The sequence below is a fragment of the Manduca sexta genome, chromosome 12, assembly GCF_014839805.1.
Source record: "Manduca sexta isolate Smith_Timp_Sample1 chromosome 12, JHU_Msex_v1.0, whole genome shotgun sequence".
In the NCBI taxonomy this organism is placed as follows: Eukaryota; Metazoa; Arthropoda; class Insecta; order Lepidoptera; family Sphingidae; genus Manduca; species Manduca sexta.
In genome coordinates, this window is record NC_051126.1 from 4,722,722 (window position 1) to 4,866,900 (window position 144,179).

At 33.9% G+C, this 144,179-nt stretch overlaps 13 protein-coding genes across 17 annotated transcripts; 3 read left to right on the forward strand and 10 right to left on the reverse strand.

The window, feature by feature from the left end:
* Positions 1 to 4,326: 4,326 nt before the first annotated feature.
* Positions 4,327 to 6,211, reverse strand: LOC115443614. 2 transcript variants are annotated; one of them, XR_003938629.2, is made up of 3 exons: positions 5,968 to 6,210; positions 5,204 to 5,270; positions 4,327 to 4,572 (listed from the first exon to the last, which is right to left on the reverse strand). XR_003938629.2 is itself a non-coding variant. In XM_030169081.2 (2 exons), the coding sequence occupies exons 1-2, from the start codon at positions 6,159 to 6,161 to the stop codon at positions 4,380 to 4,382; spliced, it is 387 nt and encodes a 128-aa protein (XP_030024941.1). In that variant the 5' UTR covers positions 6,162 to 6,211; the 3' UTR covers positions 4,327 to 4,379. The 2 variants fall into 2 exon arrangements, 1 of the variants encoding a protein (XP_030024941.1); XM_030169081.2 differs by lacking the exon at positions 5,204 to 5,270 and having other exon boundaries at positions 5,968 to 6,211.
* Positions 6,212 to 8,481: 2,270 nt separating this feature from the next.
* Positions 8,482 to 13,579, forward strand: LOC115443613 (soluble calcium-activated nucleotidase 1). Its single transcript, XM_030169080.2, has 4 exons — positions 8,482 to 9,018; positions 9,437 to 9,646; positions 9,965 to 10,198; positions 13,318 to 13,579. Exons 1-4 carry the CDS (start codon positions 8,482 to 8,484, stop codon positions 13,519 to 13,521), a joined length of 1,185 nt encoding a protein of 394 aa, XP_030024940.2. The 3' UTR covers positions 13,522 to 13,579.
* A 783-nt stretch (positions 13,580 to 14,362) lies between these two features.
* Positions 14,363 to 25,892, reverse strand: LOC115443610 (mitochondrial glycine transporter). Of its 3 annotated transcripts, XM_030169076.2 has the most exons (7): positions 25,578 to 25,892; positions 21,095 to 21,452; positions 20,842 to 20,975; positions 19,705 to 19,968; positions 18,399 to 18,574; positions 16,331 to 16,500; positions 14,363 to 14,795 (listed from the first exon to the last, which is right to left on the reverse strand). In XM_030169076.2, the coding sequence occupies exons 2-7, from the start codon at positions 21,110 to 21,112 to the stop codon at positions 14,676 to 14,678; spliced, it is 882 nt and encodes a 293-aa protein (XP_030024936.2). In that variant the 5' UTR covers positions 21,113 to 21,452; positions 25,578 to 25,892; the 3' UTR covers positions 14,363 to 14,675. The 3 variants fall into 3 exon arrangements, with proteins under 3 accessions (XP_030024936.2, XP_030024934.2, XP_037293688.1); XM_030169074.2 differs by lacking the exon at positions 21,095 to 21,452 and having other exon boundaries at positions 25,578 to 25,891; XM_037437791.1 differs by lacking the exons at positions 21,095 to 21,452; positions 25,578 to 25,892 and adding an exon at positions 23,346 to 23,462.
* Positions 25,893 to 31,322: 5,430 nt separating this feature from the next.
* LOC115443586 (myophilin) lies at positions 31,323 to 58,084 on the reverse strand. The gene is made up of 4 exons (XM_030169042.2): positions 57,845 to 58,084; positions 34,108 to 34,244; positions 33,318 to 33,522; positions 31,323 to 32,359 (listed from the first exon to the last, which is right to left on the reverse strand). The coding sequence occupies exons 1-4, from the start codon at positions 57,896 to 57,898 to the stop codon at positions 32,189 to 32,191; spliced, it is 567 nt and encodes a 188-aa protein (XP_030024902.1). The 5' UTR covers positions 57,899 to 58,084; the 3' UTR covers positions 31,323 to 32,188.
* A 1,868-nt stretch (positions 58,085 to 59,952) lies between these two features.
* On the forward strand, positions 59,953 to 61,684 carry LOC115443612. Its single transcript, XM_030169079.2, has 2 exons — positions 59,953 to 60,314; positions 61,347 to 61,684. The coding sequence occupies exons 1-2, from the start codon at positions 60,090 to 60,092 to the stop codon at positions 61,614 to 61,616; spliced, it is 495 nt and encodes a 164-aa protein (XP_030024939.1). The 5' UTR covers positions 59,953 to 60,089; the 3' UTR covers positions 61,617 to 61,684.
* A 219-nt stretch (positions 61,685 to 61,903) lies between these two features.
* On the reverse strand, positions 61,904 to 62,975 carry LOC115443611. Its single transcript, XM_030169078.2, has 2 exons — positions 62,678 to 62,975; positions 61,904 to 62,367 (listed from the first exon to the last, which is right to left on the reverse strand). Exons 1-2 carry the CDS (start codon positions 62,831 to 62,833, stop codon positions 61,951 to 61,953), a joined length of 573 nt encoding a protein of 190 aa, XP_030024938.1. The 5' UTR covers positions 62,834 to 62,975; the 3' UTR covers positions 61,904 to 61,950.
* Positions 62,976 to 63,346: 371 nt separating this feature from the next.
* LOC115443618 lies at positions 63,347 to 66,031 on the reverse strand. Of its 2 annotated transcripts, none has more exons than XM_037437955.1 (5): positions 65,866 to 66,031; positions 65,491 to 65,711; positions 65,007 to 65,099; positions 64,092 to 64,226; positions 63,347 to 63,485 (listed from the first exon to the last, which is right to left on the reverse strand). In XM_037437955.1, exons 1-5 carry the CDS (start codon positions 65,888 to 65,890, stop codon positions 63,399 to 63,401), a joined length of 561 nt encoding a protein of 186 aa, XP_037293852.1. In that variant the 5' UTR covers positions 65,891 to 66,031; the 3' UTR covers positions 63,347 to 63,398. The 2 variants fall into 2 exon arrangements, with proteins under 2 accessions (XP_037293852.1, XP_037293850.1); XM_037437953.1 differs by having other exon boundaries at positions 65,491 to 65,732.
* A 1,410-nt stretch (positions 66,032 to 67,441) lies between these two features.
* LOC115443626 lies at positions 67,442 to 77,926 on the reverse strand. The gene is made up of 6 exons (XM_037437711.1): positions 77,768 to 77,926; positions 76,406 to 76,610; positions 75,569 to 75,774; positions 73,775 to 73,824; positions 72,893 to 72,930; positions 67,442 to 67,707 (listed from the first exon to the last, which is right to left on the reverse strand). The coding sequence occupies exons 2-6, from the start codon at positions 76,578 to 76,580 to the stop codon at positions 67,616 to 67,618; spliced, it is 561 nt and encodes a 186-aa protein (XP_037293608.1). The 5' UTR covers positions 76,581 to 76,610; positions 77,768 to 77,926; the 3' UTR covers positions 67,442 to 67,615.
* LOC119189060 lies at positions 68,533 to 71,403 on the reverse strand. Its single transcript, XM_037437710.1, has 3 exons — positions 71,089 to 71,403; positions 70,849 to 70,931; positions 68,533 to 69,245 (listed from the first exon to the last, which is right to left on the reverse strand). The coding sequence occupies exons 1-3, from the start codon at positions 71,318 to 71,320 to the stop codon at positions 68,589 to 68,591; spliced, it is 972 nt and encodes a 323-aa protein (XP_037293607.1). The 5' UTR covers positions 71,321 to 71,403; the 3' UTR covers positions 68,533 to 68,588.
* Positions 77,927 to 78,907: 981 nt separating the features above from the next.
* LOC115443622 (alpha-(1,3)-fucosyltransferase C) lies at positions 78,908 to 82,329 on the forward strand. Its single transcript, XM_030169091.2, has 3 exons — positions 78,908 to 79,145; positions 80,120 to 81,254; positions 81,720 to 82,329. Exons 2-3 carry the CDS (start codon positions 80,296 to 80,298, stop codon positions 82,021 to 82,023), a joined length of 1,263 nt encoding a protein of 420 aa, XP_030024951.2. The 5' UTR covers positions 78,908 to 79,145; positions 80,120 to 80,295; the 3' UTR covers positions 82,024 to 82,329.
* A 34,205-nt stretch (positions 82,330 to 116,534) lies between these two features.
* Positions 116,535 to 118,425, reverse strand: LOC115443617 (alpha-(1,3)-fucosyltransferase C). Its single transcript, XM_030169084.2, has 2 exons — positions 117,344 to 118,425; positions 116,535 to 117,121 (listed from the first exon to the last, which is right to left on the reverse strand). The coding sequence occupies exons 1-2, from the start codon at positions 118,255 to 118,257 to the stop codon at positions 116,854 to 116,856; spliced, it is 1,182 nt and encodes a 393-aa protein (XP_030024944.2). The 5' UTR covers positions 118,258 to 118,425; the 3' UTR covers positions 116,535 to 116,853.
* Positions 118,426 to 124,076: 5,651 nt separating this feature from the next.
* LOC119189122 (alpha-(1,3)-fucosyltransferase C-like) lies at positions 124,077 to 127,694 on the reverse strand. The gene is made up of 3 exons (XM_037438008.1): positions 127,423 to 127,694; positions 126,014 to 127,225; positions 124,077 to 125,208 (listed from the first exon to the last, which is right to left on the reverse strand). Exons 2-3 carry the CDS (start codon positions 127,078 to 127,080, stop codon positions 124,911 to 124,913), a joined length of 1,365 nt encoding a protein of 454 aa, XP_037293905.1. The 5' UTR covers positions 127,081 to 127,225; positions 127,423 to 127,694; the 3' UTR covers positions 124,077 to 124,910.
* A 1,070-nt stretch (positions 127,695 to 128,764) lies between these two features.
* Positions 128,765 to 132,252, reverse strand: LOC115443624 (alpha-(1,3)-fucosyltransferase C). The gene is made up of 3 exons (XM_030169092.2): positions 132,107 to 132,252; positions 130,703 to 131,887; positions 128,765 to 129,946 (listed from the first exon to the last, which is right to left on the reverse strand). The coding sequence occupies exons 2-3, from the start codon at positions 131,713 to 131,715 to the stop codon at positions 129,649 to 129,651; spliced, it is 1,311 nt and encodes a 436-aa protein (XP_030024952.2). The 5' UTR covers positions 131,716 to 131,887; positions 132,107 to 132,252; the 3' UTR covers positions 128,765 to 129,648.
* Positions 132,253 to 144,179: the final 11,927 nt, after the last annotated feature.

Here is a 144,179-nt window from a genome sequence, read left to right on the forward strand (position 1 = left end):
AAATATTTTTACAGATTATCTTCGTCGATTGGCTTTTCGTCGGCGATTGAATTTAAATATAATATAATGTAAAGAATAATTGAACGTCTTTATTAATGGCTCAGCCAAAATTATCTATGATTAATTTTGAATGCTATACATTAATTGATCACTACCCAAACAAATTTAAAAATATTATAAGGTTTCTTATACTTACCTTGCTGGTGGTAAAATAGGTATATTTCATATCCACCCGGGTAGAGACCACAGAGGCCCCCTCTATATCTAAATTTGTTGGGGCGCCTTTCAGGACAGTGCGAACTTTTAGGCGCCTGCTTAGTTTATTCTAGGTATGGGCCCAGAAGGGCCCAAAGCTCGGGGGCCCACTATCACTGATATGGCTGATACGGCGATAGCTCCGCCCTTGGTGGTAGGATATACTTTATATCCGCCCGTATAGTGAGCACCGTACACAAGGTTTTAAAACCCGCCATCGTGGCCCGCGTAAGTGTGTCGCTTTCCGGGATCAGCCTGTGAATATCCGGTTCCAACAGGCCGGCATAATTGTGCCGACTGCCAAGGGGTAATCATCCCTAGTCAGTCGACATTCCAGAACCCACTCCACTTACCATCAGGTGCAGTAGAATCGCTTTGCCGTGCACATAAAAAAATCCTTATGTTTGGTACACATTACACTAGAGCTAGGTGTCTAGTATGCGAGGGACCGAGGAGGATAGACTAAAATAATTATTACCTAGATAGATAACTTTCATCTTAACCTGGCCTTGCTTAAGGCTCTTAAATTTGTATAGCTGTAAAATCTGCCTCTGCCCTAACATGTTCGTTAACAAAATATTTTTATTTCTAAATAATATGAGGGCAACAAATTCACACGCATAACAAACTGTATTCAATTACAATGCTCAATTTTCCCAAAATTATTATTTGGTAAATAATGAACAAGCCTATAACAGTTTTCTTTTGACAATGAAATTTCGTTTTCTTTTTGTTTTACCGTAAAATAATTTTAAATTTGTATCTAGGTGGTATAAGGCTTCTATCCTAGCAATAATTTACGCATTATAGTATTCGTATTGAGTAAGTTATCATGTTTAGTATTCGTTAAATTATACCGTACGTCAAAAAAGACACTGCCATACATTTATACAAATACTTTTCTATAGTTACACTATTTACTAGTCGAAGTTTTTACGCGCGCATTTTTTAGTTCCAAATACGCTCACAGGGTGCCAACATATTACAATACAAATATTTACTCAAACAAAAGCAATATGGTCAATTCGTGATAGAGGTACTCACAAATCAGTCCCACGTGGTTATCCATATCTCATTAAGGGCAACTCGCATCCATCCTCTACCCTATTAATATATTTTAACAGCATTAGCCATAGGTTTAAACAAAAAAATAGTTTTATAAATATGTATAAGTAAAAGAAATAAAGTGAACGTCCACAAAGAATCTAAAAACCATTTAATGAACAATACTCCAGGAGTAGCAATCTTGCACGTTTTAAGCCGAATATACGCCGTCTAGATAATAAACCATTATAAAGTCATTGATATCAATATATCTTAATAAGAATCACGAATAAAAAGTGGCTTTATAACAAATGGTTAGTTAAAAACTATCATTATAAAACTGTTCGCAATGAGCGTGACGGGGAGCGGACATTAGTCGAAACACGCATGCATTCATATTTTGTTTTGTTGTAAGTACGTATAATGTTTGTATCGTTTTAGTCATTTATTACAGATTAATTTCGTTTCTATTGTCTTTTCACTTAATACCCAAAAGTGGTGGTAGAATATTTATTTCCGTCCGAATAATGACCATCGTACACAAAGAAAACCCTGCATTATTGGTTCACGCAAGTGTGTCGTATTTCGATATCACCCTTTTTAAATTCGGAGTCAAACAGACATATTTACATTGACTCGTGAAGAGTAACCATCTCTCGTCAGTCGACTCTATATCTGGAATCTTCTCGCTAACCATCAAGTGCAGCGTGATCTCTTTTTTGATAAAATAGATCCTGACAATACAGATCTCCGTTAATATTTCTACTACGTTTAGTATTGACACGTCCATTACAAAAGTAGCCCAACTTACATCCGACGCTTTTTACTTAGCCCCTGTGAGCAAACGGATTCTACCGACCTTCCATTTGATAAACAAACAAGGCTAAAACAAAGCAGCTGCGAGCAAACCAAAATTTTTAGTAAATTTCAATCCAATTGAGTTACGCACAATTTCCTCTTCGTGCGCAGATTGACACTGGACGGCGTTTTCTAAAATTTCTCTTGTTTAAATTATTGTACGTACTTAAAAGTTTACTTCCGTTGTCAAATTTATATCTAGTAATGGTTATTAGCCTTACTTTGTTCGGTGCAATCAGTATGTTCCTTCGATAAATCAATATCAGCCTTATTTTTGCTGGCATCAATCAGTTCATTCTATAAATCAGTGTCAAACCATATAAGTAACCGAAAATAGAACTAGTTCAATGAAATAAAACCTTCAAATTAATGAGACAATTTCGATACTATCGCCCAAATGTCCATCTGTATTGTGAGCTAACAAAACGAAGAGATGAGAGGAAACTGTCATTAGCGAGCATCGAGTGTCGACAGTCACCACTTCGGTGAGATTATTTGTAACAAGTATCACAGATAATATCTTTATTAGTCACCCGTCCATTGATTCTTCACTTTCATTCGAGCCCCGTTTGTTTCTATTAACATTGCTAACACTTATTTTATTTGTTATCAGATGGTTAGTAGGAATGCGTCTTTTTCTAGTGTTTTATTGCGAACTTGGACTAACTAATAACTAATTTTCTAATTACAAATCTCTAATTTTGGGTTAATGATTACGTCTTTCTGATGGCATCAGATCACTTAAACGAAACATTAAAAATGTAGCTACTTTAGTTTCATAGCATAAACATCGTAATAAATCATACATGGCCACTGAAAAATCAAATTGTGAAAGAATATTAAGTTGCTTCATAATATTTAAAGCAAAGTCGAATTTTAATTATATTTTTAAGACAATATAAACCTTACCAACCATATATTAGCCAACATCTAAGAATCTTTTGCAAACTGGTGCTGTTCAATGAATTTTACTACGTCCAGCGACTGCTCGAGGCGTCCTAACTAGAATATGAAGTAACAAGCTCACAGACACCTTTACAAACCTAATATTAAGTCATTTCTGGTAAGGAAGGAAAAGTAGTGAAGGCGTGGTAGTTAAAACTAAACCTGAAATGTAACTCCTACGAATCGTCTAACGGGTCCGATGACATTCCTTGAACGGTTATGCAAGGTTGTCAGAAGATATCACAGAAATCCCTTATCATAGAATAGAATATTGTTCGTAATAAAATAGCTGATTAATAAATCAGTCCCTTAACTAAATCTCATTTCTTTCAAGTTTACGTCAAATAGTTGAATCGACATGGAGACAAAATCCTGCCTAATTATAAATTGATTCACAAAGATTACCGCACAGGCCTGTAGTGTATCAAGTCTTCGTAAATGCTAACCTAAAATTAAGTAGATTTAAAAAATTTCGTGCATGTGTTTTTATGACAATCATTTTAACATTACAATCCATATCGTTTGCAGAACATAGATTTTCATATATTTTTTTTATCTTTCTACTATAATTAATCGCACCTTTTACTAATGTGCCATTTAACAGCATAGTAACAGACTCCAATCGTTATTCTGTGAGTACAGTTTGATAGTTCGAAAACAATAAATTATTGAACAGCCTCTTGTTATGGGGTCTATAATATTGCTTATATGCGCCGGCACGAACAAACTGACTTAAAATCTATGTATAGTATAGTTAGGCTAGTATAGTTTCCTTTCCTGACCTAATACCGCAGCGAATACGAAACATTTGAAAATTATTGCATATCTACTATAATCTGTACATATACCAAAATTGTAACAAGCCGAAGCCATACATAATAAATATTGAAGAAAAACTTATAAGTGTGGTCTTTATTTCTGGCAACAGAAGTCAAAAAGGCGGTTGTAGATTTTTTTTCTGCCTGTATGTTTGTATACGCATCAAAAAATACTGTTGGGAATTGTATGCAGTTTTCGCAAATGTATTGCTGTACAGATCTAACTAAATTTTTTCCTGAAAAATCTTTTTGACGCGGACATGGTCACAAGCAAAAGACAGTAAGTACATAATATATTGATTGATGATTTTCTTCAAACTTATCTATATCGAGTAACATAAAAGATTCTCTACTTACGCTACTTTTGAATGAATGATATAAGTGATGAACATCCAAAAACAAAACATATATTAAATCATATTTATTTTAATAAGATTTTTGCTAAACACAACGCAATTATTAAGGTACAAATATTCCAAATTTCAACTTAGTATCTTTTATAAGTTCGTAGGCAAAATAATAGCACACTGCTATTGTAACAATGCTGCATACTAAACGACAAAACCAAATACATCCTAAATCACAACACACAGGTCTTTGATTCGGTTCTTGAATACGAGTCTTTACTTTCGGCCCTGGAGCATTTTTTATTCTGTAAGTAAAGTAATTATAACAACAATGATAACATTAACGACTTATTTTAATGACCGTAGCTGGAAAGGCGATAAAATTATTTAAAAATACACTTATAAATCTCTGTATTATGAACAATATAATTGATATAATTAGGCATGTTCTATTTAATCATAAATAAAAACAGCATAATATATTATATTTTAATTTTATTTTTAATTTATACATTAAAACTGTGTATTGTGATTACATAATAATTTCCAAAAAATCTTAATGTAGCTTCAATAGAGCCCTAAAGGTTGTAATTCTATAATTAATTCTTCAGCGCCGTACACTATTTAGATCTTTCGAAGTTTGTTTTATGAAATTAGATTTTTATAACAATTTGATAATGGTTTAATGTTTACATATAGTTATTTACTTACTAAATTACAATATGATTATTAAATTTTTGGTATCTGCATGTAGTAAACACAAAATTATGATAACCATAACCACGGTAAAACCAACGGTCCAATATTTTGTTCTATATACTGAGTACTAAAACATAAATTCTAGAATAGTCGAGAATATTTAAAACTGGTGCGTCGTAAAATTGTTATGCGCTGATGGCGTTAAATATAGAGACGACATGCGCTTATTGTACTTACATTATAATTTTTGTTTTATTATGTGGCGAATCAATTTTGCAGTAACCAAGTGCCGTCCGCCATGTACCTGAAACATTTAATTACTTAATTAAAGTGTTTATTGCCAACAGCGTAGATGAGCATGATACAACTATATCACTAATAATATTCGTGAAGTGGCTCTACCGAAGTATTTTCTAGTGAGAAAGACTACGGGAGGCCGAAGAACCGAATTCCCAATTCCGGTTGAAATGACAGATAATAATTTATGTGAAATATTAATGGGCTTACAGATCACTTGTGACTAATTTACTCCTTTCCCTATCTTTTGTCCAGTTCAGATGCAATATGCAGTATCTTAATATAGAACAACTAAATATTAAGTTTCGAAATAAAACTAGGTTTGTGATTTTATAGCAGTTTTTTATATTTTGATTTTCTTCCGACTTTTCGAAGACTGCAGCCTTCATGGCGACGGGACGGACTGGTCTTATTTCGACGTCTAACATTCTCGTAAACATGAGAAATCATTAAATAGTAAGTTGATCTACTTTATCTAAATCAAAACCATCACGTAAAATGTTAAGTTCGAGGGATTTCTACTTTGCTAGAAAAAAAAACTGCCTAAAGGCGTAAAGAAACGCGTTATTTAACAAATCATAGCTGCATTAGACAATAATGCTATGCCATAAAGTTATCATTGCGGAGCATTCTAAAATAATATGACTTACCAATTCATGTAGAACAATTACTATAATTGGCTTTAAAGGTTAAATCTCACTTACTTTTTCCTCATGTCGAATTTAATATTGTATGACATGTAATGGAGATCTGCCAGGTACAAAAAAAACATGAAGAAAGCAATCAGTGTCGCTGCAAACGCAAAAAACTCTATGTACCACAGCACATTTGTGAATACACCTTGCATTTTTTCTTTTTGTGTATACAAATGACGCGAAAATGATAACATTTTTGACATAATGCTAAAATTGCAACGCTTTTTGTAAAACCTCTTTTGTAGACAATTTTAGTGCAGCCTAGATCTGGGTGAGTTTTTTCAGCAAATGTGAGGAAGATATTATTAATATTGTCACGATTTTTATATCGTAAAGCGTGGATAAAGTGGATAAAGATTAAGGTAGCTTAAGATTGAGAAACTTTAATATTTACAATTATTTTAAGACTAAAAAAATTGCCTTGTTATCAAATTTCAAATTAATTTACATTGCAAATGTGTAAATTAGGCCACATTTGTTTCGAATTAGGCTTGTAAGTTCTATTCAATTTCTCAGGTCGTTAAGATAAAATAAAACACTCTTAATTAATAGAAGGTAGGTACCAAGTAATGGATAGCAATATTACCAGCGGAGAATCACACTTCTAATTTAGGTTACTATACATCACTAACAATTTAATTTCAAAGATAGCCTGCTTGATAATGAAATAGAATTTCGAAAGCTAATTTTATTTGAACTAGCTACCCAGATTTGTCATTGTGTTGGATACAGGCAAAAAGGATAATATATAGATATTCAACTCACTATCAATAGATTTCACGTAATGTTGATTTAAATTTAAATGTAGTTAGAGTGAGAGTGTGAGATAGGCTATTAAGCGCGGATGTTTAAGATGAAAAAGAATAAAAAAATAACAAATTGTCAGACTACAAATCGTTCACTTTAATTTTATTTCAATTACGTTTTTTGTACAGGATGTCCGTCCGTGAGAGTAATCAATTTTGGATTTCTTCATTCAGTGAAAGTTAAGTAACATTTTTTATATGGATTCGTATGAGCACATTATGCCGACGACAAAGCGGTCATTACTCAACATCCTTTTTAAATTAAAACCTAGGTATAATTTCTTATACAGTAGTGATTCATATGCCACACATTTTTAGTAATTATACATTCTGACGGTTTGTACAGTATGTAAGGTTAGTTGTTTGGCTTGTGAAAGGTATTCAATGTACAAGTCTCGACCCAAATATATAAAAAACTTAGCATCATTTTTCACTCGAATTTTAGCAGATCAATAAAGATGTGAAAATAAATATTTAGCTGTATACTTACTATTTAACTAAACAAACCTTATCTTATATAAATATATCTGTATACTTAATTATAATACAAAATAAGTAGATATTTGCGTGCGCAGAACAACAATACTCTGTGGGCCTATAAATTATAATCAAACCCCGGGGAGAGCAGCGATATTTGGGTTTTTTATTCTGTTTCAGTCCGGAGTCTCGAATTTGTGCCCAACATGGAGATCGGCTCGCATCATACCACAATATGGGTGGAACACAGACGGCGGAAAGTGGGTGCACGGTTGCATGAGATACATGGACTTCGGAACGACAGTCAGATATTATCGCCAGAAGAAATTATTTAGTTAAACTGTCCTAAGGCAACAACAGACAAAATATAAGGTTGCTGATTTTTTTCCTTCAGGCGCTCTGATTTTTTTGCACTGTGTTGGAATAGTCCGTGTTTACTTACTACAGAATACAGATGAACAAAAAATTACATTTAATAAGAATGTATGAAGAAACTTTATTTTACGAAGTTTTTTCTAGTCTGTATCACAAAGTGTTGTATTATATCACGAATTCCACCTAGTCTACAAAGCAAACGTCAAAATATAAAATAATACTTAAGTATATAAAACATTTATATTTCTTATTAAAACTGCAATATAGATCGCATTGCGTCGTACAGGTTGTGTACAGTTCCTTTCTAACTTTTATCCCGGTAAAGTACACCGTTGTTTCAGGTATACCGGGAAAGATATTTTACGAGAACGGAGCCGCGATTAAAACGTAATGCTAAAGTTACTTCGCCACATCACTGTTGGACAAACTTCTCGCGAATTACTCAAACGTCAATAAGATACGTAAGACTAGGCAGTATGGTCGGAAGCCTAAAGCTTGTCCACTGGACGGACGATAGAAACTGTAACGTCAATGTCAAAATATTATGTCAGATGTATCGTGTCACCGTGTGCGTGTCTCTTGTCTGTCAATTAATAGTTTTTCCCCAAAAATAGTTAAAATAAAATGTGATACCGATTAAAGTTAAATAAAAATGGAACGTATTCGACATTACAATCCATCACAATTATTTAATAGTTGTGAAGTACCTAGTATTATTTAGAAAAATACACGCGGAAGCAATATCAAAGTGATTCTTTTGAGTATTTTAGTGAAATATATATAATTTCACGTGTATATTACAAGTATAGTTAATTACTTCTTGGGTGCTAGTCATAAAATCAATAGTGCTATAATGATATAAAATATGTACAACCATTTCGATGAAGAAAGCAGAATGAGTGGCTCCTTCCGCGACTGGCGTAAGGCGCTTCGGACCCCTGCAACATACAGAGTGGGCAACGCCGTGAGAATACAAGCACAGTTTGTGTTACTAATCATAGTCATAGGTGTGTGCCTCCTCATGTTATTCTATTACAATTGGCTGCAGACTACACAAGGGCACACACCCACACTATGGATGTCTACAATCAGATCTTATAATAAAACCTACCCACTAACATTGCCATTCGTGTCTGAAGACTTAGTCACATTCCGTATTGCCATTGTGGCTGATTTAGACAAGAATTCTAAGAGTAATACAGATAAAAATACTTATTATAGCTTTTTGAAAAAAGGATATTTAAGTTATAACCGAGTTAAGGACCATGTGTCTATTTCTTGGGACGCACACAGACCCGTAATGTTGACGTCAACATATTCACACAAGGGAAGGGGAATGGAATTGTCAGAGTTGATTGTGTATGATGGCAGACTACTTACTTTTGATGATAGGTCTGGCATGGTAAGTGAGAAAAAATACATTAAAAATATGTGTATGTAAATGTTGTCAAGATTTATAGTAGAAGTAAATGCAATTCTTTTTTATTTGTACACAAAATGTTTTTGATGGTTTGTGCATATACTTCTAACAAATATCAAAACATCTTCACAGACATTTCCATTTCAATTTTAGGGTGCATTAAATCAATAAGTGTATGTTAAGTGATCAATACAAACAAGGGACATAACATAAGCTGGTAAAGGATGTTATTACCTCACTATTTTAATAGCAGTTGATTTAACCCAGATATTATGTAAAGTTTACAGGTTCTTTGACTTCCATATAAATCTTTATAAATGCACATAATTGAGTCAAGATTTATTCCTAAATAGCATTGATATTTTCAGTCCCAAGTAAAAATATATGCTTTCTTTTCCAGGTTTTTGAGATTATTGACAACAAAATAGTGCCATGGGTGATATTGTCAGATGGTAATGGACATGTTGAGAAAGGTTTTAAGTCCGAATGGGCCACAGTGAAAGATGATATCCTCTATGTGGGCTCTATGGGTAAGGAGTGGACTACAGCCGCTGGGGATTTTGAAAACTTTGATCCTATGTGGGTGAAAGCAATAAATATATATGGAGAGGTAAATTGTTGTTCTTTTCATTGTTTTGTCAATTTTAGACATCTATTTAAATGTTTCAGTATTGGGTGTGCCTAAAAAATATGAATGTAAAATTATTAAATTTATAACATAAAATGAATATAAAACAATACATAACTCAAATTGGAGCAAACAGGTCTATGAACATGTTAAAGTGAATATCAACCCTAAAAATTATTTTTTTCAATTATTACTTCGCAGTAATGTGAAGTGTGTAAAGTATGTGGTCGCCCACATATTTATAATCTTTTAATTTATTTCCCTATATGAACTTAAAAATCCATTTTATACATATTACAGGTACAGCATTTACCATGGGTGAACCAATATAAATCAATAAGAAGCTCCATTGGCATACATTGGCCAGGGTACATGATCCATGAATCAGGCGTATGGTCTCCACATAATCAGATGTGGTACTTTTTGCCAAGACGGTGCAGTCACGAGTCCTATAATGAAACCAAAGACGAACTTATGGGGTGTAATTATATGATAATGGCTGACAGCAACTTTAATTATATTAAAGCTAAAGAGGTAAGAATGGATTAAACGGTTTTATTTCTTCTTAAAAGTAGGATGTTATGTTTCTATATTGAAACGTCAAAATTAAATTTAAACATAAATTTACATTAATGGTAAAATTCGTGTCATACCTAAATAAAAATTCGAAAATTGCGTGACAATAGTTTTTCGGATTAGAATAAAACACAAAAGTGAAAAAGCGAAAAACGCTAAGGTAGAATGTATTAAAAACGGTAATAGGAAATCCGCTTGTAGTATTCTAAATATGGATCATGATTAAACACAATTTTATTAAGACATTGTAAGGTAATCGGTTATTACACGCCACAAGCGCATAAAAAATATCTGTCACGCAATATTTTACGACCACTGAATTTATTATTCGGATACCGCATCCGAATAGTTTAACAATATTTTTTACTTCTTGACAAAAATGTCTTAAATAACGGCTATTAAATCATAGTAAGGGGATTGACATAATGGCGATCTGATTTTATAGTCTCTTTTTGTTATATATGTGCTATTATCAGTCGACATTGGCAAAATCACCGATAAATAAACGGTGGCAGTCATAATATAAAAGAAGAAGAAATCAAAGTCTCGGGCGGCGTTACAGAATAGAAATATTTATTAATGTTTTATCGGTCCAATCGAGTTGGGCGCCCATTTTGCATAATGCAATACTTTTTCAATGATGAGCGGCGATAGCCTAATTGGTTGTGGAACGGACTGCCGAGACGAATGTCCGAAGGTTCGAAACCCAAGGGCACACATCTCTAACTTTTCTAAATATTATGTGTGTATTCTTTGTGAACTATCGCTTGCTTTAACGGTGAAGGAAAACATCGTAAAGAAACCTGCATACCTGAGAAGTTCTTTATAGGAATTTCGACGGTGTTTCAAGTATACCAAACCGCACTAGGCCAGCGTGGTGGACTAACGCCTAATCCCTCTCAGTAATAGAGGAGGTCCGTGCCCAACAGTGGGACAGTATATAATATAGAGCTGATATTATTATTATATAATACTTTTTCAATCGAAATTCAAATATTGAATTATCAAAGAATTAATCGCTTTCTGCCACGCTGTTTTTAAATAAAACAATATATTTTTTAAAGTGGCTTACAGCGGCTTTAATAACGCCCTATAAGATAACATGGATGTAAATTACCATAATGTGCTAGGCTAGGTGACATTATTTTTTCTTTAGTAGTCTGCGTGTTCGTCGTGACGACCTATGCGAATGTTAACGGACATTATATTCGTAAGTCTGTTATAGTAGATACAATGCTCAGATTGTGTGGCACGAGATGTTTATGTAAAGTAGTTCATGCAAGTAGTCTGATCTCACGTATATTAAATATTTTAGAATGGCGTATAAAATTACTTATTATGAAATTCAATAAAACAGGGAACTTATTGCGTAAATGAATTAAACTAATTACGATTTAGTCATATTAAAGACAGGGACTGTTTGTTACAGGCGACGTTGATGTGCATGTATGTGTAATAAAAAAATGATAATAAAATAAAAATCGTAGGAGCCAACAATTTAGTCCACATTCAAGTCGACTATTTATGATAGTATTGCTCGGTACTTGGCTAAATAACGTTAATGAGTACGAGGTGAGACATAGACTTTATTATCATAGCATTGCTCCGTACTTAGCTAAGTAACGTTTGTGAATATGGGCGTGAGACATAGAATTTATTACCATAGTATTACTTACGGAGCAAAGTAAGTACGGACTTAGCTAAGTAACGTTTGTGAATATAGACCTTAGATTTCTTACGTTGAAACAAATGTATACATATTATTAAAAACACGGTCCCCTTTTCTGTCTGTCTGTTATCGATTTTCTCAAAATCAACTGAACGGATTTTTATGAAATTTTGTATGGAGATAGTTTAAGACCGTCCTAAGATAATAGATTTTCTATCACGGGAAAATATATAGCGGGACTTTTATCGTAGAAAACTCCTTCACGCGTATTTATAATAATACACTCGATGTATCCAAAACTTATCTAAATCAGCATTTTTTCGAACTTTTTACAGTCGAAACGTGATACTTCAGAAATTGAATACTCATGAAAATTGCGGCATCGATATCATTTATGTGTAACGTCAAACGGATGCTTTATTGTATAGTTATCAGTTGTCATTATGTTATCATTAGATAAATTGGTAATTCAATTAATTATTTTAAATTGTGCCACTACCATAAAAATAGGGCAGTTATTATTTGTGTTGATGGGTGACCAACGGTTATAAGTCGTAGTCGAATAGATAGATATCATCGTACCTTTAGTAAAACCCGAGAAATCCGTCATACTGGCTTATTCCGAAGTTAGTCGCTATACAATTAACAGCTACTTTCAGTAAACGACCCCAATCTCAATCTTGAAACAGATTCCAAAAATGAACCAATCAAAACAACTCATTTGTAAGCATGTCAAAATACTTTGTTCTGATTGGTCCATTTTGAGATAGATCGAAAAAGCGATTGGGATCGTTTGTTCAAAATGGCGGTAAAATTTCAATAAACGATGTTAATTTTTTCAATTGTATTGATATCAAAAATCTTTTACTGTAAGGTCTTATATGGGACTATAGTGTCTAAAAAAAAGTTTTGGGTTACAATTAGGCTTCAATTTAGCAATAAAAAAATTACAGAAGTTTTGTTGTTATTATATATACATTTCTAGATATTTTATATTTATGAGATTTGCCCTTTTCGAAATAGTATATTTAATAATAATAATAATAATAATATCAGCCCTGTATTATATACTTGCCCACTGCTGAGCCCGGGCCTCCTCTACTACTGAGAGGGATTAGGCCTTAGTCCACCACGCTGGCCTAGTGCGGATTGGTAGACTTCACACACCTTCGAAATTCCTATAGAGAACTTCTCGGATGTGCAGGTTTCCCTCACGATGTTTTCCTTCACCGTTAAAGCGATCGATAAATTCACAAAGAATACACACGTGGTTTTTTAGAAAAGTCAGAGGTGTGTGCCGTTGGGATTTGAACCTGCGGACATTCGTCTTGGCAGACCGTTCCACACCCAACTAGGCTATCGCCGCTTTTTTTATATTTAAGCAACTTAAATATTTTTTTCATTGCAGATAACAAAACTTCAACCGAAGTTTGGCTTCTCGTCGTTCAAGTTTATACCAGGATCAGACGACGAAGCAATAGTCGCGCTAAAAACGACGGAGTTTGAAGGGAAAACAGCTACGTACATAACTGCATTTAAAACGGACGGAAAAGTTCTACTGCCCGACACCATTGTAGAGAACCTCAAGTACGAGGGAATTGAGTTTATATGATAGGGAAAACTGATAAATCAATATAGATCATTGTGTACATATGTAAATTATGTCAAAATGTGTTTTATTCTAATATCTAGTATGGACATTTTTCTTTGACTAATTGCTGCCTATAAAGGGTCATTTTGGCATTGCGTTACGAAATAAAACCATATACTCTTTACCCCGACTAACACTGCCAAAAAGCATTTATAAATAACGAATATATACACCAAAGAATCTAATTTAACTTTTCCGATATGGCGTGTGTTTGTATTTGTAAGTGTGATCTTGCCTCTACAACAAATTCTATTAGAGTAGAAGTAAGAGTAGATTTTAGGCCCGTGAAATTAAAGTTAGTTTTTATTTATATTTATTTTGTTCGAAACTTAATTTTTAACAAATTTTTTTGCACTCTTAAGTTTTTACGATTCTGACGATTCAATGCTGGTTGACAGCAGAATAAAATAATGCAATGATACTAACCATCTACTAAGTAATTAATAATAATAATATCAGCCCTGTATTATATACTGTCTCACTGCTGGGCACGGGCCTCCTCTACTGCTGAGAAGGATTAGGCCTTATTCCACCACGCTGAGCTAGTGCGAATTGATAGACTTCACACACCCTCAAAGTTCCTGTAGAGAACGTCTCAGGTATGCAGGTTTCCTCGCGATGTTTTCCTTCAGCGTTAAAGCAAGCGATTATTTACAAAGAATACACACATAATTTTAAAAGTCAGAGGTGTGTGCACTTGGGATTTGAACCTGTGGACATTCGTTTCGGCAGTCCGTTACACACCCACCTAGGCTATCGCCGCTTATTACTAAGTAATTAATTGATGTGAATAAAACACTGGTATTACTACAAAATTTTTATTTATAATAATATTACTATCGGTAACAATAAGCTTGTATATTCTATTCTAGAAAAAATATTCCACTTATTTAAGTATAATATCAAGTTCCCAATCTATTGGCTATACATAAAAAAAAAAACCTATAAAAGAATACACATTAACCTATGAAATATATGAACAAAGATCTATAATAAAGCGTCTATTTTTCAAAACAAACAAAACAGGAACTTTGTACCAAAGCTTACAGCACCGCATCTCCACTTACAGTGGTCATACAACTAAGGCAGATTTTCAGTTAAATATAAATACAATTTCATTTTAAGCCAATAGTTCGAGTGATTTCTTCAAAAACAGTCCACGCCATAGCCGCCATTAGTGTTCTGCGAAGCATCCTTGGTACCGCGCCCTTGAAGTAGCCCCGTATTCCATATGTCTAGAACAATTAAAAAGATACGTATTAATTGGAGAACATTACAAGTAGACATATTTTTAGTGTAATTCGTGTTTCGCATTTAAAAAAAATTCTAATACACGGCATGAAGAAAAAAAATTAATGATAAAGATTGTCAAAATTCAAATACTATAATGAAGTAAACATCCAGAGAAGTGGCCAGTTCGCTTAGTAACAGATTAGCTGGTATCTCATGCTGTGGTAAACATGCGCTTTGAATGATAACTTTATCTCTCTAAGTTACCTACGTTATATACAAATAATGCCTAATTATTTTGTCTGAACATTTTATATTTATCCTACTAAAATTAATTATGAAAGTTTGGGACGATGGATGTATGTTTGTTCCTCTTTCACTAAAAAACTACTGAACGGATTTGGATGAAACACAGTAATATTGGTTATAATAATGCATAGGCTACAATTTATAATGATTTGATGTAATTTAGTCCTAATATAACGATACATATCTAGTAAGTCGAAGAAAAATTATCCGGGAAAATTCCTTCACGCAGGCGAAGCCGCGAGCAAAAACTAGTTAAAAGATTATTTTAAGTACAAGTTATGTTCTAAAACGATTATTATCAATTCTAAGTGATTAATCAGGTGTTACTAATTTAATGGATATTATTTTCAATAAGTCTTACAAATATATAATTCTCGAAATCTTTTTATTAAATAGACAAGATCTTGAGATGCTGACTTTAATTTGAGAACGTCTTAGCTGATATAACTTCAGAGCAAAATTATGTCACATCTATTAATATGGCCCTTAGTTACTCTGATTTGATAATAAAGAAAGTTCTTATAATTTTTTTTTCCTCAACAATTAATTTCGGCTTGATGAGATTATATCGATACTTAAACTAATTATTAGCTGATAATATTTTTATACTTAATCCTTTTATATTTTACTTTCCTTCTACAAGAAAGGTTTTATCCGATATCTAGTAACTAACCACAATTTAATGTATTTTTTTTCCTTTATTTTTTAAACAAGGTAAATTTATTCTTATCTCTGACACCAGGTATATGAAAGATAGATTTTGTTTGCGTCTCCGTCCGTTTTTTCGAGATAAAAACGTATCCTATAGCACTGTAGAGTAATGTAGCTTCCTATTAGTGAAAAAAAATCACAATCGGTTTAGCAGTTTCTAAGATTAGCGCTTTCAAACAAACAAACTTCGTCTTTATATATTAGTATAGGATAAGACAAAAAAACCTAGATATAGGTCAGTTCAATTCCTCAAAATATATACTAGGGTTTCAAGTTCGTTTCTCTATCCATTCGTGTATGAACTTTACCTTTTTTTTTTCGGAAATTACATTGTTTAGATAATATAAAATCCGTATATTAAATACAGTACTAGAATTTCGCTTCCCAGTCTAGTCATGTATGAACTTATTAACCATTTTCTCGGGAAATTACATTGTTTAGATAATATAAAATCCGTATATTACTGATTTGATAAATTTAGAACTAGTATGAGAATAAAATTAAAAAATAAAAATCTCACCTGATGTACATATATGGCCGCGCTGAAAGCGTTCGGGAACTTGTCCGGGTAAAGTTGCATTTTAGTTTTGAGCACGTCTGCCGGGTTCGTCGCCAGCGAAGCCAATATCCCGGCGATGATACCACTGGTGAAATGTACCGCACTCGCCGCACTAGGAGCTTGCATCCATTCTGGAGATAATGATATACAATTTAGTATTTTTAATGTTTTTTAAGCGAACGGCAATAGTGACCCTACTGCACCCGAAAGTGGGGTGGGTGTCCATTAGAATGTCGCCTGACGAGAGATGATTGGCCCTTGCTAGTTGACATAATTATGCCGGGTTGTTGGAACTGGATATACAGAGACTGATCCTGGAACGCGACACACGTGGGCCGCTATGGCGAGTTTTAACACTTTGTGTCCTACCACTAAAGACATAGCTACCGCCGTATCAGCCATATCAGTGATACAGGTCCCCAACCTTTGGGGCCCCTTGGCTCATACCCACATAAAACTAAGCAGGCGCCTAAAAGTTCGCACTGCCCTGAAGGGCCCTCTAATAAATTTAGATAAAGGACCCCTCAATAGCAAGCTACGCTACTGCCTACCACCAGCAAATTATTTACATTGGATGCTGTGATGATGCCTTTTAAGGCGTAGGCAAGTGTCAGGCAAATCTTTTGACAACTAGGTCCAATGTAATAGGGGCGAGAATGGCATTTACCGGTCACGTTTCCAAACTCCGGACCACTGACCAGAAAACCCATCACTATATCGTCGGTTTACTGCAGGAACTCATTAACTGACAAATACAAAAGTATGAATTAAGCCACTTTTAGTTTTATTTATATTGTTTTCCCTATATCATCTTAGATATAATTTTTATTCTTAAAATCCAGTGAGTATGATAAATAATATAACGACGTTCAGGGCGTTATAAACTATATTTGATGATTTTGCCATTAGTGAGTTCTTGCAGTTAACCGACGATATTGGAATCCGAGACATTAATACATTCACAATATAGACATTACGGCACCAAGCAGTAGGTAATATCCTATTTCAGTTTTGTGAAAGACTACAAAAAATACTGGATTACTTTTGATAAAACTTTTGCGGATTAAATAATGTATCCGTTATTCAATAAGTTCATTCGTCTTTTAATCACTTGGTTACAATTATCGCGAGAAGTTACAAACAAGATAATAATAAAATCGCACTACACAAAAACAAAATTATGTTTAATCGGTTCATGCTACATATTAGATATGAAATTATCACCAACGTAAGTTGTTTTTCGGTGAAGGTAAATGATAATCATCATCGTTTATGGCGGCACGAAAATTGATTGCTTGATAACTTGCAAAAATGATAGAAAAGTCTAGAATGTGAACGATGTAAATTGCAGGCATTTGGTATATCATTTTTAAACAGATAATGTAACTACACTGAACCTATCAAGTTCTGAGAAACCTAATAAACCGCCAACCCATCCCCACAGAGATTTAGCGGTAAACAGAATAAAAAAGAACTTGGTACATAAATAAAAATGTAAACATAACACAACGTCACAAGTATATATATATATATATATATATATATATATATAAATAATTTATTATTTTAAACACAATCACAATACTATCTATTTTATATGCGAATCCGCTTGGAAACATGGAACTCAGGTATTACATTTTCTATCGGCAATGAGGAACAATACTGGTGGTAGATCTCTTATGTGTGAGAGTCAGCCTGGGTAGGGGCCAGCGTAATGTCTATTTATGCCGCCAAGCAGCAGTGTGCAGTTACTGTTGTGTTCTCGTTTGAAGGACGTTATAGCCAGTAACTACTGGGCATAATAAGACTTAACATCTCATGTCTCAGGATGGCAAGCGCAATGGAATATCAAACAATACTTTGTAATTCAAAATGTTACATGTCTGCAGTTTATGCGCGGTCGTATCGCTTACCATCAGGCGAACGGCAAGCTCGTCTCGTCATTCAAAGCAATAAAAAAAATAAAAAAATATCTAGAATGTACTATACTAAACATTATAAAACCATGTTATTTAAACAAATTTCTTACCTTTAGGAACGGCTTGTTTCGTTTGCGTGTAGAACATAAGATACAGCCCGGAGAAAGGCGCATCCCTAGCTAGGGTTGGCCCCAGTCCACAGGACAAGCCGCGGATGCCTTCAGCTTTGTATATAGCCTTCAGGGCCCCGCCTAAACTATTGTATTTATACACTCCAGACTCGTATCTGCAAAGATAAAGTATCGTTTATAAACAGATTTCAGGACAATGACAGGGTGTGACAAGATTAAATAAATGATGAAATACACGTATTGGATTAATATAATTAATCGGTTTTTATAGAACCATAGCTATATGAACAGTGTGCATTATAAGTAAATAATCTTGAAGACCAAAGCCAGGCTTACACGTAAGGAGGTTCGGATAATGACTCAACACATGATAGTCAAACCTAAATTCTAGATACTTCTAACAAAATCTACTATAAAAAATTAGACTGGCTTCATTAATGAAACTATCAATTATTCATAATACCAACACAATACCTACATAACAACGCAATTACATAAATTTGGTATGTAAAAGAGGCGCCAACTTTTGCGCATACGCCGTTGTTTACAAAGTCATTGCGTTTCGACCTCGGATTAACATATCGTAATTGGTCAAGCAGGGACAATGCTCTATTTAATTCGCTTTATTAATCAAAAAGAACTCTTTAGGTATTTAATTAAAGATAAGATTGGATTGTAATCGATGTAATGGACATGGGCTGATATGACGCAAATGACAGGCCTTCTGATAGGAAAAAAACGTATTGATATTGTCTATAGATAACCGTAATTCTTCCTATTCTGATTGCAATAGGTTTTAGAGTCTATTGATCTGTGGATCAAAGATCATGCGATAATGTAGTCTAATTAGGCTGATAGATTATTTGCAATAGACAAAAGGGTTTTCCTGTTTTCGATAGTAATGTTAAAACTAAATGATTATTATAGTAGGTACAAAAAAAAATGTCTCAATCATTTCCTTATCAAATCTGACGAGCAGAAATTCTCAAGTTACTAACTAAGCATGATAGATAATTTGACATTTGATAGGGATTAATTTAGGGGAAAAATAATCTATAAATTATATAAAAGAAACACTGGTTGAATATCGATTAACCCACAGCCGTAGCTGTTGGGTCCAGAAGCATGAAATTTTGCAGACACGTTTCCTTATATGACGTAAATTGGCATTAAGAGATTTTTGAAAATTCATCGGTTAAAGCATTACAATCGTTGATAACAGAATCCGCCAGCAACAGCTACCTACTACATTTAAAAAAATGTCCAAAACATAATCAAAGCTCACCTGGTCTTTATCACAGTCATCGGTATGAGGACAACGCCGCTCATGGTCCTCGCAAGTACTCCCAACATGATCGCTTCTATCGGTCCCAAGTCTCCCTTGGTCTTTCCCAGTTTAGCCTTCAGCCAGTGCAGTGAGGAGAAGTAGAGTCCCACTCCAGGAACACACCTGGCTATCGAAGGTACCATCCCACGCCATAGTCCAGCTATATGCTCTTGGCGAACTATGTTGGCGAAGATCGTGATCATACCGGGTTGAATTCGGCTGCTGTAAGATGATATTGGCTATTTAGATGGAATTATGGAGCTGGTTATGTTTATGAGAAGCATTTTTTCTTTGACAGCTATTTTTTGAGTAATGTCTCTGAAATAAATATTTTTCCAAATAGCAAGCATTTCAATTATACATTTATTTACTAATTCGTGTCATACAGACAAAGTTCGTGGCATAATTCTTAAGATTGAAATGTGAATAGATGTTGCTGTTGATGTTGTTGGCTGTCTTAGAAGTTGCTAGTTCAGAAATTATAGTTAGGCAGATGATTGGGGCTAGTCCAATAACAATTGAATAAATAACAGACAGATTCTTATGTAGACATCCATAATGCAGGTGTTTCAATTTAGGGTTTAAATAAATAATATAATGAAAACATTTAAACGATTTTTATAGAAATCAATGATTTTCTGAATACAGTATTGATAAAAATACATCCGCAAAACCGATATTAAAGTCTCAATGAACTATAACATCACAGACGAAACATTAGACAATTATCAAAGTCAATGTTAAGGATATACTTTTTATTAATGATAAATTAAGCGATTAAACACGTCACAGTAGTCATGAAAATAACTCGATCGATCATGTACCAAGACGTTATCTGCCACTTAGCAACAAATTGTCGATATGAACGTAATCCTACATGAGGCAAGAAAGTAAAGTAAGTGTATCTACTTTTATTGAAGTAAATTGCAACTATAAACAAAGAGTAATCAGCAATTCATTGTGTATTTGATTATGCGAAATGCTAGGTATTTAAGTGATAACTAAATTGTGAAGGAACCTGGGATATCTTTAACATTGCTTTCGTCTGGGATCTTATGCTAATCGCAATTGTTATAAATAATTGCTAAAACGTACCTGACACTCGTCGCAACAACATGGTGACTCGGGTTCTGAAGCCGGGTCTTCACCAAGTCTAAAGGCTGGAAGAGTATGGTGCTGAACGTCCCGGAGAAAGATCCCGCAAGGAACGCCTTAAGAACTGGATGATACTGCAAACAAAGTTACAAATCAGCGCGCTTGCTTCACACAATCAATCAGAAGCAAGATAAACTTCGACCTTACGATAATTAGTTTTACAAAGGGAGTTTGTACCAATAACGAAACTTACATTTGCCACAATATCCATTCTGATGAAATATCAGTTATTTCTTGATTGACACCAAATTCGTCGTCAAGTTATGTCTTTGGGGTATACGCCAAATTTATAGTACTCGAAATTGTAGAGCCAATGGCAGAGAGCAAGTTTAGGTTGAAATAGTTTCAAGTATAATCCTAAATCGTATCCGAATAGTCCGAGTAGTAGATTGGGTTGATCCGGAACATTAAACCAATGGTCATTTTTTGCATGAACTCGTTCGAATAATGCATGTATGCTGCTACCAGCACGAATTGTAGAAAACTTAAAGTCCACGAGAGTCGTGAGCACTCGCAGCAGGCAGACGCTGCCCAGTAAAACACAATATGCACTATAAGGGGGAGAGGAAATCACAATTAACGAACTTAGCCATTAGGAACCCGGAAGCAAAACGGAAATCGAAAGTGGTCTACACAAACGAAAAGTAATTAAATTGATAAATGAGACGCGACGTGCGCACTGACAGACTTCTGAATGTGAACTGAACGATTGGAGAGTGGTCGGCCAATAATGATAGCTAATTTATATGTCGTGTTATCGGACACAGACGGAGGGCGGAGGGATCTGCGGAGAGGCGAGGTGGAAGGTCGTGATCGTCAACCCCGCCTGATAATAGCTGTCCGTGCTTACTGACTAGGGGGTAATGAGGTAGAACTGATAAGCTAGGGTCGTCGCGTGTTCATCACTATTTTTGATAATATATTTTACAGCTTAACTGAGGCTTATTTAAAGTACGTGCTACTCGCGTATTTGTCCGCGTAAAAAGCCTTATCCACTACAGAAGTCCTTTAATGACTAGCGCCATTTCTATTACTTCCTATGGGAGCAAATTACAGAGAAAAATGTAGCCTATGTATTAATCCAGGTCATGGTCTTTCCATGTGCCAAATAATCCAAGCAGTTGTTACTGCGGTTAGGTATTTTTAAGAAACATCTAAACATTCAAACATTTTCGCAAAATTTCGCATTTTTCATAATTGAAAAGATGAATGTTATTCCGTCGATTTGCATAAATAGCGGCATGTGAGATGAAACCAGATAAAATTAGTAGTTTGGGTAGTGAGTCTGCGTGATAATTATTTTTCCAATGCTAAATCGCTAAACCAATTTGGCTAAAAGTTAGGATGTGCTAACACTTTACAAAATAAACAAAAATTGGTAGTAAAAGAAAAAGCAAAAAAATGCAATGGGCCTAAAAAAAATTTGCGACAATCTTACATTAGAGTGGCTTAAAAGATGGGTGGAAAAAAAACAGAGCCTTGAGCAATAACGGCAGTTGCTTTACGCGAAATATAAAAGCCAATGTTTTGAACAATACTTCATGCAAAAAACAGAAATAACGTCACGATCGAATAGATTGCGTAGTTAAATATAGCGCCAGTACTCGCTTAGAAAACATATTTTGATACAGAATGAACGTTTGACGTTATTATCTTTGAAGATATATCAAATGTTATTAAACTTATTTTATAACACGATCGAGATTCTTAAAGCTAATTAATAACAGATATCAGTTGCGTATGTTTAGATAATATTGAATTGCGCATACAACAGACGAAAATAGCTCGCATGTTTATTAAATATACCATTTGCTCGCGGATCGCGTAAACCTTCTCTGAGAGGAAATGTTTAATGTCCTCCCATTGACTAAAAAATAGCCAAAATATTTGAATGCAGTACTCGGTTTATCTATGTCAAGATCTAAAAATCGAGTCACAATCATAATATTACATGAAATATTTGCCACATGTACTACCGAATGAGCAATATACAATTTAAAAAGTGACATCTTTGAAAGATTTTTGTGAGCCACCCCTAAAAACTATTATCTACTTTAACCAAAGTTTTAAAAGATAATATAAATTTATTTTTCTGTATCAAAGTAATTGGCCCATTTAAAATAGTTATCAACATTTTAATTGGCGCCTAATGTTCAAATGTGTCCTGAAACTGACAACCCTAAATTTAGTTGTGTTGCTGTCTGTTATTACATATTATCATCACAAAAATAGCGCAAAAAAATGGATAGCACATTTTCAGACATTCACCAGACCTCCACATTATATCTATTGAAAACAATATTTTTTATCACATTTAACCAATTATATTATTTTCGCCTAGCAACATTACCTAGATACCGTGTAATGTTTTCAATTATTTTGATAGTCATATTCATTTTTGTACAAAAAACAGCTAAACTATAAAGCTAGATTGTAATATTTACCTCTATAACATTAGGTTTTATCTCTACAAACATTTTTATTCACTATTTGTTCACTTAACTTTTCAAAAGATGTTTTCAAATTGTTGTAAACTGACAAGGATTTATTACAACACAACCTACACATTTTATTTCTCTGTTAAAATATAACTAAAATATTAAATAAAACTATAACCAGAAGCACCGTTAATTATCACATTCTTATCAAATTCCTGTAGACAAAAAGATTTTTGTGAGATCTTTTGAATACCTTGAATTAATGTCACAATCTTAATTATAAAACTGGAATGTTTTACCTGTTTATAGTAACATAATATGATGTAATAAAGAACGGTAGTACAAAATTTATTTATAAAAGCATTATTGATTGACATTTTATGTATGGCTATATGTGTTTTAAGAATTTACAAAACATGCTTATCTAAGTGCTCTGTGAGTATATTTAGATTGGAAATAAGCAGAGCATTTTTAATCATTCAGAAGTATGAAGAATGAGATGGTGTTTTTATTAAATATATCATTATTACTTAGTTATATCACTCGCACCTGTATATCTTTATTATGAAACACAAGTTTTGGATTATAATTAAGTTAAAAAACCTTATTTGTAGTATTAAGTATGTATTATGATTGTATCCTGTTTAGTGTGTAAAATAAGGTTAAAAAAAATATACTGTGTCAGTGACATAGTTGTATTGGGTATGCAGTATGACACTGCTCTGAGGTTCTGGGATCAAATCCAAAGTTAGGCTAAGTAATACTGAGTTTTCTTCTCAGTATCAGCCTAAAGTTTGTGTGATATAGGCTATTCCCTATCACATCATGAAATGGAACACACATGGTGAAAAGTGGGTATCATGGCTCCACCTCTGTCTACCCCTTTGAGGAAAAAGGTGTGATGTGTGAGTGTATGTTAATAATGAATATACTATGGGCCTTTATTTGTATAGTTAAGTATTTGTTCAATTATATATTACTGACTAATTAAGTCATGACCAGAGTAATTAAATGTTTTAATTAAATTGTTTTTGAGATGTGTAATATGCTTATGCTTTATAATCAAAAATTATCTTTAGGTAGGTACTAAGTATAAAAAAAACCTAATCTTTAAAATAAGGTAATGCATATTGTACCTATATTTTTTACTAAAAATCATAACTAGACTGGATTGAAATAATCAGCTGACATAGCCAACATGATTTTTTAAATAAATTCTAAAACCTTAAACATATTAAACAGTTTTATATATTATCATTCATATAAGCAGCTACAGTGATGGAAATTTGTAGTTGGGGATCAATAAAATGTTTGATCAAACATAGGTATTGTGTTTATGGTCTGATTGTATGTACTTATGGCACCAGATAAACTTTATCTTTCCAATAGATAGATACTGTGTACATACCTATACCAGTAAATAATATACTACATGGATAACCTACTCTGGACACAATATAATATAATAACATAATAATTATTATAAATGGTTTGTAAATTTACATGTTCATTCGGCATTAACAATGGCTTTAAATTAATGAAAATTTATTCCTAAACATCGCGAAAACGGGTTAATTTCGTGACATTTCGAACGACGCAATTAAGATTTCTTTTTTTAAATGAGTTTATGATGAAATGTAAGCAGCGGACACAAAATAAGTTTACTAGATAAAGGAACACGCATACATTGAAGGCAATGACAAGGGTCAGGCGAGGACACGGTATCAACCAGTGTTGCCAGGGCCCTTGAGTCGTAAGTTACGTTTCGTTTCCTGAAATGTTACATTTTTGCTGCAAAAGTTACATTATTGTCTTTTTTTTAATTTACGCGTTTTTGGGCAAGCATTTCTGTAGCTACGAAACCGCGGGGACTCGCGAAGTAGGAAATGTGCGCGCGCACACTCAAGCAAAATCAAGTTTTAATATATACGAGATACGTTTCATTTTGTCTTGGGGAGCCATCTCTAAGTGTGATATGGAGTGAAATACTTTTTAGACCGGCCAGTTTTAGGTGCGTTCAATTTAGATGCGTTGAATAGAAATGCGTTCGTAAACTATTTACAATAAAAATTTTCTATTACAAATATCGTTGTTCTCAAAAGTTACGAAAATTGCCTTAAATATAAAAATTACTTACATATTACGCGAGGGGGTCAAAAGTAACGAAAAATGTAAGAAATGTAACCTTCTGGCAACACTGGTATCAACGCACAAACAACTCCGCAGGGGATCACTTACATCGTTATCTTTAGAATTCTTGAGGTCAACGGGCGCCGTGGTATCAATCGCCCACCCGTTTGAGAATGCCTCCATAGATTGCGACATTATATTTGAAATATTCATAGAATAATAAGTATTTTTCTGCAAATTTGTGTCGTAACTTATCGAACATCTTAACACTGTATGGCGCCAAACCGCATCTGCGCAATCACATGTTTAGCTATGAATTAAGTACAACGTGACGAATCGAAACAGTTCAACGTTATCTTTGATAAAGTAATGCACAAGTAGTAGATAACAGTAGTGAATTTTTCATCCAAAACAAACAGTGCGGCCTTGGCATTTTTATTTGACGTTTCATGTCCGAATTGTCACCTGCCAGCTGATCATGTCAAAAATAAAATCATGTTTAGGTTGCGTTCACTTTAAGTTATTAGTTTCAAGTCCAAATTATTATTATTATTCACCATGTAAAGAATTAAGAAATCTTTAGTAACTAAGTCAACATCTTCTTATTTAGGAATTTTATTTCTAAAGTGCATAACACTTATACACTGTGAAGAAGTAAAATATTTGGCTTAATTTGAAGCTGATCGTAGTACCTAGTTAGTGTACCTTGCAGGGATGGGCAGCTAGGTCATAAAAAAAATCCGCCATAACGAAAATCAGAATTACATTTACATACCTATAAATTGATCATCTCAAGTAAGGAACTTCTATAATATTTTTAAAAAAACTATTAGCATATACGGTAGTGTAGCTAGGCAGGTACCCACTCAACTATAAAAAAAATTAAACAACGACGCCAGCGCTATCTATATCTGTACTATTATATAAAGCTGAAGAGTTTGTTTGTTTGTTTGAACGCACTAATCTCAGGAACTACCAGTTCAAACTGAAAAATTCTTTTTTTGTTGCATAGCCCTTTGTTCCTGAAGTGCTATAGGCTATATATCATCACGCTATGACGAATAGGACCGGAGCACTAATGAAACATGTTGCAAAAATGGGGAAAATTATTAGTTTTGAGAGCTTCCGATGCGTGCTCTGTGTAAACGGTTAAAGTTATGCAACAATAATGTATGACGGGATTGTTCCTCTTAGATTGTTGTTAAGTTCTACAAAAATATATTATAAAACAAAGTCCCCCGCTGCATCTGTCTGCCTGAATGTGTTAAACTCAAAAAATACCCAACGTATTAAGATGAAATTTGGTGTAAAGAACGTTTGAGACTCTGGGAAGAACATAGGCTCTTGGGAAAATATATAGCGTGACTTCTAGAACGGAAAACTTTAGCCTGAAAAACTATATAACGCCGGTGGAGCCGCGGGCACAAGCTAGTTTATTTATAAATCAAATTACAAGAATTCATAATTTCCCATGGGAGCATATAACTACGATAAAAGTAAATATGTAAGATGAGCTAATTTTGGATATCATATTTCCCTGTGCTAAAATTCAATCAAGTTTTTGCACTTCTCACAGTTCAAACAAACATCCAAACAATTTCATTTTTTTTTTGCAACTACCTACTAATATTATTAGTAAGAGCAAGAAGTAAGATAAGCTTAGATTAGACCATCTAGAATAGACGCGCCGTGTGCCTATTTTATAGCAAACAAAAAATTATACCACTTTCAGTGATACTAGTTACCATTACTTACATCAAAAGTACAACACACATATTCAAAGTGTATTGTATCGATATAAACGCATGATTATTCTATATTGTACTTACGTATCATAGAAGAAAAGATCATAATACAAACCGCGTCATTATAATAGGTAAGTACCTAGTCTAAGAAAATAGGTTTATAAATAAGTAAGTATAAGGTCCAATTAACCCGGCGAGCGTGTGGCGGGGTATGTCATGCCCCCCATGTTAATTACTGGCGTATATTTTTTGTGCCTGACTTTCAAACTTATAGTCTCTTTGAGTAGCTGGAGTTACAGGGTTGCGGAAGGTAATAGTGGGGTGATCACAGTGTCGCGGCAACCTGGATTCGAGTTACACGCTTCCAAACTGAGTTCGGGTACGTGATACCCCGCCCTCATAGCTGGTGTGACAAAAACTAAAATTGCTTTTTCTGCTATTTTAACTTATTTTCTTTGTTTAATTGTAGATTTTAATAGAAAATGGATGTTGAAAATAGAAAAAAACAACTTCGGTCTATGATAGAAGATGTACTTACTAGAACAGGGTTTCGCAAACTTTTATTTAGTGCGGACCACTAATGCCACCTTATGCGACCTTTTTTGCGACCAAAGTCGTAATGTTTGGGTTGATGTTGTTCAGTTGGATTCTTAAATTTGTTTTTACTAGCAGTTTACTTCTGTATTTATTTTTTAGATATACAAGAGTGTAAAAGCGTGCACTTTATAGTTTTTCTTTTAACTTTTATTTTACTTGCGGATCCCCTGAGAGGGGCCCACGGGCCCCCAGGGGTCCTATGTTTCGTGAAAATCAGGGCAAAGACACTAAATGGACCGATTTCATCCGTAACTTAGGCTTGGCTTTAGTTTACGAACACCTGAAGATGTGAAAAGACAAAAATATATATTTCGATTTATATACGTCAGAGAATTTCTTCCCAGATCAACGAATCACTTTCATCGACTCAAAATGTTCCTGGTCATTTTATTAGATGTAGAGATTACCCCAACAAAAATAATCATAAGACAAAATACTCATGAACAAGCTGAGGAAAGGCTATTAGTGTGGAGCATGCAATGTTTTTTGCAAAAACTGCACAGATTTTATCTCCAGTTCCTAAGATGTTCCTAAATTTTTTTGTGATTTTTTTTAGTTTATAAAGAAAATTATTTCATATTCTATCATACGATTAAGTTTTTTTATCATAAAACTGGTTTTACTTTAGTTCCTTTTAGTTTTTAAGAGACTGAAAGTGTTTGTTTGAAATTCAAAGTGACTTATTTCCATCGAGGTAAAAAAAATAAAATTGTTAAAATGGCGCGATTGTTTTATTTCCAATGCGTTATGATGGTATTGTCTTATTATACCAAAAAATAAATAGTATAATACTTCTTCAGAAACAAGTTTTATAGCCAATTTTTTTAAGGGGTTTGTCATACCCTGCCTCATACTTCTTGTTACATTTTTTCACCACATGCTCGCCGGGTTAAGAGTAAGTATCTACCGTAATTACAAAGATGGTTGGTAGATACTTAACTACTTACGTAGCTAACTTGTTTACTTACCTAGTCTACGTAGAAAAACAAAGTACCTATTCTAAAAATTATTTAAGTTTTTTATCATTATGTTTTTATTGTTGTTACTTGTTACCGATTGTGGAGGGTAGGTAAGTAAAATCAAGTCCCATAAGATTAGTTAACTAGATACCTACTTAATATTACGCGATAGACGTCCCTCTCACAGCATATACACAGAACATTTTAATTTTTATCGTATTTATCCATAATTATCTTTAATCATTATGGAAAATTAGGTTGTTTACGTGTAATTTATTCACTGATTGATCTAGAAAAAATGGTGCGATTAAAAAAGGCATGTATAATCTGGATAAATAATTCCTAAATTAACGAATTAGTAAATAAAACACTATCTTATCGTCATTAGGTCTTGCGATAGAGCCCGCTGGGGGTATTCAAAACATCAGGCGATGTACTTATTCCTTGAGGGTTATCATGTTTACACATGGCGTTATCGTATGCGTAGTTAATTATAAGAAATAAATAACTGTCCGTATAGCCTATGTTCGTATGGCAACCTACTTGATAGAAGGTCTCTTTATTGATATTATGTTTTTAGTTTAATATTTAGTATTTACAAATAAGTAAACGCCTGACAGATTTTAGTTAGCAATTGTGTAGAAATATGATATTTAGTGCTCTGTCTAATATATAAGAGAAAACCAGCGAGAGACCCAACAAATAAGGTACCCCTGTCATTTATTATTTCCATTCTTCCATGATAAAGTTTAGAAAAGGATCGTAGCATATAGAATGGCCAGCACGTAAAGATCTTTTGCTATTTTAGATTAATGCCGTAATTTGCCTTTTATGTACCCCGTGTGAGCTTTTATAAATATGTGTATGACCCGAAATTTGGCCCTTGGTCGTGTCTACGCACCTCTAAAGCCAATCGTTGAGCTATATTGTATGTACGTTTTTTGATATGTTAAAATGAATTATTCTAGACTAAGAGAACCTTTAATTAGAAGCCACTTAAAACCAGCAGAAACAATGATCCTTTTGTTAAAAAAGGGTAGGTAGGTAGGCACAACATTCGACAATTCAAATTTCTCAGCAAGGTGGCGCTTTATAGGCGTATTATATCACAGGTTTTTTTAGGTTCTACTTATTTATTTGGTATAGAGCTTTCATTAAAATCTTATTTTTAAAGATGTCAACTCTACATGGCAATTCAATTGGCAAAAGCGGTTTCGAGAAGTGGCGTCTAATGTTTTATTTTTAATATTTAGGGTCCGTAAGTCTTGATAAACCAACATAGGAATACAAATATTTTGACTAAAATTAATTATTATATTATATCAGGAAAAAATAAGTAAAATTTTACCTAGTAGAAACTTGAACAGAACGATTTCGATTTGTATAGAGATAGAGTTGTATCAAAGGATAATTATCTCTTCTCGGTGGACACTTATCTGGATCCTATTCCGCTCACTAGAAGGTACTATGGACCACTTTGCCAAATCCGATAAAAAAACTTGGAATAATTAGTTACCAAGTAGGTTTCGCTACCAATCTATATATCTAACAATATCATTGGCGTAATGAAACATTTGCTATTTCAGTACTTAAGTCGTTTTTATTTTACCGTAAGTAGAAATCCCAATTTTTTCCATGTTCCGTACAGACGGACTTGTAGAACTTCGTTTAATTTTTTACTAACATTTTATTAACCTCGTAAGGTATCAGACATGTCTTGTTTGATCGAAATTAGCCATCGCTCATAAACATGCGTAATATTCAAGACAGTTCGAATATGAATTCTAAATGCATTTTGTACATTCTTTTTGCCAGAGTATACTGGACTTTATTTTTTGTATATTTTTTAAAACTATGTTTGGCGTTGTGCCTCTTATGATTTTTAATTTGCTGATTAGTTACGGTCAAACTGAGATTTTAAATAAAAATGTAAATTTCACTCGAAATAAGATTTAATTAGTTTAAATTGTATACGTGCTGTTGTCTCATATTATTAGAAAGAGCCCAAACGACGGAGCTTGTTGACTGCCTAAACAAAGAGTAGATACCCAAGGGTCCTATTCCGTCTACGGGGGCATATCCGTCTTTTAGCAGCTACGGACGTTCTAATCGAAAGATACCTTTCATAGCCATATATGTGAATGGAGATTTTTTAACTTTTTTACCTATACGGCTATCACATGTGTGTTTCGATAAGAACGACCGTAATTGCGAAGATGGATAGGCCCCCGTAGGAATAGGGCCCCCTGATACTACCCACATATCTATAAACATATATTTACGCTGTATAATGTTGTTAGAAGATTAAAACTTTCAGAGAAGTAATGAAAATAGAAGGGAACCATCAGTTTTTAGATCTTTACTAATTCCACTCATGTTACTGTACTAAGATCATGGTACGCCAATGGGTACTTACGCCATACTCCATTAGCTCCGGCGAAAACTACAATCGTCATTAATCTACAGGAATAAATGGCAAACTTTTTTTATACTCTAAGTTATTTTAAGTAGTTAGGTTCGTAGCGTAAGGGTATTCAAATAATACAACCAAGTATTTTAACTTATTTTATTCTACGTACTTCCATAAAGCCGAAATAACTTTACGAAACTTACAATACTATATATTAAGGATCATTATATATAACTATATAAGAAAATATATAGTAATACGTGAATTAAAATCATTAATCACAGTGTGTACTAACATATTAAATACATTTTGGAATGATTAAATTTAAATTTTCAATAAATTATATAAATTGGAAAACCCTGATCTTTTAGTTCCAAAGAGAATGTTTTGTTAGACACCATTGGAAAACAATGTAGTGGCCCTTAAAGGGCTTGAAGGCACGATAGTACTATATAATATTATAAAAGAAGTTATATTTCTAATAATTGTACTGTTTAACGGTTTTATTATAAAAACAGATGAGAAACATTGGCACAATATTATGAGAATTATTACAAAAATATAATAAAAAATAAGCGAATTATTTTTACTATAAAACTAGTTAATTTAAAATCAAATGCTTGCTGACTTACACACTTAAGACTTAGATTAAATTGGAATATTTATTGGAATTAACGCTTGGAATTTATCAAGTGAATTAAATTTCGACTTAAATACCAATTAGTTAGTTTCAGTATCGCTAAATGCAAATTAACGAAGCTAATACGAGCAGTATAGACCCAATAAATGGAATGAATTCGGAATTGCTCCAAATATTGAAGACAAGAGATTCGTGTCGTGAGAATTTAGATTTGTTTCCTCTATACTAATAAGTCGTTATTAACATGGATCTAGTAAGTACAGAACTACTTTATTTGTGTCTTGATGAATAGCTGTCATTGTACTTTTTGTTTAATGGCAGCCATATTATCAATTGTCAATAAAGGAAGCACGTTGTGCCAAGGCAGTTTACATGTGCCTTGTGTTGCCAAAGTTAATGCCACTCTGGTTGGCTCCCTTGTTTGATCCGTATTGTAGGGAGATGACGCCTTGTCCGGCCCTCAGTTGTTCCTCTGAGAAGTTCCTCACGTTCTTTTCAGCTTCTTTGGGCCCGATGGATGGTTTGCCGTAGTTGCCAGCCTGAAGAATATAAATTATTGAGTTTTTTTTTCCGAATTTAAAAGAAGGTTGTTGAAGTCGTATTTTTTTTTTAATTTAATTTGATTAATCGTGTATAGAGTGTATACATCATCACCTCTACCTATTTGGTGAAGCTTATCGTAGAGTTAAAAATAATGTACTTTCACTAACTTCACAAATACGACTTGGTGTGAAAAGGTGTTCACCTAAGGCATTTATCACAGGCACTGACTATATAGAATATATAATTTTATTACAATCAATGACTATGAACAACCAAATAACATGATTTGTATAAAAATAGATTTTTTATTGACATTTTCATATTTTTATTGCTATTATTTATTTTGACGTGATTAATTTAAAGTTGAAACACTGTTAAATTAATTTGAATTTTAACCTCAATTTGTAAAAAATCAATAACATATTATTGGCTTTTTTGTTCTTTTCGTAATAGGTCAAAGAATATTTTAGTGTTTTAGTGTAAGTATTAATATATTATGACAACATGCGGAATTGCTGATGTCATACCTTGAGAATTATTTACGTAACATTTCTCAAATATACTTATGAAACATGTATTTGTTTTGAGAGTAGCTGTAGACGCGAACATAGTGCTTCCTTTAGAGTTATCTATAACTTCCTATGGGCACTCTCAGTTAAGTATTTTGACTGTCAGTAATTATATAAAAGACCTATTTCCCTGTAGAAATAAGCCGAAGCTTCTTTACTTGCCTCTTAAAAATAAATATTGTCGATCGATATTTCATTAAATAGTCCTTCCTGTCCAAGATTGCATGTTTTTGCCTCGAGATATAAAGAACATGCGCGTGCGAACGGAAGTCGCCTGTGTGGGCCGGCATAATTTTGACTGTGTTTGAATATCGGTTATAAGATTATATTATGCTTATCATGTGTAGTGTACCAGGGTAACATAAACGTTAGAAAAACAACTAACCTTCCTGCCAAGTGACTGTAGGCAGATGACGACGGAATTCAGATTCTGCCTCTCCCAAAGGTCGACTGTTTGGAACGTCTCCTGCGCCGGCACGCCGAGCTGCCTCGCTGCTTCGAGGAAGGCGTTTATATTCTCCATACATTTGAACGCCATTTTGGAATTGTTAACCTTCTTCACTAGGTCAGGTTGGATCTTGTTTACTAATCTGAAAATGTGGAAATGTAACTGGTTATTTGATGGTGTGTATGACCTGAGTAATTGTTTTAGAATATTGTTTGATCGAAGTTTAACGAACGGTGAGTTTGGTACTAAGTTTATAAATGCGAATGTGAATTACGTCACTTATTATGTTGATCGGATTTGTTTGGTAAGTACAAACTAACATGGCTACTTTTCGTCTCTGAAAACTAAACAGCGAAGGTCCCAGCTTAGTTAAAATAAAGAATATACTGTTATTATATTATTTAATAGGCTTGTTTAAAATAAAACCAGAAACGGATCTTAATAATTTGTCCAGATGTGTAGCATACATGTATACCACTAAGGTGTATTTGCGAATGAATTCAATATTTACAAAGTGAGAAATCCATCTTGTTACCACATTTGCCGAGTGATAGTGTTGAAGATGCGATAGCTTTTTAAGTATTATCATCGGTCTTAGAGAGGTAATAGTATTTTAAAAGTTTGCCGAAAATAAATAACTTTATATTATTCGCTTGTATGTTTAAAGTTTTGGACAATTTGTACGAAATTTATCAACTTAAAATATTGATGAATGTTTTATACTCACTTGCACAGTAGCGTGCCGTCTTTAAGCACTTCGTAGAAGTTGTCCATATCTCCTGACGTGTTCTCCGGCTCGCCAGTTAACAGTCGGATCCATTCTAACGACTCCTGCGCAAGCTCCTCGCTGTATTTGCTGTTAATCTGAAAATACGAGAAATAAGCTTATTAATATACAATAGGATAGCATTGATTATCTATATAATACGTTAAGATTATGAGATTTTAAAACACGCTATAACATGGTCGTGGATTTTGTCCCCAAAGGGCGAGGCTGGGGCCCAATGAGTACACCAATACTTTGAAGTTGACAATGAATAATTATTAATGTACTGAAGTAGAAGATGGAAAGATACGGGAGTCGCCAGGGACTTTGGTGTCAGTTTGGGAAACTTAGGCTTCCAGACTCGTTCAATTTACAAAATTAAATTTGTTGAGACTGTATAGTACAGTAGTGTATCTTCCTTTGGAATACAAGCAGGCTAATTAACTTTAAATTTTCATGCTTGTTAAACTTAATATGAATTAAATTACTGATGCGTTAATTAAAATTTAAATTATTCATATAATCAATATTTCCTTCTTTAATTCATATTCGTTGCGTCGCTTGCATAAATAAAACGGAGAAGGTAATTTTTACTGCGAGGAAGCTGTGTGCGTGAATCAAATCGATTTGCCACGGTAATAAATATGTTTGCATACTTCAATATCTTTGAGAGTTACTTAGATATTATATCGACGCACGCACATCGAAGGCTACATTAAGCTTTTGTTTTTATTATGTCCATTAGCTACAAACCTGTAAACAGTAATATTCTTGTCTAGACATGAGAATGAGTAATCGAGAAATCGATCGAGAAACGATTCTTTGGGGTAAGAACATCGATTTTTCGTTCAAAAACCTCGATTAACAGTAATTCCTTATGTTTATGCGAATGTTAGATATTGAAATAAAACTAGCAACTAAAACGGGATACATCTTAAAATACACCCTTTGGTTATTATTTACTCCATGATGCTAAGCGCGTTCTAAATAATTATAATCATGAATCGATACTATAAAAATAATCAACCAATAATATCGCAAACATTTCTCTCGATTTGGCTGCGTTTGATACAAGCATATATTTCTTGTTGATCGATCATATCTACCGCATTTTTATTACGATAACAGTATTTGCTCAGGTAGGTAGGGTTTACCGTTTACAGTGGTTAAGGCAAAAATAGTATCAATAACTCCGTCTCATGATGTTATAAGTAAATTCGATGCGCTATCGTAAAATCGTGGTAATCGGTAACGGTCAAAATATTTGTTCGGACTGTCCAACAACGTATTTGTACAATTCTCTTGTTTTAATGAATATCTTTAATTCAAGACATTATATTGTATGAGGTAAATCTATATTTAGGTACTATTAGTCAAGAGATTTATATTAAACTAGCTATTGCGCGCGGCTTCGCCCGCGTGGTTGTTTTTCCAGGATAAAAGTCCTGCTATATTTTCTCGGGATAAAAAGTAGCCCATGTCCTTCCCATGGTCACAAACTTTGGCCGTATCAAATTTTATCGAAATCTAGACAGACGCGTTGGGGACTTTATAATGAGTAAGTATACGTCAGCAACAAAATGTATGTCTTTTATATAATCTGTAGAAGGAGTGGAATTAAATTTAATATTCGAAACTCGTCGCGTACTGCGCCCTAGATGTGCGAGAAGGAAAAATCATGTGTATACTACGTCGCCGGTAAGACAGGTGAATAATATCAAAATGTACCAATAAAATCACATTTAGTTGGTATAAAATCATATTTGAACACAAGTTACATTTCAATACCTCTCACGTTAGTTAAGTATGTGCTACAAAAATGATGTTTGGCGTTCTGAAAACTATCCTAATTTGCATTATTTAATGCATACAAAGTGAAAAAATAACGAGAAAACGAATCGTTTTAAGGATTTGTCAGATATTTTGTTGTAACTTTCGAACTAATCGTAAAGTAGTTCGTCCAATTATAATATTTAAAATACTCTACCGTAAAAATGCGATTTTGGGAAACAGCTTGAACGTGGAAGGTAAAGATTTAGAATATGGGTTAATCTACTAGCTGCTACAGCTTAGGTCTTGATGTTAGATATTTTCTGAGAAACAAAACGATCGCCATGCGGCCTTCACATTCCGATGGGACATAGTAACTCGTACAACGCGCATTCTTGCTACGGAGTATCTTTCCAAGGTTGTCTGAAGGCCATGGAATAAGTACTGAGTAAAAAATAGTGTATTACGGTGCGGCTAAAGTACAAGTTTTTTTATTCATTCATGATGTATATAAGTGTTTTTGCTACATTATAAGTTTATACCTAATTTAATCTTGGCGAATAATTCGCCGAATAACTTGACGTGTAAATATGATTATGAATTATGAATATCGAAAACACGCGAATGGGCTCAACACATTCGTTTCCGTGACTGATTGACTGTATTGGCAAGTATGTAATCAGGGGTTAGAAGCTATTGATTTTAGCTCACGACGGACATGCCAACATAAATTTAATAACTTATCTGATATACAGAAATCAGTCCCAATAATCACTAACTTAACTGCTATATTTAATTTAGGTGCTTCATTGTACCTGCTCTATTTTTTAAGGTGAATTAATTTAGTTCTATTTCAGCACAAAATTAATAAACGTGTAAAATAAGGAAATTGTAAATACACTCAGTACATAAGTTAATAACACTGGCAGAAACTGAAGGTCATTGATAACGGGTGATCGAATAGTTATTTTCCAACAATGTACAATGCAAACATATTCCTGCAGTCAGCCTTAAAACTAGGACATTGATTACAATGAAATAAGAACGCTTAATAGAAAGGTTATAATTTGTAATTGGCTATGAAGAATTACATATGAGGAATCAGTTTTAGAGACAGTCTACCAGTGGCGAAGGAGGAAATATTCCGAAAGGGAACTAGACACAATATATAGGTACTGCTGATATGCATAAATGAGGTCTGCATATCGTTCAAACGTAACTGGATTTTATATAAATTACAAAAGGAAAGCTGACAGGAATCGGGTTATAGGGACCTTTCGCCACGGGAGTCTACACAATACCATATTTGTATGAAGACAAATAAAGCTAGACTGGCAATGGGCAATAAGTCAGAGGGAATGTTAGATAACAAATACATGAAGGAAAACGGGATTTAACAAGAGGCAAAGCATTTAGTCAGAAAGTACTACTAATAGACATAGGCCTAAACATTTTCAAATCCAAAGAGAACTAAGCAGACCAACGGTAAGATGGATGTCACTCAAGTTCAGGTAGGAACGTTGATGAGAGTGGCTCAGTAACGGAAAGAAGGCGATAAAAAAGCCCATATCCAGCAAAACATTATTATTGGCTGATATAATGAAGTAAAACAGAAAAAGTGATTCTTGAGCAATTTTTGCAGCGTTTCTTTTGGTAATAATCTAAGATAATATCACAGTGCCTGGTAACAACAGTAACAGTAAAAGGTTTAAACCTGTTCATTAGGCATCGTAAGTAACATATAAAAAATCCGATTGCTAAATCAGTCCTAATTATACAATTATTCGTAATAGCTCAAAAAGTATTAATAAACCCTGTGGAAACACGATATAATAAGGCAATTCTATTAGTAAGTCTCCTTAACTCATCACTATTGATATTTTTGTCAATATTGTCAATTATCCCTAATGCGATAGGATCGTATTACCAATCGGCATGGTAAATACGTTTATGATCTTTCAGAGGTTATCGAAAGGTCAAACAAAGTAAATCAACAAATCATATAATGTAATACAGAATAGGTACGAAAGCAATGTATGCAGTCGATCCAATGATCAAAGTGTGCGACGACATAAAATTTAATTAACATACGTATTAATTAGAATATGAAGTATTTGTAAGCAAATGATAAATTCTTATTTCTTAGTTGTTGCTGATCTTATTGGTATCGTGAGATTCAAAGGGAAATCATGCAAACTTATTATGCGTATCATTAGATGACGTTACTAATTAAATTTTATTATATTAAACATAAGGCAAAATTTGTGATTACGTTTATTAGAAGTCTACGGATTCTACTGAACGGATTCTCAAGAAATTCTAGATACAAATAGCCCACATATTAGATTAACGTAAAGGCAATTGTTTATCACGCAAGAGTCCAGAGGGAGTTTTCTTCCAGGATGAAGAGTTACATGCGGACGAACGAATAAGAAAAACGTAGTGCTCTACAAACACTGTCTTAAAGAAATCTATGTTATGTTGCAAAACCTTTTCAAAATTAGTTACATATGTATAGTAATTATCATTTAAAATAAATTACTTGGAAATGTTATAATAAACATCAATTTGTTAATTACATCTTACTCTCTTACATTCGCTCGGCAGTTATCTGAAGGTCAGAGTGTTGTGAATTTGCGATTACCATACTTATGTCATTATCATAACCGTCACAATTCATATTGTGGCATTTACTAAAATAAATATGATTCAATGTGTTTTAAAACGGGTTTTGTGTTCTTTGTGTGATGTAAAACACAGATTAGCAGTTTAAATAACTACTGATTCTAACGGTGATAATTTATAACGATGTAACACATTAATCAATAATTCGAAGAAATTAAAAATAATTCGTATTTTTATGACTATTTTTTATTTGTTACGAATTATTTTTGAGACGAGCACGTCATTCCCCTAGTTTTAAATACCAGGTCTTATAGAGAAGAAAATTCACCTAAAATTTTGAATTACATAGTACTGTTTGGCACAACATCGCTTTCATCAACCTAAGATTTTGGAGCTTTAATGTTCAATAATTATGGCTTTAAGGTGGTAGCTTAAGGTCCATTTTCATACATTTTGTTTCACCTTTAATCTGGGTAACTAAACAAGTATTGACAAGTAAAGAATTTAAATTCACGTCTAGTTAGTGATTAGTTCTCGCAGTTGAAAGAAAAACGTAAAAATAATTAATATGCATGGATATTTCGGCCTTTAAAATTTAATACGACGAAATTTGTTTGTTTGTTTGTTTTCCTTTATTGTGTTTTTTTTTTTAAACACAGCAGAGTAAAGGATATGCACGGTAATATCCAAGTAAACGGACTAACTGCTACATACCACGTAGTATTTTCTGTGACAAGCTAATACGCTTGTGAAATAATTAACAGGTGTCCCTAATTTACACCTGTTCTATTTACCCAGAATGTACACACAAAAGGACGCACTGTTACTAAACGTACGTAACGAAATGCGGTCATATCACACGCATATTAATATTGTTTGCATTCATTCATCGCTGTCCATGTTGCTGTCATATCAAATGACGTGTAGAAAGTTATGATACTGTTTAGATGTGGCAGGTACGTAAAGAGACCTAAATAACTACAAGTACATTTTTGTGGAACTTTCTATATCTAATTTTATTATGTTCTGGGAATATTAAAGATGGTCTATTGGACATGAGTTGTTTGCCAATCCTCTTTAACACTAGTTTATAATTAGTCTCGTTTCAAAATAAATGTTTTAATACTAAATACATCATCATCATCATCAGCCAGTTGCAGTCCACTGCTTGACATGGGCTCTCCAAGGGGTGCAGAGCCCGGTCTAGGGTCTTATGCATCCAGTCACTGTCGACACTCTTGTGTATTTCGTCCCGCCATCTGGCCAGTGGGCGTCCCAAACTACATTTGCCAAGACGCGGTCTCCAATCCAGGACACGCTTACTCCATCGGTCTAACTATATATATTCTAACATTTTATAACTTTATAACTCTACATATTATATTCTAATCCAACAGGTTGAAGTTCTGCGTCTCTCAATTTATTGTAAGTTTTTAGTCCTCAGTTACTAATGCCTATAGTAAAATAAAATTTCATTGAATTCAGTGTACCAGTTTTGGAATAAAGTAATTTCATTTTCCTAATTTACTATTTACTACTAATGAATTATTATTAAAAGGTATTCCTTTAGCAAGTCTGAAGTGTTCGCTGTTATCCTTATTACATTTTCCTATAATATGAAATCATTGTTATTGAATGGGTGACAAATATTCTGAAAATCATCGCACCTATTTACATATATAGTTTTATCAATTTACGCTGAATACGGTAAAATGTATTTATTATTGAAATCCCGTAGTTCATTTATAATTACCATTCAGCATATTTAAATATATAACCAGTTTCTATGGAAAATGAATCGTTATTGTAATACAATATGCTCTGAGGAATTACTATTTATGAAGTTTGTTTTTCTAAAAAACGATTACAAATAAGGACTTAATGTTAATTATAAATAAATTATTCCGTTGCATAGAATTTTATGACATATTGATATTATGAAGAATATGGTTCAGCTGAAATAAATAAATGTAAAACAGGAGAGACCTAACAAGCCTACAATTTCATTAATAAATTTACTTATAAATGTTCACTTTATAACTTATAGTGGAATAACAGACCAATTATCCCGAAAATTATTCATTTCATTAGTCATAAATCAGTTATGACTGTACACTCTAATAAGGAGCTGAATCAATACGAGAAGAGTCGATGCAAATTGTTTTGTAACTATCCGACTACCAAAACGCGAATCGTGCGCACATGACGTCACCACAAAAAGATTCAGTGAGTCAGCCTTCTGGCCAGACATGTCAAAAGAATGCTTTGCACAACCGGATTTTAAATGTTTTTCTTTTAAATATACCGTTATGAACATAAATAGCATATTGTATTACCTTAAATCAACGAAATGGAACTGATTGATAATGCATTTTTAATTTTTAAACACACCCCTCCCTCCAAGGAAACGACCTTGAGAGTTCATGCCATACATTTTACATTTACGGCGCAGGAGTTACAGGCGGGAATATACAGATTTCATTATAGAATAATGCTACGTTTTTTTATAATTTTAAACTATCGCAATGTTCTTTATGAAATTGTCTATCTTATAGCATTGGTTGCAAATTATAATGATGGGAACATTGGAAGATGCACGAAATTAACAATTTTACTGGCATTTGATTATGAAATAATATCCAGGTTTAAAAAAAAAAACACAGTAAAGATAGAGGTACGTACGATACGTAACAACTAGTATGCAATTTACATTTCGTCACTATCTCAGCCTTAAGGTTGGAGTAATTAATTTGTTAATACTTTAACATTTACGCTGCGTTAACAAAAAATAACGGTTTGTGTTATCTGCTTGGCAGACAGAAAACGCTTTCACAGTTGCGTAAGGCGTTTGTTCTCGTACGTTCTGTATGTGCTGTTATGTACTTATACAAAAGATATTTGTCATGTTGGAAATACTTATATTTTATCACCTATTCTTATAAGAATAGTATCGTATTGTGATACGAGGCAATATGTCCTGTTAAGGTTTCTAGAAAATACTATGACTCAAAAACCCACAATCGTCTTTTATTATTATTGGACCAAACTTTAAATGTCTTAAATAAGAATGAATACTATTTGTTATTAATTATTTTAGTACACACAAAATAACTGTTGTTATATTTGTCAAAGGTCACCTTTATTTCCCCATCCTCGCCCTTGCCTGCGTCCTCTGTTATCTCAAACCCAGTTGTCGGACGTAGTTCATCACGCCCAACTTAATCGAACTAATCCACTATATTGTTTAAAATTGCCTCTGTAGTAGTGAAAATTTTCGTATTTATTTATCAAACTAGAAGTCTTTATATAGAGACTTTCCTACCCTAACCCACCACTACAACTCCTGTAAGCCAGGATCAGCAGTGGCACGCATTTTATGACACCGACCAGTGAAGCTCGACGAGTCTCAGGGAAAATTAATTTGTCATAAGTCTGTATATAAACATTTCTAATCACTTCAACTATTTAAATAATAAATAAAACATGAAGTAAACTTTTACTCGCAACCTTTCTCAGCCATATCGGCTTTATCTAGAAACTAAACGCATACCTCATAATTATTCTGAGGGGTTATCTAATTTGTGTTAGTAGACAAAGGAAGTGACTTGCGTCGTCCTTTTTGGCTTGGTTCGTTACACCTGTCACTATAAAATTGGAAAGGAAGTGCGATAAGGGACAGGTTTTTGGGGCTGGCATACATTAGGTACATGTATGTAATTACCGTTGAGTGAACTCAATGTTGCGTTAAGGTATTTTCAAGGGTAAAGTTAACTAATGAAATATTTCGAAGATGTATTTGCTAAAATAAACACATACGAATCAACTTGGTTAATTAGTCCCTTGCCTAGAAGTTACTGATGGAAGGGTCTCTCATATGGGAGAGTACGCCTGTTACCACCGAAATGTATATTTCTGCAGTCAGCAGCAGTGTGGTTACTGTTGTGTTCCGGTGTGAAGGGCATTGTAGCTAGTGTAACTACTGGACATAATAAGACTTAAAATCCCATGTCTCAGGCGAGCGCAGTGGAATATCAAACTATACATTGTAATTCAAGGTGTTGGATGGTGTTTCTACTGTTAGGGCGGTCGCATCGCTTACTATCAGCGAACGGCAAGCTCGTCTTTCAAAGCAATAAAAAAAACAAAAATTTGAAACTGTGATCCGATTAAAATCGTTTTTTTTTATTATAATACTTAGTATCCATCATCATTTATCACAACTCTATTTAATTCCACTATTCGAAATAATATGCTTCAAACAACGTAAGCTATATCTTTGCAATTCCTAATCCAGGTATATACTCAGATAATTTTTGTATTATGAGAAAATTTATGGAAATACTTCTCGAAGCCATCACGATTAAAATAAAAGTAAATGGCTAATCATTAACATTCATAATGCTTTCAGAATATATTTTGCATGCAAATAAGAAGAAATCCGTATATGGTTTACATTAAAATAAACTGCATGTTTGTACGCAGATGCGTTAACATAATGAGGTGTGTAGGGAATGTAAGGTTCTCGAATGATCTATAAGCTTCTACAATATTCTTTGATGTAGTTCTCTATATGGATTAAGTTATAATGGCTGATTATAACCAGACGCGCCTGGAAACCAAGAGGCAGTGAAATACTAAACAGATTAACCTGTTCTCTTTTTGTACTTCCTAGATAGGATTTAAAAGTCTAGAAGATTCGATCGACATAAAAGCATCAAGAATTTGCTAGTTATACAAAATAAACACTCTATATAATAATTTAACAATACCTGATATTTTACCATTCATTAATTTTGTGGTGACAGGATCAGAATTTATAACTGATAGTAAATTTAAGCAAGCAATTGAAACTGTATGTCGTTTATGTAAGTGATTTTATCAATGTAATTAAGTATAAAATAAAACAGAAATGTTCATCAAATTTCGACGCGACAATAACGAATTTTATGCACCACAAAAACAAAAATTCTATCAAAATGGTTATTGTAGAAACTCAAAGAAACGATACTAAAAAAATAAAAAAAAAAAACACCAAAATTAGTTTAAATATACATTGTGACTAGTTAATGTTATCATTATATTAAAATAGAAGGTCAGTGGGCAAATTAGTAACTGATAAGAAGGCGTTATCACTCTCGTTAGTTTTGCAACACGACACAAATAAAATGCACATTAATTATTTTGATGATATATTTGCATTTTTTACTGTACTAATGAGGTCAGTTTGTAATTTAAATAATTACTCTTGTTGCTAAGGGCATTGTCAAATGAACGTACTTACAACTATATATTTAACTTGAAGCAAAAACTTTGTACCCCTTTAAATAAAGTAGCGCGCGCGCACGTGGGGAGTGCAAGATTTGGCGTAAATTTAATTAATTCTAAATAATAGTTTATACGAATATAGAGTATAGAAAACTAAAATTTTGTATAGTAGGTATGTGTTACAAATACATTAAATTCTTGGGTCGAATTTCGGCAACTGGATGATCACTGATTGTAAACAATTTGAACAAAAGTAGAAATATCTTTGGAACTGTCAATAGTGAATGTTATTTACAGTCTTACGTATATTTTTATTTATTACTATAATTTAACAGACATTTCAAAATTATCAACGTTACACAAGTAATAGTTTATTAAGATTTTTTTATGGTAAAAGTTATATGTCTTTAGACAGTTTTCTTTCTTTCCAGTTAATATCTTCGTTTTCAGTATCATCCACACTCAATACACGCAAGTTCAAAAATTAGTCGTATCTAATAAAATGCTTGTCGCAGAAGTGTCCCAATATTTCTAGAAAGTTCTCGAACCATAAGATACAAAACCATATGTTATACGTTCCCAAATTTCGTCTCAATAGACCATTAATGATATAAAGCGTTCATTCAGTGCTAATCTCGGCTCCATGCGTACAAAAACGTCCGATGCCATAAATAACTATGATCCAATGTCAACGGTTCAAACAATTACGTCACTCTGATAACAAAGTGGGTATTGAAAGCTAAGGAACTCTACATCTGTTGCATTGGATTTTAATATTCGATATGGCCTGAATTCTGGGATATTTCGACTCAGTCACAGCGAGTACGTAATTTTCTTGATTTTTTGTATTTGTCTCAAGGCCGAACCATTAATGAATGCTCTGTCTACCTTCAGTAAACATGTCACTGACAAGAATTGTTAAACGTTACAAACAAACGCGTTGTATTTACTGCATATTTGTTATGTCGAGCCATTACGAGAAATAATGTGGTGAAAATAATTAACTGTAATATAATTTGTGTTCATATAACGTGTAATCGGAACCTTTATGGAATTAATTACCTTGCGGAATATTCTAATAATATATTTCCTGTATTTGGTATTACGCCTAAGAAACATGATATTCTCTGTTATAGCAAATAAAAATACTTCAGTAGTGTGACTGATGCATAACAAATAAAAGTATTTATAGGTTGGCTTGATATCTTAAGCCACAGACATGATATCGATCATTAATACACAGATTTATAACCTAATGGGTATATCTTAAAAGGTGTTCATTGGACAAGTGAGTTCTATAATTATTTTAAAGAAATCTGTATGAACGTTAATACTTAATATATAGGGTCATTTTGACATTGCGTTACTAAAGGTAAATGTACTCCTCTTTACTTCTGTCAAGATTTCTCAAAAATCATCCATAAATATCGAACACATCACTATAAAGTGATTTTTTCAGTTTATAGTTTAGGGCGAATATGGTGTGTGCGTAGGTGTATTTATGACTGAAAGTGTGATGTTGTCCGCCATCGAAATCCCTTAGAGTAGCAGAAGTAGCATGAAGGTAGGTAATAACAAAATTACTTTATATTATTATTTATTTTGTTTCAAAATTACATTTAATACATCAATGATTAGAGTAAATAATTGAAAATTGTTATTTTCAAGTAGACGTCTATATGATTTCATTTAGTAACGCATAGAAATATCTCGTAAACCTACTATACTACAACTATCCTCCACACAAAATGACGTCACAATTTGCGACATTCGCAAATGATTCATCAAGGATCACATCGAAAAGCGGAACGATGTCATGGCAACATTAAACTTGTATTGGAGTAAATCGTATGTGAAACGTGCAACCTTGTTGGCCGCTCGTCTACAATGGTTGGTAGTGACTTGTAAGGAAATCAGGAATGGGGTCGCCACGAGGCCGACCGCCTCGCCCGCTAACTGCAACGCAACGAGTGAATCGATTTGCAAAAATAGGGATAATTTTAAGGCTGCACAGCGGGTGTCGGATGTTAATTGAAGTAAGCATGTGTTATATAAGTAGGCCAAAACTAATAGGTAAAGTTTGGTTTCACCCGGTGACACCATTTTCGGAAAAAACATCGGATTATCTATACTTATATGATCCATGGCTTTGATGATCTGTGCATCAAAATTTATGGAAATACATTCAAGGATTTCTTAGTTATCTCCAAATATACAAGCAAAATGTTCACAAATTTCTACATTTCAATTAATTGTTGAACTTGGATCAATAATTAGTTATTCTTTGTAGTAATGTACATAAATGGTAATAATTTTAAATGGAACATAGAAGAGCCACAATTAAAAATAATATATTTTGCCTCAAAGGGATGATATATAGTTCCTATTTAAATATATTATAAATATTTTGGTTCATTTTTATTACACACAAATTATAATCAGATGTTCCTACGTTAAACAAAATGGGTTAAATTGATTTCGAACAAGAAGTTCAAATATATAACATGATCTGTGTGTCGTATATGACAGTGTATAAACATATGGAGCACGTTCATATATGTTGACGTACCTCATAAAATGCTAATTTGCTGTACGTCAGCGACACCTTTTATACACATAGATGCTTTATACTTGGTGTATTCAAAAAGACGTGTATATAATGTGCTAGTTAATATATTTTGTATATTTAATTTGTTGGGGTTATAGGACTTCACATCGTTTTTATAATTCCAACGAAAATAAGTTTTTGCACTTATCTCGCTCCGTCATAATTCACTGGAAGTATTGAATGCGTCTTTATATGCCGACTATTCAAACAGCGTAGTTTTGTTTTCTATAATTTTTTTATCAGGGAATAATGATACAAGTTGAATTATAGGCATGACTTGGCAAATTGGGCGATGATTTTATTGAAACCTGCTCAACCAGAACATAGTTTTGAGACAATATATAACAATTCTATATTTCAAATTCAGTTGCCCGTCAACGTTCAATCGTTGATAATGCGATACATAATTTCTTTAGCATTTCAAATGAAGCTAGGAAATTTTGATTATAAATAATATGCACAAAAATAGACCCAGTTAAAGCTTAATTCAATACGCTTGAACTAGTTTTACGGTTCAACGATTTAGGGTTAAAATGGGTTCGCTTTGAGGTTATATTAATAAATAGTTTTTTAAAAATCTTCTGTTGACGACTTTAAAAATTTGTATCCAAAGTTGTTATTTTAAAGTACTTTATATCTAAATTAATTTTAAATTTGAAATTAAATTACCAATTAAAACATAAGAGTAAAGAGATTATAACTAAACGGCCATTTTGTCTATGACTAGCTAGTAATCGAATCAATGCTAGGTTGTTATGAAACAATAGAACAATAATAAAACATTTGGGTATGGTATTAAATTACACGCCGGACCACACAGACAGTGATGTTTTTATTCTAGTATTATTTATATTGTTGATATCTCGTTCTAACTGGCTTAGTAACAGTAGTTAACGATAGTAAAATGTTAAACAAATATGGCTTAATACAGTAGTTAACGATTAAAAAGCGTTCAGTAAGTATCTTGATAATAGATTATGTTAATTGAAATTTCGATCCATCTATGTACTAAACATCTAAACTCAATCTTTAACATTTACAAAATGAGGATTTCTCATGCAATCATCATCGTCAGCATCATTGGCACTTAATACAAGGTCTTCTCCAATACTCGCTATTTTCCAGTCTTCAGCTTGTCGCATCCAATTTCTGCCAGCTATCTTACACAAATCGTCCATCGGAAGGCGTCTTACACTACTTAGTACTTTCCGAAAAGACTTGTGGGCAGAACTAAGAGTTAAATCTGTTTGTATAACGATTTCAAGCTGTTAAATGGAGTACTCTTCAGTATTCAAGACTAGTGACATTTTGCTGATCATCTAGCCTTAACTGACACAACAAATGAATTCATCATAATGATGCTTACATACAATAGTCGACACGATCTTCAGTATACAATATTACACCCAGCAGTATCTGATTTTGTATTTGCATTCACACATCGAGATCACCAAACAAGACATTTTAACTCAGAAAAGATTTACAATCTTCATTGAGTCTCTGAAGTTAGTTACTAAAACCATTTTTTATGCCGTCTCTAAGTTGCAAAAAACCTCAACTGATTCTAAAAGACTATTCGTGACTAAATGCAGGCTATAAGGATTTACGTCACATTCGTCTATTAAAATTGTATTCTGGCTCTTGATAAATTCTTCACGATCGATACGGCACGTAGACTAACGATAAATATCCAATCGTTTGTATATTGTTATTATAACGGAAGTTCTCGTTGCCATTGTTTTAATAATTAGCATAGGCAAATTCATTTCATAGAGTGTTTTATTCCGACCGACCGAGTTTTGCTTGCATATAAAGTAACCTTTAACGTTCAGGATCAGTGAATATTGTCGGGATAAATTCCCACCTCAAGAGGAAATAAGTTTGGCGAAATATGGGTGCATTAGTCATATCTGCCTATCACTTCAATGATAAAAGCTTGATCTGTAAATTCAACAATTTGTGTCATAAACTCGTCCCAAATTTCATCTAAATTAATTCGAAAACGAACATGTTTACTTCCTAATTTATCAACAAAAAAGATGACGTAAAGCATGAACGCTTTATTACACAACCGATTAAATGTCAAAGTGAAATTCACATGTCAATCTCGAAACATATGGCTTTTGAAAGTGGCCCGCGTTTAAGCCATATAAAATCGCGTAAAGGCCGGGCCATATAAGGCGCGGTTACTGCGGGTTGAGTCATCGTCTTATAGTGAATTCTTCTGAACATGTGTTGGCTTATTTCGTTATATTTGTATTATACATTTATATATAGATGTGGCATCATTTTTCCAGTGTAATTACGCAGAGTTAATGACGCGAAATGGTTACAACGATCCTGATTAAACATAGAGCAAAATAGTCCATGACTGGTGCGACGAACAATCGATTGCAATCACAATGTGGGGACAATTAATCACAGCAATATTATTTCTAATTCCCTATATATTTTGGAAAAATCCGTTGTAATGGACTTATCCTTTCATATCCACCGAAACTTAAAAGAAAGTAGACTTCACTAAAGTTTTAAAGCTGACAAACCGTGCGTTTAACATTTCCCCGGAACATTTCTCCCCAACGAGGTAAAAGAACTCGTATTAAAACCGGTTGTAAAAGAATCGACTGCATCTCCTTGACCTACTTTTGAAGATCTCTCAAGGAAGTTTTACGTGACAAATTAGCTTTCGATGAATAGACAGGTTTAAAAATAGACCCATCAAAAATAAACCTTAATACCCAGGAGATAAAGTAAACGACGGAAAACACATCTGAAAACATTATACAGGAAAATATTTGTTTTAAATCATAGCTTGGAAAAATGACGTGCAGTTAATTACCGAGTTAAATGTCACAACTCTGAAAATTTTAACTTGCATTAACAGTTTCCTACAATGACAACATATATTCATAAGTATGCATATCCCTTCTTTTTCGTAGTCGGTTAATAGATGCACGAATGATCTTGTTTATGGTTATTCAAATTTGTAGCATATTTTTGTTCTTATTAACATAGAAAGTCTTTTTATCTCCGTACACCTGCTTAACCTGATACTCGATGTTTCTTGTACCGTATCGCATGTCGTACTAAAACATAAAGAGGAAATACCTTTTTAAAATTTGTTTAAATCAGACTTATTACCAAATAATTCAAAGACCTCATTAAAGTCTCTACTAGCAGATTTCATAATACAATGATTACTAACGAGAATAAGTTATTAAAAATTTACCTTAGATTTTCATGCAATCGGTTCGCTAGATAAAATAAACTGCGAATTGACATCAAATCTAAACTTTGCATGATCTGTTAAAATCTTTATGTAATGCATAAAATATTTACTTTAAATATATTTTTCTTCGCATATAGCATGCTAAATATTCACATAGTTAGCACTTTGCAGGCGGTAGGCTTGGCTGCCAGAGCGTAAGCAAGTTAGGGCAACGACCTTTTGGGTATGGCAAATTTCAAAGGATCACCTTGCTTGTATGCAATGTAGATTTTATAAATAGTACGCAATGCTATTTGGGGTTTCGCGTAATTTGACATTTTTTCTTCAGTCTTTATGTACTAGAAGTACGTGTCAAGGAATAATGAAAACCTGAATTATTCACCGAAATCAAACTACATACAAAACGCTGGCTATCAACCATTAAACAAAAGTAAACGAAATGAGTTTATGCTGACATTTAAATGAATAAATGATAATTATATCTTAAATAATTAAACTCCTTGCCCAAATAAAGGAAATTAATTAAATTCTACAGCAAATACAAGGTACAGCGTCTGGATAAACAGGGATTCCAAATCGGTCGATATCCAGGCGAGTCAGGCTACCCTAAGCAATTAATTTTACAAGCTCGCACCAGTACCATTATATACTAGGTATTGTTCCCAGCTTCGTCTGCGTCAAACCCTTTTCCCGGTATAAAAACCCAGCTGTGGTTTTTTTATTTATCTGGTATTACTCTTAGTTCCATCTACGTAAAACCTTATGAAATGGAAGTTCCGCTAGATTTCTCGGTTTAAAACGTAATCTGTATGTTAATTAAGGATATAATTTATCTAATTTTCATCCAAATTCGATCAGCGGTTTCTACGATTACTTCAAACAATCTTTTAAACATTTCCACTTATATGTTCCATGTTTCCAATACTTATAGTAAGGTCTCCAGCACCCACATCCTTTACAAGCTGTCTGATTTAAAAATAAACGCACTCTTTCTTAATTGTTTTGTACTTGTTAATTGGTATGACAATGAAAAATGTTACGAAACATGAGATTTCATTTTGCTTTTAATTAGTGGACACAAGGTTGGTGTTTGTATTTATAAGTTACATATGGAATACATAAGACGAAGTACCGTTGTCATTAATCTTTATGAGGTAGTCACGGGGCGCCACGTTATAGTTTCAGATTTAGTGCCAATGCAGCGTGTGATGTGACTGCATGCTTAGGAACCAGACGTAAAAATTAGTTTGATTTTACTGAACATTAAAGATGAAAAAGCTATTTATAAATCAGTACTTAAACAGAGTATTTACGAAACAGCATATTACAATTAGAGAGCAGGATATTCACGTCTGTGGAAACCTAAATAAACAGTGGCTAAAGGTGAAATTTTCCGAACGGGTAACCGACACGAAATATAGGTACTACTATGCATAAATGCGATCTACAAATCGTTCTGATGATGCTGACTTCCCTTTATGTAGAATTAGATTCTACATAAAGGAAGTCACCAGGAATCGGGTTATATGAACCCTTCACCATTGATAAGCATCATATACAAATCCATAAAACGACCTGTCTAGTATTAAAAGACTAGACCAAATTAGAAGCTGGTGGCAGATTGCAAATATTGCCATTGGACTAATCAGTGGTCGATCCATTTGTGAACATCCAATAATTCAAACTAGGCAGCATCCAATCGACTATGATTACGAAAATCATCGCCACTGTTTTAGTTTATAGTTCATAAAATTACTCAAAATTCCTCTCATAAAAGCAAGACGACTAAATAAAATTATTTCAGTCCCACATCATAAAATAATTTATGAAAATTACACGCCAGGTGTACAGAATTCAGATTAGCATTGCTGCAGGCAAGTGGAAAGTTACGACGGACTGTCAAAACAAGATACCTGTTAAGCGATCCCACCTGTAATATTAAAACCGAACTGGAATAGTTGGCAAATGGAAATTGGGAGAAGAAAATAAATGGATAGAATAGGTATTCATAAATGGAATATTTACTAATAAATATAAAGCTACAGAACAATTTCCAACTTTATTTAAATTGTCTATAGTTGTGAAGGATTCTACTTAAATTTGAACGTCTACCTTCCTTGTGCAGTTCTCGTAAACGACAACGCCAGACGTAGTCTCTTTATCCTTAAGTTCTGTTGGTTATATGAAGAGAGCACATTGTCTAAACTGCACCCGTTGCTACGTCCGTGATGAAATGCATTTTCTGATGACAGTATTTTAAGATTCAAAAACAAGATATTTCAATATATGTTATGAAAACTATTTACTAATAAAATTAAAGATACATCGAATTGAAAAATTCATACACAAAAAAATTATAATATAAGAACATATCATAATGAGGGTGGATGTCATAATTCCGAAACCAAGCAGCAGTGTGTAGGCACTGTTGCGTTCCGGTTTGAAGGACGTTGAAGCCAGTGTAACTACTGGACATAATGAGACTTAACATCTCATGTCTCAGGATGGCGAGCGCAGTGGAATACCAAACAATACTTTGTATTTCAAGGTGTTGGATAGTGTTTCTACTGTTTATAGGCGGTCGTATCGTTTACCATCAGGCGAAGGGCAAGCTCGTCTCGTCATTCAAAGCAATAATAAAAACCTATTTCCGTAATACGCCTAGTTTTATTGCCTCAACTATCCTTTACTTAAATTAATTTACCCCTTCGCCACACCCGTGGGATCGTCCCTAACCAACCTTCATTTAGGGAACGTCCCTAATGACACGAAGTTATTTTTATAGTGCGCTGGATTACGTCAGGTTGTTTGTCGCAGATACAATACCTACAGAACATGTGACCAGTATAAGGGGCCGTTCAAGTATTACGTAACGCAATTTGGAGGGGAGGGGGGTTTGGTGAAATGTTACGATGCGTTACAGGAGCGGGATAGGGGGGATATTCTTACAACGCGTTATGTAACATTGTTTTTTTTATTTCAAAACTAGCGACCCGCCACGGCTTCGCACGGGTGCAATATTTCTCCACTATTTAATGGATGTTATTATACATATAATACTTCCTCTTGAATCACTCTATCTATTAAAAAAAACCGCATCAAAATCCGTTGCGTAGTTTTAAAGATTTAAGCATTTAGATAGGGACAGAGAAAGCGACTTTGTTTTATACTATGTAGTGATAATAACAAAGGTATTTTAGCGACTTTTGCAGTATTGTGAATATTAGAAAAAAATTGACACTTTAGAGTATCATAACTTTTTGAGGGGAGGCAGGGGCGTACAGGAAACGTTACGGCGCGTTACATGGGACGGTGGAGGGACTCAAAAATCTTCAAAAATTGCGTTACGCAATACTTGAACGACTCCTAATATATATACATAGAATCGTAAACTGGAGTATACCTTGAATTGTTCATTACGTCACGTAATTTACGTGTTATCTTCATAACAAGGATTAACAATTTTAGCTACTAACTTATAAGGTTTCAAGTGCCTTGGTAATGAAATTTTCAATGTTTGAGTTTGACTGTTTTAGAAGCCGTCGCGTTGGCGCAGATATGCATAATTGAAAACTACCCTCCCGTCGTAAAAGCGACTATAAGGGCGGTGTACCTTATTGAAGCTGGGAAAAGAGATGCGGGTGGATTCTGAAATAACGACTAAAAGAAATGGGGTGTACAGAAATAAAGGGTTAAACACAAGTGTGCAAATTTTTTTAATGAATAGTTGTGGAATTTTATTTGCCTTATCTGCCATGTTATTTATTGCACTTGAGTTCACGTCTTATAGTTCAGTCACGAAAACTAATTCTCCATGTCAAAAAAACGATAGCAGTATCCGGTGGGATTTCTGACTAAAACGTAATTTTTAGTGTAGTTTTAATACAATTTATCCAAAGAGTAAAATGCCCTTAGTCTAAAAGGTATAAAAAAAGTTACTGAAATGGTTTGGTTAACTTCGTTTTCCTTAGACTCGTTTTCCGATAAATCTATCAATGAATTTAACAATTAAAAATAAAAATATTTTCAAATAAGTAATCTCGTAGTTACTCCGAAAAGGGTTGGCAACAGTCGTCATTAATCCCAAGGGAGTTACCGCCCCACCCTTGCGATGCTGCAGACGAGTCTATAGGCTTTGAAAATCCACCCTTGTGCCACCACATAAAAATGGACCTAATACATGTATATTTATTAGGTCTATTTCCATTTAGTTATTTATAGTGTTCTATAAAAACGGAAGTGATATAATTGCCTATACATAATGTATATACAAGTTAATATTTATTAGCTTTTGCTTATTATGCGCTACATAATCCACCAGTTCTCATCTTTTAACGTATTCATCATACTAATATATAAATTATATTATTTTAACATAAATACATCAGATAGCGTGCATAATACGTCCCGTAGAAAAATAATGGAAAACAAAGGCGTATTGTGGACTAATGGATTGCAGTAGCTATTTGAAGCAGCATCCTTTTGATTTACGCGGATATCTCGATAAATTGCTGTTTTTATTACAAAAAGGTTATAGTTTGTAACGTATAAAAGTTTTTGTGTAGTATTTTTTATATTCTTAATTGGATTAGGCTTATTGTTTATCAATTATCGTTCTTTTTCATGATGAATGAAACCATTGTTTGGAAACATACAAAACTTCAGTTTATCGCACACTCCGATTGGAAGATTAAATAACAAGAATTGACACATTTAAAATTACAGTCTGAGTAATAAAAAAAAATATGGCAAGGTGTTTCAACGTTTCTATGTTGTAACATGCCCGAAATTAAGAATTCAGCTTCCTCTTGCAACCCTCATAAAACGTAGTTAGGGTGCCGTCCTTTGATGATAACCCCTGGATAATATAACCATTCATAAATATAAAACTATACGGAATTATAACACTTGTATGTATGTATGTATGTAGTATTAAGTTTTTATGGTGTGAAGGATAACCAATTTAACATCGAAAATAGGGCCAATTGCTTGATAGGGCGATGCGTGCGCACGAATATTATTTTTCTGTACATTCCATTTTTAAATAATTATAACCTATATCTTAATAGTCGAACATTATTCGAGCTACCCAAACCCAAAAGAATGATAAGCAAAAGAGTGCAGTCTATACGCTAACGGCGAATTACATTTATTTAAACAATATCAGTCTTATAAAAATTTCGCAAAGCTATACTTAGTTTTTTTTTTATAATGGCAATTGTACATTATACCAACTTCAAGTTAGGCTATACTTAGTTAAAACACAAATTTACTCGATCAGTTGTAGATAAGCCAAAACCCGTCATCTTGCCTCTTAATAAGGTTTAAACTAGGAAACCGGTGATGTTTTTGACAGCTTTTTAAGCAATTCTTAACCACCTCATAACGCTGAAACAAGTTTATAACTAAGACTGTATGAAACAAGTCGTCATGTATGCTTAAAACAGATCCTCAACTCATGTCTCTAGTCTCTAGCAAACATTAGTGTCATAACTAATGACATGAATATACGCATAAATATTTATATTTGCAGAAGTGCCATATTAATCTAATGAAGGCCAAACCCACCTAGACCTAAATAGTTATCGGATGAATTCGAAGTAGACATAACCTCAATCAAACCGTGTTGTCTTCAAAAAGGAAGCAAGCACATTTTAACAAGAACCTTGTCATTGTATTAATATATTTAGCATTAGAATAAGCATTATGATTCATCAACAACCTTGTTTCAATGTAAACGTGATGCGACGTGCAATACTAATAAAACTAACTATCTAGACGCGACTTTGCTTGGAATGTTAATTTGTAATGGTTGTTGCAAACAATTGGAAATAATTCATTCTATATATGAGTCTCGAATGATTTTATTTATTCACGATTCCTGAGGATTAAATGCTTTCGCTTCATTCAATCAAGCAATGGGGTCGTTGATTATTTTTTCTTCGATACATTTGTTAAAAATGTAGGTCACCCAAAATCTAACAAGAAAAGATTTTTCGAAAGTAGCTATCACAAAACAGTAATAGCAAACTGTGACGTCATCAAGTGTCACCGGTCACAACGTTGCGTGCGTATAAAAGAGATAGCGTGATAACCACACACCCCCAATTCTGGTAACAACTAAAAATAACTACTTTTCAAGCAATTTTCATGCTTATTACAATGAAACTTTTTTTCTTATGTTCTCTTAAATATTATATATAGAGGAATGCATAAAAAGTGATATATTTATTATAACCGGTAGATATTAAAAACCAGCGAGGACTAAGTTTATATATCATCCAAATACTACCAAAAACGTAAAATAAAATAATTCCACTCCCTTAAATAGATAATTATGTTTATTGACACACATTTATTTTTACTATACAATCAACATGCCTCTTAACCATATACGTATTTCCTTGGTATGTCTATAAAATGAAACGTAATGCACACAATTATAGAGGAAAAGTTGTCTATGCAAAGTGCTAGGTTGAACCGGATTCCATTGTTAATGTAACTTTATATACATAGTTATGCCATTTGAATTTCTACGCACTTTCATGTCAATTGTTTTACGTCAGACAGTTGGAAGTCCTTGGAATCGAATAGCATTTAGGTATGCCATAATCTAAGATTTAAATACATAGTGCTATAACAATAATAATGGAAAAAATCAAACGAAGAAATAGATGCGCATGCGCAGCGTATACGCGAAACTTAGATTTAAACGAAGACATGCATTCCTAATTTGGGGTTCTTAAAATAAATCAATTCTATTTTTTTTTCTTCAATTGAAATAGCTAAGTTTAAGCTTCAAATAGGCCATATAACACGTCTGGCGTAAATAAAAATCCTTTACACGAGTCATTGAAGCACACTTCAATAACCTGTCTAAATTAAGTAGGCGGGTGCTCGAGTTTTTTTGGGCCAAACCCGTTTCGGACGTTTAGGACATCTATATGGATGTGGTTATGGTTGGCACAAATATTATAAGTTTTCCATATGGGAGATAGCTATATTATCTTGATAATTATATTTTTTTTTAGTTTCTGCAGCCCTTTTGAAAAGGGTACGTCAATTGAACAAGCTCGAAATCTAGATAAATGTAGTCTGTCTTTGATTTAGACAAATTTAAAATCACACGAATACCTTTTTAATTCCCTAAATTTATACGGTTTAAGTTATCGTTTTAAATTATACAAAAAGGAATTAAATAGGAACCCGAATGGTGACAACCCTAGTAATTATTACTTCATACGTCGATAGGAAGAGTTAGCCAGTTTATACGCCAGATAACTGAATAAGACTTAAAATATGGATTTTCCAATGTCTGCAATTGCTATTCAATGGTTGTGCGGGTTGATGAACTTTGTCGGTCATTTACGCATACTGTTTGGAGATGTGTATCGGGTACAGTACATACGGTACATTAGATACCTACCTAGCCATAGCTTTACTTCAAGACACTGGCTGTATAGATTTAAGATCGGTGCCAACAAATAAAAAAAAATCTTTTTAAAAAAAAATAAGGAACCAACTTTACTCTTCGTTCAGCTATGTCGGTTGTCCCCTGTATGGATTTGTGACACGGATTATAAGGTTAACAATCGGATTTATTACATTCTGTGTTGTTTGCGATGATTATATGCTTTGTATGGCTTAACTTATTGCAGAGATTTGAACATTCCAATAAGAAATAACAAACCTATATCATTTGTAGGTAAGTATATTATTTTATTTTTAATTGCAGTGGACCTTTTTATATAAAAATAAACGTTCAATCAAATGTATTTCACCTAATTTTATACAACTATGTCACAAACACAATTTACAAACTTATGTTTCTGTTTGCGACTAAATGCATTTGGAATAGAAAGTGTCCACTTTGCCATAAATGTAAGCGGGTACACATTTCCATGCAAATAAGTATGCATTCTTTAGACTGTGCCAAGTTTGTAGGTAGTCACGGAAAATATGATCTCAACCCCGCGACCATCTGGCGCCCGAGTTTGTCATAGGAGTGCCATGTGCCAAATGTAGGTCATGGACGAGTCCTTGTAACACCATTTCTGGAGCTCACAGCATCCCGAATCGATAACTTAGTGCAACGCGACCTATTTTAGTAGACACTACAACTCTTGTATTATAACCTCACAACCGACTTTTAAATAAGGCCGGTTAGCCGTTTGCCGGATTTTAAAGATGGAATTACTCACCTTTCTCTGAGCTTCGGCGGCAAATCCAGACTTGGCAGCACGGTTGTTGGCCATTATGAACTAATAACTATTTTACAATAAATAAATTAAATAAATCACAAACACGGCACACCGTGGAGTCACTGTGTACAGAATGTAAACAGGCGCGCGGGTCAACGAGACACGTCCGAGTCAAACGCTGTTCGATGTGTGAGTGTGTGCTTACTTGATGAATGACATCATGCAGCGCGCCCGCCCGGCGGCCGGTACACGACTCTGCTAGGTCAGTCCACACTCATGCAAGCCTTTTGTCGATAATTTGAGTAGTGGTATTTTTTATTTCAAAATAATTCATGCGATGTTATTATCAGTGACATATTTTAAAACAAACGTAGTAACGTTAATGTTAGAAGATGTTCTTGAAACTAAAATCTAATTCGACTCTTATAAGTATCTCTGATCGAGCAAATTGTTATGACTATAACTTGTCGATCCAGTGGATAATTGCAATTGTTGTTATCAACATGAGTTCAAGATGCAAGGTGCAAGGTGGTAGAAGATAATTTCGAATAAGTAGTTTTATGACAGTGTTTGTATTGATACCTAATCAAGCGAAGAATTGTATGTCGGAAAGTCATAAAATTAGAATAACTTTGTGAGCATGTTTAATTATGTACTAAGCCAAACTTCTAATTTTGCACTAGTTACATATAAAGTGTAGGTATCTTAATTCAATTATAATAATATGTATCACATTATCTACAGATTTAACAAATGAATTATATATAAAATTTAAGAAGTAAACAGAAGCACATCTCAGTTAACCAAAGTTCAAATAAGATAAGAAGATAAACACGACGGAGCGAACATTGACTTTATATTTTTTGTACCTACTACGGCAAATTAACATATAAATGCATACCACATTAATTAAATTATATCCTTAAAGACAATATAATATACTATGAATAACATTTTTATCGATAAAATAATCATCACTACGCGTTCGAAACGTAAAACGAAAACCAAGTATGGAATACAATGAGAGAGAATGGGTTGGCAACAGCTTTTTTCTCGCTTTACCGTCTCGATGGCGGCAACTCATGGAGTGATCCGAGTGTTCCGAAGGTAGATTGGAACTTCGTTCGAGAGCGGTTTGTATAACACAACTATACATGGAACATGTAACTTTTAAGCTACTTCCGAGAACAAGATACTCCTAACTACTAACTAGTTAGCAAGTAATGACTAAGTATAATACTTGCAGGACTTATTTGGAAATATTATGGGAGTAGGAAAATGAACTTAGCAGAAAATCATTTTGTTATGAATAATGACTAAATAAATACGTTGGAATATTGCACAGATTAAACAATTTAATTACCTGACAAAAACATGGGAAGAATTTAGATAATTTTAAAAACAGTGTTTGGAAATGAATAATTTAATAAAAGAAAACGTACAAAACGGTACAGTAGCGTCATCTATCAGACACATTGTAAATCATGTCAGAAGGCTTTCACAGTAAAAGAAGGTTGCACGAAATTAAAATTTTATAACGAAGTACTAGTTCTTGCAGCAAGATATAGATGTCGTTATACAGAAATGTAATTATTCAAACTTTTATCACTATAGAACTTAGATAAGTAATAGGTAGTTACTAATCATATTAAGGTGGATTTCAAATAGTTTAAATAGCTGCTAGTGCCAATTTTATAGGACAAACTAACTCACTTATCGGTTGGATTGATTTCATTGTTTTCCCTATTACCATACTCTACATACATTTGAGTCTAGTATTAAATAGCATTGAACGAAAATGTTTCTAAAGCTTTGATTTCGGTTAAACAATAATAATAATTATAAATTGTAGTAAATACTTACAATATTGAAAAATTTACGATTAAAAAAAAAGGTAGAGCAGCGTCTCTCTTTTATGAAGAATCTATTATCTAAACGAAGTATTCAACCATAAACGAATTATAATAATATTCATCTATTGGATATTATAATCATAATTTACAATTAATATTTTCTTAGCAAGCAATGATATTTAAAAAATATTGAGCGAATAGGTAGGTATTAAATCAAAAGAGAATTATGCAAAGAATAATCCTTACTGGCAGTCAAACGCCAACCAAATTTTTCTAACAAGCAGAACTGACAGGACAAAATTTGTCACAGAAACACAAAATGAAACTTGATTAAAAATCCAAAAGTGTAATTAAAACATAAAAAGGCGGGAGTGGTTTGATTTGAAACGAAAATGGACCACAGACGAAGGAATAGGAGACGCAACCACTCTCGCTCTGGAGTACCAAGCCACCCACTCCAGCACTCGAAACCATGGTCACTTCTAAGTGGCTTGTACAGTTTTATGATAATGAGCAGCTTGTTAGCACTGATATACTTGATGTTGGAGTATCATTGCAAAACATGCACTACTAAATGCGATCTCACTAATATAACAAGGAATATTGACGATATCTCGGTAATTCGCTATTTTATAGAGATTATGATGTAAAAAATCTTTTTCTAGATTTAGAATGCAATATTTAGCGAGGGGATGTAGGACGGTATGTGCTAGATATGGTATTATATTATAGACTGATTTACTGTATTTAGATCGATTGACTGGTCCTAGTGAATAGACTAAATGTAGTAAGAATAAAAGAAAGTGGAGGTAAATCTTTGATCACATTAATTAAAATTTTCGCTCGCTAAATATAATATAGAAGCATTTTTACCGTATGGAAATTCATTTATGAATTTCTGCCAGATTCACCGGTCTAAAACATCCTACCAACTAAATCTCTATATATAAACGACCATAGAGCCCTCGATTTTCTATTAGTGAATGGTTCCATTAGCTAATAATTTACTGATATACTGTGCCTATTTACCCATGTCTTAACCCAAAGGCAATACATTATATGACATAAACGTAAATATAAATGATTGTATTTATATATATTATCCCATTTAGGATACTCTACGATTAACAAGTTGGGTTGCAAATAGGCCTACTCTTAGTAATTACTGATGTGTATTTGAGTGGGTCAGTCCGCGTCTAATTCATTTATTGGTTCATAAGTTCTTTTGAATTGTTTTTAGAATTATAAAAAAGTATTTTCATGTAACAACATGAGCTTTTTACTTGATTATAATATTAATGTAATGTAGAGCAGTATTTGTACAGTACAAAATACACGATGAAGCAATATTGAATACGGCTAAACATTTCCCTGCAGAATTTTTGTTAACTACATCCGTATAGGGTCAAGGTTAAGTCCTTGTACACCAAATAATGGGGTTACATGCATTTTGTATGAATTCTCGGTGCCCCGTACGGTAGCCCGGAATCGACACGGTTGGATTGACCTTGACCTGACCGGGATATTTGAGACCTTTAACCTTTAAGAGAAGCTTGTGTGCTATATTATCCAAACCCGCATCTTACTGGTATAACTAAATTGTTAAAATATTTATGATATCTCCAATAATTCGCTATTTTTCATTACAGAAAAATCTATCAATGATGAAGGACAGCTATTACGATTTGGAGAAGAAGATATTTAAATTTTCTCAAGAATTACCGAAGATCGAAGGGCAAATAGACATTTTGGAAGCAATTGCTAATACAGTGGAAAACAAGGATCTTGGATGGAACGCGAAGATATTCACTTTGCCTACAGTCGAAATATCATCTAACAATCGACTTGATGACAATGCTTGTAATTTTACCGCTAGGCAAATAAGAAATGGCCTCAAACCAATTGCAAATCAAGAATGACTAGCAAGATATCGAATGCAAAGGAACAACTGTTTTGGTGTTTTTTAATATTATAAATAAGACATTCATTCTTGTGTATTATTTCACTAAACATTAATGAATTTATTAGGGTTGTCTACTATATAATTGTAGGTACATGGTGACGCGCGAAGATTTAGTTATATCTCCATTCGAATTGCGTGAATAGAGAGTTTTTATATGTGCGTGGAAAAAAATATTTGTAGATGTATTTAATCGAAGGTATTTATGAAAAAATATTAATGAAATGAAAATCGAAACAATAAAAATACAGTTTTAAAGATGTATTCGGAATCTTAGGACAATTATTTAAGAATTAATGTTGAAGAATAGCACGAGGATCTCTACAATAATTGTAAACTTCGTAACATTTATGCACGTTCCGCCCACAGGAATCCTCACAACATTCAGCGGTCAAATTAGAACCAATCCCCGTTGATTTTGGAGGATATTTCGTTATAGTAGTAGCATTTATGGCAATCGGCTTAGCGTTCTTGTATGTCAATTCTTTGAATTTTGTGTGTGATTTACCTACTCTTTCATTTTTAGCTTTTACCATTGCTTGTACCCTCATATTATGAAGTGTTCGTCGATCTAATGTGTATTTATCTTTGTATCCCTGTTCGGGTTTTCTAGATGTATCCATTGAAATGGCGTTTTCTGCAGCACTTATAAGCCCTTTAAGATCTTTATGAAGTACGTCGTATGCATTCCCGATGTTGTTGATAGTTTCCTGTAATAATAGTTTTGGGATAACAAACACCTGAATCTTTTTCTTCCTGTCCTTGTCAATAATTAATAATATCCGAGAGTTTGTGTATTGTAAATATGATTCGGTTTAGTTTTTACGGTATATGCAAACATCTACATGAGGTGTTATCCATCACGGGATTCAAATAGTTGGTCCATGAACCAAAGAAGAAACACTAACTACCGCGTATATTGCTAAAGCAAATATCATTGGATGCAATGAATGCAAAGGATAAATGAATTCGACTAATAAAAAACAATATCAGATAAAAGAAGGAATTAAAATAACTTACTTTCATAGAATGTAAGCTGTACTTCATGTGAGAAAGTTCCGTTTGTATAACATACCTTTCCCAGAAATGTATACTGAGATGTGCTACTAAAGCGAACAAGCTCACAAATAACATGCTTTCAATTAACAAAGTTTTTAGAGAACTTCGGCGAGGCATGATGGTTGGGTTAGCAGCTGTTTTTATTACATTTTCCTGAAATTAGGTCATTTCAATCTCGTATTTATGATATTTTCCTTCGAACAGTTTGTTGTGGCGTTTGGGTTTTCGAGGAATTGCTTGATTTCTGTCATTGTCCATAGTGTTTTGTCATTACTCATTTGAAAGATTCGTGAGTCACACAAAAAGGATTTATATTGTACAATAAATTCTATATTATAATGTTGAGTAGGAACGTCAATGAGTAAAAACAATATACCTCGAAAACTATGAATGGCTTCTTAGTCAATTTCAAGGCAATGGAGAAAAAAAAATATAAAACGAACAAAATCCAATTCCATGATTTTACTGTTCAATTTAAAAACCATTTTACCACGGCTTCAATGTACATAATACAATTTAATATTCTAGCTCTATTATTATTTCTTAATCTTCATTCATTTAGTTTTCTAATCATTGCTATAATTATGATTCAGGTATGTTAACAATTATGCGATAATTAATTACACACTCTATGAGTCATTTCACTTTTATTTATGTAAGTACATGAATAAATTCCTCGCCTTCACAATTCAGATATTTTTGTATTGTTCTTAACTTTACGTTGATCATCAAACGAATCCGTGTAAACGTAAGACATAATGGTTATTTCCTGAAACAAACATAAAAATATTACGTCGCATAAATTCGTTTTTAAAGTAGAAAAAATATTATGTTGTTAGATATCATATTTCTAGGAAGGGTAAAGGCTATATAACATCATGCTATGACCAAAAGTACGGGAGCATCAATGAAAATTTTTGTAGAAACGGGATTAATTCCTGTTGCGAGCTTCCGTTGCGTGTGATGTGTAAACGGTTAAAGTTAATCAACAATAATGTATGACGGAATTGTTTCTCTTAAAAAGTTATAAAACATTTAAAAAAATGATTTCCACCGAGTCTATCTGCTTGCCTGAAAGCGATAAAATCAAAACTATCCAACGGCTTTCGATTAAATTTGGTATAGAGCTACTTTGAGACCCTGGGTAGGACAAAAGCTACTTTCCTTCCCGGGAAAATACATAGCGGGACTTTTATCACCTTAACTCCTTAACGCCGGCGAAGCCTCGTGGCTAATAGTTACTAGCTTTTGTTCGTGCAAAAGCTAGTAACTATTATTGTTAGTTTATTTACTAGTTGGTGGAACTTCTTCACAGAATTTAGGCACGTAAAAGTAGATACTATTCAACTGTTAATTTAACAAAATGTGTACGTACTTTACGTGAAGTATTTCTGACAGGGAACAGGATTCTGCGAAAGAAACCAACTTTATTCTCCACTTGTACGGGTTCTGATCGAGTTGAACGCGCTTTCTCGTTGGTTTGAAGCGACAGGTCGCAGAAGACTTTTGACTGGTAAAATAAAATATTAAATTATCCCTGATGAAAACAAACAAAATTATAATTATCTGATGTTGGGCAAGCATATTCAAAATTCTATAGCAATACCAATTATTTGGACTCATTAAGATCAGCAGATATTAAGTTCTTTTCAAAATTGTATTAATTAGTTTAATTTATTAAAATAGACTACATTAGATGTAGTCATTTTGTACAAAAAGCTATTCTTTTGTTACTCACGGACGAACTACCTAATTTAAGAGCAATGCAATTAGTTGCTCGCGATCTTTTGGTTGCTGCTAATGTTACATAGTTACATGATTCGAAAAATATTTCAACAAGAACAGTTTCTTTAATTTCAAACTTGACCAATGAATTTGAATAATGAATTTCCAAACTCTTATCAACGTTACCTCCTAAAATCGAGAAAATAAGAGCTAGTTTTCGAAAAGTCATGGTTGTTTTATATTAATGGTAGCATGCATTTTGCTTTATAATAGTCATAAAGGGGAGGTTCTGAATTTGTGTGTGTGTGTGTGTGTGTGTGTGTGTGTGCTTTTTCATGTATTCTACCATGAGGATCTGGAATCAATGAATTTTCTATTATTATAAGACATCGCGCAGACGTTGTCGATTCAACTTAATTGTAGCAGGGTGTTTCTTTGCAACAAGTTGACAACGCATGTGCATTGTGCAACGCTTACATGTTAATTGCGGGTAGAGATTAACACTTATCTAAATGTTCTTTAAAAAGTCAATAAAATAATTTAACGTATTAGCGGCTTTACTAACGGTTTCCGTGCCGTCGTCTTGCATGGTGCTGTGCAGATTACATATGTCATTTACATCCGTCAAACACGCAACTTCTGCAAGCCTTACTTCCGTCTGTAACATAATATCTAACGTTTTAAAGTTCAACTACTTGAATTGAAATCGCCTTTATCGATAAGACTGCCCATTGTAAAACCATATATTGTATCAGTTTTCTTCTATGTTTATCTGTATGTTCTACTGGTTATGCAATAAAGAGTTCTATTATTATTACCCTGGCAACTTTGGTGCTATGGGGTTGCTCTTCTGAAGAATTCTAAGATTTTGTAAGTTTCTTTACAAGTCTTCCTCCAGCGTTAAAGCGAGTCATGATAGACAAAGAATATTATGTTATCTTTGAAAAGTCAGACATGTATGCCTTGGTAGCGAAAGCATGATGGTGCGTTTTGTAAATATTCAAAAAATAAACCTTTCCTACAATTAAATCTTGAAACAAAGCCCATACCGACATCAAGTCCAAAACTTTCTTCATATCTCCCAACTCGGTGGTGGCATGTATCCTTTTCGATATGTCTGGTATGATGAAGCTCAGCGCCACTACCGCGAATATAGTGGCTATGGCTAAGTAATTTTGGTACATAATCGCATGTACCGCCCAGAAACATCGAATGATCATGTTGGTTAGCCATTTGGAGTTTTTTGTATGTGAATTTTGAAACGATTTCCCTGTGTGGTGATTGTAGAATCCTTCAAACAATGCAGTATTTTTTGTTTGCGAGCATAAGTTTAAGATAAATTAAAGGTATTATAAATTTTGGGATCTACTTTTTAGTGAAATAACCAAAATATTCAAACATAAATGAACTATATACTTAGTTACCTGGGTATACATTTCGCTTAGCCATATTTATTTGAATCTAAATCATTATTTTAATTTATTTTCCAATTGGAATTTGTCGTGATTATTTATTTTATTATTATTCAAAGAAATGTTCAATATTTGAAGACATTCTGACAACGAATGCCAAGTTTACGTACTATAGATAATCTAAGGTTATGAAGGTAATATAGTATTTCCATATCAATTATAATTCTCTTTGGTAATATACTATCACTGCACAGACCTGAGCACAGACCTATAGTTTTACGTGTGCGTATCAACACAAATACAAATCACTATACAGCGTGATTGGAAATAGAACGAATTGCCGTTAATAGTATGTAGATTGGGTGTAAAGCAAACGATTTTATCTCATGAAGCTTTATTCGGAACTCAATAAATATCAAGTAATTTAAGATTTATTGAATTTAAGATAAAGTAAAATGTAATACCAAAAACCTACTTGGGATTTTTGTTATTTATAATTGAACATTCTACGCTTGTAAACAATCAAAAAAATGTTTACATTTGAAATTTAATTTAATTATACCCTGAGATCGATCAATTTCGTATTTTACTTAACAAATTTCTCGACAAACAAGTTATTTATTTTTTAAATATTCTCAATATGTTAATGTAAAAAAATACGTTAAATACTACTTACTCTATTTATTCAGTTTTCTAATGGCGTATGTAAAATCACCATTGATCTTGTGGAAATTAAAAAATATATAAATATTTGAGTACTGCTTTGGCACAAACAATGTTTTGTAAGCACCGTAATAAAGGGGTTTGGGTATATAATTATTCTATAAAATACATTTTTAATAAAATTTTCTGCATTTTTTACTAATTGTTATCGAGTTGTTAGCCTCTATACCTAATACAGGTGTGCATTTTGTGATCCAATTGTCTTGTATTCCTTCATTTTACGAGAGAAATTTCTTATAGTTTGTTGGCTGCATTAATAATTCTTAAAATTTTCATGTAGGTAGTAGGTACTTACATTCGTTCTGTAGGGAGCTACGGGTGAAGTATTGTAAACCAAAATTTTAATGTGTCCCACGGACACAAATTTAAGGCTGTGTGGTCAGAACACATTGCCGGAAAAGCAACAGGCCCACGGCTACCTCTGACTATTCATCTCTTTGAGATCCGTATGTCCAAAACGTTCGACTCAAGCTTTGAGGCCGGACGAATGCAAATTCGAGATTAGTGACATCTCGAACTTTCGTAACGCAATTTAGTAATGTATAGATAGGCATCATTACTGACGTAATCGGACCTCCTTTTCTGCCGAATAACTCAGACTGGAATGAGCGAAATCCTGGCAAATCACATGTTTTGCTGGCAATTAGGCGTTACATTGTTTCAGCATAATTGCTGTCCCGCACATTTCAAGAGGTTGTACTTCGATAGTCGCACAGTCGCTTGGTTCCTTTTTATAGATGGGTCAATTTTGTGACGTCATTACTCATGTTATGTCATATGGATGTGGTATAAGTAGAATAAAGATGACGAATTCTGGCTTTCAATTAAGTAAATTCAGGATTCGACTTAAAAGAAAACCACAAAAAACATATAAAAATTATTTATTTCCGACATGACAATACCACATACAAAATTTTAATTCAAACCTAAACGAAAACGTCACAATCTCTAAACATTCTATGCGCCTGCTTCTTTTATCACAACAGTATTCACCAGAAGCAAAAGTTATATACACTGTTTCTTTAATCAATAGGGTACATTATCGCCTGTCGTCATCAGCACAACACAACGAGCAGCAAGACTTTTTTGTTGTCACTAATTTTGGGCAGACTCGTGCTGGAGAGAGACGGCCTGGTTTATAAACACAAGAATAAAATTAATATCGCAGTAGCTGTACCTAAGCTGCTTTGGGTATAGCTAACCTCAGACTTCTTGGCTAGGCTGAAGCCAAGCGCAAACGGTGAAGCAACAACAAAACAATAGTGTTTTAGCGATTAAAAAGTGATCAGGAATTATAAGCTAGTAAAGAGATTAACCTTAAGCAGGGTTAAAAGGCCGGGAATTGGATATAAGCCGTAACGCCTTTAATACAGTTAAAAACACAAGAAACTATGTTAAAGTTATGTCTTTTCTGGGGTCAGACTTGTGACACTGCATCAAACCGAATTCCATAACATCACCATGGATTTATGTAAAGTGTGAACATGAACTCGTATTATTTACTGCCAAATTTATGTATTTCATTTATTTATTTATAAGTTTTAATTTATTTATGATAGCAATTTAATTATTCCATTAGTTCACGGCGGCCTCTGCATTAGGGTCCAGGCCCATATCGCAGTAGACCAAAAAGTCTGTCACATACATCGCTGAACAAATTTAAAATTTCTAATCGCCGATAGAGGTTTGTGTTCTTTTTAACAAATCCAAGTACAAGATTCCTTTTGTGTACTTTTAGTTTATTAAACGTTTCCTGTATGCAATCCAAGGCACGTGTTTTATGTGCTGTATTTTACCCAAATCAATTCAAATGTTTCGCCTATTATTTCTAGTAAACATTCCAACTCCAAACACAAACTTTCGCCATTTTATTATTTAAGCATCAAAGTAATGAATACATCATTAAAATAGTTCCAGAATCGTATGAGGCAATTTTGGACTCAATAAAAGGCTTGATAAAAGTGTTTTTTATTAAACAATCAACAAAATTGTGAAATTTTATGCGTAAGGATTCAATCTTGGGTCTCTTGTTCTTCATTTGGTAGCAACGCACCAGATGAGTCAATTTTATTTTTGTTTTCATTAATTATGGAAGGTGATGTCCTTTTACTTATTGGTTCGGTTTGACTTGGCGTTTCAGACGTAGATTGTACAGGTTTAGTACTTCGCCGTGAAGAACATTCAAATGACGGCTGATAGTGCTCAAAGTAACCGTTATCAGCTTTATAAAGTAAATTACTTATTTGATACTGCAATGCATTCTTCGTACGAAGTGAATATGTGCAAAACTTGCTGGCTATGAAATTTGCATACGCTTCACTGTCATTTGGAGTCGTAGAAGCGAAATCTTTGGTTGCAGCTCCACTCACTGTAGCTATGGCTGGTGAATGCATTTCGAAAGCCTTATTAATTATATGACTATCTGAGTCATTTACCCTCCTCCTCTTAGTTGACGGTTGTTTAAAAATTGGTTGTACAAACTTATTTTGAGGAATAGAGGCATTTTGTTCCATACTCGTGTGTTCATATTCTAAGTTTTCAGTTGGATCATCTATGGGTTGGAATTCTATTTTGACAGGTTCTTCAATTTCATATTCTGCATTATCAAATTGTTCATCTTCAGATTGTTCGATCGATGTAGTTGAGTTTTCATTATCCTGTAGCCTTTTCTGGAATACAATCAATGAACTTTAAAAACAAAGATGTGGCTTATAATTCATCTTATATTGTTGCTCTAATGGAGTCTTCATTGGAGAGATAACTATTAAATAGAAGAAAATTCTTATTGTTACTTTATTTGACAGTATATTGCTTGGAACCCATACTGCCAGCAATGTAAGGCACTTGCTTGTTGGTGCGGTATCGATAGGGAGTCTGACAGCCTATATTACAATGAGCGCTTCCCGATTAGCTCGGTATGTATATGAGCGCCGAGGGACAGCTTTGTTTTATCGAGTTTCGGAATGCATCTGCAGTTAATTCGCTGTAGTTATTATTGACACACATACAAACCAAGATATAATGTTTACCACTCAAAAATAAAATTGATTCGTGACGTCATAAGCGGTTCCACATGATTTATTTCCGATAAATGCGTAAGCAAAGGCGATTCGGCATCGTTCCTTAAGCCGAGCACACTGCGCTTTTGTTACATCGAATCAGATTTAAACTGTTGATAGATAACTATTTATGGATTTTATCACGGTTCAGCCCTGTGACCATGAAGACTTCAGTCTTCGAAACGTCGGGAGAAAATAATAACATGAATAACCGCGATAAAATCCGTAAATAGTTTTATTTTAATGTCTAACATTCGTGGAAACATAAGAAATCATAGTTTTAAGTTGTATTTAAATTAACTAATTACGCCTCTGCCTCTCCTTTTCTGGACGAAGGCGTGAGTGTGCAACCTAAAACTATTACTAAACTACGAGTCAACGGATTTCAATGAAATTTGGCACATGCGTACACTATGTCCTGAATTAACACAATATGTGCTGCTTGACGCCCCGGTAAATTAGGTAATAATGGATATTTTCAAATTTGATTTTTAAATAGATGGCGCTATTGTCGCACAGGTGGCGCTATGAATCTATGCAGTGTTTTAGGGACCTTAGTAGCGGGAAAAGCTTTTTAGTCGGGAGCTGCGAGCAACACCTAATTTGACATACATTTCTACTTGAAAAGTAACGCTACACGTTTCTGAGAAAAATGGTTTTGACTGACGGACATCAAAGTGATCCTATAAGGGTTCCTTTTAAAACAAGGAAAATGTATTTTGTAATTTAGGCATATTGCACACGACAGCTATAATGTATATTCTGGAATGTATAGCTTTTATTTTAAATTACCATAGAGCAAAAAAAATATGTTTTTTCGTCTCCCCAGTGCGACATATTTATATGTTTAGCGCGAAGTGGAACATTCACCATTTGCGAACAATTGATCGATACTAGCATGCTTATAAGCAAACAAAGCAAGTAATGTCATGTATCTTTCCCTTCAAGTTGTAAACATTGTGTTTTAAAATTACATTAACATTTTAACAACCATAGAGTAATCAAAATCATATTCTATTCTTATCGATAATTTCTTACTTTAATAATAAAAAAATGTTTGCAAGATTGGCCGTTAACAGAAAGACTTAACTTAATCGGGAAGCACTCATTGAAATTTAGGCTGTCAGTAGGTTTCGGTGCCACGTATACCGGGCATGCCGAGCCTACATCGAGCATTCACAAATCAGGAAGGAGCCTTTTCGTAGTCACTTACCGCTTTCATCCGAGAGCTGTCATTTCTATTCAGGAGAAACTTCAGATGATCATACGCGTACCACGATGAAATGTAGTCTTCATCTGCAATATAAGTACAACATATAGCACAGCATACATTACAGCATTTAAAACATTGCATATTAATGAATCGTTCTAACGACAGTGAAAAATATTTAGTGCAATAATAATGACGTATATAACTAGATATTAGGTTTAATAATCAAAATTATATAGTCACCTTGAACAGCGGACTTCCTCATTTGCGACTTCTCCCGCCTCAATTGAGCCTGTAGACTCTCAAGCTTTTTTTTCAAGTCAGCAATAGGACAATTCATTACTTTAGATATTTCTACCCAGGCATCATGTTTTAATTTTCTGTTATAGCGATGTTTATGCTTTGGGTCCCACAGGATTACACGGTTGTGATATAAATCAATAAATTTTAAAACATTATTTGGATCCCATAGCATTTCGAACTGCAGTTACTACAATTAATGGTTGAAAAATAAACACATCTTTATCGTCAGATGGCCGCTTCGCGAATGTTCGACTGCGGATGACTGAAGGGGTGCGGGGTGGTGGAAGGGAGGGGCGTGGGAGCGGGTGAATGTACGCCATGAACACGATTCATCGATCCTGTGTCCGTAACAAGTAACAACCGAACAGCGAGCTAGACGCATTCACAAGGCGGCCCTGAACGCACGCGGGTTGACGTAAATAAATGCAAGAGTGGGGCACTGCTCGTCACGTGGATTATAGCGAACATTCATTCAAATCAACACCCATACTTGTAGTTGACTACACAATAAAATATTGATATTTATTTGAATATTCAAAATGAATTCACTTGACATTCTTTTTTTTTATCTTAGAGCTTTTTTGATTTCAATTTTACCCATTAAGAACCGGCTAACATCAAAGATTATGCTGTCAAATCTCGTAGCGCTGGTTGAAATTGTAACAATCTATTATAAAATCGAATTATTAATTATAAATTTCCCCATAAATCTTACAGGAAATGTAAATCAAATACGCTTTTGAATATAAGTAAACTTTGCATACAAATTACGTGTGTAATAGGAACGTTAACACATGCAAGCTGCAACTTTAATACAGGTATTTTGAACTTGCACGCAAGTATGACGTCACACTTCCTTGTTGCTTAGCTCAATGTTCGATCTTTTCTTCGGGAGTTTGGAGTGAATTGTATCGCGACAGTACATTTATAGTTATATATACTATTCATGTATCCACATTAGGTATCAATGGTGACGCACGTTTTTGATATGATCAGGACGCACTGTTCCAAAAAAGTTTGGACCCGGTTACAATATCATATAATACTAGCTGACGCGGCAAAAGTTATTTTGCCATAAAGATGATTTCTAGAAAATATTTTTGTACCTACTTAAAAATATATAAATATTAAAATCGCGATAAAAAGATAGGGGTTTGTTGTAGCAGGTTTAAAATTTAGGGTTGTATATATTTTTTACTGCCAAATCATAAAAAAATTAAACTAAAATATTTGGTACAAAAAAAAAAATATGACTTATTTTTTAGCTGTTTATAATATGGTTTACGTCAGATTCTCAGATCTAATAATTATATACAAAAAAAAAAATCATAAGAATCGGTCAAGCCGTTTCGGAGACGTTTCAAGATTATTACTGTATGCAACACGAGAATTTAATATATTCGATAAATTTGGTGCCATCTATTTGTAAATTTTATTAAATATTTTTTTTTAAAACTCTTATAACACAAATAGGTAACTAGATAAACTATACTAATAAATACGTAAGTATACTGCTAGAAAAACTAGTCTGGTTGCGTCCATATTTAAGGGTGGAGGGGTGAAAAATGGTTTGTTGCGAAACGTTAATTCCACTCTCTATAAAACTAACAGCAAAATTGGTACTTAAGGTCGGTTTTCAGAGGAAGTTCTCCAGTCAAGCTATCACTTTCATGCTGTAGAGAAAAATGTTGACCAGCTCTACGACATATCGATGGACAAAACAAATAATTTAATAGGTACTTACGGTTGGTATAATTTGTAGGTAAGCTAGGAATCGTCAGTCTGCAATTAATTTAAAATATAGAAAGTATAAATAAAGTATTTATGAGTTATTTATTCAACTAAGGGCTATTTTTCAATTACCAGATGAAAGTATCCATTAATTAAATTGTAACCAGAGTGATTTAGATAAGTCAAATTATCAACCGTTTTGGACATGCAACTGCGAATTTTAATTTGGTTGTGTTATATTTATTCTCAAAGCGGCGATAGCCTAGTTGGTTGTGGAACGGACTCCCGAGACGAATGTCCGCAGGTTCAAAACGCAAGGACACACACCTCTGACTTTTAAAAAAAAATATGTGTGTATTCTTTGTGAATTATCGCTTGCTTTAACGGTGAAGGAAAATATCGTGAGGAAACCTGCATACCTGAGAAATTCTCTTTAGGAATTTGTCGAAAATTCCTAATGACAACTGAAGGGTGTGTGAAGTCTACCAATTCGCACTGGGCCAGCGGTGTGGACTAAGGCCTAATTCCTCTCAGTAGTAGAAAAGGCCCGTACCATACAGTGGGACATATATATGTACTTATTCTACGAATACTTTTATCTGATGACTGAAAAAACAACCTTAATGCTTTTAAAACATCGAAGCATTTTGTCTTATTCATTAAGTAGCTTTTGCTCGCGACTTCTCCCGCGTGAAGGAGTTTTCCTGGATAAAGACCCGCTATATATTTTCCCGGGACAGGAAGTACCCTATAACCTTCACAGGGTCTAAATCTATCTCCATACCAAATTTCATAAAAATTCGTTCAGTAAATTTTGAGAAAATCGATCACATACAGACAGACAGCTCTTGGGAATTTTCATTTATAATATGTTTAGATAAACAAATAAACTTGCCTAGCAGGAGAGGCTTTTCGCACCAATGATCTAGAACTTGAAGGGCAACTCTGAAAAATAAAAATCTCATTACCTTTCGAATCTATGCATTAGTATTAGTTACAGTGAATGGGGTCTTATTTACCCCTGCGGTGTCCTTATAGTGTCTTGTAGCACCCAAGGGCAGATTTCAAAGGGGCGAATTGTGATATCCCGTCATCAAAATAACCTCCGTAAAGTTGCGCCTAAATTTTTATATCTACCCTAATCCTTGTAAAGAAAGGATGTTTTTTGGCTTATCAGTAAGGGAGCTGCAGACTGATTTTAAAACTTATATATTATATTGTTAAAATGGTCCTTATGGTAAAACGTATATTAAAATATGCCAAATGCTCTTGACTGTATATTTTAAGTGTTGCATTAAGCTTGCAGGACAATTTGTAATAATAATTACGTTTACTATCAAATTACTTTTTTTTTATTTTAGGGATATTTATACATAGCGTATGACAGTCCCATTTTACCCTAATATATAGTACAAACCAATAAATTCAGATATAAATTCGAATTTACTACCAATGTCTTATAAAAGTAGTTCGTATTAAGTAATCATTAATCAATATGAGTGTGTTAAAATTATCTTTATGAAGTAGTGTTGTAATATTTATTTAAGGCTTAAATTTGAACGCCAGAATATTGCCAATACTGAGTTGAAATTCATATAAGTAGTCAATTTAAATTCTTAAAAGGCGAATTTCTAGAAGTTCCTTTTAGTGTTTTATTTTTAGTATATATTCGGTAAATTTCAGACTTCTAGAAAACAGACGCCAGTGCTTCTATTTAGGCGCTGTGTTGTATGTAAGTATTAAGAATTATATACAATTTACAGCAGTTTTCAATAGACATTTTTTTTTTGATTCGCGTAGAAAGTCCCTTATTACTACCGCCCAGCCTTCGTGGGGGGCGACTGAGCGGTTATGCTGGGGTAGCCGTGCCTTACGGCCTGGCGTTGAGCCGCCCGGATTTGATGACGACCTTCGGGCGACCGCCAGGCCGAGTCCCTAACCCTATGTACAACTAACCTACGCACGGCCTACCAGCTAAAACTCCGCGGTGGCCCTCTTCGGCGCATTAGGGACGGCTGCGGGCTTCCTCTGACGGAAGTGTCTAAGTCTTCGTCCGCAGCCGCCCCTGCGCGGTGCCGCCTTGCGGCCCGTCTCCTATGGGAGGGGGAGGGGGGCTCAGAAGCCCCCGCGCACCGAAGGACGCCCTCGGCGTCTACGGCAGCATGAGGCCAACTACACGCTGCCGTCCATCCCAGGGGTCAAACGAAAAATGTGCAAAAAGATGCACAGAAATGCACTAGGGCGGACAGCCCCCTGCTGCCCGCCGATGACCCCTATCGTGGCCCCTATTAGTCGCTTCTTACGACAGGCACGGGTACACCGTGGTGGAATTCTCCAAACGCTCCCATTCCACAGGGCGGAGTTTTCAATAAACTATCTCAACCTCAGTATTCAAACCGATTCCGAGAAAGAACCAATGAAAATAACTTATTTGTAAGCATCTCAAAAGAAACTTTGTTCTGATGGAGCCATTTTTGAGATAGATCAAAAAAGCGACTGAAATCGTTTATTGAATCGCGGTTAATGCGTAAAATAATCAGATTTTTCGATAAAAGGTTATTAAAATAATCAGATTATTGGAAATGATAAATTCAATAATATAGGTACTAAAACTTTGAAATCTTTTATTATTTTAATTGGAACGTTTTTTAATTGCTTCCAATTTTGCTTTAAAATGGTTTGCACTCACCTTGCTACATGTCGACAGTGCAATAGAGCTCAATATTGTCTCGTCATTACTGGGATCTCGTGATATACGTTCTGTATTAGCAAATTTATCACTCTTTGGAATGCTTTTAGATGTTTGCAGTACAATACTCTTGCAATTTTTGCTGCACTTGCCGGTTTTGCTTGTACTTTTAGTTGCATGAAATTGTGTCGAATATCTTGACGGAACTGAATGAAACACAAGTAAAGTAAATTCTTAAATATTTGTTCAGATGATTAAAAATATATGGGACGGGTTTTGGTGGGTATGCTGGTGTACGGTTAGCCCCTAACTCTATTTACAATAGTCCATTCACCAGTCTAATGCTCGCTCCGAAGATGATATACTCTCGATAGTCGACATTGGATCGTAAAAGTGAAACCAACACAACCATCCTACCCATCCGCTCAATGGTGGTCAGCGAAAACGAGTTTTATGACGCGAAAAAAAGAGTTATAACACAATAGAATTTGAATAGTCTCAACTCTCAATTGTGAATTTGAATAGTCTCAACTCTCAAGATATCATACTAGCTCACTTCTCCTCAGTCGTACACTCCTGACGGAGTGGTCGTGGTTATAAATCTTGCTTCTAAAATCATGTTTGTTTAGAGTTGCTGACTAGTATCTAGTATAATAATTTGGTCGTTATATTTCTTCACCATCTTCATAGTGAACTTGATCTTTATGTTATATTCATCGTACACGGAGTAGTTAAAATACAATTTCGATCATCGAAAGACTTACGATTGTCCAACATTGGTGAAGTTATTAAAGACGACTGTGCAGAGTTTGAAATTAGAAAAAAAAATATGCTTACTTGACTCCAGTTGTCTGTCATTTATAACTTTCAGTGCGTATATCAGGACAGCAATCACTCCGCCTACGGCGATTGTGATTATAACAAGTGATTTCTTGACGAAATCTTCGAAGTTGCCGACCAGCTCGTCCATATAGCATTCTAGTCTATCCACCAGAGCGACGTTCGTGCACATTGGTTCTTCTAAAATGTGTAGTATATGTACCTAAATTAGAAATGAAATTTATTTAAAATGCTATGAGACGATATTATGAGATATCATAATACTAAAACAATTTCTCGTTTTTGGTTAATTTTTTTTATTATGAATTATGATATTATTGAAATAGCTTTAAGGTGGTAGCTCAAGGTCCATTTTCATACATTTTGTTTCGGCTTTAATCTGGGTAACTAAACAAGTATTGGCAAGTAAAGAATTTAAATTCACGTCTAGTTAGTGATTAGTTCTCGCAGTTGAAAGAAAAACGTAAAAATAATTAATAATCATGGATATTTCTGCCTTTAAAATTTCGTCATATTAAATTTTAAAGGCCGAAATATCCATGATTATTAATTATTTTTACGTTTTTCTTCAACTGCGAGAACTAATCACCAACTAGACGTGAATTTAAATTCTTTACTTGCCAATACTTGTTTATGCTACCACCTTAATTAAATAAATGATATATTTTTGTAAAAGTCTAAACTCTATGTAAATAGTTTTTTTTAAGGAACAGGCTTATTGTTCTCAATTAGATAGGGCCTTGCCGGAGAAGCCGAAAAACTTACATACATGTCTGTATAAGAAACTCAAGGATACAATCAGAACCAGTGTTAGGAACCCTGATTGCCTAGAAGAAAAAGTTTCAGCACTCTGTTTTAGCCAGCTCTTTCGTTCAGATTACAACGGTAATTGTCTACCAAAAGATATCATATTTCTATGACTGATTGTTGTTTTTAAGTCAAAGTGAATGTGACGTTATTCTAGAGCTTGTGACCCCTTACTAATTCTAGTAATTTACACTCCCGTCACCTACTAAAGCCGAAACTGGTAAGGTTAAATAATAAGTAAAATTACAGGCAAAATATTTTAATTTTTTCACGGCATGATAACGATAGGCCTCACTCCAAATGTATGCGGCGATATTACTAATTAAATCCTGTTAGGTTGATCTCCCGCTTTATGGAACGAACAATATTGAATGTGACATGATAATTGATACGCACGATGATTATAATAAATTTTGATTACGTACGAAGGTAAATATTCTTCCAAGCTATTATCTTTGGCTGCATTACATCCTATATATTATTATTTCTGCTTAATGTTTAATAGCTGATAGCATCCTGCTCTACGTTGTTCTAAAATAGTCAAGGACATACCACACAATCCTCTTCACATTTTTAAAATATTGTGAGTAATACCGCTTGTAAACAAAAACACGGCGCATAGTATGTTAAGTTTTATTAATTTTTATTTACGAATCAATTGCTCATATTAACACAGTAAGAGAACTGACATATGACGTTGATATTCTTCTAAAATTCTGACGTTTTAAACATCTATATTTGTATGTGACTATTTTGTAAAAAAACGCCTTTTTTAAACGAATCTCAAAATAAGGACGATCGACATTCATCGCGTACATATTTTCTTGTTATTGCTAATACAAATATATTTGAATAGCGTTGATGAATTGTAATTTAACAAGACTAATTATCGAGTATTGTAGTTTGTATATTATGGTGTTAATAAACTATATGACGTGTGTGCTCTCTCCGGGTTTTATAGGACTAATTTGTACTCTTCTTTTAGCGGAAAAAGTGCTATTACCACTGCTGCTCAGCATCACGTGTGTAGACGTTTATAGTGGGTTCAACCGTCTTAAAACCCCGTGTTAAGCCGGCCGGAGAGACAGTAGTCATCGGGCGACCTCTAAGATGATTCATTGGCGTACATATCCTACACTGGTATACCAATCAAAACCTCGAAGTAGCTTTCTTTGGCACATTACGGAAGTCGCCAGATTCCTTTGGTAATTTTGTTATTTAAAGCCGTCATACAGCCTTCAGTATTCATGGATGATTTTTGGCACAATTAAAGCAGAGTTAAAGGCGAATATGACTTCATTGGGTAACGCAATGTAAAAGTAATCTTCTATTTTAACAAAACTATACATTCTATCCGGTTATCATTATCTGATATAGGCAGCTACATGCTTATGAAGGTAATTTTTATTTAGTCTCGGATTGGATTTGTAACAGACATAGCAATATGGTCGCGTTAATTCGACTTGCCACAACACATTTTTCATGCATGCATCAGAAACGATTTGGCTTGGTCTAAGCATGGTCGGATCGTCGGACATTAATATCCTCAAGAATCAAATCAAATAAATCGCGTGATTAAAAACCCCGAAAAAAAATTATCTGATTAGATAATCGCATCCGCAACTAGACCAACGAGGCAACGGATAACACACGACAATTAAAGATATTATATATTTCCAAATATTTAGGTGTGAGCCATAATAATGTGTTCGTATTACAACAGGTGTTCGCGATAAGGTTTATCATTATCGATCCTGTCATAGTACAGGCTGAACTTCGTTACATTAATCACGTATTTGTAATCAGTTCGCAATGAACTAAATATATACGTAGGCCATGAAAAAAGAAAATAAAATAAGAGAAACATGTTTTAAAGTGAGCTTACAAAGCATTACAGTTCAAATATAAAGTTTTTTGTGCGTTTACAACGGTAAGTGTAAAGTTTGAGAGTGTATGTGGACACAAATATTTTATGGTAAAGTTCCAGTACTTGTAAATGAAAAATGAGGATATTATAAAATTATAATATTATCTCAGTATAATTATTAATTAATAATTTGCCGAAATAGTATAAAGCCTTTGAGTATAGCGACTTATAGGAGAGATTATAGGAAAATATATTTATTTTTAAATTTATAACGTATAAAAAGCTCATAAATTCAAATAAACTGAAGTCTGATTTAGATAGTGCAATTTATTTGCCTCGTTCGGGCGATTCTTGAAAGGGCCCCAAAATGTTTCCCCGTCTGAACATGCCACATGCTGAGGCAACTCTCACGTGCATTGAAAGGAAATACTCGTCAACCTTGAACACCTATAGTAAACAATAATGTTTTTGATCGTATACGATAGGTAGATATCCTTTATTTTCGCCAATGTTACACATTGTAATAAAATATTTTTTCGGCTTTTATAAGTTTTTTGTATTATAATTTCTCCCGAAGTTTCGAAGACTTTGCAGCCTTCAAGGCTGACAGTATCCTGTGACTATGAAGACGGCAGTCTTCGAAACATTGGGAGAATATTATAATATTAAAAACTATTATGAAATACGAAAAAAATATATATTTCTATAGATATCTTTACCAGGTGTAAAAAAAAGGGAAGTCCCATGTTCCAGAAAAATGTCACCATATAATTAACAGTATTAGTGGACTAGAAAAATCGTCATGTTGTTCTTGAATGACATCATTTTTAGTTATCACCTCAGAATAGTGTGATGCCATAATCTCCTGACAATTCTAGCCAGCAATAATGGCGTATGCTTATTGCTGGCCATAATTGCTCCATCTAAATGAGGCTTAGTAAACTCTACTAAGACATTTTACTGATAATAGATTAATATCAACATTTCTATGTACTTATAGCCTTGACACTATCGTCTATTATTTTTACTAATTACAGGTAAAATGCTCCTATTTAAGAAAGAAAAAAGAAAAATATGCATAATCCTAACACACGTGTTAAAAGTTCCAATATGTCGTTGTTATATGTGATTATTTTTAGAAGATTTTATTTCACGCTGGTTATATTCTAGTGATTTATTTAACCAAAACAAATTTAAACACGTGTAGTACAAAATGATAACACAAAAATATATATTTTATTCACTTGGAGTATTTGTAATCATTTTTATGTTTGTAATGTGGACTGACATAGATTATGGAAATTTTAAAACACCATTACGGGCTTTAATGGATTTCAAACAGCTCAATTCTAACGCCATAGTGATAATGGAAGACATTAAATTAAACAATAGCCTAAACAATAGCTCACTGAAGTACGTATTAATTTGGACGCTGCCTCAAAGGGATCCTCTAATGTACTTGGGTGAAGGCCAAGTAGTTTTTATCAAGAAGAAATGTCCGGTAACCAATTGTTACATAACGACTAACAAGCAGTTAATGAACTTGAAAAATTTTGATGTTTTATTGTTTAATGTCCCGGAAATTAATGATAAACCACATCCAAACTTACCACCTGAAAGGTCTCCGCACCAAATATATGTGTTTGCGAGCATCGAATCTGCTGACTACTACCCACTCTGCAGTACCCGGTTTGACAATTATTTCAATTTGACTTGGACTTATAAACTCAATTCTGACTTATATTACGGGTACATGATTATAAGAAACAAACAAGGAGAAGTGATCGGTCCTAATCAGATAATGCATTGGGAGAAAATAGAAAACATGGATCCTATAGACGATAAAATCAAGGAAAGACTTAAGAATAAAAATAAAGCTGCTGCGTGGATTGTGTCGAACTGCAACGCTCCGAGTGGCAGAGATCAATTTGTGAGAGAGGTTCAAAGACAACTCGATCAATATGGACTGGTCGTCGACATTTATGGTAATTGTGGAAAAAAGAGATGTGAGAGAAACATGATGCCCAAATGCTTGGAGATGATTGAAAGAGAGTATTATTTTTACTTTTCATTTGAAAACTCTTTTGCTGAAGATTATGTTACGGAGAAATTGTTATCTGCGCTTAATCATTATGCTGTCCCTGTTGTTTTTGGTACAGCTAACTATACACGGTGAGTAACACGTCTTGCCCCTAATAACTTTATAATTAATTTAAAGTGGTATTCAAAAATATCTGTATTTCCTATAAATTAACAAAGACTTAAGGTTTGTTTCACAATGTTCAACTAGGTGATATACACCAGTCATAAAACAGGTAATGCGGAATGCACACTTTTGTTTACCATTTATTTAGTTGCTTTATATTATGTTCGATGATTAGCGTTAACTAAGCAATTTTGAAACATGACCTTATTATCATTAAGGTTTCGAAAAATATATTTTAGATTTAAAGAATTTGTAGTCCTCTGATTTACTGCTAAGGTGTTCGGATAAATATCTGAAATCTACTAACATAGGTACCCACTTCACACCCTAGGCGGTCATTTAATCTGAGGAACGGTAACTCCGGCTATTGGACTATTGTTAGTGGATTTTCATCAAATGCTTTACTGATAACATAATTTGCTTTTTCACAGGTTTATGCCTGACGGTATATATTTGAACGCGAAAGAGTTAGGCGCTAAGGATCTGGCCAAACAAATGTCGGAAATCATAAACGATAAAGAAAGATATTACAATTTCTTCAAATGGCATAATCACTATTCTTACCATGAAGTCGAAGAAGTGCCCGAGACTGATTTCCATTGCAAGCTTTGTGAGAAACTTAATTCTAAAGAAGTGACGGAAGGCGTCAATGTATACGAACATCTGAGGGACTGGTGGAATACTAATAGAATACGACCCGGTGGTTGTCCCTTTAAAATGCCAGTATTTCAATAATTATTTTGTGATCGTTAATAAACTTAGCTGAAGCTTATAGAATAAGTGAAATGAGAAATCTCCCATTTATTTTTGGTGTGAATAATTTATTAACTTTAATTTTATGAGACACATGTAAAACTTAAAAGTACTCTTAGGTGAGTCTATCTCCATTGTTAGTAATTAGTTTAGGTGAAAAAAAAAACAACTTATGAAATACATAAATTCTACTAAATAATTGATTCATTGGCTTTATGATATTATCTAGACACAGGAATTTAGTATTGAATATTATGTAGATTTTTTAATAAATATTTTTGTACGATTTGTTTTTTTTGTCTCACGTTATTCCAGCTGTAAGTGTCTGGTTTTATTTTTCTATTACTATAACTATATTTCAACTTCGGGCGATCTTTAACAAATAGAATAATACAAAAATATACAGGGTCATTTTGACATCGCGTTATTAAATGAAACCACATACTTATTTTCTTGAAAATAACCCTTTACAATGAGTAACTCGAACAAAATAAATGTCAATAAAAACTTATTTTCATTTTACACGCGCTAATGCAACTACTACTATTCTAAGATCATTAGATAGAGGCAACATCACACTTTCAGCCAGAAATACACTGATGCACACGCCATTTTTCCTCTAAATAGAAAAATTATCAATAAATCAGAAAACTAAAACCGAGATTTTTTGTGAAAATATTCTTTATTCATAGGTGATTTTTGGCACAATGTTAGCATAAGTAAATACGAGTATATGGTTTTATTAAGTAACGTAATGTCAAAATGATCCTGTATAAAAACAATGACGAATAAATAAGGTCAATTGTTTTACTTCTTTATGCAGTCAGGTAATAACTTCATGGATAGAGTTTATATTATACCGATAGAAAAAAATATACCGAATATAATTATTTAAATTAATCAATTACTTATTACTTGACTGGTGTAATAGTGCTGTGATTATAAATTTCGAAACTTGAAGTTCGTATTTCGATTCCCAGGATGAGCACCAAAATTAGTGATATTCTAATAATATAATAAGGTTAGTTACTTGAATTACATTGTGTCTGTCATAACGGTAAGTTCGCCACCTATCACATTATGGGACGGAAATATGCTCCACGCTCTGTGGAAAAAGCGTGGTTTTATTTAGATATGTTACTTAATTTATGATTTTTTAGAAATTAAATAAGAGAACAAAATTTAGATGTGTATTCTTTTATTTTTTGTCTATTTTTTAAAACTTATTATAATAATACGTGCTATATTTGATTAGCTGTTATGAACAAAAAGTCACCTTCTTTCACAAACAATTTGAACTCCAAATATGCAAAGCATAGATTAAATTATATACCAATGTTGTTTGGGCAAACTTTCACTACTGTTACAAAATTAAAGTAAAAATGGCAAATAGCTCGCGATATAATTTTAAGTATTGGCTCACTTCTTTACTAATATTTAGGTTAATAGTGGTAATCTTATCCTGCTATTTAGGACGTATTCACTCTGCACTTACTTAACAGATAAGCAACGTGTCGATAGCCAAATTGATATTATCGAAGATATTTACCAAAAAAATCCGACTCCAAAAACCACTACAATCCAAAAAATAATTAAACTTTACACACGCAAGCAATATAATTATCTTTCCAATACGTATTTTTGATGTTATATTCATATAAAATATTTCTTTTGGAATCGGTGCCTTAATGATTTTATTTTATTCTTTTTTGATAGTAATAAAATAAATCTAATTGAATCCAATAAAAAAATATTTTTCCTTATCATATTTGACATCGAGGAGTTCCCCTCTGCAACTTCGAAGTTCAAAGTCTTATAACAATGAAATTAAAATGGGACTAAATCGAAGCTTTACAAAATTAAACTCAAAAATAATCATTGAAATCGGACCATGGAGTTAAAAATTATCGCTGAACAAGATTTATAGATAATTCTTATCCTTTTAGAATCGATTTTAAAAAATATAGCTTACTTTTATAGATGCAATCACCCTTGGCTTAGTAGCGTATACTAAGTACTGTATATACACACACTCACGTTTTTTATCTTCGAAAGCATACAAAGGCAGAGGCGCACCAAGTGCATATGTTTTTTGCCGTGCGTATTCCGTTCCATGATGTGATAGTCTACCTATCGCCATATCGAGCACGAATTCCAGAGTAGAACAATCCAATACCACTTTGTTCGACCGCGAGGATCGAAACCGCGACCTCAGCACTGCAGTTGTACCGTAATACAACCTAATAGCCACAGTCTTGTTACCATAGTGGTTATGGTAGCTTTTACCGCCCCATTTAGAAAATCCAACCGTGTACGGATCTACGGATGGGTAGATCGTAACCTCAAATTCCAGAAATACTTTATTTTCCCTCGACTCTATGGGGTGTTTTTAGGTAGACAGCTAGTCGTAAAATTAAGTGAAACTGTTTCTCAAACATTGTTATAACATGAGTGAAATTGTAGGATTGGAGTGAGATACTGGGAGGAGGAAGTAGTAGACCAGAATTGTATGGTCTTATAAGCACAGATTAAAGATGCAACAGTAATTAAATATTTTTAAGTGCCGCTATATTTGTTAAAGATTTTGCAAATCCTTATGCTGAGCAAATAATTAATTATAATAATGATAAATTAACATGAAGTGTTCACATTAGTTTTAGAAAGGAGAATATGAGAAGAATTTGGCAAATAAATGTACCTTATGTCATCAGCCTAAGCACTAATACAGCATCAATGTGATAAATGCTGTTTAATGATTGTTTTATCATTGCTATTTCAGCTATAAAAATTAATCAGTTGACCACAAAACTGAAGTTTGAAAAGACGAGTGTTGTTGTCGAGAGTTGAAAAATGAAAAAAAGAATTGTGTTGACGTTGTCGAAAGATGTGTCCACGGGACGACGAGAGTAAGTGTAATAGCTAAGTTGAAGATACCTATTACTTTTAGCTTTAAGAATTCGTTTGCTACCTACGTGACTGAAAAATAACTAATTCCATTGCAAAATTATGCTGTTCTCATTGTTTTTGGAGGAGGGAACTGTTCCAAGTAAACTTAAATACTATGCACATAAATAGTTACGCAATATTGTTATCTAATATCTATTTATCGCATTACTCATATGACAAATAACTAATATTAAAAGTAAACTATTTTCGGATTTTATCGTGGTTTTTATATTTTAATATTCTCTTGAAGTTTAGAAGACTTTGCAGCTTTTGTGGTCACTGGGTGACGTCGGGAGAACATTAAAATATAAAAACCACAATAAAATCCGAAAAATAGTTTAATTTTATTTTCTAAAATTGGCGTAAATATAAGAAATCATTAAATAAATAGTATTTTTAAATAATAAAGTTAATTAACTGCATGCTGATAATAAACATCATTTTAGACTCGTGCCACATGGGACTGTTTTAATGCAAGGAAACTCGGTGTTGAGAAATTGGCTGCGAATATTATGAGTATTTTAGATGGAGGAATCATATACTTATCGTACAAATGCCGTTAGCGTGGAAACAAATTAATACTGTAGATTTCGAAAATACTAAATAACGAAAAGGCAGTGAAGACTACGTCAATATACAAAGACTTTTATTAGTGGTGAAATTCACTTGATCATTGCTAGTGTTTCATCTAGTATTCAAAGCGATGGAAAGTGTGATATAGTATATACGTTCTTTTAAAAGACTTATGGTTTATCATATTAAGGCAAAAAAATCTCCATGATAATTTTGTATGAATAATATTGTGGTTTTACCAGGTACCTACTTAGAGGCCATCCATAAATAACGTTATATAAGTTTCCATTATTTTTTAACCCTCCCCTCGTTCTTGTCATACTTGGCCACATTAGCCAGACCCGAATTGGTGTGACGTCACATTATATATACATACGCATGTCTACTGTTGAACATGGGCCTCCTCCAAAGATTTCCAGATCGACCTTGGAATCGTCAGTCAACAGTTCTGCGAGCATTCGTAGATTTAAGACGTTAATGAAGAAATCAAAAGGGATTGGGATATGTCTACTTAAGTTTTTACCAACTGCAGGTTAATTTTTCAATATGTCACGATAAAGAGAATCTACACTAATATGTAAAACTGAAGAGTTTGTTTGAACGGTCTCATTTCTGGAACTAAGTACTAAACCGATTTTGAATTTTCTTTATTAATAGGAAGCTATATTACTCCTGAGTGTTATAAGCTACTATTTATCTCGGAAAACGTGAGTTGGGCCGCAGACAAAAGCTAGTGTATAAAGATAAAAGATGACCTTTGTCGGCTGGGTGATTATTACGTAAAAGTGAAATTTTCTTGAAAACCGATGTTATAGGGACTCTATAAACACGTAGAATATTTGTAAAAACAAATACTATTTTCTGTTCCATCAATATTTACTATTAAATTTAATTTCGACTAATAATTATAATAATTGTTACTATGTTTATCATAGGAATACCGACGAAGAAATACAATATCTTGTTTCTATTAACTTTAAATGAAATTCAAAATAAGTCCAAACTCTACGTAAGTCATTGGCATACAGCATAATTAGTATAAGACAGTAAGCAATTATACAAATTATCCACACAGTATCCAGAATTTGTACAACTTTAATAAAAATGAAAACACTTCTTAACTAAATCCAACAAATGGATATATAAGAATGAACAAGAAAGTTTCACCGCGAATTCTATAACATCCAATCGGTGCCTGCGGGTGTCTTGCGAAGTATTCGTGAAGTGGTCGATGGATTCAGAAACTTGAGACGAAGCAACAGGCTGCACAGCGAAGTTATCCGGTTTATAGAGATGAAAAATATTGTATCGTACGAATGCAGTTATAAACTCAGCGAGTGGTATAGATTTGTCTTTCAGTGTCGCAGAAATGGAAGACTTATAATGTATAATATAAGATTCTGTGCAGGATTTATATAGTCTGGCATAGGTTAACTTATTGCGTGAACGTCTCCAAATTGTATTGTGTTTAATTTGCTGCGCTGAAGTCACTTTTAAATTCAATTATATACATGTTGAGCTTTTCAAACTTGGGCATACATTGTAGCTATAAGTTATAATATTTAAATTATTGTAATCATAGTGTTAAGTCTGCTGGAAAACCTGATACATAAATAAAATAAAATAAGATAGTTTTGCTGGAGGTAGAACATATTTTATATCCGCCCGAATAGCGAGTACTCTACACAAGGTGTTAGTACCCGCCATAGTGGCCCACGTAACTGTGTCGCGTTCCGGGATCAGCCTGTGTGTATTTGGTTCCAACAGGCCGGCATAATTGTGTAGACTGCCGAACGGTAATCATCTCTTGTCACACTCAATAGGACCCCACTCCACTTACCATAAGGATCACTTTGTCGTTTCCATATAAAAAAATCTTGAATATAGAATAGTTTATGGATGCACCAAGCGTTATATTATGTAACAAAACTCAATTCGCATTTAATTGTGGAACAGTTTGTCGGCATACGTGTTTCCGCCTACCTACAATATTGCGTCCTTAAAGAGGTACGTGAAGAAGTGAATCACGTCGACAAAATTGTATTAACCATCAATGGATGTCGTATATTGACGGTCGCTATTTTCCTTGTGCGATTTTCATTTCACCGCAAAGGGTCCAGTAAAGTTACTGTACTGTACTATCCTCAACTAATAAAACTTTCCCGACTGCGCTAAAGGAAAAGGACATTTTTAACAACACTTCGTACTTTATGTCTTTTGATGAGAATTTATATCCTAGTGTTTTATCCCATTAAGGTGATAAAAAACTAGGCAAGATTTCGCCGTATTCTTCGCTTCTTTACAGCTAAGGTAAATCTAATGACGTCTTCATGGCCTAACTACCCATTTAGGCTGTAAAGCAAATAATAACATACCGACCTATAAACATAAATTCAAATAACATTTCCTCTTTGTAGTCTACACGAAAAAAGACGAAATCTTATTATTAAAATGTTAGAAAGGCATACAGAAACTATAACATACAGCAGTTATTTAGGGTAGCTTCCTATGTTTAATTGAGTTTATCATTTTATATGTAACAGAAAATAATATGAAAAAGAAATTCTTCTGTGAAATCAGCATCAAAATTGGTTGAAAAATAAAGCAGTTATTCATATTTGAAATATTGTGAGCAAAAGTAGGGGCGTGGTGGGGATATCGCGCTTTCCTTTTCTCATTCACGCAGCGTCATGGCCGGTGGCATTGGTTGACGTCACATTTCATTAGTACTGTTATTTGACAGCTTCCCTTTCCATCAAATTTCAAAGCTTTATAACTTATTTATTTTTGCGTAGATATTGATTTTGGATGAAATAAATTTTCGATAATTATATTTAAAAAAAAGTTGTCAACTACCCTATTCTTACGTAAATGGTTACTGGTCTCATAACTGTATAAGCCGACGGAATACATAACTTTTGGAGTGGGAGGCGGGGGCGTACTGGAAAACGTTACGACACGTTACATGGGGGTGTAGGGTGTTCAAAAATCTTTAAAAATTGCGTTACGTAATACTTGAACGGCCCCTTAATAGATAGGTTAGGTGTTAAGTTAAGGTGCTTACGATTCTAACAGCTAACGTAATAAAAGAGAAATGCGTCATCAATGAACTGTAGGGAAGGCGTTCAATCTGCAACTTATCGAATTGTCCACTCGATGCGTCCATCAGTCGATATCCGTTGTCGAATGAACCGCTTGATTGACAATTACCGTTTAATTTGAACGTTCCAAGGCCAGTTTAAATGCCCTTGGGTTGCTGATGTTCCTACTGTTGCCATTTTATGTACTTTAGGCTGAATCAGCCGACATTTTTGATCAAGAACTATAAAACCATAGAACCAATTGCTGCCAGCAGTATTCCCGGCAGATACGAACTGGCGACCTTAAAAAAAAGAGCATATTCCCACCTAAAAGACCTGCAACGCATCTTTGTGGCCTTTGGTATTGCATATGTTCATCCACGGTGATCACTTACCATTAGGTAAAGCGTATGCTCATTTGTCCCAATTAAAAAAATGGGATAATGAACGCGTTGTTATCAAAACCCACATTTTTATCTGATTGTTTCACGTTTCTATAATGTAGACAATTAGGTATCTTGTAATTTTAGTACTAATTAAGTGTGTAAGACGCTTTCAAGTTAATAAATACGCATCAGCTCTTATCTGCAAACGATGCCCAATATTTCTACTATTTAGTTAAAATTTTATATATCTATAAGCTCTGTGATCTCTTACTGTTACTCAAATTCTGATCGATCAAACCCAAAACGGAGCTGGAACTAAGTGGTGCGATGGCTCTCGAACGTAAACGACATTAGCCGGCTCACCCTTGGGCATAACTGTGTAAGGCCATCTCCAATTATCAGATTCCGATGCCTGAATTGTCAGCACCAGATGTAGGTCATATGATGATCTGTCACGGTACATTGGTATATTAATTACAATTTTTAGGTATACATGATGCTCTTGAAAACTCGTCCGTGCCTATAAAGGTTTGAACAAATCCTTTAAATCCTCCACAACGTCTTTTTTAAACAAATTCCGTTTAATTAATTTCTTGATGCCAACTTAAGATGCCTATAATTGGTGATATCAAGCACAAAAATAGAAACCTTTACTTTCACATGACTTGAACATACAAAAAAATTAAGTTACTTATCATGAATGGCTCCTTTACAAACATAATATCTGAAAGATGGGAAATAATTTTCAAATATCGTAACTAGTATAATAAATTAGTACATACAAATATCGACACACCTTACACCGCTGATCACAGTTACAAAGGAGTTCTAAAAATGTTGCATTTCGCATTCATAACGGACGCAAGACACTATGGTTTTTGATTATGTTTACACTTATTATTTACTAGCTTCCGCCCGCAGCTTCGCCCGCGTGGATTTCGGATTTCAAAAATGCAGCCGGTCGCGAACGTTCGAGAATGTTCGTTTTACGAAGCTACTCGCTAGGTGATTCGTTAGCCTCTAGGTGCCAAGCAAGCCGCCTGCGTGTGCGTTCGCGACCTTTTATATATACAAAAATAATCCTTATAGCATGATTCAGTATTCACGCATGATGGCTTATTATTAGCGTATTTCATGTATAACTTTTTATGGAATATTTAATAATGTTAACTTTTTTAATTAGGGATGACTGAGAGTGTTATAAACGTAAGAGTAGACAAATATAATGAGAAAGCTTCGAACTGCTAAGCTATCGGGAGTTACACGTATTATTGTGAGTCAACCATAAAAGATAGACATATGCTGTCGTGGGATATTTTTTACATAATTTTAAGGAGAACATTTCCGTCATACATAATTTCTGCGTAGCTTTAACCATTAAGGTTGCACACGCGACGGAGGCTTAAAAAATGGAGTAACTTCTCCCGTTTTCCCAACATTTCCCTTCACTGCTCTGCTCTTATTAATTGTAGCGTGATGAAAAGTATACTATAACTAGCACAGGAGTATGACAAATAATTGTACCAAGTTTCGTTAAAATCCGTCGAGTAGTTTTTGTTTCTATAACGGTTATACAGACAGACAGACAGACAGACAGACAAAAATTTTACTAATTGCATTTTTGGCATCAGTATCGATCCCTAATCACCCCCTGATAGTTATTTTGGAAATATATTTCATGTACAGAATTGACCTCTCTACAGATTTATTATAAGTATAGAAGATATAGATGATATTAGTACTGATATAAATAATTTAGGCTTACCTAACATTCTTTTACCTAGTAATGAGAAGACGGTGGTAATGAATCACGTAGTAGACGCTTCCATCTCGTTTAAACCAAAAGGACAATGGTATCCTTAATCACCTCATCATAATCCTATTTCATGTCTAATGAACTAAAATAATAAAACTTTTAATAATGGTAAACAAAGAGTATGATATAATTAGAAAGCAACTCCATTTGTATGGCTACTTGGAACAAAGCGTCATTGTGTACGCTTCAATGGGTTCGTACTTCGTACACAATTTTAACATTATGTTCTAGTAATGAGCAGTCGCTCGTGGCTTATGTCAAATTACTATTAATTTTGAGTTAATTGCATTGATATTTTACTGCATTAGGCTTTCCAAAATGGAACATTATCGCTCGCATAGATAACTCAGATTGAGAATGATAAAGTAGAAGAGTATGACATCATTTTCATTAGTTTCATATAGGACATTTCGTGGAACATTCTATGCTAACGCCATACTCAGGACGATTGTGCTAATTAACTTAATATTAGCGTGACACTAGAAAACTATACCTTTTTATTAACAGATCATTGTTCATTTGTCGATGTGTTCTTTTTAGAAATAATTTAAAAACGGTTTTTTTTTGGTTGTTAGGGTAAAGTTATCTATAAATTTAATTATAACCTGACGGAATATAAAAGTCATTGAATTGAAAAACTGTTTTCATACATCTATTATTTCTGATTCTTTCGTGTAAATTTCGAACAAATAAACTCTATTTGATGATTGGCGTATCAGACATGAATAAAACATAAATACACGAATTAAGAACCTTCTCCTTATTTGGAAGTCAGTTAATAAAAGTGAAACAATTAAATAATTTAATGGATGAACTACATATCTGATGACTGTAATACAGATTTTAGTAAAATAATAGAGGAACTAGGTCATAAAATTTTTGAATATAGCAACTCAATATCTTATGTTTACTAAAAATCAGACTACATGGAGTGAACATAGAAGAGGATGATCGATCGCAGATGCATTTTTTGGAAGAGGCCTGAGTCCAGCAGTGGACCGCTATAATATGATAATGATGCTGAGTATAAGAGACGAAATGGCTTACCAAAATTCAACTATGATCACATATATATAACATAAAATTAGGTTTGTGAGGGTATTTCTGAAGAGACCTGATTTTTTCGCTATGATAGCATTGAGCGTTTGACAGATCGTGGCAGTTGAGCATTGACTCGCGTACCGGTCGGTTGGTTAGTGATATCTTTCGAAAAGTATTCCTGTAAATTTAGTGGTAGATATTTTTATTTAAAGCAAAATCATTTCTGTTTCTAGTTTAGTTTAGTTTAGTTTATTTTCATCCCAGTTTTATCAATGTATGTCATACAGTTGTATAAATTAGTATAACCAATTTTGTTATATCTAATCACTTTTAATTCCAGTCCTTATTACATTTGAAATTAGATACTTGTTTCATGCTTGCACTTAAAGGTATATCAAATAAATTGATAACTATTTCGCACTGTTATCTATAAATTATCATGCAGATATATTTTAGTCAAAACCAACTGCAAGCGATTAATCGTTTACTGCTTTAACTATGGCATTATAATAGATTTATTAAACGAAAGAATAGTTTCAAAGTCTTATAAGAAATTCACAATTGATATTTTAAAAAGCATTATCAGGAAATTCACTACAAAAGTTAAAAACTATGTAATGAATGCAAGCAAATGTTCTTTCGTTGAGTTAATCTGCATATTGAACATTTGTGACACTAACTACGGTTAAACTTTTAATAATGTTCTACATCGTTTGTTCTTTGGTTTTTACTTTTATTCAACTTAAAAAGATAGGAATTTCCTTTCTAGTGTCAATTTTTTTTTTAATTTTTTGTTTATTTTGAACCGACGATCATATTAATAAGTTTAGTAGTATAGAGCTAGTAAGATTTTCATCTACGAAATCTACTTCTTGCCACCCGAGTGTATGAAAGAATAGAAATGATTTTTCTATAAACAATGGCTTCGGTGTTGGGTAACCTCGCCAATGAAATAGATCATACCAAATGATCACCAATCCTTCATATTATGGACAGACCGCATCAATCAGCCATATAAAATAAAATTTAATTTGTCCTAATTATTATTAGAATAACATTACGAACTAATTAGCCAATAAAAATTAAATATAATATGAATTGCACCTCATGACGTTATTTAATATATAAAACTTGAACTTTTGAAAGCCTTCTAAATCTTTTGTGGTGTTAAAAAATCAATGAAGAATATTACAGAAAAATGTGAAGAGGCTAAAAGAGGTCACAAAGTCTCTCAAATATCCGGCCTTCCATCGGGCTTTCTTTATGAAACTAAAGTACAAATGACATGACAGCTATATTTTTAGAAAAACTCATCTTTGATTATTGTAATGGATTTATTGGGTTTTGCTTTCGCTTCCACTCTCGTGATCATGTTTCTTTCATTTACTAGAGCAAAAAGTAGGTTAAAATTAGTAACTTAAAATGTTACTAAAATATTTGCTAATTCCTGTGGACAAAGATCCTCATAACACCATAATAATAGTCAGACTCTTTCAAATATCGCTTTAGCAAAAGAAATGGTTAGGTGAGGTATGCACTTAGCTCTAGTTTCAAAAAAATCTTGAAGAAACCATGCCCTTTTGTAACAATTATTTCAGCTCTGTCGCAAAACAAATAACCGAAAGAAGAAACGTAATGTCTTCGGCCTAAATTAGAACTTTTTATCTAATTGTGTTTGTTTCAGAGAAACTGGATCGCTCCCAATAATAGGAATGGAAATGAACAAATAGGGCCATAAATTGTTCGATGTAACATTAAATCATAAAAGACAACGGAAAAATATTGTTTGCGAAAGAAGTGTGTTGCTGTATTAAGAGGGTAACATTAAAATAATAGATTGTTTCATTAGAAAAATATAAATATAATTCATGGATATATCGATGGCTCCTACGTATATAATCGTATGTTTGTTTTGCACTTTTTTCAGGACAGAGGTTTAAAGGTGTTTTCTTGCATCGTATCGTTAATTTTAACCCTTTTGTTTTGAAATTTAATCTATGCATAGATGATCTAGGGAGGCACAATATAGAGTAGGAACAAAATATTAATTATTTGTAGTTTTTTAAATATTGCAGTTACGATTATTTCTGTCGGATATGCGTATGGTAAAAAAATAGTAAGTGCTACTTACGATTTTTTACGCCTGCTTATTTTTTTATAAAAATATCGTATATAAAAGTTACGGTAGTATACAGTGATCTTATTAAAGTAAAATTGAGACGTAACACATACATGCCATTATTAACTGCGTACATTGTAAACTTACTTGATTAGTGTATGTGATGATTAGGTGATCAAAAATGTATTTATATTATAATATTATATTAAATAAGCCGGATTTTTAATATAATAGTTTAATAGTTAAAATAAGTTTAAATAAAAACAGTAAATTTTACCTTAAGTTATATTTATTATAAAGTATTTAGGTTGGTACTATTCTTATACAGTAATAAATAGCCAAAGATAATTATGAAATTAACACACAATTTCTCGTTTTTTTCTGGGTATACAAGTTGAAATGTATGTAACAAATGTATAGGTAATTTTTTTTTACCTACGTACATGAAACATGGAACTAAATGTTATCTTAAATAAACAAAGTGACCCTTTCATTACCCTTAATTTTCTAGAATCACAATGACATCTAGGTATAAAAGTTTAATTAATATACTTGATATTTATTATGTATAGATTGGCAGTATTATAATTGAGCATCACAATTTACGTAATAATCTTTTTATTAATGAGGTTTTAACAGTCGTTACAAGAAAGATTTAGTAGGTAACTTTTATGAGGAACATTAACCCGTAAAAATAGTAATAATGGCTATCTAAAAATCATTTAAAAGCTTATTTAATATCATATAAAAACATAACATAATAAACTCTGTTTGCCAGTAAGTTATGAGTACTCTGCGTGCTCTTTATCGTTTGTAAAACTTTCTCCCTACCAAAACTAAGGCAACGCCTGTGCAATCCCTTATCTTTTCTATAATAGACTACGGTGATGCGTGCTATTTTGATCTGAATGCAGACCAATTCAATGAACTTGACTGCCTCCTGAATAACTGCATTCGATTCATTTTGAATCTCCGTAAATACGACCATGTGTCTTCCTACCGCTCACAGTTGAAATGGCTGCCCATACGTCAACGCCGTTCTTTGCGGGCACTCACTATACTTTCTCTATACTTTCACATCCCAAGTCTCCTTCCTAATTACCTTCTCAATTCCAGTACCTAAGTAGTACTCATAATAAAAACCTTCGCTCTTCAAACAATCTTCTAGTTAAGTGTCCCTCTCACAGTTTCGACTTTACTCACCTCTTCCTTTGCAAATCAATCCATTCTTCTCCGGAATGCACTCTCACTCGATATTAGGACGACCACGAATCGTTTTGCATCCAAAGCTAAGGTTCTACTGCTGTTGCTTAACATATGTATGTCCGTGTAGTTATACTTTTATTTATAACATTTTTTAACATTTAACATTTATTTTATTATTTTTAACAATTTTTATTCATCCCATATTATATTTTTTTACACTTATCTTTATTGCCTTCATGACTCCATCACACAAAGGTTAACTGGTAGAGAATGCCCTTTACACATTTTACGTATATAAAATGTAAAATAAAAATGAAATAATAATTACATAGATCATTTTAAGTGTCAAGGATTAGTATCACATGATTTACTGTACTTAAGATAATCTTAAAATCAAGAATAAAAAAGATCTCGTAACTGTCATAAGGAACAATCGGTATCTTCTATAACGGTTTGAGAAGATAATGATGTCTTATTCTGAATCCTTCTCATAAGTCTCTCTCTCGATATCGAGAGGATGAAGGTTCTAATGAAAGGCCTTTGTAAAAACTGTGGTGAATTTTTGAAATGACACCACTAGTACAAAGACTAATCAAATCAAATCAAATCAAATGAATTGTAGTAAATTGGATTTACTACAATTCATTGGCCATACATTAAGCGGTATGGTATTCATTTTCGTCACAATTTTCATACGGTTTAAGGTGGTTTGGGCATTTGAAGAGGATGGATGATAAGAGACTGACAAAGACGGTCTATAAGGCGAATGTGGATGGAAGAGCTGATAGGGGTCGACCGCACCGTACCTTTGAATGTCAGATATCTGACATTCTTAGTATAGGTCAGGTCAAAAGTACCCGGAACCGGCGGGAATGCATGAAAAGATTGATGAAGGTGGAGAAAGCGAGAGAAGTATGTCAGCATCTTTCAAAATGGCAATCCATAGTCTCTCTCTACCCCTATGGGTAGAATTATGTTATGAACAATTGTCATATACTTCTGTTCATCAGTCATATTTATGTAGAATGATATTAAAGCTAGTAGTTTTAATTCTTTAATCTTAGACCACTGAACAGTATTACCCTGCAAAAATTTTCACCAATTTTTATCTTGTAATGTCAACTTAAAATCAAGAAAATTTACATGATTCATCTCATTTACTTTGTATGGAGAAAAACAATCACCATACAAAATCCATCAATAATAAAATAATAATAATAATACCGAATTTTTAAATAACCTCATAGATAATATCAAAAGTAGTTAAAGTCGTTAATGTTGGTGATATACTTTCAAAATCTTCGCCCAAGAGTTCAGAAAGGGCTGAAATTTCAATAAGGTCGGTCCTGGCTGGTAACGGAGAGTCTGAAACATTAAAAAACTGACATAAGACAGCATTATTTTTGTTGAGGTCCATGTATACTATTGTATTGATACTTACGATAAGAGATAGAGCGACGTAAATTATATTAAGTTATAAATACGATAGTAAACACTTTTGTGCGAACTAAGTAAAATATTGCATGTATTAGATACGATAAATAACTTTCGATAATGATCGATGTAAAAAAATGTATGTGTTACATGCGATATAATTTTAAAAACAAAAACAACGTACATAATCGTAAGTGTTACTAACCATATTCTTACATGATTTGATTAATAAGTATTACTAAAAATTGTATTTTATAATAAACAGCGTAAATATTACAAATATAATTCAAAAGACTTACCCAATAGCCTATTTTCAGTGTAATTGTTTGAAATGCAATGATCCTCTTCATTTTTATTTACAACGTTACAAACATTGTCGTCATTTTAAACCAATCCACAAACAAATAACACAGAGTTTTTGTGTTCGTGAATACTTCTTGATAGGTAGAAATATGTAATTACATATTTCTAGTAGAACCAATCAATAATGCTCACATCAAGTTAAACTAATATTTTAGGTTCGAACATGCGTATGCTCAACGTATCGACCGGTAAGTGATACATACGACGCGCGGCGCTTGACCCTTCTCCCTCGTAAAATGTGGCCAAAGTAATTACGATCAGTTACGTCGCATGCAAAAACAACATACGATAGAAAACGGAAATCTAAAATACTTAATTTTCAATATTTGACTTTCAAATTTACACAGTTCATGGAACTCATCTAGTTCATTTAGAAAATACAAAAAAGTAAAAACAGCAAAATTGTGGGATACGATTATATACGTAGGAGCCATCGATATATAAGGGTTATTCATATTTTAGATATTATTGTAACTAATGTTTTCACGTGGCTCCGTCCGCACTAATTATATATTTTTTAGTTTAAAGCCTTATTAAGCACTTTTCCCAGATAAAATTATCTTATAATAATATGTTGAATCGATTTTAATGACATTTCAGGATACATACAGATCAATTACTGGAATAACATATATTAAGTACATTTTATCTTGGAAAAAAGACAACGTGACAGTTCAGGGAAGAAGAACCTTCACGCGGATGAACTTACATGTAGAAACTGTTATTGGAGTATTTCTCACCATATGCCCGGTAGGCAACGGCTTAGCTGTGCCTCTGTCATAGAGTCTGTTCAAGTATTACGTAACGTAATTTGGAGGGTAGGGACGGCCTCTTAAAACGTTACGATGCGTAACAGGGACGGGAGGGGTATGTAACATTAGTTTTTTGTATTTTAGAACAATAATAAAGGTATTTTAGCGTCTTTCTGGTACTTTGCGTGACATACATTGTGAATATTAGAAAAAAATTACACTTTAGAGTTACGTAACTTTTGGAGGGAGGGGGGCGTACATGAAAACGTTACAGCGCGTCACGTGTGGGGGTGGGGAGCTAAAAAATTTAAAAAAATTGCGTTACGTATTTTTACGTTAATACCTGAAAGGCCCCATAGCAAATTCCATGGGCGGCGCATGTTGCTTACTATTAGGCGGATCGCTTGCTCGTTTGCTTACTACAAACAAACAAAAAAATAAAACAGATAAGACAATTTTTTTTTTTTACTTATTTATTACAACAAGTTAAAATTTAACAAATAAATACCCTTACGATTATTCAAGACATCAACTACTATGCAATATTGTTATTTATTTAGAGTATGTCGTTGGCGGCTGTACTAGTATTAACTGTGTCACAGTTAATAACAATATTACATAACTATAACATAACAATATTTTGTTAAAACTTTTCTGTTACCTTTATTTTGAGAAATACTTATTCCACAAAATTTCATCATCTAACATACAGACACAGCATTATTTCAGTTTTCTATAAACTTATACAAAACTTACATTATACAGAAATCTAATCTATATTTTGATTTAAAGTCCCACGGCTTCTAAAACCTTATCTGGTTCTTATGAACGTAATTTAATTTACTTATTTCAAAGTTTCTGATATGAGATACTTTTCTGATAAAAGGCTGAAAATATAAGATTTTCAATCTTTTGATATATGTATATTGTATAAGGGCATCGTAAGGACAATAAAAAGAATTTGTTTACAATGCATTAAAATTAAACTATTTTTCAGATTTTATAGCGTTTTTTATATTTTAATTTTGTCCCGACGTTTCGAAGACTTTGTGGCCTTCGTGAAGGCCACGCAGCTGGCCACGTGCTGCAGTCTTCAAAACGATTAATTTTAATGTTTAACATTCGCGTAAACATACATACTCTTTAAGGATATTAAACCAATGCGTACTACTTCTTGGTAAACTATATCGAAACATACACTGGAAATGTATTTGTGAGGATTCAGGCAGAGGTTTCGGATGGAGAACGCTGTTTAACTAGTTCCTAAACATTAATGAAGTTTCTAATGCTTCGGGCATTATGCATGCTCGTAATATTCCACATTATATTCCTGGAAACTGGTTAATTTATAACAATTTTGTGCGTTACAACTAGATATTACAGGGTCATAATATATTTTTAATTAGTAATGTTCAGGAAACTATATTGAATTCGAGGTGAAAGATAAAAAACACGGCTTGGGATGGAGCTAAGTAAAAGCTACTTCCGATCAATTAGATCTTCAAAAATTTACATAAAACCTTGTAATAGTGAGCCAGCGATATATCGACTTTACTAGTAATATTGAATTAACGGTTTCACTGCGCGATACGATTATACCCAACCCAGCCATTTTTATATATTTTTTTGGATTAGAGCAAAAAGATCTCAATAAGGTAAATAAGGAATAAAATAGGTTACTATAAACATTGAATTGAATATGAAAAATAATTAACTAGGTTACTTATCTTAGATAGTAATTAATAAAACTGCCTCGGTGGCGTAGTTGTATTGCATGTCCGGTACAATAGCGCTCTGAGGTCCTGGGTTCGAATCCCGGGTCGGGCAAAGTGATATTTGGGTTTTTCTGCTCAGTATCAGCCCGGAGTCTGGAATTTGTGCCCGATATGGCGATAGGCTCGCCCCCTATCACATTATGGGACGGAACATATATGGCGAAAAGTGGGTGCCCTAGTTGCGCCTCTGCATACCCCTTCGGGGATAAAATGCGTGATGTTATGTATGTATGTTATGTATGTAGTAATTAATAAAATAGATATAAAATCATATTTTACCCATTAATGTTGGAAACTGGTTAGAAGGCACTAGTTCCACTTTCCTATCTATCTTAAACACGTTCAAATAAACCGCAGAAGTAGGTTATATACCTGTTGCTTCGCTTGTGGTTGACTTCTACGCCAGCGAACATTGCTCGTAGTATTGCGGTAAGCACAACTTAATTCACACAGTTTTGTGAATTGTGTTTATAAATACTAGCTTCTGATGACAGGATCGCTATATATTTTATACATGAAAAGTAGCCTTTGTCTCGGAAGGATCTTGGAGTCTAAAACTATCTCCGTACTAAATTTCATTGAAAAGGGTTCAGTGTTTGAGCCGTGAACACTTAATAGATGTAATAAATAGTAACTTTCGCATTTATAATATAGGTTTGTAAAAGTATTACTATTTTTTATATCAACGCTTGAAAGGCAATATATCATATCTAAGCGACATATATACCGAAAATGTATAATATAGATATTTTTAATCGCCATTTTTTCTGCGTCAGTTGATCTAAGTTTTGTACTTCTAAGACAATTTTAATAACATTAGACTATAAAATAAATAAAAAGTTGAATTGTTATGAATTTACATACTAAAATCAAAACTTTAAAGCACTCTACTCAAAAATTTACTGATTGTCACTTAGATATGATTGCCGTTCAATCGTCGACATTCACACGTGAAAGTGACCTCACTGCACTTGATGGTAAGTAGATCCCGGATAGATTGTCGACTAACGAGAGTTGTTTCATTCACGCTAGTCGATACAATTATGGCGGCCTGTTTCAACCGTATATACACAGGCTGATCCCGGAACGCGACACACTTACGTGGGCCACTATGGTGGATTTAACTCCGCTGAGTTTGGTGGTTGCTATTCGGGCGAATTTTTGACTTTGTTTTTATTTCACAGTTAAATTCACCCATAACACCTGTTTACTGTTGCATTTTATCCGATGGAAAAGAAAGCTGATCACAATTCTAGGACAGTAACAGAATATTATAAGATTGTAAGCAATTGAAATTCAGCTCCACAAACCGATCTGAAGTAAGGTCTAATCAGAAAGCTATATAAACTTGCCTAAGTATTAAGTATGTATTGTCCAAGATATAGAATAGATTCAGATTATCGAATTAATTATAACTGAACGTTCCCTTTGAGTTCGAAACGGAGTTAATATCTTTCATTAAAATAAGACAATGAAATCCATTGGCGTACTGTATTTAAAGACTCGGAGAAAGTTTCTTGCGAACTTGTATTCTTGGTTCTTTCAAACAGGGAACATTTTTGAATTCTATAACAAGATGAGTAAAGGTTGTTTGATGTTTAATACCTGCTTGCGTTTAAATACTTTGGAAAGTTTTTTGAGATAATTCTTGCGATCTTCGTAGAATGTTTTCGAATGATATACTACGAGTAGCAGATAATACATGTTCGTTCGAGAAGCCAATGAGAATTGTCGAGGATGCGTAGTAGTCCTATATTCCGCTATACTGAAACGTTTATAGAAGTCGTAAATTGTCTTGCTTTTTACTGTTGGTATAAAAGATAATCTTTGTATCGGTGGCGTAGTTGTGTGTACCTGGTATGAGTACGACTATCGCGCAGAGGCCCTGGCTTCGAATCCCAGGATGGGCCAAAAATAATTATGACGGGGTTTTTCCATCTTAAAAATTATTCAATCGCTGCTCGGAGTCAAGAAGTTGACGGTGTGATAACCCCGTGCCTCGGATAATCGTAAAGCCGTTGGTCCTGCGCCTGATCCCTCTCCGGTCATGTGAGATTGCTGTCTCACCGGACTATGAGAGTGAAGGAACAGAGAGTGCCCCTGCATATTGCGCACACTCTTGTGCACCACTTATGTCTCCTACGTACCTGGGTGAAGTCCGTTCATCGGAACAGGTGGTGTGTGACTGATGTCTCAATCTTGTCTGAACACATAATACAATCGCATTAAGGACTTCAGTATAAGAGGAAGAAAGGCTTTATAAAAAGCCAGGACCATAATCTGTCGGTAATGTCGCAGACCGGTCGAAAGGCAACGGCTGATATTTCTCGTCGGCTTTTTGTAATATACTCCGTTTATATCAGTCCATTAGTGCTATAAATCAAATTTCTTGTTACTAGTGCTACAATTGCGTAACTCATTCTACTTCCATGCATGCTAAAGTGTATTTCTATCCTAATTAATACTGTAAATTGTAACTAAATTACCAAATTTCTTCATGCCAAGAAATTACGCTAATCAGACGTCAATAATGGAATCTGATCAATAAACTAACACGCGACCCCTTATCGAATGTATTCTAGAATCTAGACAACCATCTTAATTGATGGATTTCTAATTTCTACAAAGGGAATCTGGATTTTTGCACTAATTACAGTGATGAATCCTAAGTTTTTATCTACATGTAACTTAAAATGCAGCTATCAAACGCGCTTTTTTCGCCTCTTTGCTGTAATGACTGCAAATAACCGTTGTAAATAGAAAAATAAAATTTATACCATTTTATTAATCTATAATTTACATTACGATTTAAAATCGCGGCCTTATCGCTACAAGCAATCTCTTCCAAGCAACCTTTGTATGGAAAGAAATTAAAATCACACATAAACTATATGGTCAGAAAGTGGGAGTTCCTAAATTCGACTCCCTGGCAAGACAATTTACTTTAAGTGAGATACTTTTACAAATTTTTCTTGAAATTGGTACCCTCAGAGGTAGTTAATATCAGATATTTTATCATAAAAATAGGCGAATTCCGTCTGAAACATTAGAATTTAAGTTGACCTCAATTTTAATTTTAATTTCCATTGATCTTTAGAACTATGTTATATAGAAGTAATAGTATTCTAATTGGAGTTATAAGCCGTCAATAAACATGCTGCAGACTAGGGTGCAGTGTCGGATTTATATTTTTTATTAGTGTAGGCTACTTTATTTCCGCCGCCCCATCTAGGTAGGTTTATGTATGTATTTATGTATGTAGGTTTCGAAAATACTTAATTATTTTCCATTTCTTTGTATTATGGAAGGCACTAAAGATATTAAACTAATTGATATTAAATCCTTTTAAAACTATCTCGATTAATCTGTTACAATATCCAAGATAAAACAAATTCCAACTAAGAGTCCAATGTCCTCGTAAAAATCCGTAGACCTTTGTACTATCTGATCCAGTACTGAACTATTTCGATTAAAGTAGCATAAAGTTTTTCTACGAAATCTTTGGTATAATAGTTCTTTTAAATCTAAATATATTTAGACATGACTGCATCGGTGGCGTAGTTGCATTGCGAACGCGGTACGAGTTTTGCGCTGAGGTTTTGGGTTTGAATCCCGGGTCAGGCAGTGATATTGGGTTTTTCTACTAATATCAGCCCGAAGTCTGGAATTTGAGCCCGATATGGTACAGGTCCGTTTGGAAATCTTTAGGGGAGGGCTATGTTCAGCAGTGGACTTTATGAGGCTATTGATGATGATGGTGATGGTGATGAAGGGCTTGTCTCTATTACATTATGGGACGGAACACACATGGCGAAAAATGGGTGTCCTGATGGTACTTATGTAATATGTGCGTGTGCGTGTGTGTATTAATATCATAATGCGACCAATACCCAAGCATGTTCATTATAAAGAAATCACGTTTTATATTTCCAATCTCCCGCCACGTTTCTTCTGATTAAGAAATAAATTTATTGTACGTCCAAAGATAAAAATACACTTAACATTTGATCCATATCCTTCTTGATTGGTATTTCATCTGTAATTGGCAATCTCGACATTTTAATAAAAATATTATAGCTAAATAGCTTTTTCTCGTGACTCCGCCTGACATAAACCGTAATAAAAAACCAGAGAAGTGCGAGTTTCATTCGCGCATCCAAGATTCCGTACAAACTTGTAACTAAGGCATATAACTGCATATTTACGGTTATTAGATTCTTACCGTAACATGCGCTGTAAGAATTGCTTATTTCCTAATTTCATTATTGTAGATAAACGAAAAGTACCCTATAGATCTTCCCTAGTGAAATTGCAAAATACGACACAAACGGTGATATATTTTATTGCCTTGACTTAAGTTTCATTTTTACATCTGAAAGGACCGTAGATCCGAATGTTTGAAATAAATTTCAACTTAATAGCTCTACGCGTTCGATAAAAAGGCTCATGATAGACTAAAATACTAACAACAAAGTGATCTTATAAGGGTTCCTAAAAATTATAATGTTACTTATTATTCGTGACAGAATTCCCAGAATCAGGTCCACAGTTTCGGAGTTTACTTATACCCAAATTTACTTATTTTATGACTTTATTATATGGGTAAGTGGGTAGGTGACTTGGAGCGAAATCAAGCAGGCAGCCTAAGATCGCGTGGGATGGAGAGTCAATGTGGATGCCCTCTGCTCCATCTAGGGGACATACGACTTAAATGAATGAATGATTATGTGAGTAGATATAGGCTGCATACGATCAAGACTCCATAGAATATAATAATAATAATAGTAATAATATCAGCCCTGTATTATATACTTGCCCACGGCTGAGCACGGGCCTCCTCTACTACTGAGAGGGATTAGGCCTTAATCCACCACGCTGGCCTAGTGCGGATTGGTAGACTTCACACACCTTCGAAATTCCTATAAAGAACTGCTTAGATGTGCAGGTTTCCTCACGATGTTTTCCTTCACCGTTAAAGCGAACGATAAATTCACAAAGAATACACACATGATTTTGTAGAAAAGTCAGAGGTGTGTGCCCTTGGGATTTGAACCTGCGGACATTCGTCTCAGCAGTCCGTTCCACACCCAACTAGGCTATCGCCGCGATTAATATATACCAACCATGTATTAAGAAGGCCAATCCCTGAGCAAATGACCTTGAGCAATCCTCTTCATACTTGGTGGCGGCTGAGCTGCCGCCGGGAATAAGTATGCAAAATTTACGAATAATGTCTTAATATTTTTTTAGGTGATTTTTAGATGTTTTAAACGCCCAACATATAACTTATTACATCAAGTATCTAATAAAATTTGATGCAAATTAAAACTATTTGTAATTTAGGAGGAGTTGAACGGAATTAATAATTTAATAGCATTTCTATTAACAAAACAATAGTCATTTTATAAAAATATTAAACAATCAAATAATGGAGAAACATATTGTACAAAAAAAAAATCTATAGATTTTATAAATTAATAATAATTTCTAAAAAACTGTACGCGCCGTTTTGCTGAAGGAAACGCCTCAAGTACTCTCAATGTCAGAGGAATCACTACTGTGTTCCCAAGGTATTAAGGAACAATGTCCTCCCACACCAAATATCCAGGATTCCGGTACATTATAACTAAACTATAAACGATTTCACATTTTGTTTTCATTGACACGTTATAATGATTAAAACTGTTATAATGGGAATACAGTTGACGTCACAATTCATCACGATAATGAGTCTACTCAAGTGGAAACCATTTATAAACGTGTTAAATATTAGCATTAATAAAACATCTAACAATTTTAAAACCATTGGCAAATATACGTGCTGTTTGCCGTTTTTATGGGCCTAATACAGTTGAGTAAAGGGATAATGTCTAGACTCGTTAATCTTAACAGCCGTTCTGAAGATAGCTGCAATCGGAGTTGTATTAAGCTAGCAACTATCAGTGTAATAGTATAAAAATACACATCACGCCTTTATCCCTGAAGGCGTAGGCAAAGATGCTGCCAATGTTATAATAGTGTAGTATTTATCGGCAACAAGTTGACAGCGTGTGCTCATCGCGTTATAGTTTAGAAACTGAATAAACATAAAGGATGAGTGAAGGAACTCCCATTTGATGATGATAAATAACTTATATCTAATGACCAGCGACTGCCTACGCTCGTGTGAAAATATTCTCGGGATAAAAGTCTATTACTCTCAGGAATAAATATAGCTTCTTATTAGTAAAAAAAATGTTCAAAATAGGTTAAGCAGTCATTGAGATTAGCGCGTTAAAACAAACAAACTAGTTGGCTTTATAATATTAATATAAATTAGAATGAGGGCTTGTTATTAATAATATAATTATCAAAAATAGTAGGGGAAGTTCCGTATGTTAACCTAAAACAATACGAAGGACGAACAAGGCAAATTGTAATCGAGTTACCCGAGGTGCGCCTAACTCGTTCATTCGTGAGCTAACACAGGGAATTAACAGCGAACGAATGATTGCACAGCCCGTCACGATAAGCCGAGCCTTTCGTTGTGCCAAATGATTATTTAATTTTTAATCTATACCGCCCTTTTATCTTGGATTACACTTTGACGTTGCTTCGTGCTCGTGAAAATGTCTGTGGTTTTAGAAATTAAAACGGATTAAGTGCATTCCTTTATAAATGTTGTATAATTGTATTATGGAAGCTCAAAAAGATTATTATAGATAAATAATTTGCCTATCTTAAGCGCTTTAGAATGAGGAGTATATCTATCCATATTTATATTAACGTGAAAGTAACCCTGTCTGTATGTTACGCTTTTACGGCTGAACCATGGAAGTAATTACAATGAAATTTGTTATGAAGGTAGTGTGCGACCTAGAAAAGTAGATAGACAAACTTTTATTCTGGAAAAATATATAGTAGCGCTATTATCCCGATAAATATTTTTACGTGGGCGAGCAAACCTAGTTATAAATAATACGACGGTCCCTACGTAAAGTATCGAATCTGCAAAATTGCATTTTGCAGATTCAATACTTTGCAGGACTGTCGATATTTAATAATAATAATAATATCAGCCCTGTATTATATACTTGCCCACTGCTGAGCATGGGCCTCCTCTACTACTGAGAGGGATTAGGCCTTAGTCCACCACGCTGGCCTAGTGCGGATTGGTAGACTTCACACACCTTCGAAATTCATATAGAGAACTTCTCAGATGTGCATGTTTCCTCACGATGTTTTCCTTCACCGTTAAAGCGAACGATAAATTCACAAAGAATACACACATGATTTTTTAGAAAAGTCAGAGGTGTGTGCCCTTGGGGATTTGAACCTGCGGACATTCGTCTCGGCAGTCCGTTCCACACCCAACTAGGCTATCGCCGCTTTTGTCGATATTTAAACGGTTCTTATTAAAATGTACTGCATTTATTGAAGACAATAAGGATCAAAGTGCTTACCGCCATAATAATAAAACACTAAACAAGCGATGTATACTTGACGGTCGTTACTTAAAGTATTGAATCTAGAAAATGCAATTTTGCAGATTCGATACTTTACGTAGGGACCGTTGAATAGTGAATTGCACTGCATATACCGGAACCCGACATACCTAAGAATTACTAATGTGTAAAAATTCCATAAATACACGACATCTGTTAATCGAAGCCTGACCAGTATAGCATACTAAAACCTAAACCCTTTTAGTCGAGGAGACCCGTGCCTAGCAAGTTAGATAGATAATCCTCCAGTATAATTTAAAATAATATTATTGTTGCTTTTCAACCCAAAGAATCTATTTACATGGGTCACTTGCAAATTATGCGCATTATCTAGCTCGGATACCACCTTTACTAACTGCCGTTTTCAATAAACGATCCAAATTTCAATCTTCAATTCAATTCCGAGAATGAACTAATCAAAATAACTCATTTGAAAGCATGTTAAAAAACCTTTGTTCTATTTTTGAGATATGTTCAAAATAGCGTTTGCGATCGTTAATTCAAAACGGCGGTAAATCAACATTACTGATATTATCATCCCTAAGACCATTGTGTACAATCACAGCATCTAGGTGCTAAAGCGGTTTTCGCACGGCGTCAGCGTCAGATTGCTGTTGGTCAGATAAGCACGCCTCAGCTCACGATACCTTTAACCTGATTTCAGATCAAACATTTTTTGAATCTGCTAAATCTATTTGGATAAGAAGTACGGATGTAGGTAAGATTATTCTGGATTTACGAATATTTAGTTATCAATCTAATGCATAGTTATATATGACATAGCTATGTAGTTGACATAGCGTAGCCAAGTTTTAGTATCGGGAGCGGGGTCAAAAAATAAAACCACAAAAATGTGCATTAAACAACATTTATATTCATTTAAAAAAATAACAGAAGATGTCAGTCTTGAAGTCGATAATGAAACAATTGTTAGTTGAACAAAGTTTATTTCAGGCACGCAGTTAGAACAGGGATTGATTTCATCTAAATAGTAAAAAGGGCGTTATATATATATATATATATATATATATATATATATATATATATATATATATATATATATATATATATATATATATATATATATATATATATAGATATCAGTCCTGTATTATATACTTGCCCACCGCTGAGCACGGGCCTCCTCTCCTACTGAGAGGGATTAGGCCTTAGTCCACCACGCTGGCCTAGTGCGGATTGGTAGACTTCACACACCTTCAAAATTCCTATAGAGAACTTCTCAGATGTGCAGGTTTCCTCACAATGTTTTCCTTCACCGTTAAAGCGAACGATAAATTTACAAAGAATACACACATAATTTTTTAGAAAAGACAGAAATTTGGATTTGAACCTGAACGGACATTCGTTTTGGCAGTCCGTTCCACAACCAACTAGGCTATCGCCGCTTTATATAGTCGATTAAACTTTATAATATTAAAATCTATTAATAATACATCTAGTCATTTTCTGAGCATTTACTTTAAACCGCCGTTATTTAATACTCTACGTGGCCTATCGTGTGTAAAATTCAGTACATTTCTCAACGCTTAGACCTTCAAAAGTAAACCATTAACTCGTCCTTTATTTCTGTTATATTCGGTTGTTTTTTATAGCTTTGTTTTTCTGCACCGAGTCCCTCCCTAACCAAACATTATTTATTCAAAGGCCCGAAGGCATTTCGGGTCCCTTTCGAGGCATTGTGCTTCGTGGAGATAAATTCACATTGAGTCGTGATTAAGTGCTAGGCTTTGATGGTTGGCCGGTAAAATCAATAAATTAGATATATTGGGATGAACTGACTTGGTTTTTACTCAAACAGCATCTGCCCTACGTGTTTTTAATATTACGATATGGTATGTATTTATGAGTGTACATAAATACATATTTTGGCTACTCGGGCAATGCCAAAATTACCATTCTCTGTGATATCACTATAAAAAGGTTTATTTGTTTTTATTTAAGCATACATTAACTGGGCTATGTTTTATTTTTATTTATTTATACATATACTAGCTACCCGCCCCGGCTTCGCACGGGTGCAATGCTGATACAAAATACACTACAGAAAAACTGTGAACGTTGTATATAAAAACATAGCCCGCTCTGGCTTCGCACGGGTATAACATAACAAAATAACAGTATTTCTCCACTATTTAATGGATGTTATTATACATATAAACCTTCCTCTTGAATCACTCTATCTACTAAAAAAACCGCATCAAAATCCGTTGCGTAGTTTTAAAGATTTAAGCATACAAAGGGACATAGGGACAGAGAAAGCGACTTTGTTTTATACTATGTAGTAATTATAACACCACGACAGTTAATACTAATGCGATGTTATACAGATATAAGTTAAATTAAGTCAGTCTTATATTATCAGATATATTTCACTATACAAAAGACAAAAAAATCACTGCCATAGCTTTAAATTAATTTTTACTTGTATTTCAAAAACAATTTTACGTTGGCAAAACTTTAAACCATGTATTTATTTACGACATGTCAAGTTACTTTTAAATTTTATTTAAGTATTTCAAATATTCCGTCAGAAACAGTTTAGCCAACTTGTATCCAATACTTTTCGCGCAAACACCCTAGAGACATGTTGATCGAAAGTTAAATTGAATACGGTCTAAATAACTTTAGTATTTAAGGGCGTATTTTCATGAAATAAAAATCCATTAAATTAATTATAACGTGACTGAATATAAAAGTGAGACGAATTGACAACTTTATTTATATAACTGTCATTTTTAATTCGCTTGTGCTGTACTTTATTCTATGAATAAATTTTATCTGATAGAAAAATCAGCGCTAAGCGAAATAGCGTATTATAGCATTTATTATACCCTATATTATAATCTTTGCCTTCGTTTACGTGACGTGGAGTTTGAATTGTGACAAATATTTTTAAGTGTATCGCGAGAGACAGACTTGGTGGGTGACTTTGTTTTACAGTATGTAAGGATAAGTAAAAGTTATTCATTATTTAAAATATAACACTAATAAAACATATTATAGAGCCTAGTTTTTAATTATTACAAATAATAAAAAAATTATATACTGCCGTTACTGAATATGTAAATTTGACAAAAAACAAAACATAACTACGATTTCACAAAATGATGCATTTTTTTTTTAATTTTACATTAATTTATAATAATGGTTTCCAGCATCCATTAGTTAATTGATAAACATCAAACTAACGTGTGATAACCATAATAGGTATTTGTTACTTATTACGTGTTTTGTCCTTCATATTTTTGTGCAGGATTTATGAAAATTTTAACTCACCATAGCTTTATTATATATAAACAAAATTTGTGAGTGCACATTTATAATAATATATTACCTCTGCTACATACACCATTATTTAAGTAATCAGATTTCTTGGTACAGGTATATGAATAAAACAGGTTAATTGTTCGACATATTAGTGGAGGTTATAATTTATTTATTAAATAACATTATTTTGATCGAAGAATCTAAATCGTTGCGCAAACGATATTACTAATCCAATCAATTTTTAACTAGACATTTTTATTATATATTTTATTCTTGGAACAATTTTAGTTGATTAATTCGCTCGTTTGTTCTGATAACTTTTTCACGTTCAAATGCATTTAAACACATTTCATTTAACACAAAGCTATCATTCGAAGTAATTGGTTAAATTATTTAAATAGACCTAATAAATGGGCAGATTTATATTCAGCACCTATTTATTATCAAGATTTCTAAAGATTATGAATGAATTCAAGCTGAAAATTGTTTTCACTAGTATTTAAATATTTAATGATTTCTTGATATATACAAAAAATTACCCGATGATAAAAACATTATCCCTTTGTTAAAATTTAAAATGACATTATCTAAAGTATTCATTGTCAAATGACATAACATTGATAAGCTCCTTAATGGACAGATAATATTATAACTGTTGAATACTGATTGTAATATTATACCCTCTCATTGTACTTGCAATGACAATAATTTAAAATATTAAATAATAACACCATAGAACAAACTCATATTTATACGCTTTAATGGCAAATAATAGATCTCTAATTAATTTATTTAAGGTCTGTAATGTGTACCTATGTTCGACAAATAAATTATTCTGAATAGTTTGTTAGTTAAAATTATATTTAATTTGATTTTTAATCACTATTAGGTGAGGTGGTATGTATTAAATGGCAAAGTAACTGGTGTACATAAAATTAAGTCAATTTTAAGTCTGTATGTATATTTTATTCATAATGATTGATTGAAAAATATATGAGGGACTTTAGTTAAATAATAATAAAATATCCTCATGTACCTTGACTTATCGTGCAACTATATTCGCCTAGGTGGTGAATAAAGCATTTTATATATTTTTTGAATGTCAGCCTGATCTACTTTCGCATACGAAAGATACGATCAATCTGTTGTCGCCTTTGAAATGTCACCCTAATTTACTATGAATGCAATATTTTTATTAATAACTAGCTGATTTGAAAGATTTCGCGTTATCCTATCTTAGCATTGAATATGCAATTCCAACTACGACTTTTCATTTTAATTCTACTCAAAATCATTTTGGGAGGTAAAGTGATATTTAAAAATTAACATTAAATACGCGAATTAAAATAGTCGGTTTCTGAAATTTTCTTAATTTTTATTTCCATAAGAACCTTCTAGAATTTACTACCTGTAATAAAAGATGAATGGAATCGGTTTATGACGTTCTCAAATTATGGCGTAACCAAGGAAAGTAGGGATTAATTTTTTGTCGTTATTGTCCGTATGTCCCAATCTCCCCTCACACAGAGGCGGCGTGTATTCCGTTTTGAACTGTACGATCTTGAATTCAATGCTCTTAATAATATGGCATAAGCGTGACTTCCTGATGAGTATAACATCGTGCCATAATTTTAATATTAATATACTTACCGTATGTCATTTACAAATCAATTGGTATTGTATCATAAGAATCAGTTTGTCCGTCTGTCCATGAATATAAGTGCTAATCTCGGTGACAATATTTCTGATGCGTGTGTAGAACTATAATAATATGTAGAATGGTAGAAATATAACTAAAACGTTACTTACATTTACAATCAACCACAAAATCGCTGAACAAATCTAAAATTTCATACCACCTTTGAACTTTTGTGTCCTTATCAGCAATCGGTTTTTCTTCCCTAAATTAAACTAATAGATTACTTTATTAGACAAATAAAAAAAAAAAAAATTTCAATTGAAGTCAATGTTTGAAACGCTTTGAAGTTTTGCATTTTTTCAGCTACTTTTGTGGCTGACTGTACTTCTAGATGGTTGACATGCACGCAACATAACATGATGTTTTATTTTAATCTAGGCGTTGCTAGCGGCTTCGCGCGCGTGTTAAACCTTTCTCGTATAAGTTCCTAAAACACTATAGCGATTAATATTGCCACCTGTACAACTTCAAAGCCATCTATTTAAAAACCAGATAAAGCAAAATATTATTTATCATGGGAACAAACTAACTGGATTAAAACTAGCCTATGTCTTAACCCAGGACATGACCCCCCCGAGGCAATTCTTGTGCGCTCGGTCTCCACACCGAATGCACGCCCACGCACGGGGGGACATTATGTCGCGGGCCTAGGCACACTGTAGGTGATGCCTACACCCCCATGGTTGCAAGTTCACATGGGGGGTCTGACAGGGACTCGTAGAACAGTTCGCCTCCCTTTCCTCTCCGCCCATCCTATTACTTCCTCTTCCTTCCCCCTTCTTTCTCCCCTATGTCTCCTCTTCCTCTCTTCCTCCAGGGCCTCGCAGTCGTTAAGCCGGGGGGTTCGTAGTATTCCATTCGCTTGTCCCCCCGGTGTGGACTGTGAAGTCTGTATTTAAAAAAAAACCCAGGACATGATTTACCTGTGTGCCAAATTTGATTCAAATCCAGTCAGCGGTTTCTGAGTTTAATTCTAACAAACATCAAAACATTTCATATAAAATGACCTTACACGTTTGCAGCAAACTATCAATTCATTCTTTATTGTTTATAACAAGGTCATCATCAAAAGAAACTTACGGTTATATACACGGTCACGGGAAAATGACCCTACTGTACCTGATGGTAAGTGAAGTGATAATAATATAATAATATCAGCCCTGTATTATATACTTGCCCACTGCTGAGCACGGGCCTCCTCTACTACAGAGAGGGATTAGGCCTTAGTCCACCACGCTGGCCTAGTGCGGATTGGTAGACTTCACACACCTTCGAAATTCCTATAGAGAACTTCTTAGATGTGCAGGTTTCCTCACGATGTTTTCCTTCACCGTTAAAGCGAACGATAAATTCACAAAGAATACACACATGATTTTAGAAAAGTCAGAGGTGTGTGCCCTTGGGTTTCGAACCTGCGGTCATTCGTCTTCGCAGTCCGTTCCACGACCAACTAGGCTATCGCCGCTTCCAAGTGAAGTGAAGTCCAATATAATGTCGACTTCTTCTTCTTCAAGTGCCTCTTCATTATTGAAGGATAGTCGTACCTTCTTGTATTTTTCCTTATCATTGCAAGCAGCGATAGCGTCGTTGGTTGTGGAACGGACTGCCGAGATGAATGTCCGCAGGTTCAAATTCCAAGGGCACATACCTCTGACTTTTCTAAAAAAAAATATGTCTGTATTCTTCGTGAATTATCGCTTGCATTAACGGTGAAGGAAAACATCGTGAGGAAACCTGCATACCTGAAAAATTCTCTATAGAAATTTTCGAGGGTGTGTGAAGTCTACCAATCCGCACTAGGCCAGCGTGGTGGACTAACGCCTAATCTCTCTCAGTAGTAGAGGAGGCCCATGCCCAACAGTGGGACAGTATATAATACAGGGCTGATATTATATTGGCCAGGCGGAACAGGTGTTCAACGGAGGTGATACCGGTCTAATCTCGGATGTTCCTCGGGCACGATTTTTTCCTTCGCCCAGTGTGTCTCTTCCTCTACACCTTGTCCAATGTCAACTGATCAACCCTCGTCAGTCGACACAATTATGGCGGCCTGTTGAAAGCGGATATACACAGGCTAAACCCAGAACGCGACACACTTACGTGAGCGTCGGTTTTTACCACTCGTACGGTTAGAACTCAAACAAAGTACGCTGCCATTATATCAAGATGTTAGTTTAAAAAAAATATATTAGTTATCCTACATTTGTTTTGATATTTTCGCACACGAATATTTATTTTGCAACTCAATAGGGTATAAATTGCTATTGAATGCCGTTTGGCTCTTTAATTTTCCAACTTCACTGAATGAGAAATTAATTGCTGTTTCTAAATTTCTTTTTATGGAACATCATCGATAAACATACAAGATAAAGAATTAGTAAATTAAGACTAATAATTAAAACTTGTTTGATGTAAGCAGAGTTGTTATTAGAGTGAGTGTATAATAAAATAATTGGTTAGGGAGGGAACTGACCGGTTTTAGAGTGTTTTTCGGTATCATTATTCCAGGATATATTAATATAACACTTTTGTTTATGTACAGGCGTAATGCTTTTGTTTATGTAATATGTACAGGCGTAATGCTTTTGTTTATAATATAGTAGTAAAAAGGTCGCGATAGCTTAGTAGGGTGTGGAACGGACATCCGAGACGAATACCCGCAGGTTCAAAACCCAACGGCACGTACCTCTAACTTTTCTAAAGTTATGTGTGTATTGTTTGTGAATGATCGCTTACTTTAACGGAAAAGGAAAACAACCCACACGCACTAGCGTGGTGGACTGAGGCCTGAGGAGAGCTCAGTAGTAGGACAGTATATAATACAGGGCTAATATGTAGAGGACGCAGCTTGGATGATCTTTACTGTATGGCGAAGTATGAGATAAAAATGATAATGCAAACATTCGTAAAAACTTATTGTATTTGGAAAATTATTGTATTATTATTGTAGACACGTATTTGAGATTTATTTATGTGTACGTACCATAAGGATACCGAAAGGTATATGTATGTACCTACTTTATATGATGCAGTAGTAACATAAAACGATTATTTTGTTCCCGGAAACACATTATTTAGCGTCTTTTCTAGATGGTCTAAGCATTTCACTGTTAAACTATATAATTATGGACAGCTTTATGCCTGGTTTCGACAATTCATCAAAGCCGTCTTTAAACTGTGTTCTAGAATGAAGTAAAACGGAATAATACTTCAGTGTTATAATCTAGTTTAACGTCAACTATAAATTGCGTCTGTGCGTTGACTAAATACGTCAACCAGTAACGCGGCAGCGTAGGTAACACAGCATAGCGCAGCTTAAATAAAATGCAATTTACTAGTCTAATGTTCAGATCATAATTTTTCACTCCTAACTACTTTTGCAAACACTACGCGTAAAAGCCCGTGCCTTTTCGAGCGGGTTTCCCCACAATACAAACATATGCAGTAGTTTATACGAAGCTAACAAACATCCCAAACATTTATACAACTTTTACATTAATTATAATAATAATAGAGAAAAGATTGGAATATCATAATATAATTAATATTTATGTTGCATTAACCCGATGTCTTTAAACTATCTTACAACAGGCCTCAAATGTAAATTAAACGAGCAGTAAATATGGTACAGTTAGGATTTTGTACTATACAAAATATAAAGAGAGCACATAATATATTAAAAAAGCATGTTGACGGCGTGTTTAACGCGCCTTCTGCATTCTTTCGCTTGCGCTGCGCTGTTCTTTGTTGTCTTCGCGTAGATAATAACGGACCTTATTCTCTAATCTCTATGCCAGCGTAAACTTGTAATTAGCCATATTAATTCCATGATATAATCGAAGAATAGTATTTTGTATGCCAATTTCAATTATTAATAACGCGATGAGATGCGGTACTACGTGCTTATCAAAATAAAGTGTGCCATGGAAACGAGAACTCAAAACCATGGTTTACAAATACAGAATAAACGATATTTTGTACAAGCATTGTTGACCTTGTTCTTTAAAAGTCATTCACCTTTAGAGACACATTTTCATGACCATGCTAATTGAGTAGAAAAACGTAAAACTGCGGTTAACCGAGTACATATTACCTAATCGTTGTGCCCATAAAATGTGAAGTTTTGAAGTTATACTACAAATAGAATTGTTAGATTGAAAATATTATGTGAACTCAATCGTTGCACCTGCATCTGACTAGATATACAGTCAATAAAACAAAAAGAAATGTATATCAAGTATTGTACGTACGTACAGTTTGTGTACTTATGTGTTTGGCATAAACTTTTGTATTCGCAATTCGTACAGAATTTTAAGATTGTAAAAAAATACGCAAACAAATCGTAAATGTGATTTCACGGTTTGACTTCACCTATTGCGTAGCCAGTCGAGTGAATTTTACCATAATACAACAGCTACATAAATAAAATTATATTTATTACAAAATTACGTATACATCTCGATTTAATTGTAAATAAATATCTTGTAAAATATTATTTAAGATAAGTTAATGGTGGGCGAAAATACATTAAATACTTAATAATACAATTATTATATTTACCGTATAACTTAATAGAGCTATGAGGGTTTTACGGTCCTTGTCTTACCTTATTCTAATTACAAGTAAACTTTTCAAAATGTACCTATTTGTACTTTTTGTCCAACTGTTTTCCAGTATTAGTAATAGTCTATACCATTCAGGATATATTATACATATATGCCGAATTTCGTCCAATTAGATTCAACTGTTTATATCCGTTTACTATAACCTACATTCAAAATATATTATTCAAAATATCTTCACATAATTTCTATTAGATTCCCGTTGTAATAATACCACATTAGAATCCTTCAACATACGCCTGGGGGATCCCACCACTCACGAAAATCTTTGTATATCGATGTTGTCTTTACCGCTTTCTCGTCATTTAGTAATTCACAAAATCTACAATACTCATTCGTCTCCACGCTTTCCCCATTTGTATGATAAGTATAATAGTTCTTCCATTTAAAATACTTGTAATATTCTTCAGGGTTTTGTATCAACTCATTCATTTTTGCTGCTAATTTTTCCACACCAAGTTGCCTAGCATTGAGATAAATCCCATCTGGCATGAACCTGCAATGATGTTTATTATCAGCATACAATGAAATATGCATCAGTATTTAAAATTACAAAATATTTGATATACGAATCATGTAATAAAGATAGATATGTATTTCACAATCAGTCTCTTAAGATAGTACTAATTGCATACCAATAAAATTCAAATTGAGGCCATGGATGTTAATGACGAATATGTGTTTCGGAACAATATCTCTATATACATTTTAAATTTACCTGGTATAATTGCCTCCTCCAAAAACAATGGGCACAGCATTATTCTGTAATGGAGTCACCAATTTTTCTGTCACGTAGTCCTCAGCAAATGAGTTCTCGAAGGATAAATAAAAGTAATAGGTATCTTCAATTAATTTATTGCATTTATCTGGTGAATCCCGAGAACACGACATCAGTCCGCAGCGACCGTAAATATCGATAACATGTTTATATTTTTCCAGCTCCATTTTAAGGTCATTTACGAACCTTTCTCGTTTACTATTTGTTAAACAGTTGGACACGAACCATGCGGCCGCTTTAGTCTTTGTTTTCAGTTTTGCTTTCAATTCATCGCTAATAGGATCCATATCTTCTAGTTTTGGCCAGTGCATGTCTTTTTTTGGTCCAACTACCTTCTTATCTTTATCTCGGATTGAAATATATCCCCATCGTACTTCGGAGTCCAATTTATATGTCCAAGTCCAGTTAAAATAATTATCAAACCTATTAGAGCACACGGGATAGTTGTGAGATGACTCTATACTAGCAAATGCGTATTTCTGTCGCGGTGATCTCTTCTTTGGTAATCGTTCTTCTGACATTCTTACAACTTCAGGGCCAGCGAAAGCTATGACATCAAATTTTGTAATATCTTCAAGGTAATTTGGATCAGCCGTTACTATACAATTCACGTGTGGACATTTTCTCTCTATGAAACCATTTTGTCCCACTCCCATATAGACGAATGGCACATTACGCGGTGATGTCCACTGTAAAATGTATTTCATGGTAGTTTCCTCGTTGAGTACTCGTATCTTCTTATTGTTACGATGATCGTTCTTGTTACTCAGGAAATCTTTCAAGGTGACGTATACAATAACTATTAAGAATAATATACTACAGTAGTACAATATCTTCACATATTTATTCGGCATTTTCACTCCGCGACAGCGCGCGTCGTTTCCAACTTGACTTTAGTGGTCAACTGAATAAGTTTTATCATTGCAGAATAGGCAAGCTGCAGGTACAATAATAAATTTATCTCTAATCAACTATATTATTAGGTATGGGGTTTTACGTGCAATACGATAACAAAAATAAAATACGAAATATCAATTATATAATAATTTCTTATGTTTACGCGAATGTTAGACATGGAAATTAAACTAATTTTCGGATTCTATCGCGGTGTTAGTATTTTATTTTCTCCCGACGTTTCGAAGACTTTGCAGCCTTCATGGTCACGGGGGGGATTGAGGTGTTGTTCATCCGTAAAGTCAAAGTTACAATATCTACCTACATTTTACAATTATACAACTTTTTAAAATTTTAGCTGTTGGTGGTCCGATCTACGCAGAATGAGCTCACAGTGTCTTGAAGTCTATATGACTTAAATTTAAAATTTTTGAATGTTTTGTCGTTATAGCGTTCGTGGTTTGGTTATTCCACTTACGTACTTGACTGGTTTAGTTCTATGACTTTCTGTTTGAAATACTGTAAAATGTGTTAATTGTTATTATTCGGAAGCATGGGACATCGGGCTAACATTTGTGCTATAATAGTATCAATGAAATAAGAAAACTAAGGTTATTAAATATAAGATTTAAATAGCCTAAACTACCTGTTCTTCTGTCCGGCGCCTTTCCCTTCATTTAGTGATGCCGTTTGACAATAAATTTCAATTTGGCAGGCTTAACATAATTTATTATCATTTATAACATAATAATTTTTAGTGACAACATCTGCCAACGGGAAAACGTTATTAGGTCCGACTAATCATTCTTATCTATTCCGTGTAGAGCGATCGCATGTTTGGTAGGATAAGATTTTGTCACATCGACCTAAATATTCGCATACAAATCCAATGCTTTGTAAGGCGAAATGGAAATACTATTGCATTTCGCCTTTTTGCTTTCAATTGTGAAACATTATTAGTGACGTAGTTGCGAACGTTATTCGACCACTGCCCTGATTTCCGAGGTTCGAATTCCGGGTCGGGAAAAGTGACATTTGTTTTTTTGCTTAGTATCGACCCGGAGTCTGGAATTTGTGCCGGATATGACGATAGGCTTGCTCTTTAATTACATCATGAGAAGGAATACAATTGAAGAAACTGGGTTTCGTGTTGTCTGCCCGCACCTTCGGGGATAAAGGCATGAGATGAGTGTGTGTGCGTGCGTGTGTGCATGCGAGTGCGTGTGTGTATGTATGTGTTTGTGTGTGAGTGTGTCTTATTAGTCTTTATCCTAAGCGTTGCTTTTTCTTTGATTCTAAATCAAATATAATCCCACAAAAGAAATAAGTTGACGAAGCACTAAGTATCAAGTAATCAGTGTCAGTACAAGGATTATGTTATTATGGATTAATTTCTATTTGTAATGGACCTTTTTATCATTCATTATCACGGTGTCGAATTTCGAAAGTTTTAAATACACCAAAAAAACATTGTAGAACATCTGATTTGCTTAAATAACAGCAATTAATATTTGTTGAAAAAATCGTTTTCAAATACGATCTGAATCTTACAGATACTGCTTGTGTACTATTAAACAAGCGAGGCACGTAGATACTACGGTACAAAAAAATGTTTTCATTCGTAATTTTACTGATAGAAAAAATTACAAATAACGTTTTGTAGGACATATTTTATATCCGCCCGAATAGCAACCACCGTACATAAGATAGTAAAACCCACTATAGTGGCCCACGTGCATGTGTCGCATTCCGGGATCAGCCTGTGTGTATCAGGTTCCAACAGCCCGGCATAGTTGTGTCGAATGTCGAGGAGTTACCATCTCTCGTCAGTCGATATTCTATTGGACCCCACTTCACTTACCATCAGAGGCAGTGGGGTCACTTTCCCGTGCCTGAATTAATATATAATAATAATAATAATAATAAGCCCGCAGGGGCGGCTTTGTGGCGAGCCGACGGTGAGTGGCGACACCGCGTTCCCTGATTCCGTGGGGGCTAAATGAGACCCCCTGACCCTTGGCTTGCCTTAACTGGCCGGCTAGGGGTGGAAGTCGCAAGAGCTAAGAACCTCAGCTCCAGGGTGGAAGTGCTCAATCTGCGTAATAGCGAGGAAACCCGCTCCGGGACGCGATAGCGACCCGCGATGGTGAAATCGGTGCACACCTCTCGACACCCTTAAGCCACCCACACCGGTGTTGCGTCCTTGGCTTACGCCACTTATGGGATGCCCATCTAGTGGGGGGCAAGTCACCGCCTGCCTTGAATACATAAGATTGAGACATTTATATTATTCGACTATTTAATGACATTATACTTAACGATTTTATATTTGATGACACTAAACTTATAGATCTACATACAATAATATACTGCACTGCAGTGGTTATATCTGAAGAGCTGGGATACCAAATACAGAGCGACAACACAACTGTGGGACATAAAGAAAAAAGTAAAGCAGCATGGCAAATTAGGCTTGAAAAAGACATAGAAAAACTTAGGGTAGATATAGGTAGACTCACACAGTACGTAAAAGGTAACAGGTCCAGAAAAGTAACAAAACGAGTAGAAGCAATATTTAAAATACTACCACCCACACTAGACATGAAAATGACAACAAAAGGCCTGAAGAGTATCTGGATACACTAAAACAAAAATTAGCACTTAAAGTTCATAGACTTAAACGATATAAAAAAGCACAACAACGGTTAATAGATAATAAGCTGTTCTCCACCAACGAAAAGATATTTTACAGACAATTACTAAAAAAACAAACACCAAACACTAACGAACACACCTCAGACATATATACAATACAGTTACCAGCAGAGAAACAATTAGAAGGATTTTGGGCAGGGATTTGGGAGAAAGAAGAAAATCATAATGGAGAGGCATGTTGGATAACACAGGAAAAAGAAAGATTTAAAGATATAGAAGAAATGAGTTTCAGCGAAGTAACAGCAGATGAAATAACTATTATCACAAACAATTTACACAACTGGAAAAGTCCGGGAATAGATAAAATTTATAATTATTGGTACAAAATGCTGACATCTTTACATAAAACTCTTGCCAAAAACATAACAGACATAATATATGGTAGACAGAATATACCCGCATTTATAGCTACAGGAATTACTTATATGTTGCCCAAAAACAAATACTCACCACATCCATCACAATACAGACCAATTACTTGCCTACCCACACTGTACAAAATCGTCACCTCTGTTATAACAAAGCGTATTAGCTCACATGTAGAACACTATAATATAATTGCAGAAGAACAGAAAGGATGTAGGCGAGGTCACATGGGATGCAAGGAGCAGTTAATCATAGATTCGACAATTCATAAGCATGCTACTTCAAAAAATCGAAACCTACACTGCACCTTTATAGATTATAAAAAGGCTTAAGATAGTATACCACATTCCTGGCTACTTAAAATTCTAGATATATATAAAATAAATCCATCAATTATAGAATTCTTACAAACAGTAATGACATTTTGGAAAACATCGTTACAATTAAATTACCGCCAGCATAAAATTACAAGGCGACACATACAAATTAAGAAAGGCATATATCAAGGTGACTCACTAAGTCCCTTGTGGTTCTGTCTTGCTCTTAATCCTCTATCACACCAATTTCATAGTTGTCAGACCGGATATAATTTTAATACCACCACCGACCATACCATGATATCCCATCTAATCTATATGGATGACATAAAGCTTTACGCCAGGACACAGAAGGACATGCAAAAACTACTTAATATTACAACAGGTTTTAGCACAGATATTAAAATGAAGTTTGGACTAGATAAATGTAAAGCCGTACATATAATAAGAGGTAAAGTTCAACCTGGCGACTATGTAATTAATAGCAATGATATAATAGAGGCATTAGAACCTTCTGATGTATATAAGTATTTAGGTTATAATCAGCTTAAAGGTTTAGACCACACATCCATTAAACACGCACTAACTAATGAATATAAATTTAGGGTAAATTCCATATGTAAAACACAACTCTCAGGAAAACATTTGATTAAAGCTATAAATACGTATGCTATCCCAATCTTAACATACTCATTTGGAATCATTAAATGGTCTAAATCCGATGTAGAACAAATAGAAAGAACAACTCGCACCACTCTTACAAAACATAATCATCATCATCCTAAATCTGCAATAGAAAGATTAACTATAAAACGACAACACGGGGGTAGGGGGTTGATAGATATCCAACACTTATGGCAAAAACAAATCTATAATCTTAAAAAATTCTTCCACACTAAATCTTTGGTAAGCGACATCCATAAACAAGTAACATTGAATGATCATAATTACACACCGCTTAACTTGGAACGACCTTTGAACACAACCCAAACTAATAATACAGATCCTTTAAAACGCAAGATAGAACAATGGAAAATGAAAGTATTACACGGAAGACACCCTCACGATCTTGAACAAGCACACATAGATTCAATAGCATCAAATCAATGGCTTAGAGTAGGAAACTTATTCCCGGAAACAGAAGGATTTATGTTAGCAATTCAAGACCAAATTATCAATACAAAAAATTACAGAAAACATATAATTAAAGACCCCACCGTATTGAATGACAAATGTCGTAGATGACACTCCCAGCCCGAAACCATCCAACATATCACCGGAGCATGCATAACCCTAACCCAAACAGATTACACCCATAGACATAATCAAGTAGCTAGCATTATCCACCAACACTTAGCACGCAAACATAACCTTTTAAAAGAGCCTAACGCTATTCCCTATTACAAATATTCTCCTCAAACGATCTTAGAAAACGCTACCCATAAACTATATTATGACCGTGCCATCCTTACTGATAAAACAATTCATTACAATAGACCTGATATCACCCTTCAAGACAAACACAGTAAAACTACCTACTTAATCGACATTGCAATACCAAATACACATAATATACAAAAAACCGTAACAGAAAAAATAGCTAAATATACAGAACTCAAAGACGAAGTAACAAGAATTTGGAAGCAAGAAAAAGTATATGTTGTACCCATTGTTTTATCAACGACTGGTGTCATTCCAAACAATCTCCATAATAGCCTAAAACTCTTAGATCTCAAAAAAACAATTTACATTATGTTACAAAAAGCTGCTATCTTAAATACCTGCCGTATAGTAAGAAAATTCATGACAGAAGACAGTGACTAAACATAAATTCCACTAATTCATTTACTTGGTTTAGGCCCGTAATGTGGTGTTAACCAGCCTTGAGCTGAGATAAGTGTCCATGACAATAAAAATAATAATAATATCAGCCCTGTATTATATACTTGCCCACTGCTGAGCACCGGCCTCCTCCACTACTGAGAGGGATTAGGCCTTAGTCCACCACGCTGGCCTAGTGCAGGTTGGTAGACTTCACACAACTTCGAAATTTCTATAGAGAACTTCTCAGATGTGCAGGTTAAAGCGAACGATAAATTCACAAAGAATACACACATGATTTTTTTAGAAAAGTCAGAGGTGTGTGCCCTTGGGATTTGAACCTGCGGACATTCGTCTTGGTAGTCCGTTCCACACCCAACTAGGCTATCGCCGCTTTGAATAAATATATATATTATTAATATAGTACCGGGAAAAATGGTTTACAGTATATATTTTGTTTTATGATGATTTTTAAAACATGCAGCAATAAATTATAACTCATTAACTAGATAATTAAGAAATATACCTATATTAAAAAAAGTTTTAAAATAAAACAATTATTTTAAAAAAATTATTGACTGCATAAAAAGTAATAAAATTAATACATATTAATATTTACATACACTACACGTAAGATCATGTTATTCCTAAGAGCAGACATCGATCTTAGATCTCGGTTCACTTTTACCCCTTAGAATGTCCAAAGAAACGCGAATCGTAAGTCGATATTCTTGAATTTTGATGTTTGTGATTGACTGAGAGACCATTGCGTCACTCACGTGTTAATCTTTTAACTAATTCCAATAAAACGACACGGAGTTCTGGTGTCTTTTTGCCACAGTCTAAGTACAAAAATCTGTATTAAGTTATGAGAAGAACTTTTCACCATAAAGCCTCAAATAGACGGAGCAAATTCCGCGTCTCACGCGTGCAATTCTCGGAAGAACATTACAGATGCCCCGTATGAACATAATGACGAGGCATTCTGGTCCACGTCGATAGAGAATTGAAATTTTAAATTTGTTTAGATGTTTTTGTCTCTGTACCTAAATAATATCTAACAATCCTATAATCCTATCCTATACTTAATTGAAGAAGCACGTCACATTGTTAATTGTGAAAATGCTACGACATAGTTTTTATTATATGCCGTGTATCCTTCGTTGAAGGTCCCTAAATAAATAAATAAATTAATAAACAATGCTTAATAAACCACTGGAAATATAAACTAATACTCAATAGTTCCATTTCATTATCAACACAAACTTATATACACAGTAGAGACTTCACTTCATGGGTCATTTGTCCGTCTACATACTTAGATTAACTATAACATTACCCTAAACATAATAGCTCGAACATTAAGATTTCAATCAGTCCTTTCACGTGAATATTTAAGGCAACATGCCGTAAGCGCAACCTCCTGGCCTTATTTTCTTAGGATTCCACCATTCCCTTATATGTTCGTGGATATTGACACCTTCCGTCACTTCTTTAGAATTGACTTTCTCACACAGTTTGCAATGGAAATCGGTTTCTGGCACTTCTTCAAGCTCGTGGTAAGAATAGTGATTATGCCATTTGAAGAAATTGTAATATCTTTCCTTATCGTTTATGATTTCCGACATCTGTTTGGCCAGCTCCTGAGCGCCTAACTCCTTAGCATTCAAATATATGCCGTCTGGCATAAACCTGTAAAGCAAAATGTTTCTGCATTAGAATTTGAATTCTTACTCTAAGTAATAAACTGCACGATTTAAGTAATTATGTTATATCGTAATTGAAGAATGTGTTTTGAAGTGTCTATTTTGTTTTAATCAGCAGCAAAACATTTATACCTATTATAAGTATATGACTTTATTGTAATATAGGCTCTGCCTGATTCTGGCGTCAACACAATTTATTCATATATTGCCAATGAAGTGCCTAGGTGGCGTAGTTGTATTGTATGCGCCGCAATACAACTATGCCACCGAGGTGCCACGCCAACTACGCTAATAAACTCTCAGGTTCCCGGTTCGAATCCGGGGTCGGGCCGTGATATTGGATTATTATGCTCAGTATCAGCTCGAAGAATGGAATTTGTGCCCAATATGGCTATGGGTTCGGTTCTCTCACTTCATGGGATAAAATACACAGCGAAAAGAGGGTGCCCTAGTTGTACCCCTGCCTTCTCATTCGGTAATAAAGGGGTGGTATGTGTGTTTTTTTGTATGTTGCAAATGCTTAAATTTGAATACAAAAACACTTTACAGGTTACGTTAGTATTGCAATACCTATTATCTTAGTGAGAGGTACAAACGATGCATTTTAAATTAATTTGAAATACAATATTATTATGAACCCATAATCAAATGATTCTGCTACTAAAGAGGAAGCGGTTTAAGACATTGTATCACATCTAACAACATAAAATCTAATCTAAATTAATGTTTACGTTCCTCCCGTGTAGAGTTGAATGTTAAAATTATCAGACAAACAAATAGTGATTGCTTACCGTGTATAGTTAGCCGTGCCAAATACAACAGGCACAGTATAATGGTTAAGAGCAGATAACAATTTCTCTGTGACATAGTCGTCAGCGAAAGAGTTCTCAAATGAGAAGTAAAAATAATACTCTCTTTCAACCGTCTCCAAACATTTGGGCATGATATTTCTTGCACATTTTATTGTTCCACAATTGCCGTAAATGTCGACAATCAGTCCATATTGCTTGAGTTCGTTTTGAACTTGTCTCACAAATTGATCTCTGCCACTCGGAGCGTTGCAGTTCGACACAATCCACGCAGCGGCTTTATTCTTATTCTTAAGTTTTTCTTTGATTTTATCGTCTATGGGATCCATGTTTTCTAAATTCTCCCAATGCATTACTGCATTCGGTCCAATGATTTCGCCTTGTTTATTCCTAATAATCATGTACCCGTAATATATATCGGAATCTAGTTTGTACGTCCATGTTAAATTGAAATAATTGTCGAACCAACTAGCACATAGCGGGTAGTAGTCAGAAGATTCAATGCTTTCAAATACGTATATTTGGTGCGGAGAACGTTCAGGCGGCAAGTTCGGCTTGGGTTTATCATTGAATTCCTTAAGATTGAACAGTAAAACATCGAAATCAGTTAATTTTTTGAAAGAATGGTTTGTCGTCACATAACAGTTGTTTACTGGACATTTCTTCCTGATAAATACACCTTGACCTTCGCCCAAGTACATGAGTGGATCTCTACGTGGAAGCGTCCAGATGAGTATATACTTCATCGGATCTTTTTTGGGTGTTGTAGTGAGCTCTGGCGGTCTAGTTGTTTCTTTTATTACAATATCAGTACTGGTTACATTTTCTGCATTATTATTTACAATTTCTGAATCGTTGTTTACAATTCCTGTATTTTTATTTGCAAGTTCAAAATTGTTATTTAAAATATTATTATAGACCGGTTTGAAATCTAATGATGTCTTCAATGATATAGCTTGATTTCGGTAGTCTGAAGTAGTCCACATTATGAACATAAAAAATATTGCAAAACCTCCCAGAGAATAAAGTAAATAATGTTTGGGTATCATTTTTAGATAGCAGAATGTCTTTCTTCCTTTAATTTAATGGTCTACTATAATTTATTTGCTTTGATAAATTAAGTTGCAGCTTTGTAAAACATCATTAAATAGCAACGTCCTTTAGAAATTAAAATCTGCCAATGGCTTCTTTTACCTGCAATATGCAAAATGATTTATTTAAACTTTAATTTGTAGAGTTTATCAAAATATAATTTGTCCAACGGTTCAAGTGTACATTAAGTATTCTGAATAAATAATAATTATATTGTTATAATTTGTGCTTATAAGTTAACAGATACCAATTAAGCTTTGTTAAAATAATAGTAAAAACGATTATATTAAACCACTCACCTTTTTGCCCGAATGCACCATTTTTTACGACATTCTTACATTACTGCAGTTTACCACTTTCATTGTTATTTCCATGGTTTATTTTTTGTTAATACAAGAATTACACAAAAATCCCGGGGTGATCAAATATACGTGAATTACTAACTATGTCTCGCCGATACTAATATGAATTGATGAAGATAAGTGTTATCACAGAAACCTTTTTTATCGTAATTTCAATCGATACCGTATATCGATTCCTGTGCTTCAATCTCTACACTGATATAGATATACATATAATATCCGCATTTATTATTATTTGTCGAAATAACTTGTTTCGCCACTTAGTCCGAGGATCGAACAGCGCACAAAATTGTTCCTTCCGTGCCGAGAGCGCATGATATATGCGTTGGAGCATTTCTGAAATACGAATGAAAACTATTCAGTTTTCATCGTAAAAAGAAACAACCTGTAGATATTCATCTACAGGTTGTTTCTTTTTGCGATTTATAAAAATATACTTAGTCCAGGTCCCATACATTTTTGACTTACCTTTAGACATATCATGCACTAATGTTGGAATTGGTAAAAGTGGCCGCCTTTTTTAAGATTTTCACTATAAACTCAAATACAAAAGATCATATGAACGTACATCCACAATAAATTATTTAGTATTATAATAATAAAAGTTTATAATAGCAACCACCTATATATATATTGCATAAAATCATATAAATAGTTCATAAAATAATAAAATTTTATCTACTTCAAATTATGCAGTATTGTTATTATCTTAAGATCTTTATTCGTATCCACTATTGTTAACGGAACGGACTAGTCACTTGCTTGATGTTGAACGCCCACAAGCCATAGAAAAAGTACCTATAAAATTACTTATTCGAATTCTATCTGAATCTTACAGATATTACACGCTCGTATACAATCATATGAGCAGGTAGAACTGATGGCCGATGGGGCTCGAAGCTTCTGGAGTAGAGGCCACGAACAGGCAAGCGCAGCGTCGGACGTCCACCAACGAGGTGGACGAATGACCTCATATAAATCGCAGAGGGTCGCTGGATACGGGCCGCTTCCATAGGTCGATCTGAAAATCTTTGGAGGAGGTCCGAGTTCAGCAGTGGACATCGATGATGATGATACAATAATATGAACAAGGTACGGTAATGCAAAAAAAAATGTTTTTATTGTCGTAATTTTATTTTTAATTATTTATATTCATTTAAGCGCGCACAATTGTCAAAATTTTAAATTAAATTATAATGGTAAAAAAAGATTTGTTGCCAAACTAAATGATAAAAAATACACATCAAAAAAGATTTAAAATAAAAAAATAATGTAAAATTAACAATAATTTACTCTATATAAAGTCATCAAGTTAATACATATTTACATACACTATACATAGGATCATGTCATTCCCAAGAGCAAACATAAATCTTGGATCACGGCTCTTCGACTCACTTCTGCCCCTTAGAATGTCCAAAAATCGCGAATCGTAAGTCGATGTCCTTTAATTTTGATGTTTGTGATTGACTGAGAGATCAATGCGTCACTCACGTGTTAATCTGTTAACTAATCCCAATAAAACGACACGTAGTTCTGGCGTATTTTTTTGCTACATTCTAAGCATACTGATCCTCATTGTGATACGAGACGAACTTATCACCATAAAAGACGAAGACGGAGCGATTTTCTCGCCTCGTTAATACGAGTTTTGAAAAGAGACAAAACTTGGCCCACCCTGTGCCTCAATTAGACAAAGCAATTTTCTCGCCACATGAGCAATTCCCGAAAGAATATAAGAACATGCCCCTTCTGAACATAATGACGATGCTATTCTTTTACGTCGAAATCAGAACTCACCTCAAAATAGATGGCGCAAGTAACTCGCTGCGTATAAATTAAGTTCAATAGACATAGTCAAATCCCGATAAACTCACTTATCGGAAATCATAAAATTTCGTTTGTTCATCCTAATACTCGAATCGACAACTTTAAGATTCATAGTTAAAGTATGTAGTAGTTGTGACTATACGTAAATAGTATCCGGCAATGCTTAGTAAAACACTGAAAATATAAACTAACACTCAATAGTTCCATTTATATATACATAGTAGACACTACACTTCATGGGTCATTTGTCCATCTTCATACTTACATTAACATTACCCTAAACATATGTAATTACTCGAACAATAACATTTCAATCAGTCCTCAAATAAATATTTAGGGCCACATGCCGTGCGAGCAACCTCCGGGCCTTATTTTCTTAGGATTCCACCATTCCCTTATATGTGCGTGAACATTGACGCCTTCCGTCACTTCTTTAGAATTGACTTTCTCACACAGTTTGCAATGGTAATCAGTTTCTGGCACTTCTTCCAGGTCGTGATAAGAATAGTGATTATGCCATTTGAAGAAATTGTAATATCTTTCCTTATCGTTTATGATTTCCGACATCTGTTTGGCCAGCTCTTTGGCTCCTAACTCCTTAGCATTCAAATATATGCCATCTGGCATAAAGCTGTAAAGCAAAATGTTCGTTTTAATTAAAATGGTTACGCTAAGTGATAAACTGTACGATTTAAGTGTTAATAATATGGATATATGACGTTATTTAGGAATTGAAAATATTTTTTAAATGATGGTATTATTTTAATCAGCAGCATAACTTAGATACCCAAAGATAAGTATATGACTTAATTGTAGTATCTGGTCTGCTTGATTCTAGCGTCGATACAATTTATTCACACATTGCCAATGAACCGCCTCGGTGGCATGATTGTATTGTATGCGCCGCAATACAACTATGCCACCGATGGTCCACACCAACTATGCTACAGAATACCGCTCTGAGGCTCCGGGTTGGAATCTAGGGCTGGGCAGTGATATTCTGATTTTCTGCTCAGTGAATACTGAGTTGAGTTTGAATTGACTGACAGGCTTGCTGCTATCACATAATGGGACAAAACAAACGGAGAAAAGAGGGTACCCTGGTTGACTAGCCCTTCGGTGATAAAAGAGGTGATGTGTATTTTTTTTCAGGTGTTACCGACGCTTAATGTAAAAGCACTTTGCAGGTCGTATCAATATTAAATGAATTTTTACCGCAGTGGGAATATAAATAATCATTATTTGATCCTGCTACTAAAGAAGAAGGGATTTGAGATATTATATCAATTCTTATACCATAAATATATCGAATCAGAATTAATGTTACGTTCCTTCCGTGTGGAGTTTAATGTCAAAATTATAAGAGAATCAATTAGTGATTACATACCGTGTATAGTTAGCTATGCCAAATACAACAGGCACAGTATAGTGGTTAAGAGCAGATAACAATTTCTCTGTAACATAGTCATCAGCGAAAGAATTCTCAAAGGAGAAGTAAAAATAATACTCTCTTTCAACTGTCGCCAAGCATCTGGGCATGATATTTCTTGCACATTTTATTTTTCCACAATTGCCGTAAATGTCGACGATCAGTCCATATTGCTTGAGTTCTTTTTGAACTTGTCTCACAAATTCATCTCTGCCACTCGGAGCGTTGCAGTTCGACACAATCCATGCAGCCGCTTTATTCTTATACTTAAGTTTTTCTTTGATTTTATCGTCTACAGGATCCATGTTTTCTAATTTCTCCCAATGCATAACTGCATTCGGTCCAATGATTTCGCCTTGTTTATTCCTAATAATCATGTACCCGTAATATATATCGGAATCTAGTTTGTACGTCCATGTTAAATTAAAATAATTGTCAAACCAACCAGCACAAAGCGGATAGTAGTCAGAAGATTCAATGCTTTCAAACACGTATATTTGGTGCGGAGAACGTTCAGGCGGCAAGTTCGGCTTCAAATTATCATTTAATTCCTTTAGATTAAACAGTAAAACATCGAAATCGGTTAACTTTTTGAAAGAATGGTTTGTCGTCACGTAACAATTGTTTACTGGACATTTCTTCCTGATAAATACACCTTGACCTTCGCCCAAGTACATGAGTGGATCTCTACGTGGAAGCGTCCAGATGAGTATATACTTCATGGGATCTTCTTTAGGTGTAGTGATTCCCTCTGTATTATTTAAAATTTCTGTATCGTTGTTTACAATTCCTGTATTTTTATTTGCAAGTTCAAAATTGTTGTTTAAAATTTCATTATAGACTGGTTTGAAATATAATGATGTTTTTAATGATATAGCTTGGTTCCGATAGTCCGAAGTAGTCCACATTATGAACATAAAAAATATTACAAATCCGCCCAAAGAATAAAATAAATACTGTTTGGGTATCATTTTTAGACAACAGAATATGTTTTTTCCTCGAAGTTAATGGTCTACTATAATGCATTTGCTTTGGTAAATTAACTTGCAGCTTTGTAGAACATCATTACATAGCATGCGAAACTTATACGCCTATAGTATTTATGTCCTTTAACAATTAAAATCTTTCAATGGCTTCTTTTACCTGTAATATGCATTATTATTTAATTAAACTCTACTTTATTGAGTTTATCAAATTATATTTTATTCAACAGTTCATGTATACATCAAGGGTTCCTAATAAATCATTTTTGAATGCGCGTATTTCGTTCTAAAATATTTAATTTATTATTATAATTTGTAATTTGAAAACAAGTAACCATCGTTAAAATATCAACATAAACAATTGTATCAAAACACTTACCTTTTTGTCTGAATGCAATTTTTTATGACATCCTTAATTACGGCCGTTTACTAAAATCTTTTTGATTTCCATGATTTATTTTTTTGGTTTATACACGAACTACACCAAACAATCCGAGGTGATCAAATATATGTGATTACTAACCATGCCTCGCCGATACTTGCATGAATTGATGAAGATAAGGGTTATCAAAGATATCTTTTGAACGTAATTTATTCGTTGAACTAACTTATCGCCCCTCAGAGTGTCGAGAAGCAGTCAAAAAATTGTTCCTTCCGTGCTGACAGCTCATGATATATGCGTTCAAGTATTTCCTAAAAATGCATGAAAACTTATCTACAGGTTGTTTCTTTATGCGACTTATAGAAATATATTCATTTTAGGTATCATAATTTTTTTAATTACATTTCTACATATTAGTTCAAAAACTAATGTTCGAAGAGTTAAAAGTGACCGCTTTCTTAAATATTTTCAGTATAAAACTAATTAAAAATCGTGAGAACAGACATATCCACAAAAGTTTATAATGGTACTCACCTATAGATAACACTTTTAATGAAATTATATATGTAGATAGTTCATAAAATAATTAAAATATTATCTCCATAGTATTATTGGCATATCTGAACATCTTTAATCATATCCGCAATTACCGAAGGAACGGGCTTATCACTCGCCAGATGTTAAATGTACATAAACCTTACGAAAATAACCTATACAATTATTATAATATTATATTACAAAACACTGCAAGGTACCTGAATTTTTAAAGAAATTATAGCCAGAGTCATTACTAGATACTCCTTGGTTTGATTACTTCCTAACTGAATTTCGGCCACGGCTGCCAAATCCAATCTTGGAAATATAAATACATGATAAGACTTAACATCTCATATCTCAGTATGGCGAGGGCAGTGGATACTTTGTAATTCAAGTTGTTGGACGATGTTCCTGCTGTTCATGGGCGGTCGTATCGCTTACCATCAGGCGAAAGGAAAGCTCGTCTCGTCATTCAAAGAAAAAAAAATGTTGTCTAATGAAGATAAAATTATTTTGAAAGAACTGAAAACAAAACCTAAATAAAACGATCCAGAAATATCTGTTTTTTTTTTTATATTTGAATAATTCATTTTCGGTATATTGGTCGCTTAGATATAATAAGCTATTTGACTATCGTTGATTTTGTGCATTTTTAATATATAACATAAATAAGTACAAAAAAGAAATCCTTGTGTGAAAACAGCAATCAAATTCGATAAGAAATGAGGCAGTCATTCATATTTCAAAAATTGCTATGTGGAGGAGTGGGCGGGAAGTTGGCATATCGCTCCATCTCTTTTTTTCGCACGCGTCGTAATTACCGCCGACGTCACATTCAAGTATTTCGTTCCTTTTCTGTTTTTTTGACACTCACCCCTACTATCTAATTTCAATAGTTTATAACTTATGGATTCCTCACCAGATTTGAATGATTTCTATTTTCTACTGTTTTAGAATTAATACGACGTACATAAAATTTTGTAAAAGTTATAAATAAAAATAAGTCAAATATCCTATTGCCTTTCAATCCTCGATTTGTTGCAGGTCTATTGATAGCTATAGTATTTTCGGATCCTGTTGTGTTAAGTGATAATTTAAACGTTAGCGGAAGCGAGGACAATTATTTTTTATCTATGACTAGCAGATAAGTAAAGGCCTTACCGTGTCAAGATGCAATCATTAATTAACCGCAAACTGATTATAATCAGTTCTTTTTTTGGTAACTCGGTAGTAGATATATTAAGAACTAGGTGCTTCTTGCGGCTTCGCCCAAGACTCTAAAGCGCCAGTGCCATTTATTTAAAATAATCGATGCTAATCGATGCGATAGCCACTAGGCTATCGCAGCAAATTACCAGGACAAAAGTAACGTAAGTGGTAATCCAGGACATTTTATTTTTTATACGGACGCGGTGAAGTGGCTCCACTGCACCTCATGGTAAGTGGAATGAGGTCCAATAGAAGGTCGACTGACAAGAGATGATTATCCTTTCGAGACGGAAGGATTTCCTTCGGAGACGGAACGGACGGAATTCTAGTGGGAGAAGATGGGACATCAACGATTAGAAATTAGGCTCCTAGATAATCTATTGAATACTGTATTCGTTGGCACGTGGGCTGGACCTATTAGAAGGGTCGGAGGGACGGGGAACGCGGTAAGGTCCTCGGCGGCAATGGCGGAACTGCGGCCTTCGAAAGTGTAATACTAGAGCTATCTGATACGTGCTTTATATATAACAAAAAATTATAGCCTCCCTTTTCGTGCTTCTATTCAATATAACAATGTTACTAATTTAAATAAGAACTTTATAAAGCGAATATGGATTACAAACGTTTTTAAAACGACGATAATGCTTAATACAAAATATATAGTATTTATATTTATCAATTATAATGTGAAACTGTTGTTTGTAAAATTCAATGACTTATTTACGTTTCATTATAGTTTATAATTTAAATTTTTGTAAAAAAAAAATCTCATAATTATTTAATATATCTAACGATAGTGGTCAACACGCAAGTGTGTCGCGTTTTGGGATTGGATATTTGAATTATCCTTGTTTTATTTTTGGTTAAAACAAGGATAATCTATATATATAAAAAAGTGGTGTTAGTTACACTATTTATAACTCAAGAACGGATGAACCGATTTGGCTGAAAATTGGTGGAGAGGTAGCTTAGAACCAGGAGACGGACATAGGACTTTTTATCGTGTATAACGTGACATAAGATGTGGTATAAGAAAGCAAAATTTGGTATGGAGATAGACAAGACCCTGGGAAGGTTATAGGCTACTATCCCGGGAAAATATATAGTGGGACTTTTATCCCGGAAAACTCCTTCACGCGGGCGAAGCCGCGAGCAAAAGCTAGTATACAATAAATAGAATAATGTCATCAGTCGCTACTCTATCTGGACCCCACTCTGCTTAACACCAGGTGCAGTAGGATCACTATGCTGAGTATAAACATCGATAGCGATATTTAAGATAGTGACGATTGAATTAAATTTAATCATTCGCTATGATAATATCGGGGTTTTTATTTAATGTTAGCTTTTGCTTGCTTCTCCACTCGCGTGAAAAAAATCAGGGAAATATGTCACACTTTATATTTGAGAAAAAATGGAGCCTATATATCGGAACTCAAGCAATACATTTATGAAAACCAAATTCAATTCTGTGAGGAGTTTTTGTGCGATGCGTGTACAAACATACAGACAGACAGAAATTCTAATGAGTCTTGTTTTGATTACTGTTGCTCTAATAAAGACTGCCAATAAGTTTTTCTTTATTATCTATAACGTACAAACGTCGGCCTGTTACAGTTTTATTATATGTAAAGATTTATAAGATTATTAATCATTTTAGATAATCTTACTGACGTTTCAACCAAAACGATATATTAAAATCAGACTATTTTTCGGATTTTATCGCGGTTTTAATGTTTTAGTTTTTTCCCAACGTTTCGAAGACTTTGCAGCCATCGTAGTCACGGGTTGAATCGTTAAGCAAAACAATATAAATTTAAAGTCTAAATGTTGTGTTGAAAATATAAATATAAAATTCCGTTCGCGACTCCGCCCGCTCAGTTTAAAACGTTAAATACTAAACAAATTACGCTACAAAGCAAGATAAAAACAAAGCTGTGGAGAAAATTGAACAAGAAAAGCAGTAACATGTCACGCGAAGCTTCCCACGACACCTAATAACATGCAGACTTACACAGCTTTCGACACGTGTCGAAATATTCGGTTCAGATCTTTGTAAAATCCTTGAGCGTAAAAGCCAACGCATACTCGGCTGTGAAAAATAAATAATAAAAATAGACATACTGCTTTTATCTTTAAAGGGATAGGCAGAGGCGTAACTTGTGAATCCACTGTTCGCCTTGTTGTATTTTGTCCCATTAAGGACGGGAGGGAAGGGAGCGGTCTTTAGTCTCGTTCTATTAGGACAAATATTAACTAGGGACTGATACTGAGCATAAAATCGCGTGAATAATGAATCCATTATGATAAAAATTGGAAAATTATACTTTATTTTTACAATAATAGTATTTATCAAATTTATTTTAGAGGCGCTATAAGCCAGGGACATTGAGGAGTGTCATCTAAGAAAGGTACGACATAGTAATAAAGGAATGAATAAGCTTCAAGAATGTTGAGTCAATAATTATTCGTTTGCTGGTAGGATATATTTTATATCCGCCCTTTTAGCAAACACCATACACAAAAACCCGCCATAGTGGCCTACGTAATTGTGTCGCGTTCTGGAAACAGCCTGTGTATATCCGATTTCAACAGGCCAATCATCATTTGTTGTCAGTTGACTTTTTATTGGACCCCAATCCACTCACCATCAAGTGCAGAGGTGGCACTTCGACGTGCCGAAAAAACAATTTAACGAAACTTAATCTTAATTACATCATTCCCAATGACTCCTTCAACAACCATAACTTGACCCACTTTTATGTAATACATAGGCAGATTTCTTGATACCAGAGTAGGTCTCAGAATACGCCTTATTCAGCGAGGTTGGCGCATCACTCGCTCGGCTGATAATAAGCCCGCGCCACCGGAAACGTCTTTTATCCGTGACTCGTTGTCGCACCGCGTTTCCTACGAGATACAACGCGAATGTGGGATACCATTATAATGGTTTGGGACGGGCTTCTGGTTCTATTGGATGTTTCTGTTCCATATAGTCTTGGTATTGATGGTTGTGTGGATTTCGTACGAGATTTGTGTTGATAGTGTATGACTAACCAATCTGTTATTCAGGTCCTAGATGATGCGAGGCCCCAGGTGAAACCAAAGAAAAACAACGGGAACTACTGGTAGGACTAAAAGAAGTTCCCTGGCTTCAAGAGTTTTGTCGGAAAGATAAAAAAAAAGATCCTCCAATGCACCGCGCGAGCCCCGAGCAGATTCCCGATTCGCCCCTCCCTAAAGCATCGAATTTTAATTTATGGAACTCCTGAAAACGACAAGTTTAAACGGTAACAGTATAAATGGCCCATTTATTTTCGTAAAATTAATTCATAAAGAAAATCTTTTGATCAAATTGCAGCATATCACTACATATATTATAAATAACTAACAAAAAACCGTAGTACATTATTGCATTACAAAAAAAAACAAAAAAACGTGGAGAGCCGAGTCAGGAAAGGGTCTGCCTTCAGTCACAGTACCTTAGTGTACAATAGAACTCAATGAGTGTCGGAAATAATTATACAAAATCTCAAATATCTTTATTTTAAATGATTGATTATATATTATTAGTATCTATAGTACATACGTGCACGCTTCATCCCCGCAGGGGTACGTAGAGGCGCAACTGGTGTACCCACTTTCCGCCTTGTGTATTCTATTCCATGATGTGATAGGGGGCGAGCCTATCGCCATGTCGCACATAAATTCCAGACTCCGCACTGATACTGAGGACGACCCGGGGATCGAACCCTAAACCTCAGCATTTCAGCCGTACCGTAATAGTATTATTAGTATCTACTTAGGGTCAAATGCGATTTAGCATTGATTTCTACATTTTCAATTTAAGCACTACTTGAATATATCATTGTGGTAATAATGATTTCTTATGTTTACCCGAATATTAGACATTGAAATAATTTCTTTTTACGGATTTTATCGTAGTTATTTATATTGTTATTTTCTCCCGACGTTTCGAAGACTGCCTTCATGGTCACGGTGCGGACGGTCGTAAAATAATTTTATTTCAATGGGGTAAAAGTAATATTTTATCGCAAATTGTACTGTTCATTTTCTCCACGATAATAACAAATTTACGAAACAAACACATTATAAACCAAATTATGAATATATTTTCATGGGATCATAAATTACTTAAAATCTTGTGTATCAACAAGCAGTAAGTCACATTTCGCGAAACCTATCCATCAATCTTAACGCAGCTGATGAATGTAAATGGATCATTAACTGTGAATAAAATACGTCCAGGGTAATGGGGAACAATTAAATATTCCATTAGGCTTGGGTCTTTTATAGAAAGTATTTCCAAATTTCTGAAACCATCAATAATAAATTATAAGTTTGAAATTAAGTCACTCCTACACGTATTGCATTGTATTTAATAATATTTATCCATATTTATATTATAAATGAGAAAGTAACTGTCTGTCCGTTTGTTTGTGTGTACCGATTTCAATGACATGGAGATTAAATAATAATAATTCTCATCAGCCTATAATTGTCCACTGCTGAACGTAGGCCTTCCCTAGAGCGTGCCACGTTGCAAAATAATAATAATTAGTAGTACCTTATTTGCTGGTGTTAGGAATTCTCAAGTAATATCTACCCTGTTATTTTATTTCCCATAGTCATAAATGTTGAATAATTATTTCCCGTCAAATTCTTAGTAAAAATGTGTACATCCATCGCTGTATTCGCGTCTGAATAAAGTCTGTCGGGTCATCAATCACCGCGAACGCCTTATAACAACCTGACACCATGTGAACACATTATAAGTATATTAGGTAATGAAATGCTTCTGTTAAGTTGTAGTATGTTCGACTGTAGAATTGTGGTCTCAGGTTCAAATTTGGGCCGGGCAGTTAAATTGGATTTTTCTGGGAAATATTAACCCAGAGTTTGGAATTAGTGCTCGATATGGTAATGGGCTCTTGCCCCCTATCATATATTTAATGGGTGGAATAGACACGGCGAGTTGTGGCGTACATAAACTTCTGCCTACACTTTGGGGGAAAAAAGCTTTGTATTTTTTTCGTGTCTCACTATGGAAATTCACATGATTTATTTATTGTAATATCACGTGTGGTTGAAATTGCTCGTATATTTTTAAACAAAAACGTAATATAACCGATTTTTAGTCATAATAGAGGAATAAATCAATGTGAAAGGATCGCACCGATCCATCATAAGGGATCCCGCGGGCTGTCGGCCGGCCAGGGGGAATATTGGCAGTTTATTACAGATTATAGTACGTGTAGGTCAACTCAATCCCTTAGGTTGACCTTATTGATGTCAAAATTACGATTTTGAGTGAGCTCTCTATAACAGAGATGTCTACATCAACTCAGTGTAACTACTGGACATAATGAGACTTAACATCTCATGTCTTAGGATGGCGAGCGCAGTGGAATACCAAACAATATTTTGTAATTCCAGGTGTTGGATGATGTTTTTGCTGTTTATGGGCGATGGTATCGTTTACCATCAGGCGAACGGCAAGCTAGTTTCGTCATTCAAAGAAAAAAAATATGATTTATTAACAGAGGTAAATTTTACGAGGAATATTGGTTTATAGAAAATTAATAAAAAAGCAATCACAAAAATGTTATTTATGTACCTACCTAAAAATTCAAATAGTTTCATATATTTTATTGATACCTGGAATTAAGAATCGTACCTAATTAGCAGAAGACAAAGCTTTGGTTCTCTTTAGTTAACCTTCAAGTACTTAACTCGTGATTATTTTTTAAAAAGTCAAAATATAACACAAAGCGAACGTGAATGCACTGGTTTCCAAGCGCCGCTCGCCACACGTTCAAATAGACATACGTCCATCTCATACAACCTGCGCCCGTGCTAATGCTGACAAGCGGCTTCTTTACTTTATACAATAACTTTTGATTTAATATAATCAAATTGATTAAAGATTACATTGTCTCCTAGGGGGCGCCAAGGAATTGATAGTACACGGGCGGCACATAAGCTAGAGCCGCTCCTGTATATTAATCTCAACATGAAATATGAAAGACAGGCTATCTCTCCTCACCAAAAGCCTGCGCAAAAGTAATAGCAACAAAAAGTCTTGCCGCTTTTTGGACACTGTGCAGCGTAGACACTACGGGCGATGATAAATCTTGTGGACATCTATTTTGAACTTTCAAAATTATTTTTTTAATTTAAGAGGATAATTTTTTCTATGGGTTTCAAAATATGAGAGAATTATGTCAGATGAATATCCAAATATGGAAATCGAATATATTTCCCAAATCCCAGTATGCCCACAAAAACAGCACAGTAATAATAAACATCATCATTTATATAAAGGTAATTATAAGTTTCTAGCAGCATACACGTAAAACAAAACAGAGCCTTATAGTCAATCTAATAAAGTTTAAACTCAAACATATGGCCTTTTGAGCGTTCGCAAGATCTTACTTCCAACAAAGTTGGATTCCATGCACCTCAAAGCGAGATAACTCCGGGCTTATTTCATATTGAAATCAATTTCCAACTTGCAATGTCATTCAAAAGCAGACCTCTTTGAGAGGGGCAGGTAAGAAACTTTCAACTACTAAAAGGTATTGCTGATATTGGCAAGCATAAGTCAATTCAAATTACTTAAGTATTTACAAAGAAACGCTTTGTTGTTCGCGGGAAATTGATGTATAAAATCGTATATTCTTAATTTTTTTTATTATGTGTCCATATTTTTTTGATTGGAATATCTATGCAAGTGTAACAAATTATAAAAATGTAATTATTATAAATAAATCACATACAAAAAAACAATATATGTCTTGCTGAAAAGTTACAAAATTGAAAACACTAATTACAATTACAATTTTACTAAAATATAAACATCACATAAAATATATATACTAAGTCATATTTTTTTATAAATAAAAAGCAAGTTACATAGACTACAGCCTTTCTTCCTTCCTTTTCCAATGGCTTCCATCCCGTTACAATTTTTTTTAGTCTCAAAAATTATCGACCTTGAGCTAACATAGTAACTACATAGACCAGAGGCTTTCTTCCTTCCTTTTCCAATCGGTTCCAACCTGTAACAATTTTTCTTCGTCTAAAAATTATCGACCTTGGACGATCATAGTTCCAATCTATTCTGTATACGTTATATAAAACTTTGTTCTGTTTCTACAAACAAACTTTAACCTTGACAGTATTCAAAATCAAAATCTAGTTTCAAAACGAATTCACATTACCAAGGTATGAATGAATTCATTCCGCTAGCAAGTCGTAGGCCTTGGTTAAACTACGGCGCGAGGAAACGAGCTCATCTACATAATAGGTTTATGTGGTACACGGACACCTCTGAGAAATCATTGAATTCACAATGAGACGACCAGGAACTATCTGTCATGAATGTGGGAAAAGTATACTTAGATATTATAAATAGGTTATCTTATCGAACTCTGGGAAAGACAATAATAATGCCGTTATATTGGAGTGCAGAAACGAACACTTGTGTGCACTATGAAGGTTATGTCAAATCTACTCTGACTGTTTAAGTAGCGTAGTTGTATTACGCATGTGGTACGGGATCCTTATTCGATTAACGAGTTACTTGGGTCTGCACACCTGGAGAAGATAGCCATGAGGTCGTCCCCCTATTACAAGGGGCTTATATTTAATGGATTTTTATCGGAACCTACTCCACTAACAATCAGGTGCAGTGTACACTGAGGATCGTGACCGTTGTTGAATTTCTTTCTTTCCGAGGCACGGGTATAACATCTCCAACTCCCTGACTCCGAGCTGCGACTAAGTAAGTAATTTTTTTTAAAATGGAAAATCCCAGTCTCAGTTATTTTGGCCCGACCCGGGATTCAAACCCAGGACCGCGCAGTAGTCATACTCGTACAGTGCACAATTATAACTACGCCTCCGAGGCAATCAATATATATTTCATAGCTAGTGAAATATTATACACCTCTGCCTTCCCCAAAAAAGGTGTGCTACTATGGTTCTAATACCCTGAGGGCTTGTCACTTGAATTACTTTATTTCATTGCTTAGTAAGACAAATAAGCGTCCATTTCTATTAAAGCCCAATAGAAGCACAATTTGACAAATGCAAGCGTAAAGTGAATTCTTTCTTAAGGGATTTGTCCGCGAAGATTGATACCCGCTAATGTGGCTGAAGCACATGCAATACACGTCACTTTGATTAATGAGAACTCAGACCTGGGTTTTATATTCAATAATATTGGAAATACTTGAAATGTGCAGAATATAGCCATTGACTTGATATTATTTGATTAAGTCACTTTTGCTGTGTACGCTTTTTATATTGCATATTTATTCGTGACTTCATTAGGTTTTTGAGAATTCCACCATATTTTTTATAAAAACAAGGCGAATTCCACTCATGTAATTGAAGTGTTTAATTATGCCTCTCGAATCGACGCAATTATGCTGGCCTGTTCGAAATCAACTTTGTTAGCTGTAATTAAAGCGGTGCTTGTTTTTCAAGCTGGTCTTTTGGAAAATAGATTCTCTCTTGTGTTTGTATCAAAAATACTTTCAATAAAACGTATTTAGTTTGCTGAATTGTGTATTATTGAACGTCCCTCGTTCGCCTCTCATGAAAACAAATCGAAATGCAATAACAGAGTCTAAAAGTCTGCTCTTATTTTTCAAAGATATTACAACAAGACGAAAAATAAATAATATTATATTATTTCAATTTAAATAATACATTTTGTTGACTAACGTACTGCAATAAAATGCATATTACATCACACAAAGCGAATTATATCCTCTGACTTGTTTCTGACGAATGGGAAGATTTTTTTTTCTAATTACGTAAGCTGGTAAATAACCCTGTAGATCACGTGATGTTAGGGTAACCATACCTCCAATAACCACCCAGAATCCTAGAAGAAATTACGTCTTCTGAATTATTTCTGACGAATGGGAAGAATATATATTTTTTTAATTACATAAGGTAAATAAGCTTGTGGATCTTCTGGTGTTAAGGCAACCATACCGCTATTAATTATTATAAGCTAATAATTATAAGTTATTATTATTCTGCTACCTTTTTACCTTATTATGTTTTAAAGAAGTTCTTATCTCACTCAATTTTGTTATTTATTTAATTTTTATTTACTGTTAGTGCTCACCTAGCAAACAAATTATAGAAAACCTAATTATGTTTTATATTTAAATTGTTTCTGGTATCCCAAGGTACAGGCCTAGCCTAGTTTGGGTACCCCTGGCAAATATGTTAATTTTTGTTTTTATAATAAGTTTATAATTTGTAACCATTGCAATTGTAAACAAATTCGGTTATTTACAATAAAATTATTATTTATTTACTATTTATTTATTTATTAACTACCCAAAATCTTAGAAGAATAATGAATTCCCTGGACAAAAGGAATAAAAAATAGAAAATCGGGAGGATTGTTAGTGGCTCCAGAATTTTAACCATACAAGTTCATTGTACAACATTGTCACTTTACGAAGGTTTGTCATAAGACATTGGAAGGACCTTGAACTAACTGGTACATTTATGCTGTTGACAATATGTAAACAATGTTTTACTATTTTCAATACAAAGTAACTAAGTGTATGTGAGAGTTTGTGGATGTCTATTAAGGTCTAATTTGCCTGTAGGATTCTTATGACACACTCATTACTATTTTATAAAATGACCACAGTGCTCAAAAACAACATAAAATGCAATGGGAACCATAAGCGCAATTCTTTATGTATACAAATTGCATTTTAATGTAACGCAACATATTTTTGATATCTCCTCTATTTTATTGCCTTCGTAAATATAAAAATGTAAAGATTAATAGTTTTATAAAATTATATTGCGATTTGTATTATTTAATAGTAGAAATTCACGAGCACAATAACTTAACAATATACAAAAATTATAAACAATCGTATTGCAGGAGAACACGTAAATAATATATGTGTGTGAGAAAAAATTGAATTATAGTGAGCTCATATTAGTAATCCGAGAATACAAAAAGTAATATACATCCACTGTAAAAAGGGTGATAGCCAAAATGCGAACAGATGGAGAGCATATTGTATTTAATAATAATAGTAATATCAGCCCTGTATTATATACATGCCCACTGCTGAGCACGGGCCTCCTCTACTACTGAGAGGGATTAGGCCTTAGTCCACCACGCTGGCCTAGTGCGGTTTGGTAGACTTCACACACCTTCGAAATTCCTATAGAGAACTTCTCAGATGTGCAGGTTTCCTCACGATGTTTTCCTTCACCGTTAAAGCGAACGATAAATTAACAAAGAATACAC

Excerpts from the sequence above, each read along its gene's own strand:
- LOC115443614 (XM_030169081.2), bottom strand. The coding sequence starts at position 6,161 with ATGTCAAAAATGTTATCATTTTCGCGTCATTTGTATACACAAAAAGAA. Across the intron at positions 4,573-5,967 it reads AAATTCGACATGAGGAAAAA|AATAAAAAATGCTCCAGGGC; the intron begins GTAAGTGAGATT and ends CTTTACTTACAG.
- LOC115443613 (XM_030169080.2), top strand. The coding sequence starts at position 8,482 with ATGTACAACCATTTCGATGAAGAAAGCAGAATGAGTGGCTCCTTCCGC. Across the intron at positions 9,019-9,436 it reads TTGATGATAGGTCTGGCATG|GTTTTTGAGATTATTGACAA; the intron begins GTAAGTGAGAAA and ends TTTCTTTTCCAG. Across the intron at positions 10,199-13,317 it reads ATTATATTAAAGCTAAAGAG|ATAACAAAACTTCAACCGAA; the intron begins GTAAGAATGGAT and ends TTTTCATTGCAG.
- LOC115443610 (XM_030169074.2), bottom strand. The coding sequence starts at position 25,682 with ATGAATATTTCAAATATAATGTCGCAATCTATGGAGGCATTCTCAAAC. Across the intron at positions 19,969-20,841 it reads GTTGTTGCGACGAGTGTCAG|CAGCCGAATTCAACCCGGTA; the intron begins GTACGTTTTAGC and ends ATCATCTTACAG. Across the intron at positions 18,575-19,704 it reads ATGACTGTGATAAAGACCAG|ATACGAGTCTGGAGTGTATA; the intron begins GTGAGCTTTGAT and ends TTATCTTTGCAG.
- LOC115443586 (XM_030169042.2), bottom strand. The coding sequence starts at position 57,898 with ATGGCCAACAACCGTGCTGCCAAGTCTGGATTTGCCGCCGAAGCTCAG. Across the intron at positions 34,245-57,844 it reads CCGCCGAAGCTCAGAGAAAG|ATTAACAGCAAATACAGCGA; the intron begins GTGAGTAATTCC and ends TCGTATTTTCAG. Across the intron at positions 32,360-33,317 it reads TACAGTCACTTGGCAGGAAG|GCTGGCAACTACGGCAAACC; the intron begins GTTAGTTGTTTT and ends TATATTCTTCAG.
- LOC115443612 (XM_030169079.2), top strand. The coding sequence starts at position 60,090 with ATGGACCACAGACGAAGGAATAGGAGACGCAACCACTCTCGCTCTGGA. Across the intron at positions 60,315-61,346 it reads GGAATATTGACGATATCTCG|AAAAATCTATCAATGATGAA; the intron begins GTAATTCGCTAT and ends TTTTCATTACAG.
- LOC115443611 (XM_030169078.2), bottom strand. The coding sequence starts at position 62,833 with ATGCCTCGCCGAAGTTCTCTAAAAACTTTGTTAATTGAAAGCATGTTA. Across the intron at positions 62,368-62,677 it reads ACAGCTTACATTCTATGAAA|GAAACTATCAACAACATCGG; the intron begins GTAAGTTATTTT and ends CTATTATTACAG.
- LOC115443618 (XM_037437953.1), bottom strand. The coding sequence starts at position 65,890 with ATGGCTAAGCGAAATGTATACCCAG. Across the intron at positions 65,100-65,490 it reads AAGTTTTGGACTTGATGTCG|ACGGAAGTAAGGCTTGCAGA; the intron begins GTATGGGCTTTG and ends ATTATGTTACAG. Across the intron at positions 63,486-64,091 it reads TCAGAAATACTTCACGTAAA|GAAATAACCATTATGTCTTA; the intron begins GTACGTACACAT and ends TGTTTGTTTCAG.
- LOC119189060 (XM_037437710.1), bottom strand. The coding sequence starts at position 71,320 with ATGCTATGGGATCCAAATAATGTTTTAAAATTTATTGATTTATATCAC. Across the intron at positions 70,932-71,088 it reads GAGGAAGTCCGCTGTTCAAG|ATGAAGACTACATTTCATCG; the intron begins GTGACTATATAA and ends CTTATATTGCAG. Across the intron at positions 69,246-70,848 it reads ACAGCTCTCGGATGAAAGCG|AAAAGGCTACAGGATAATGA; the intron begins GTAAGTGACTAC and ends ATTGTATTCCAG.
- LOC115443626 (XM_037437711.1), bottom strand. The coding sequence starts at position 76,580 with ATGTGCACGAACGTCGCTCTGGTGGATAGACTAGAATGCTATATGGAC. Across the intron at positions 73,825-75,568 it reads CACTGTCGACATGTAGCAAG|AGTTGCCCTTCAAGTTCTAG; the intron begins GTGAGTGCAAAC and ends TTTATTTTTCAG. Across the intron at positions 67,708-72,892 it reads ACCTACAAATTATACCAACC|GCCGTCTCTCTCCAGCACGA; the intron begins GTAAGTACCTAT and ends TTTATAAACCAG.
- LOC115443622 (XM_030169091.2), top strand. The coding sequence starts at position 80,296 with ATGATAACACAAAAATATATATTTTATTCACTTGGAGTATTTGTAATC. Across the intron at positions 81,255-81,719 it reads GGTACAGCTAACTATACACG|GTTTATGCCTGACGGTATAT; the intron begins GTGAGTAACACG and ends GCTTTTTCACAG.
- LOC115443617 (XM_030169084.2), bottom strand. The coding sequence starts at position 118,257 with ATGCCGAATAAATATGTGAAGATATTGTACTACTGTAGTATATTATTC. Across the intron at positions 117,122-117,343 it reads GGAGGAGGCAATTATACCAG|GTTCATGCCAGATGGGATTT; the intron begins GTAAATTTAAAA and ends ACATCATTGCAG.
- LOC119189122 (XM_037438008.1), bottom strand. The coding sequence starts at position 127,080 with ATGATACCCAAACATTATTTACTTTATTCTCTGGGAGGTTTTGCAATA. Across the intron at positions 125,209-126,013 it reads GGCACGGCTAACTATACACG|GTTTATGCCAGACGGCATAT; the intron begins GTAAGCAATCAC and ends TTTGCTTTACAG.
- LOC115443624 (XM_030169092.2), bottom strand. The coding sequence starts at position 131,715 with ATGATACCCAAACAGTATTTATTTTATTCTTTGGGCGGATTTGTAATA. Across the intron at positions 129,947-130,702 it reads GGCATAGCTAACTATACACG|CTTTATGCCAGATGGCATAT; the intron begins GTATGTAATCAC and ends TTTGCTTTACAG.